Below are 144,179 nucleotides of genomic sequence, written 5' to 3'. Positions count from 1 at the left end.
TGTAACAAATGTATTGTTATTAACTCCTCTGAATGGTAGAGGGAAGAAGGAGTAGTAGCAAGCACGGAAAGCCTCCGTTGCAATGCAAACCAGATACTACAGAAAGGAAGGGGAAGAAGGTGCAGAGGTAATGATCCCTGTTATCTCTCCATTTAATCAACCAGTTGGCTCCTGGATCCTGAAGAATGGCTGTAATCTACCTCAAGTTCAACCAAGAACTGGGAAATGCAGCTGCAGCATTGAATGTGGAATCTTTGTTAGACCAGATAAATATGGCTTCAGGTTTGTGGTCACTTGATTGAGCAAATGTATTTTTTCCTATCCCAATGTGAAAGAAAAATAAAAACAGTTTGCACTCACAAGGAATAGACAAAATACACACTTACGGTTTTGTCTGATGCTACTTTAACTCTACAACTCTCTGTCGTGATTGCTGGATAGGTCATGAGTACCAGGGTATTACTCATAACATTGTATTGGTTCATTATATTGAAAGCATTTTTTTTTAACTGAGCAGGGTGACAAAGAGGTGACTAGCTTTCTGGAGGCCTTGGTTTAAAAACAACAACAACAACAAAAAAAAAGCGAAAGAAAAAAAATGTGACTATGTGCCCCAGAAGCTGGGAATAAACCCTATCAATATCCAGGGACCATCCATTTTAGGAATATTTTTAACATTCAGGTGAATACTGAGATGTCCTCCCCCCTGCTTTTTGCATCCGTTATCACATGGAAAGACAGATAACGACATCTATTAAGCCTCTTTTGTTATGGAGACAACAAACTTCACATTTAAGAATAGAGCTCCTGGGCGGCTCAATGAGTTAAGTGACCTCCTCTTGATCTCTACTCGGTCTTGATTTCTGGCTTGTGAGTTCAAGCCCCACGTTGAACTCCAGGTGAACCCCACATAAAAAAATAAAATTAATTTAAAAATAAAATTAATGATAATAATAATAATAATAAACGTTCTTTCTATATCCAAGGAGACATGAACATCCACCAAGCATCAGCGGAGTCCTTTAGATTCGTGGCATCCTAGGACCAGCAGCCATGGGAAGGATTCACCATCCTAGCAAGGGTAACTCTGATCACCAGGAAAAAGCTAGGGTTGCTGCTACCTATGAAGCTGGTGAGGACTGTATGTGGAATATAGATGAACCTCTTAGCCATCTCTAATCCTCCCTGGCCCCAAAGTGATTGGAGGTACAGCAATCCTAATGTAAGAAAGGTCTGGTTACCAGGCAAGCAGATCTCTCAAGAGTGAGGGCGTGGATCACACCATTACGAACGCCTCTAAAACTTCAGTATGTGGCCATGCTCAGGCAGTGGCTGAAGTTAACCAGGGAAAGGAAGACTGTCGTGAGGGTACTACAAAGGCACACAGAGGAATTGTGTCTTTCCGCAGTTATCAGCTTTACTTGATCATAAAGCAAAGTTAAATCGCAAGTATGAAGCCGTTCAGGATTCCAAACTCAATGACATTCCACCATGGGGTTAAAGTTGGCGTCCTATAGGGCGCTCAAAGTAGGACAGAAGACAAACCGCACAACCAGCAGGGAGCAGAAGGGTGCAGAAATGCACCGAACCCAACACGAAGTGCGTTTGTGGGTGCACGGTTGAGATAAAGCCTAGCTCTGGTCCGGGTCAGCTCTCGGCACTCACTGCTTCTCATGTTCAAGCAGGGAAGGATCTTGGTTCTGTTCAGAGATCAATCAGGCTGCAGTTGCCTTTTTAAAGTGGTCAGACATACAGGGGTCATGTCTGGAGGTCTGACGGTTGTTGCCAAAGTCCTTCCCTTTTTAAAGGGATTTAATTGGTTTTGGGTCCCTGCAGACCTCCTCTGGTTCTGCTTGTTATCAGTTCTGGGGTGTCAGCTGACGTCGGTCCGAGCAGTCTCTCCTCGCTGCAGAACCATAACTACTCACATCATTGCTTGACAGAGGCTCCTGCTTGACATGAGAGACTCCATGCTGCTCTCTGCAAAGATCTAGGATCAAATGCTGCAATGGGTAATAAAAGCTCCTCAGCCAGAGGCTGTCAGCTAACTGCACTCATCACAACTGATTGACAAGTTATTTCCTGTCAGAAAATTCTGGCTGCAATCTATGGATCTTCTTTCCAGCACAGGGAGGAGCACCTCCAAGGTTCCGGTGGACCTCTTTTTCTCAGGGGAGACTCAGAAGAGATAGATCCTTGCGACCAACCTGCAACCCCCATTGCTGGTTGGTCATGGCCATCTTTTGTCACTCAGCCTCTCCTCTGCTTTTAATTCTACACCCTCCTGTTGCTCAGGGATGCCTGTACCTGCAGGTGGTCTCATACAGCAATTCATATTCATCAACTCAGTCTTCTGCTATTGTATCTACAGTCCACCCAAGACACTCAGCTATCCCAAAAGAAGCAAGTTCCATGGCACACCTTGGATCTCTTCCTTCTTCTAGTCCCCTCCCCCACTTTTTGTGATGTCATCATTTTCCTTTTGTGGCCTTTGCTTTCTTTATGGAACAACTAGATCATTTAATCACCCTTTACAACCAATAGACATGATTGCATTCTTGAGTGTTCCATCTGTTGTTATTGGATTGCTTCATCAAAGGGTGTTTTCAGCTGGTCTTCCTGTTAAGAACCTTTATATGCCTAGAGAGATCTTTGCTGCGCTTGCTTCTCAAAATGTTATAATGGCTACAAAACTATAGAATTAAATTTGTTTTCCTTAACACTTCAAAAATTGACTTCATTGTCTCCTTGTATCCAGTTGAAAGTCTGTGTCCAGCTGTTACCTTTTATCTTTAGTTTTCTCTCTCAGTATCTATTGACTTTTCTTTATTGCCATGGACTTCCATGTATTTTAACAAAATATTCCTAGATGCTTTCTGCTCTCCTTTTTTGGCATTTATTCTAGTAATTTATATCACCTTCAGTTTACTATTTTTTTTTTAAGATTTATTGACTTTTGTTAATTGATGAGAGGGCAAAAGGCAAGGTGAGGGCAAAACACCCCACAGACCACCCCACAAACCACCCCCTTAAGGTGGGATATGTGTAACATTCCTCCGGAACTAGTGACTGCCTAAGAACAGTGACAGGGGAGAAACAAATGGTGAATTGACAAAGATCCCAGTCATGCAGGACATGAAACTCCACTATAGTTTATAACTGTCTTAATGATTTACAAGAAAAACACAATCTTAGTAATAATCAGACTTCTAGGAGCCTTCAGATCCAATTTCCTGGAGCACTAAAGTCATCTTCCCTTCTGTAGGATAGAAAACCCAAATGACTGGTCACTCCTCAGAGTCACAATCCAGCCCTTTCTGCCCAAGCGTCCTGTCCCTGTGCTTTAATAAAACTTCTTTTTGCATCAAAGACATCTCAAGAATTCTTTCTTAGCCATCAGCTCCAAATCCCAACATCTTTCCTACATCCCTGAGATACTCAACTTAAGAGTTGACCACAAGAGAATACATTCTGTCCTTTAATATGAGGCCAATTATACTACACAGTAACACACATGAAATATGTAGCATTTAATTTCTATGTTGCAGAGAAGATTAATTAGTTTACTCCTAGATTTGCATTTTTTTCATTGGATTAGCTTCTAATATCAGATTCTTAAAGTATTACCCTAGATAAATACTTGCATTTCAATTGCTTTAAGTAGATAAAAATATCTATGATATGAGTAAATTAAACATAAATAAAAGTCATAATTTGTCTTTTAAGAAATAGTCAATTTATTATTTACTAGAACTGCTTAGTATGTCTGATATATTTTAATCCTTAAATAACTGATACAGGTTGTATTATCTTTCCAATAATCATCATTGGTGATAGATGTTAGTGGGTATGGTTCTAAGTACAAAGAGTGTGGCAAAATATATATTCAGAGTCAAACCAAATATAATATCATTTTCTCTCACTATATTTTGAATTATGTGATTATGAATATCCAGGGTGGGATGGTACACACGTGAAATATTGAAGCCAAACATCATGAAACTAATGTATTTTCTTCCCTGGAATAAATCTGTAGCTAGCACACATAAAAACTGAAATTTTTGATTTATTCTCTATGACAAAGAAAAACATTTTCTTTGGAATTGTTGTAAGCATTAACAGAAAAGTACTAAGTATGAAGAAAAATACATCTACAAGGCCCCATGTGCAGACATAGGAACATCTCCAAAATAATGTATTATAATGAAGAAATACTGGAATAATAAATAAGTAGCATGAGAATGCCATGAATAATTCAACACATTTTAAATGATAATTCTGGATATTCTGAAGGAAAATTAAAAGTAAAGGTTGACACTTCATCCTTAATCCACATTCTTCTCTCTCAGTCATTTTATAAGACTATACTTTCTCGTTTATTTTCTACTTTACACTAGCACCATGGGTTTATATTTGATAACTAAAATAGTTGAGATTAACATGCAGACTTTTGAAACAAAATTTAGGGATTAAAATTTAAAATAAAATAATCTTTTCAGTATGGTACAGATGGGATTCTGTTAGGTACACACACACACACACACACACACACACACGATGTTTTTAGGGCAGACTAGGAAAATGTTGCCAGCCTACACCATCACTCTGTGAGCTTACTATGAGCTTTGAGGTACTCGCTGAGTCTCAGGAAAACAATATTATTGTCTTCAGAATCTAATGGGATGGTAGCCTTCACTTCTTGGGCTCCCAAAGAAGGTTCTAAAGTAGTTCTCTACTCACTGGAAAAATATGTTACTGTACCCATGTATTCAGAAGATTCTGTTGAAATGGGAATTTATGTGCAGCCTATATTTCCCTATCCCTAACCCTTTGTATTTTAGGGACCATTTCACTTTTTTGAAAAAGAAAAAAAAATTCTGAGCAACATCCTTTCCTATAGACAACTTTCTTTCTTCTAGTCCATGTTATTACTCTGAGAATCAATCATTCAACACTACTCAAAAACCTCTGAGGAATGAGTTGAAAACATCCTTAATGCTTAGAATTTAAATATTGCAAAGACATACTTAGATGTAGAGAAGTTGTTTCTGAATTATTATGATTACAACACCCTCTTGATGAATCTTGTTTCAGCTTTTCAGATTCCTAGAGCTGCTTGCTCTCCCTCTCTGTGATACTTAGTGGGGCCATTTTTTTTCATAGATTAATTCCTTTGATTAACCAAAGGATACTCTAGAAAACACCTGATTTTGCTTTCTGTTTTCCAAATTTAACTTTATTGTCAGAAAAAAAAAAAATCAAACAAAGGTAGGTAGTCTAAGGACCACTACTTTCCCAGAGACATTATCACAAGTTCGAGCTAAAATTGTCAGTATCAAACTTGGAAGATTTATTAAAAAATATTCAAACATTTACAGCATATATGTGTACACTGGACAACAATAAAGCACTTAAAAAGGTAAGGGAACTTAACGGTGTGTTATTTGCACCTGCCGAACACTCTCCTAGTCTTCACAATGATACTGAAGAAGTCAGCAGACATCCAGGGTATGACTCTCGTCCTTATTCTGGAAGAAGCGGAACAGACCTTATTCTCAAATAATTGTGTTTTTCTGTTTTAACCTGTCTGTGGGCTACTGTTTGCAGGCAACATGATTACATATATATACATATACATATACATATGTATATGTATATACCACCAACAATCATTAGAGCTAAAACTAGTAAAGTAACAGGATAAAAAAAAATTAATATAGAAAAGCCTATTGTGTTTCAGTGCACTAGCAATAAATTATCTGAAAAGGAAACCAAGAAAAAAATTCCATCTGCAGTAACACCCAAAAGATAAAATACCTAGGAATAAACTAGTAATAGATTTGTACACTGAAATCTACAAAACATTGCTGAATGAGATTTTAAAATATTCAAATAAGTGGAAGGATATCCCATGTTCATGAATTGAAAGACGATCTAGATTCAATGAAACCCCTATCCAAATTCTTATGACTACAGGGAGTCTACGTGGCATGGTCAGTTGAGTGTCTGAGCCTTGGTTTAGGCTCAGGTCATGATCTCAGGTTTGTGAGATTGAGCCCTGCATTGGGCTCTGCTCTCAGTGCAGAGTCTACTTGCAATTCTCTCTCTCCCTCTACCCTTCTGTCTCTCTCTCTCTCAAATAAATAAGTAAATCTTTAAAAAAAATTCTAGTGACCTTTTTATAGAAATCCCTAATTCATATGCTATTTCATGGAACCCTAAATAACCAATCTTGAAAAACAAGAACATATTTGGGGGACTCAGATCTTCTAATTTCAAAACTTGCAACAAAATTTTCATAATCAAAATAAAATGGTGCTAGCATAAGGATAGACAACTAGACTAACAGAATAGAATTGATAGTCCAGAAATAAACACACACACACACACACACACACACATATGGCCAATTCATTTTGAAAAGGGATCCAAGACAATTCAACAAATAAAAATGGTCTCATCAATGTATGTGCTGAATCAACTGGGTTTTGACCTGCCAGTGAATGACATTGGACCCATACCTCATACAACAAACAAAAATTACCTCAAAACGGATCAAAGACCTAAACGAAAGAGATGAAACTATGCAATTATTAGAAGAAAACATAGGTGTAAATCCTTGGGACCTTAGCTTTAGCAATGGATTTTAGATATTACAGCAAAAATATATGCCACAAAGAAAACATAGACAAACTATGTCTTATTAAAAATAATAAAGTTAAAAGTTTGCATATCAAAGGGTATTATTAATAAAGTGAAAGGACAATCTATAAAATGGGGAAAAACTATTTGCCAGAGATCTGAGAAGGGTTTGGTATCTAGAATATATAAGAACACATAAAACTCAACATCCAAAAGATAAACAATCCAATTAAAAAATAGGCAAGGGAGGAGCCTGGGTGGCTCAGTGGGTTAAAGCCTCTGCCTTCAGCTTGGGTCATGATCCCAGGGTCCTGGGATCCAGCCCCACATCGGGCTCTCTGCTCAGCAGGGAGCCCGGCAGGGAGCCCGCTTCCTCCTCTCTCTGCCTGCCTCTCCACCTACTTGTGATCTCTGCCTGTCAAACAAATAAATAAAATCTTTAAAAAAATATAGGCAAGAGACTTGAATAGACATTTCTCCAAAAAAGATATACAAATGATCGCACAACACATGAATTGAAAACAGGTGCTCAAACAAATACTTTGTAATGCAAATGGTTATTGTAGCACTACTGACTGCAACCAAAAGGTGGGGAAAAACCCAATATTCCTCAACAAATGAATGGATAAACACACCATTACATCCATGTAATGAAATATTATTCAGTCATAAAATGAATTAAGTACTTATATACACTACAATATGGCCAGACCTCAAAAGCATTATACTATGTGAAATAATCTAGACACAAAAATGTCACATGTCATTCTATTTATATGAGTATTAAGAATAGGTAAAGCAATAGAGACGGAAGGGGACTGGTGATTGTCTGGGGTCAGAGAGGCATGAACCGTAGAATGGCTGCTTAGTGGTTATGGGAATTTTGGGGGTTGACGAAATGATTTGAAACTTGATGTAGGTGTCTTGCACAATCCAGTGAATGTACTGTCACTGAAATTTACACTTTGAAGGGGTTATTTTTAAGGGTAAAATATTATTGATATAAATCAGTGTCAATAAAAAAATCAAACTAATATATTTATCTTCCGAAATTAACTAAGCAGTTTGGAACCAACCAGACTCTTCAGAGTGGATAGGAGTGATAGCCAACATCATGCACTGACCGTTTTAAATGGAGGAGGCTTCTTTTTTGTTGTTTTAAATTTTATTTATTTATTTATTTGAGAGAGAGTGAGCGCAAGCAAGGGGATCAAAAGTGGGAGAGGGAGAGGCAGAAGCAGGCCTGTCCACTGAGCAGCGAGCCTGCTGGAGGGCTCAGTCCCAGGACCCTGAGATCGTGACCTGAGCTGAAGGCAGACGCTTAACTACCTGAGCCACCCGGGCACCCCTAAATTGAGTAGGCTTCTAATTAGGTATACGGACAGAAACCCATCTTAGCTTGATCTCACCTGCATGCATTTTTATTCAACCATGCGACTACCCACAGCTACCTCCCCTATCATGTTACTGCTATATACTTGCAGAAATAGAAAAAAAGAGAGAGAAATTATTTTCACTGAATTTTGCCCACCAGGGCCCATTTGCTTCATCAAGACAGAAATGTTAGAAAATAAATCATTTATGTGTAGAATATATACATTAGCTAAACTGAATTCATTCTGAGATTTTTTTTTAAGCTAAAAGACACTTCTGATTACTTCCTCACCTCTCCTCTCTGTCTCTGTTTCTGTCTCTCTCTCTCTCTACACACACACACACCCCTTTATCACATTCTACTTATTAACGTTAGTTTGGTGTAGTGAAAACATAATTTATATTCAAAATCAGAAATTGTTTGCAAAAGAAAATTATATCTTAAAATGTTTTAGAAAATTTAGGATGAAAATCAAAGGTTATAAAGCCATAGAAAAAAAGGTTATACTGTTGTAGTTTTACTGCATTCATCTATGATGAAATACAATGGTCCTCTCAGAAGTGGTAAAGAAAGGGTATCCAATATATGCTAGAACTACAAAGGTTAGGGTAGGTCGGGTTAATCTCCAGCAATCAGTAGGATTAATGTTTTAACAGAAAATATTGATTATAAAATATATAGCTGGCAGTTTAAATGCAAATAAAATTTATATGGATTTTTTAAAGTATAGGTAAAATGAAATACATTGATGTAGTATTATCACTCAATATATATTAAATGATATAGACAATGATGTATGAAGGGTTAAATTAAAATTTCTGCCTAATATATGTCATTTCCTGAAGCTTCCGGTCTTTGCTAAATTTAAAGGCAGTGGTCATTGTGCTTATGCCAAATATTGACATCTCATTCCATTTGGAATCAACCTTTGCCTCTGAATCACAATTTCAGATCTCAGACAAGAATTTAATTTTATCCTTGCCTTAAAACATAGAAAGCATCCACCAACTGTCTTCCTGCTGATGTTGAGACAATAGATTCTGCTGTTTTAACCTCTAAGTTACACTATCACCATGCCCTTTTTAAAATGATCTTTTAGGGGGAAAAAATGCCACAAAAGCTCAACTTCAGCAAAAAGCTGCTGTCAGAATTTTATTCATACTAAATGGCCTCAGCATGTCACTGCTTTCCTATGGGAACCGCAATGGCTCCCTGTCAAATACCAAATTGATTTTAAAATTGCTTGATGGCTTCAGAGGCAAAGCAGTTGGGAGCTGTGTATTTATCCCAGTCAGTGTCAGTGCACGAGTCAGTCTCTTCCAGTGGTTGTGAAACATGTTTATGCCGCGTGCCAAGCACAGACGTCCAGCCGCAGGTCCCACCCTTGAACTCGGGCATGTGCGGATCACAGCACTGCCCTCATCCACGCTTGAATATTTAGTACATGTGCGGCCAACGTGAGCGCCTCTCGAGTATTAATATTCCTACACAAGGCACATCAAAATTTAAAAAATTGTTTTAACATATGTGACCTTTTGTAGTTCAACTGTGACATAGAAACATGCCGGAGACGCATTATGGATGGGACTGGAAAAAACAGAAGTTTGCAAATATGGTAGGCTCCGTGACACTCTGAAATTATGAAAGAGCACAAAGGATAAATCAACGGGACTCGTGAATTCTCTGAAGATTCAGTGAGTTTTAAGATAATTAATCTTCATTTTCATTGTGCCTATTAACATTCATTTGTTCAAAACTTACAGAACGGAAAAAAGAAAAAAGAACCCTCGCAGAATGAAAAATTGCACCCGGTGACCCCCAAGAGCACATAGAAGGAAGATCTAGTTGGTCATTGAGCTTTTTTGTACTACGTCAGTTTTTGAAAGAATACAGATGCCTTGATTTTGTAAGAGAAAAGAGTTGATGATGAGGGAGTTTAAGAACTCAGGAATGTAGAAAAAGACAAAAGAAGGTTTTAAAAAAAAAATCAGGTCAATTCCTAACACACAAAATTACCATCTTTAATACAGCAAACATTATCCTTCCTAGTGTGTGTGTGTGTGTGTGTGTGTGTGTGAGAGAGAGAGAGAGAGAGGAAAGGGAATACACAGGGTCACCGGGAACCCCACAGAAGAACAAGTAGGACATTTATCCCATGTCCTGTGGTACCTGATGCAGAGGATGTAACACAGAGGGGAAAAAAAGGCATTTTAGGGCTATGAGAAGGAAGTAATATTCACAGGGAGTAGCTAATTTTGCAAATGAGAGACTGTGAGTGACTGTGAGAGTGAACCTCGGAGGATTTCGGAAGGTCAGAGAGGCACTGGGGATGGGGTCCGATTGCTGTGTTGCCTAACAACACCGGCAAACACATTCATCTGACGATGACAGCCCAGAGATGCTTCATTGTGGGCGGTGACTGCGCGGGGTGATTCGGAAGGCGCGCTGGGATCCGTGTGATGACGTCTTGGGGAGACTATGTGCATGGAATCAATTTTAACGTTATGAATTCTCTCCTTCCCCCGTTTCCTTTTTAGATAGTGAAAAGAAAGAGTCAGTGGTATGTTAACAAGAAAGGCAGTTGTGTCAGGAAGCAGAGCTGCTCTGGTGGGCTTCCCTGAAGCCTCCCGGTAGCAGAGCCCCAACCAAAGAAAAGCCCATCCAGCCAAGTACCTGAGACCCTGAGTGTATGTGTGTATATATATATATATATTTCTTTTTTTCATTTATTTATTTAAGATTTTATTTATTTGAGAGAGTGAGTGAGCATGAATGGGGGGAGGGGCAAGCAAGCAGCCTCCTGCTGAGCAGGGAGCCCAATGTGGGCTGGATCCCAGGATGCTGAGACCATGACCTGAGCAAAAGTCAGAAGCTTAACTGACTGAGCCACCCAGACACCCCCCCACACACTCCGGCCACTGCCCAGTGTCTTTTATGTATCATTACCAGGGGGACTCTCCAATACTACAGTGGCTCCAGTATTGATCTTAGAAAACACTTCAAACAAGATGTTTTGTCATAACTTATAAAATAAACATTATTGAGGATGAATGTTTGTATGACTTTGTTCATGAGCAGAGGGGATCCTTGACTATGCCAAAAATAACAACAACAACAACAACATTAACAATCGTACATCCTAAACAGAGTTGCAAATAGTGAAAATGTTTTCCAAGGGTTATTAACTGGCAGGTCATTTACCTCTCTTACTCCAACCATAACCTCAGCCAGCTGTCCATTGTGGAGTCCTTCCCCTGGACCCATGCACGTGAGCAGTTAGTTTGTAGAGGGGAGTGACTGAACAAATATACAGACAGAATTAGAGGTGAACATTTTGGAAAAGTTGAGAATATTGCATCTTTTCCAAACCGTTCTCTTGTTGAGTGGAAGCGGAATGTTCCAACAGGTCCGGTTAAAATAGAATCATGTGTAGATAGCGATAGATTTTCAATACAGGGATTGTCTGTTCATCTCCAGAAAGATGTTTAAGCATTGGACCCATGTCTCTTGAACATTCCAGGTAGGAGAAGAGACATTGACAAAGGAAATATTATATCAATGCCAAGAAATTTTGTGTATTTTTTTGTGTAAATAATATTTTCTTTTTGTTTCTATCAAAGTCTTGTGTTGGTCATTTGTGAATGAAAACACGGAGCACGAGTCTGGACATGAGTCATCGAAGATGTGGAAAGTCTCACAGTGAAGACTTTCCCAAGCACTCACTGTGTGAAACATGAATTGCTAGATTTTTTTTTTTCAAAAAGCGTATTTATTTACAAAAGTACAGAGTATAAACGGGAACAAGAGCAAAGAAAATAAAGCCATAGGCATTCGTATTTACACAGAAGTCGGCAAAACTTATCAATAAGATTCTTTAAGTATTTCTACTTCCAACAATTAAAATCAATGTCTGAGGATAATTTTTGATCACCTTGGGAAGGATTTTTAGGAGACTCAATCTGAATGATTCAAACTTTAACCTTTTTTTTTTTTTTAAGATTTTATTTATTTACTTATCAGAGAGAGAGCACAACCAGGAGAAGGGGCAGGCAGAGGGAAAAGCAGGCTCCCCACTGAGCAAGGAGTCTGATGCGGGACTCGACCCCAGGACCCTGAGACCATGACCTGAGTGCAAGGCAGATGCCCAACCCTGAGCCACCCAGGCATCTTCAAACTTTAACAATTGTAATGAAAAAATACTTTGTATTCTTTGAAAATCTCCAAGTCCCTCCAGACCAAGTAAACCAGATCACTACCAATTTTTAAAAGACTCTGAAGTTAGGAAGTCATAATTGTTTTAAGAAATTATTTTCAAGGGGCGCCTGGGTGGCTCAGTCGGTTAAGCATCCGCCCTGACTCAGGCCCTGGGATCAACCTCCTCCTCCGGCTCCCTGCTCATCAGGGACCCAGCCTCTCCCTCTCCCTCTGCCTGCCACTCTGCTTATGTGTGCTCTGTCGAATAAATAAAATCTTTTAAAAAAAATTGTTTTAAAAAATCCAAAAATGTTATCATTAGCTGAGTAATGCAATATATTGTTTCTAAATCCATTAGAATGATTTCTGTTATCCTCTAGTGAGACCTTACTGCTCTCTAATGACCCACCTTAAGTCATTTACTGCTTAGCTCTTAGGACAATCTTATGTATTCAGTATTTAATAACATGATTGTACATGAAAAGAGAAATGCATACACCTATTGCTAGTTAAATCCCTTTCACTTACGACACATCTCACTGCATATTTTACGGTAAACTACATGTTCTTTAGTGCAAATATTGTTATTACATCATACTTATACTTCAATCAAATCTCCCATACTGCATTTCATTCAGCAGATGTTAATGAACATTTTGTTTATTAATATCAAAATATTTTGTCAAATATTTTAAATATTTCAAAATTATGTTACAGGATCCTGAGACCTGTTGAAATGCCCTGAGAAGGAAAGAAACTGTTATTTAATTGTTCCTTATTCTTGGCTAAGTCATATTTCATTTTGGAGCCTTAATTTCCTTTTGTGTAAAATTATTTGCCTTGCCCTAGATCAGTCTCGGGAAACTCCATGGGAGAATGTTTAAAACTAGGCGCTTAGAAGTCAAATCTCTTGGTCTTGAAGTCTGAATCAGCCCTTTATTAACTGTGAAGTTGGGTAAGTTTTTTAAGCTTTCCGTCACATCTGTGACAGGGATGCTTGAGTGCTAAGTGCTAAATGGCTGTGAGTGCACCTGGAATGAAAGTATATCTCTATTATTATCATGAATTGTTGAATATAAATAATTAAACATTAATAGTTAATAACTAGCCTTAAAATTTTAGAAGAAATTACCTATAGGGTCAATTACCAGATAAAATATTTACAAAATAGTTCACGTCAGCCTATAACATAGGAAGCAACATAATCTAGAACATAAGATAAACTTATTTATTCAACGATCTAAATTGCTTTAAAGTGACACAAAGCACTGCAGTTAAAAATCTTTTACTAACATCTTCAGCTTTTTGAATTTTTTTCCTTAATAAATGGATTGTATCCTGCAAACCTATCCATTTGGTGAAGTCGATTTCCATGCATTTTTCAGAAGATCCGAATACATTTTTCTATTTAACAACAGGAAGTTGAGAAAGCAGATGAAACATGAAATTGAATCTTACAAGAGATAAGGGGAACAATTATGGTAAAATTACTTTAAGGTGGTTCTAGCATCCAGTCCCTCAAACAGCATTAACAAGAAAATCTTAGGAGAACTATGAAAAAAATATACTGACAATTAATGGAGGAAAAATATGTTGTAATCAAAAACTTCTTAAGAAAGATTTTTGTATTTGGATTTCCTAGTGTGAACTTTAATGATATTTGTGTGTTGAATTTCTTTTCCCACCGAGGACTGTGAGGACTCCTATTTTTAGTTTATTTACAAGTGTAATGCTACATATTTTCACTTTGGTTGCTATATCAAACTCTGGCTTTCATTGTTCACTCTGGGCTAAATGGGACTGCCCGTGTTTTCGTATCCGTAGTGCTCCTGTAGAACATTTTGGGCACACATCCAAAATCAAAATGTGTGCATATGATCAAGTTCGCATTAAGAAATGTGGCTCTGTGGTAGAGAAACCGTACTTGGTGCACGCTTACCATTAATCAGTTCTTTCATCTAATGCTAACGTGACCCACTGATCCAAGAATCCAGAGATGAAACTATTGTTTGACATACAATCATATCATAAGATTTACTCTTTGTTTTCCTATAATCTGCTGTTTTTATGTTATATTAGTGAAGAAGTGCTAAGCTACTTTGACATGAGATACTCAAACAACTTAGTGGCTTAATAGCCATTCATTTCAGAGGTGCCTGGGTGGCTCAGTGGGTTAAAGCCTCTGCCTTCGGCTCGGGTCATGCTCTCAGGGTCCTGGGATCAAGCCCCACACGGGCTCTCTGCTCAGCGGGGAGCCTGCTTCCCCCTCTCTCTCTGCCTGCCTCTCTGCCTACTTGTGATCTCTCTCTCTCTCCCTCTGTCAAATCAATAAATAAATAAAAATATTTTTTAAAAAATAGGCATTCATTTTTCTTACACATAATGCCTCAGGGTGAATGTTCTCTATCTGTGGGCAATTCCTTCTCATTTGTGGATGAAGACTCAGGACCTTTCTACAGTTACTCCATACTCTCCTAGGGCTTACTCGCTATTTACATGGTTAAGACCTGGTTGCCTTGTCTAGGCTACAGGAGGCAAAATGGAAATGATGTGGAGGTAGCCTGCCGCTGATGTCAAAGTCCTCGGTCAGAAACAAACACTTCTGCCCACACTCTGTGTCCTTCTCCAATAGTCACACCTGCATGGCAGGGTGTCTGAGGAATGAAGTCCATCTCTGTGCCCATTATGAAGGGGTGGGTGAACAATTCTGATGGACAGCTAACAGTCTCTACCACTCCATTAATTTTCTTGATTTTTAATGTGACAAATCTTCTCGTTTGGTATTTCACGTATTAGTGGAGTTACTTAGAAAGGGAAAATACCATCCCAACATATTTCATTGCATTAATTACTTAATACGTTCATGTCAAAATGAAGTGATACAGATGTTATTCATTCATGTCCTCATCCTGCGCTCACCTGACAATCCCAGAGGACAGATTGTGCCTGTGACCTCAGCAGGTAGCACAGGTCTGGAGCAGACTATGAATGCGTTCAACACCATGATTATGGTATGAAGAGCTGTGGCCAGCCAAAATCATTGACATGATAATGACCAATTATCTTGGGCGGGGGGGATAAAGGATTAAGTGAGAACATGAAAGTGGTTTCAAAGAGACATATACTGTGTTTCTGTGCCTTCAAAGAAAATATACACTTTTTAATCAGAAGTTCTTTGTTCAATTTAAATAAGTACATTCTTAGATATAACACGGAGTCAACCAAGATCGTGACAGAAGACTCTTTGCTCTCTTCCTGCCAGGAACATATTAAATGTACAGCCACATGAGGAGCAATTTCCTCTGAAGGGAGCCACTTCTATAAACCCACATCTAGGAAGCAGGGGAAGCTGAGGACACACACTTTCCATAAACGCCATTGCTGACACAGCACTGTGTCCTTAGGAGAGACCACCCCCACCCAGCTCCAAGCTTCTCCCTGAGGAGTGGAGAGTTTGAATCCTGCATCTCTGTTTCAACTTTTAGGATTCCCACTGAAGGGACAGGCTTCTAAAACACCTAGTTTGACATCACTAATCATCAGGGAAACACCAATAAAAATCCACAGTAAGACATCACTTCATACTGGTTAAGAATGGTTGTTATCAAAAAGACAAGATTTAATAAATGCTGGTGGGGCTGTTCAAAAAGAGAGCACTTTTGCCCTGTTGGTGGGAATGTAAATTGACACAGTCACTATGAAAAACAGTATGGTGGTTCCTTGGGAAATTAAAAAGAGAACTACCATATTATTTAGTAACCTCACTTCTGGGTAGCCAAAGGAAATGAAATCAGTACCCTCAAGAACTATCAGCTTTCTGTCTTCATTGCAGCACTACTCATAGTAGCCAAGATATGGAAACAACTTAAGTGCCCATCTATGGATAAACAGGAAAAGAATATGTGGTATACATAAACAATGGAATATTATTTAGCCATTAAAAAAAAGTAAATCCTGCCATTTGCAAGAACATGGATAGAACTTGAAGACATTATGCTAAGTTAGGCTAAGTGAAATATGACAGAAAAAGACAAATACCACATACACCACATAGGATCATTATATGTAGAATCTAAAAATAAAATAAAATAAAATACAGTTCAACTTATAGAAAGAGAGAGCAGGCCAGAGTATGGAAGGTAGGAGGGAATAGGGAGAAGTTGGTAAAAGGGTACAAACTTCCAGTTATAAAATGAATTAAGTTGGAGGATCTAATGTATAACATAATAGCTATAGTTGACAACATTGTATGATTGAAATTTGCTAAGAGAGTAGAGCTTAAATATTCTCACAAAAAATGATCAGCCAATCAATCCCCAGTCATTTGAAGGTGTCATAAAATAGCTTTTGAGTGTCTCATAGACAACATCCCTGCATTCTGTTTGTTGTAGGATAATGACACCTCTAGCACAGGTGGAAATCTTAAAATTCTAGATCAAAGGATCAAAGCCAATGTAAATATTTAAATACGTTTACTATAAAGGTGAACTTCAGTGTGAAGTCTGTATCAACCTAAATGCTAGCTTCCTAGACAATTTTTCAAAGGAAAATGATATTTAAATAATTTCAAAAATGTTTCTACTAATTAATAAAAAGAATACATTGCCTCAGCTTCTGGATATGAACTGTGGGAATATTTATTTTTAATATAGAGAGAGTGAGAGTATATAATACACACACTATAACATAATATATGTATCTATAATGGATATCTATGTGCACATATATTCATATACATATACACAGTTGACCTTTGCCCAACACAGGTTTGATTTGCATGGGTCCACTCATATGCATATTTTAAAAAATATAGTACAGTACTATTCATGATTTTCTCTTCCTTATGACTTTCTGAATAACATTTTCTTCTCTCTAGATGAATTTATTGTAAGAACATGGTGTATAATACATATAACACGCAAAATGTGTACTAATACACAATGTTATCAGTAAGGCTTCCAGTCAAAAGTAGGCTGTTAGGAGTTAAGTTTAGAGGGAGTCAGAATTTTTATGTGGGTCTGCAACTCCACAGGGAGTTAGTGCCCCTAGTCCTTGCGTTGCTCAAAAGTACAAGAGAGATAGAACAGAAATGAGAATCAGTTCATTCTTAGAATTTTAGGCTGCAACATGATTGTTAGGCTAACAGAGGTTGTGCCACAAAGAGTATGAATGGGATCAGGAAGAAAATAAAAGTTTATGTATGAGAAATTAATTTTTCCCGTTGAAGAAAAAAATTAGGGGGCTGAGCACAACAATTGCTTTTATTTACTTCTTTTAAAGATTTTATTTATTTATTTATTTGACAGACAGAGATCACAAGTAGGCAGAGAGCCAGGCAGAGAGACAGAGGAAAAAGCAGGCTCCCTGCTGAGCAGAGAGTCCAATATGGGGCTTGATCCCGAGACCCTGGGATCATAACCTGAGCCAAAGGCAGAGGTTTTAACTCACTGAGCCATCCAGGCACCCAGGCACCCCACAACAATTGCTTTTAAGTAATCAAAAGGGTAGTCTTGCGAGAGCTATTAGATGTGTAGAATAAAATCCCAGATGGGAGAGCTAAAATTAATGGATAGAAATTGTGGTGTAGAAGATTCTATTTCAAAATAATATTCTAAAAACTACAGAAAAAAATGGACTAAAACTTTTCTAAGCAATTAACTTTTGATTATGAGTTCCTAGTATTTTATCAAACCCCATTATAAGTTATAATTAATTCATGATTATATTTAATGGAATATTCAGGAACAAGAAATATTCATATACATAATATGTATTTCTTTATTCAAATGATTTGTACCATAATACATGTAACACTTTCATTTAGAAAAAATAAATAATTACTGACAAATTCAAAACAGCCTAGAGGTATGGATTCATTTATAAAAATAAATACAAAATGTTACAATACTTTCTCACACTCAGTACTGCTGAAAGTCATGGCTAAGATGTATTGATGTTTTCTTCATTTTGCCTTTTATTTATTAGGGTTTTATTTTCCTACCATTAGTCAATGTTAAAGTAACTTAAATAAACTAAACTAACATTGTTTATTTTGTTCTGTTTTTATGAAACTTGGCTTTGCTATTTATAATAGTGATTAAAATTTCACAAAAAATGCCATTTGTAAAATGCCAAGAAAAAAATGAAGACTTTAAATATTTATTTCAAATTTTCTAAATGAATTGGGTACCCAAGAAGCTTTCATCAACTTTAATTCTGTTATACTGCCAGTTACTAAATATATTAAATTTGTATTGGCAAATATAAATTTCATCAATTTCACAATGTACCTATCTGTAAGCAACCTGCAGCATATGGGCTACATAATTATTAGAAACCTAAAATAATTATCTCTCAATCTAAATATTTATAGCTTTCTTTCATTTTTAACAAATATGCTTCTTCGAATAATGCCTCAAACAATTTCCCAAGAAACCAATGATATATGACAACATTGAACATGAAAGTGTTACTCTATGTGAATGGTTAATTTTATGTGTCAGTTTGGCCAGACCATGGTACCCAGACATGAGGTCAAACATTATTCTAGATAGTTCTATTTAATTAGTTTTTTTTAATAAGTTAAGATTAACATTTAAGTCTGTAGACTTTGAGTGAAGTGGACTATCCCCCATAATATGAGTTGACCTCATCAATCAGTACAATAAAGACTGATGTCCTGAGGAAGAGAGAATTCTACTAGCAGACGGGCAGACGGCCTTCAGACTAGAATGGGAGCACCAACTCCTCCCTGGGTCTCCAGCCTGTTGGCCTATCTTGCAGAATTTGAATTGACAGATACACACTCCTTGCCCTCTGTACAGTACGGTAACTTTGCCCTCAACCATGCCTGGGAGCTCCAATCCAGAGACTGCTTTTTGTGTTCTGTGAGAAAAACCTGCTGGTCCTCAGGATACAGGGAAGTGACCTTAGGGTGCCGAATGGGACAAGGGATCTGAGTCCCTGAACTCTACCTTCAGAGATATTTGCCTTATCTTTCTGCACAATTTTAGCCTCAAGTATAGGGAAACCCAGGGCCACCAATTCCAAAGCCTTTTGTGAGTTTTCTCATTCACTGAGGTAGCACCTTGACCTTGTTTCTCTATGAATTTTGGGTTCTACTTTCTTGCATCTGCTAGGTCAGTTGTCACTATTACATCACCTCCCAACTTTTGAAATTTTTTAGAAGATTTATTTATTTATTTTTAGAAAGAGAGAGAGAGAGCGCACAAGAGGGAGGGCAAAGGGAGGGAGGGAATCCCAAGCAGCTCTGAGCTGAATGTGGAGTCTGATGGGGGCTTGACCCTATGACCTGAGCGGAAACCAGAGGCAGTACTCATTTGACTGAGCCACCCAGGCATCCCCCAACTTCTGGTATTTTATTGTTTTCTTCATTTATATTCTCCATTTATTTGTGGAGACATCTCTTTAAATTCCCCAATATTGTCATTTTAAAAGGGGCTTCTTTTTTTTTTTTTTTAAGTTTATTTATTTTAAGAGCGGTAGAGAGAAGGAGTGGGAAGGGCAGAGGAGAGGGAAGAAGACAATCTCAAGCAGACTCTATGCGGAGAGTAGAGTCCTACTCAGGCTCCATCTCAATCCTGACCATAACCTGAGCTGAAATAAAGAGTGGGATGCTGAACTGACTACACTACCCCATGAAGGGGATTTTCTGAGGCAAGAGCGATAATCCATATATTCAGTCCAGTGGTTTATATGAAATGATCATAAGGTTTTGAAAATAGCATTTTTATAGCATTGCCTATCTATCCTTTATCTATATCCTTGAGGTGCTCAATACTAGAGGAGGAAAAAAAGAAATGGTAATCATGATGGTGGACAGAGAAGCAGAATACTGTTAGAAAGTGACATTTCACGTACAAGCTGGCTGATATTAAAGTGCTTGAAGAAGACGTTTCTTTCCGAACTATTTGCTCCTACAGTCATATTCTATTAATCACACATATGAAAATAATTATGTAAGTTTTACCTCAATCGAAGTATACTATCAAAGCCAGAAAAGAAAAAGTAAGAGAACACACAAAGTCCAAAATATTTATGGGGCCCTAGATCATCTGGTACTTTCAATACTGTCAATTTTCTCTTCATGGTATATGAACTGTTCAAAGATGCATTGGCACGGGTGCCCTAGACTTATACTCAGTAAACAAACCTAAGTGTAATTGACTGGTAGGTCTCAAATATATTGAAATTGACTTGCCTTGTTTTAAAGGAATACTTTAAAGTTCTTTTTCCAAATGTGGTTTTTTGGGGAGGAGGTATAAAAGTTGAATCTTCAAGAGACAAAATACGCTCTTTCAGTAATCAATGTTTTCATCTGAGAGAATTAGGATGTGTAAGTCAATTCAAATTTCATCATTTGGAACTACTGACCATGCTGAATAACATAAAACCTCGCTTACAAATAATGAACCCCATAACTAAAAATTATACAATTTTCAGTAGTATGTAAACATTTCTTTTAGCTTTTCATTTGTTTATCATATGGGATGGAAGCAAATAGGTGTATTAAGGAACTAGTGTTAGTAATTATCTGGTAATTTTCTTGCAATCAACTAAAAGGCTTTTGTTGCTATGAAGGAGGCAATATAATATGGGAATAATATAAATATGAACTAAGGGTCAGCGTCAGAATTCTGGGTAAAAGAAACTAAGTGCACCCGAAAAGCACTATTATTTCACCATCTTATCCCACAAGGTAATAAATTGAAATATCTGTTCTATGACCTGCCGAGAGAGGAAATCCTCTTTGTTTCTGCTGAAGGCAAACATGACCTCTATCTCATTGAAACAAGGTCACCCAGTTTGGAGAAGAAATAAAACTTTGTGACTATTTTTCCTTATATACACTATCACACCCCTCACACACTCACCCCCCCCCCCACACACACATACACAAATACAGAGTGAGTTAATTCTGAGGAAGAGAAGAAAGCTCAAATATAAACTCAGGAGTATGAGAATGCAGCAATATGGAGAAATCGCTGGGTATCTTTAATTTACATCATTACATGTTTTTGGAATTAAGGGGATATCAAAACACATAGAGAAAAGTTTGGTCCCTTACACAGATTTTAAAAATTAGGAATACATATACTGGGGCAAACCCAAATCAAGTGTGATCCACATGTATGCAGTTTCATTTACCCAATTTTATCCAGATAGTGTTTTAAAAGACTAGCATTTTGAACCCAAATCCCAAGATGTATTTTTTTTTATTTCAAGGAAGATTAATTTCTTAATTTAGAATGAGACATGTTTCTGTTAATTCATGGTACTGTCTCCCAGAAGAAAATCCTTGATAGAGACTAAATTATAGACAAGAATGGTGCTAAATAAGGGGGAGAAATTAGACCAACAAGGAATATTTCCACAAAACAATGGTATACGTATTACTGCCATACACTCAGGCTTACTGTTGAGTTAAAATACAAACAATAACAACAAACACGAAGAAACTATTTCCTTTGTTATTTCCTCAGTGATTTCCTTCTTTTTACACAAAACATACCAATCTCTTTAAAAACACTTATTTCAATTACATTCCAATTTGAAGGCATTATTATGTGAACTTAAATGCTCAGTTTTAGTCGTCATTTTTTAGCCATAAGCATAAAATGGACTATTGATAAGAGTTTCTCCAAATGCTACTCCCATTTCTAAGATGATGATTTCTACTTGTAACATTTCAGAGGAAAAGGCATTCTATCTGGGGTATGTCACCTCCTACTCAGGGGCATTCAGGACGTAGCTCACCTCCTCAGTATTGATTGATTTTTTTTTCTTTTAAAGATTTTATTTATTTATTTGACAGACAGATCACAAGTAGGCATGGAGGCAGGCAGAGAGAGAGGAGGAAGCAGGCTCCCTGCTGAGCAGAGAGCCCGATGCGGGGCTCCATCCCAGGACCCTGGGACCATGACCAGAGCCTAAGGCAGAGGCTTTAACACACTGAGCCACCCAGGTGCCCCACTGCTTGATTTTCTAAAAACCTTAGCAATATGGATGAATCACAAACACACACAAAGCATATTACTCCTTTAGGAGAAAGAAATGCAATTTTTTGCATTTTTTTCAAAGTGAGAAAGTTGGATCCCATGTTAGGAAGGAAGAAATGAAGGAATGAAAGCAGGAAGAAAAAAAAGATTACACATACCATGCCAAATTAAAAGTAAATTCTCTTCTTGGACTATATAACACCATGAGAGCAAGACTTTCGAGGTTTACCAAACCTCCCTACACCTAAAAATTCAAAATAATAATAAAAAAAAATAATGATGATGCGGGGCGCCTCAGTGAGTTAAAGCCTCTGACTTTGGCTCAGGTCATGGTCTCAGGGTCCTGGGTTCGAGCCCCACATTGGGCTCTCTGCTCAGCAGGGAGCCTGCTTCCTCCTCTGTTTCTGATTGCCTCTCTGCCTACTTGTGATCTCTGTTCAATAAATAAATAAAATCTTTAAAAAATAATGATAATAATAATAATAAATGTTAAGCAAGAATAGGCAATGGAGGTACAGAACAATATTTGATCAATGAACTTGTCAAAGTTCAACATTCCAAAATCTGTTATTCAAAATTCTGGTGGCCATATATTTTTTCATCACTAATTTTATCCAAATAAAAATTATTTTATTGATACATAATGGCGAGACATTCTGATCCCTGGATACAAGACTAAAGAAATGACATATATTTCCATCTGCCAAGGACTGAGTGTTCATATCCTCATAAAATCCTTATGTTAAAATCCTAACTCCTAAGGTGATGGTATTAAGATGTAGAATCTTTGGGAGGTGATTAGAGCCTTGGTGGAGCCCTCATTATTGGAATTAGGGCCCTTACAAGACCCCTGAGAGTTGGCTTGCCCCTTCTGCCACCTGAGGGTAGAGTAAGACAGCTATCCATGAAGGAGTGCTGATCAGACATTGAATCTGCCAGCACCTTGATCTTGGACGTCCCAAACCTCCAGAGCTGAGAGAAATAAGTTTTTGTCATTTGTAATTCATGTCAACTGTGATATTTTGTTAGAGCAGCCTGAACAGACTAAGATACCAACATATATCTCATTTTAATTGTTACATATTTGACACCTTAATAGTACTGATCTTTTGATCCATTAATAGGACACATCTGCTTAAATGACACAGATCACCTTTAGTATTTCTCAGCACTAGTGTTCACTCTTGTCAGAGTTTTCCTACAAATTTGATTTTTGATATCATAAATTATTTTGATTTAGTAACAATTTCTGTTTCTTCATGGCTATATATAGAATATAACTGATTGTGTGTATTAATCTTGTATTTTACAGCTTTACCTAACTCAGTTTCAGTAGCTTTTTTTGTAGATTTCATAGGTCTTTCCACCTGAAATGCCACACCATTTGCAAATAGAAACAGTTTAATGATGACTGCCTTCATTTTCATTTTCCTGTATCATTTAAAAAGGAAGATACTGAAAATTTCCTGAGGACAAGGTGTCTGAAGGGATTTAAAAATATATTGAATAAAATAATAAGAAAGGGATTATATTTAAGAGTATTAAGAATATTAATAGAAATGACTCTAACTCCCTTTAATTACCGTCCTACAACTAAATGTGACATGTGTTTTAGGTGTGCTACCAGGAATAATAATAGTAGTGTTTTTCCTTGTCATGCACAACAAAATAATTGACAATAAGTCTGACTCTACAAAGTAAAATGGTTATTGTCTGCCTTCATCTTTGTATTAGAATGAAGCTACTTCCATTTCTCCTTCCACACATGAGATTATACCTGTGCTGCATGTTTCATTTTTTACAATACACTGTAGAAAAAGAGGATCCCAGTTCATTTACAGGAGTCAGAGGGGTAGCAAAACACTCGTCTGTGAGAAATGATTGCAGAAGGAGACCCACTTAATTAGCAGGAAAGAAAACTTGATCTGAAGAGAAAATTGCATATGATAGCTGACAGTGGAACCTACATATCTGAAGGGCAAGCACGTACCCAAAACCTGCCCCAGCCCACCTACTTGCCTTCCTGTTCCTTTAAGTAAATCAGGTAGTACTGGGTTTTATTAACTCAGTTGGCCTTCAAAGTTTTAACATGGTGACATTTGTCTGATTACCGCCTTGCTCCTGAAAGATCCAAATCCAAACTTCACGTGTTGGTACTGGTGACAATATTTTGGCTCTATTCTTCATAATTAGAAGAAAGATAATCATTAATGTTGTTGTTTCTTGAATTTGTATTTGGCAGAGGTAGAAGTTTTCAAACTTTTCAGCATCTTGGCAAATAAATTCGAGATAAAGGACAATTACTGAAAGTTGGCAGGGTTGATACCATGAATTATTCACTAGTTTTTATTAGAAATACTTGAATAACACCACCAAAATTTATCACATTCAGAGGAAGGGAATGTGTGCCTATTTAGACAGTATTTTCAGAACAGACCTCAATTAAATTTTTATATGAAATAAATAATACAACTTTTAAAAGTTTTTTTTTGTCTTTATTATAATTTTTCTCCAAACCTAAGAAACTTTTATATTAAATATTCTATCTCACTGAAAGAAATAGCCGTAAGATCTAAAAACGACTCAGATTCCATCCCCATGTTTTTCTAGTTCTCTTTTTCCCTATTGATGTGTACATCTCTCACTTTTAATATTATTTTCACTAGAAAAGTGGTTCTGGTTAATTTTCATGTGGGCTTACATATTTTGGTAAGTATCACCGATAATTAAAACTGAGTGTTCTTTCAAGCTGTTAGTCTCTATGAATATTTAGTTTAAATCAACATAGTCCAATCATGTTTATGAAATATGCTCCATTACTGAGTAAATTTGGAGTATAGTCCCTTATGGACAATATTCAAACAACATACACAAATAAAATAATAATATAGGTGAATTTAAACATAAATCATTTTTAAGACTCCATCAAATAACCAAGGCTCATAAAACCTTGTTTTAGCCCCAGGAACTATTTGTTTTACATACATTAAGTCACTAAATGATTGCAGATTTATTATTAGTTCCCTCCTACATAGAGAAAACCAGGACACAGAGAAGCTCAGAATCGCTCAAGCCAGAAATAGTTGAGCTGGGTTCACACTCAGGCTATGAGGTTTCACAGATGCCCTAGCAAGTATTTCCAATTTGCATCTTGTGGAATGCTTCTTGTTGAAATTAAGAAATATGTTTGTTGACTTTGCATTTTATGCAATACCTTTTATATGATTAAAGTAGGGACTCATGTGCGTTAAAGTTTTGAATGTGAGAAATTTATAAAGATCGACTCCAAGTTTCAACTGTTTTTCCACTTCGCTGCAAATATGAAAAAAAACTACTCACTAATGTAAATCATTTCAATATCCATAACATACTACGGTATAAGGAATGTGCTCATCCTGCTAAATAAGTCACAAATTTTTCATTAATTTGCATATCATACTTCTGATAAACTTCAAACTTCAAACTGAAATCCCAATTTAAATATGAATCGTTAACACTACTACTGTACAAACCAGGTAGCACTTTTAGAAGCTTTCCAAAGTCAGGCCACTTCCCAACGCTTTCAGTCATGTGTGCCACGGTAATACTTAATAAATTATAGAAAGAGTGTTCAACTCTCACGGAGATAACCTCATATAATTTTGAGAAGAAAAGGAATAAATCTAAATTATTAGGTTAAAGGGGAAAACCTTGCTGCAGTGTAAGTTTATTGATTCATTACTTATCCAGCATTTATTTCACATCTATTTTAAAGCTCACATCCATGTTATCCATGATGACGGACCATTGGTGGTATATCTAAATCGTCCAGGGAGAGTCCACAGTCTCCTTTTAGTCTATGTGTCATAGAAACTCTGCTACCAAGCTGCTCAGAAATACTTTTGTCTCTCTTCCTGAATGTCAGTGAGATCTGCCTTCTGCCTAAGGATGGTTCTTCTGTGGGAGTCCGCTACAATGGCCATGTCATGTTATCTCTTCTCCTGTTGCTCTTTTGGTGTTTTTTTGTTTGTTTGTTTGTTTTTCTCATCCTGCTCATACCAGGTTCCTCTCTGGAGTGGAGATTTGACTTATTTACCTCTCTCGCCTTTTTTCACTGTTGTCTATCAAGCGTGGTCATTTTCCCCCATTTCTCATTGCATGTCTCTCTCTCTCTCCCCAAATCTTACCTTCATTATAGATGTCTGAGATCTTAACACAGATGATTCATCCTGTCCACTCTACCTACCCACTCTCGGGATCATACCCTGAAGCCTGTCACTAACAAGTAATTATTTTCCCTGTTAAAAAAAAAAAGGAAATTTAGCTATCTCATGAAATAAACACCACCATAAAGTCTCCTTGCAGTGAATACGGACACCTATTCCCTAAGAGATTCTCTATGCTCTCTACAGCTGAAATGATGGCTCTAGAAGGTACATATGGCTATAAAATACATATATCAAATATTGCACCTAATAAATATTTAACAAGTGTTCTTATTATGGGCACTTTTTTTAAGGAGTTTGATTTTATATCTGCAATGCAAAGGCAGGCATGAAATATTTTCAGCAGTGGTGGGACATGATGCAGCAAGCACTTGAGGACAAGGACTCTGCCAGCTGAGCAGCTCTGAAGGAGACAGAGTCTGTATTAGAAGTGTTTAGAGACTAGCTAAGAATAGTTGTCACAGTCCAGGTAAGAACAATGGCTGGGAACAGGAAGATAAGGATAAATGTGGAGATAAGTGAATACATTTGAGATCTGTTTAAGAAGTAGAAGCAACAGAACTTGATGATGGCCCATTGTGGATGAGTTAGAAGTGGGGAAGATGATATATTACAACTAACAATAACCCTCATCATCTTCCTTCGCTCCCCGAATTAGGACTGAAATCACTGACAGTGCAATTCTGGTTTGAGGTTTTGCCAATGAGAAACTTTGAAAGGCAGAAAAGCAAAGGCAATTTGGAAGGCAAAAGACGATTAAAATCCATATTTCTCCCCTAGTGGTCTCAGGCATAAGCCAGGGCTTTGGCAAGCATAATTTGCAAAGCTCTTCTGGTGTTCCCCTAAAAATTCCCCTGCACGCTGCTATCGGCAATTCCTATTATTGTCACAAGTTCCCTTGCATTTCTGCAAATTACTGATTTTTCTAAAAAGTTAGATGGAAATGGAGAGTCAGGAGTGCTTTTCCAGGCCTTGACCTCTCTGGCACTCGAAAGGAATTTTAAGAATGACATTGTCTGTTCTAAATACTCATCTGCAGAAAAGAATGATTTCTTTTCTTTTTTCTCGCTCTTTGACTTACTTAGAGTGATACAAAGGAAACCTCCATAGACTCATCACTTAGTCCTATAAATTGTATTTAACGATTACAAGATTAGGACATAGAGTCAGTTGTTGGATATTAACAACAAAACAACCACAAACTCGACGGTGTTTCTTATGATAGTCTTATGAGTTCCTCTGAATGATATGGGTGTTGTGTCTTTGTTTTTAGATGTTTGTTTACCTGTTAAGGAGAGTATCTAAATAGAGTTCACAAGTTGAGACTTTAATGTGTGATAGTAGTGATTTTTCATAAATGACCATTGAACCCGAAACTTCTAAAATGTTTGCCCAGGACTTTGATTAAAAGGTAGTTTTGGGTTTTTGTTGTTGTTCTGTTTTGTTTTGTTTTGTTTTTGTTTGTTTGTTTTAATATCATCAGATGCCACAAAACCGAGAGTCTGAAGGAATAAATTGTATACCGTTAAAAATTGTCTTTGCCTTGTGATTTTAGCCAGTTTACTACTTACATTTATTTTGACACTTGTCAAATGCAAAACTTTAATTTACAAGAAGTCACAGGAGATCTTTCACCTGCTTGGCACTTTTCTTATGTCTGACATAAGACTATATAAAAATAATATTGGTGTAAATCTATGTAATATAAATGCATGAGAGCATCCGGGTTGCAGCAGTTCATTTAATTCTTATTAACTTGAAATAGGAGGCATCTATGACCCAAAAAGAGCAATCATCTCTCTCAGCCCAGCTTTAACCATTCTTCCTATCGAATAAGTGAGCTTTGTAAGGATAATTTATACCTATCCTAAGAGCCTAATTTATGATTTCATTGATGACCTATTAAGCACTCAACTCTGTACTCTGCCCCGTGATTATTAAAGAGATAACTTTTTGGTGTGATAAATTAGGATCAATTCAGAAAGGAGTAACAGATATGAATAAAAAAATCTAAGTGAACTAGAAATAAAAAGATAAGTAACCACTATATCTTCCTATGTCCTGTGAAGTGTCGCTATGGGACTTTGCAAATGAAGTGACTTGCATTTAATCCCTTTTCTAAATGTACTCTCTATGCATTTACAAGTTTCTCAAAAAGTGAATATGGATGGAAACAGGGTTTTAAAACCGTTTTGGAATATGCTCCACTGGTGTTAATTCTGAGATTGTTAAGAAGGCTGATTCACCCCGGACTATGCTTCAAAATAAAATTGCCCATAAATATACTATAGCTCTATCCTGGCAAATTCATGTTTTAGAAAAGTTTCCATAATTCTTTAGTAAAGCATTAAACTCACTTCACTGTTAAATTATAAAAGAACAAAATGATCTACAGGCTTTTGCTTTAAAGAAATGACAGGGATGGTCACTACTTAAAGAAGATCACTTTCTTATGGGAAGTACTGTATATGATAATCACTCTACCAAAAGTGTCCATTCAAAAGAATGGCTGTATTGGGAGAAATTATGAATGAAATGTGGAGTTCTATGTGAAAATGTAGGTTATTTCAAAGTCACACAATCTTCTTTGAACCAAGCCAAGTTAAAGCAAAGCTGACCAATGAAACCAGTGCTGTAAGAGCATCACCATCAAGGGATGAAAATACCAGAGAACCAACAATAAAAAGTAATTGTTGATCAATAAATAGACCAAGTAGTGGACCAATCCCTTTGAATATGTCCAATTCCAAGCTTAGATAATACTCACCTGGATATAAAGGACATAATCTGTTTGCTATTATAATTATAATAAATCTCAAGCATCCAGTATCTTATAATTACAGTATATTTTCAGATACATTTTCTGATTTGATCTTAAAATAACCAATTATGGAAAGCAGAGGTGTTTAATGAATTCCTACAAAGAACTGGAATTGGCACAGAAAAGTTATGACGATCTAATTTGTTTTTCTTCATCCTGTCCTCTTCTCTCAGAGAGATAGGGCTATATTTGATTTTGCACACGAATAAACTGAAGTAGAGAATTTAAATTACTTGTTCATACATGATAGAACCCATACAAACCCTGCTCTGCCATCATAATCCAGGCAAATTCCACATATTGTTTAACTCTTAGGACATTGAAAAGAAATCACTACATAAAGCAGTCAAGTAATAATAGCTGAAACCCTGGTGGGTTTCAAAAGACTACCTAAAAACAAAAGTTGGAAAACTTTGGCCTGTGCGCCAGCTAACTGATTTTACAAATAACATTTTCTTTTTTCTGTCCAATATTTTATTTATTTATTTGACAGAGAGAAACACAATGAGAGAGGGAACACAAGCAGGGGGAGTGGGAGTGGGCGAAGCAGGCTTCTCCCTGAGCAGGGAGCCCGATGCAATCCCAGAACCCTGGGATCATGACCTGAGCTGAAGGCAGACGCTTAGCAACTGAAAACCCAGGCTCCCCTAAATAGGGTTTTTTAGAACATAGCAACACCCACTAATTTATGTATTGTCTCTGACTGTTTTACTCTACGAAAGCGAATGTTGAAAGTAGCAATAGAAACCATACTGACAGCAAGCCTGCTGTGTTTACTCTTGGGTCTTTTAAGGAAAGATTTGCTGACCTAGGACTATAGGACTGTTGGCTGTGCCTAGGACTCTAAGAGCCACAGAAAATTTCAAATTACAACACAACAGTAGTGAAAAGCAGAAACTCAGAATGAGGAAGCTCAAAACTGAGCTTCTCCCCGAACAGTGAATGGCTTAAACCGCATATTGAGCACCCCAACATTTAAGATCTGCACCTAAGAGATAAGCCCCCCAAACATCTAGCTTTGAAAACCACCATAAGACCCACAAAATAGCAGTGAACTGAGAAGCCTCTCTTAAAGGGCCTAGACGCCCCAGGGCCCAGCCAGAGAGCCCTTTGAAAAGCACCCAAAATTTACATGAAAGAAACCCATTTGCTAACCTTAAAAAGTTGGCTTGAGGGTCAGGGCCTGTGGACATGCTCCGAAGAGGGAAGCCGGTGGGCACCACCATTTTTTCTTTCTTCTTCTTTCCAGCTGGTGCCAATTTTATGCTCCCCGCTGCCTTGCTAAAAATTGGGCAGGGGGGTGGGATTCTGGCACAAGCAGCAAAGTATAAAGAGTTTCAAAGATATCACTCCTATTCTTACAATAATAGCAACAAAAGCAGAACAAATTAAAAATCACTGAATTCTCTTCAACACAGAGAACTGACCCCATGGCCGGGAATGTTGCGGGACAGACTGCCACGCTGAGAATCTGCAGACAGGTGAATCCAATAAGGCACAGCTTGATCTGCTCGCCTGGAGGATTGACTAGGTAAGGGGAAAGATTGCCGAGCAGAGACAAAGCCCCGGGAGCCGCATTCTTTTGTGGATTTGCTCTTTGGAATTCCAGCAGGTTCTCTTGGTAAAGGGCCAAAGCACCAGAAGAGGAAAGGAAGAGGGGAGGAAAGAAAAAAAAGTTTTCTTGTTTTTCTGGCAGTAGGAAATGTGAACATATACCCAGAATGTTCTCTGTGGGCCCACAGAACGGCCTAGCTCCATGTTTACTCTCTAGGGGAGCGACCCTACCAGACACATACCCACCCGGAGACAAGGGCATTTCTGTCACTCTAGCTCCCACTAGGTTTCTCTCTCACCTGAAAGGAGAGAGGAGCTAAGAAATGCTTGTGAGGGTCAAAGAATAGGGACACAGTGTCATGAAAAGAGATTAATCACACACTGGAATTTAATCATAGCATTATAGAACGCTTACCCGCCTTCACACCTTATCACCACATCACCAAACACCAGTAAATGAAAGTGCATTATAGATGAAATAATCACAAAACGTGGGCTCTATGCAAGGTAACAAAAAGACAGTAGAAGAATTTGAAGCAATAAATAGAAACCAAAGACTAACATGATAGCGGTTATTCATATATATGCATAATCACTTTGAAGGTGAATGGTATAAATATAATCATTAAAACATTGTAAGAGTGGATATAAAAATAGCTCACTATATAGTTAATTGTAAAGACGCAAATAAATTAAAAGTAAAGGCATGGGAAAGATGTACTATGTTAATATTAATAATAAAAAAACTTTAATCAGTATATAAATTCCAGAAGAAGTGGATTTTAGAACAGGGGAAAGCATCAGGTGTACAGAGGGAGATACAGATAAATATGTCTATATCCATAGATAGGGATATAAATCTATCTATGTATCTGTACATTTATCTGCATTTCTGTATATAGATAATAATAAATCTTTGTATCTATATTTTTATCTATCAAATCTATAAATCTATACAAAACCTTTACATCTATAAATAGATTGATAAAGTAATGGATTCCCCATGAAAACATAATTTTTTAATGTGTGTGGATCTAACAAAAAAGCACAAACATATGAGGGGGAAAAAAGCTCATAGAACTTAGAGAATAAATTGAGAAGTCCATTATTTAGTTTGAGGTTTCAACACCCTCTTTCAGTAATTGACAGTTCAAGCAGGCAGTAAATCAGAAATGATATAGTTGGCCTGACCAGCACTATCTTTCAATCAAATTGACATTTATAGAATATTCTATCCAACAAGAGTGGAATACATATTCTCAAACTCCCTTGGAACACTCATTAAGACGGACCATTGTCCCAGTGATCAGAATGCCTTGACAAGTTTTAAGGAATAGAAATCCCACAAAGTATATTTTCTTACCAAAATGGAGTTAAAGGAGAAGTATAAATGAAAGATACCTGAAAAATCCTCAAATATTTGGAGGCCATGGAACACACTTCCAAGTAATATATGGGGCAAGGTTTATTTTGAGAATAAATCTCAAAAAATTTTAAAAATTAAAGCAAGTGTAATAAAATCACGATTTTAATTAAATTTAAATTTAAGTTAAAGTGTTATAAAAAACATGATCTAAAAACAATAATCTAAGTTTCCATCTTGGAAAACTAGAGAAAGGACAATTGAAGACAAAAGCAAGCAAAAGAGAACAAATCATAAAATCAGATAAAAAAATCAATGGAATTGAAAAAAACCATAAAAACAATTGACAAACTCAATAAGACCAAAAGGTGATTTCTTAAAAGGATCAATACAATTAATACAAGTTTAAGCAGGACAACCAAGAGGGGAAAAACAGTGGAAACACAAATTATAACTATTAGAAATAAAGGGGGGTTATCAATATTAATTCATGAACATTAAGAGGGTGATAAGTGAGCACCGTGAACAACTCTGACCACAAATCTGATAAATTAGATAAAACAGGCCGATTCATTGTGACACAAACTGCCAACTCGCCCAAGAAATCTTACAAAAAGGAAAACACCAAGGCCAGATTATTTCATATATGAATTTTATCAAATATTTAAAAAAAAATCAAATTAAAACATTGAAAGAAAGGAAAGCTACCAATCAATATGAATGTGAATACGAAATTCCTTAAACATACATCAGCAAACCAATGTGCAAAGCAAGCATTAGTAAAAACAACGTATAAAAAAGAATTATACACCATGACCATGCAGGTTTACTCTGCTAAAAATGCAAATCTGGATGAATACTTGAAAATCAGTAAATGCAATGCACAACATCAACAAAGTTAAACAAGAAAAATCAAATGATCATACAAGTTATTGCTTAAAAATAGCAAAATCCAACACCTATTCATGATCTTTAAAAAAGAAAAACTCAACAATAAATAAATAAAATCTTTTAAAAATACCCAGCAAACTAAGAATAGAGCAGATATCCATTACATCTACAAAAAATTTATAGCTAACATCATATTTAATGCTAGCAGCTAGACTCTTTTACTCAAGATGGGGAAAGGGAAGGATGTTCCTTCTCACCACTCCCATTCAACATCATATTGGAATTCCTATCTACTGCAATTAGACCAAAGAAAGAAAGAAAGAAAAGAAAAGAAAAAACCAAAACTATAGTTTGGAAAGGAAAGGAAGAATTAAAAATAGGTTTGCTTGCTGGTGACATGATTGCCTGTGTAGAAAATCCCAAGCAGTTAAAAAATCAAACAAATCTGGAACTAATGAGTGAGCATAGCAAAGTTGCAGGATACATGGAAAAAAAAAAAAAAAAAAGTCAATTGCTATCCTATACACCTGTACTAAACAATTAGAATTTGAAATTGAAACTGGAGTGCATTACAATTTAAATTAGCACAAAAATACCCTTACATGTAAATCTTATAAAATTTGTGGAAATCCACAAAATCTGATGAAAGAAATCAAAGATCTAAATAAATGGATATTCCTTGCTCATGGACTAGAAGGCATAATGTTAAAAAGGCAATTCTTTCCAACTTGATTTATAGATTCAGTGCCATCCCAGTACAAACCCAAGTAAGCTATTTTATAGATGTAGGCACACTAATTCTAAGCTTTACATGAAAAGAAAGAGATCTAGGATAGTCAATACATACTGCAGAAAAATAACTAAGTTGGGGAATTCACACTACCAATTTCAAGCCTTGCTTTAAAGCTGTTGTAATTAAGACAGCATGGTATTGTCATAGATCAATGGAACCAAATAGAGAGCCCAGGAGAAAGAACTACACATAGACTCAACTTATGTTTGAAAAAGGAGCAAAGGGAAGTCAATGCAGAGAGGATAGTCTTCTAGCAAATGGTGTTAGAACAACTGGATGTACGCATGAGAAAAAATAAACCTAGACAAAGACATCATGACTTTCCAAAATTCACTCCAAAATGGATATGGATAAATATGGAACAAAAAAATAAAAAAAAAACTATCTCAGAGGAAAACCTTTCGGAAAATCCATGTGACCTTGAATCATTTAATGAGTTTTCTCAAAACAACATCAAAAGCATGATCCATGAAAAAGATTGATAAAATACTTTATTAAAATAAAATCTTCTACTCTGCAAAAAAACACTGTTAAGAAAATAAAAGGCAAGCCACAGACAGAAATAAAATACTTGAAAAACATATCTGGAAAAAATATTTTATCCAAAATGCAGAAAGAGCTCTTCTTTTTTTTTTTTTTTTTTTCTGTATTTTATCCGAAATATAGCAGAAAGACTTAAAACTCAACAAAACATACAACCTAATTAAAATATGGGCAACTGGTCTGAGCAGTCACCTCACCAAAGATACACAGCTGGCAAATAAGAATATGAAAAGAAGCTCATGATCATTTGTAATTAGGGAGATGCAAATTAAAATGAGATACAACTGCAAACCTATTTGAATGGTTAAAATCCAAGAAGTTCCCAACACCAAATGCTTGTGAAGGTGTGGAGCAACAAGAACTTTCATTCACTGTTAATGGGGATTCCGTGGTATAGATATTTGGGAGCACAGTTTGGTATCTTTTTATTGAGCTAAACACAGTCTTACCATATGATCAAGCAAACACTCTCCTCCGTTTTTACACAAGTGATTTGAACACTTATGTTCACACAAAAACCTGTACAGGAATATCTGCATGAGCTTTATTCGTGACTGCCAAAAAGGAGGGCAACCAAGAGGTCCTGCTATGGACAGTGGTGAATGGTGAATGGATAAACAATTAGTACCAGAAGTGGTACATCCTTATAATGCAATTCTATACAGCAATAAAATAAATGAGTTATCAAATCACAAAAATATCTATGATTGTCTTAAAAGCACTCTGCTGTGTGAAAAGAGACAGTCTAAAGGGCTGCCTGTTGTATAATTCAAATTATAAGATATTCTAGAGAAGGCAAAACTATAAAGAAAATAAATGACCAATAGCTACCAGATTTGGGGGGAGAGAAAGGGAAGAAGAGTTAAATAGGAAAAGCACAGGGACATTTTTAGGACAAAGAAACCATTCTGTATGATAATGTGATTGAGGTTATATAACACGATGCTTTTTTTTTTTTTTCCCCAAATCTGTTGAACTTATAGCACAGAATGAACTTGAGTATATGCAAATAGAAATATTTAGGAGGTTGAGGGAATCTCAGAATTGAATGCAGAATGTGACCAAACAGTATAACTGTACAATATAACCACATAAATCCATAAAACAACCTCACTGAAAGATGGCAGGGGAGAAAGATGCTGACTTAAGTAACTTTGGAAATAACTAGAGTCTGTAAAAACTAAGGTAAAAGAAATTGTTCTTAATCCCTGTAATCTAGGGGATAAAGTTTTGTCTCAAAGGGGAGACTGGCCATAGCTTGACACTGGCTCATAGCTTGACACTGCCACAGATGTACATAGAATTGAATAATTAAATAAATGTCAGATATGAGAAGATAGGTTGCCTATTTGGGGAGCCGAGTTAAATATAATAATCGAGTATAGAAGGCCAGGATGATCCTTGGGCTAGTGGATTAGTGTGGGAAACATGAGCATAGACTCATATTTTGCTTAATGCAGATGCAGGTGGTAATGTGTGGAAATATTTATGATATGATTAAGATATGTGTATATACAAATAACAGTAAACACACGCATATATTCCCTTGCTCTGTGAGCTGAAAGGACGTAATAGGAAAGAAATAATATCCCTGCAGCAATAACAACACCTATTGCCCAAACTTGGTTTCTAACATCATTCTCCAATAACATTTACCATGACTCTTTGGAGAAATGGCTGCTTCCAGGAGTGGAGCAGGGAATATACAGGACAAGCCTAGAGCATGTTATAGTGCTGAGAAGTGAGGGAATGCAACACACACACAGACACACACACACAGGGCTATGTCATAAGGACACAAAAGCCAAATATAAGTACTCCCAGTGACCAAAGATGGAACACTTTGAGCAACAAAACAAAGTAATATTGTCTTAATCTCACAAAACAAACTGAGGGTTGTTGGGGGGAGGGGGGCTGGGAGAAGGGGGGTGGGGTTATGGACATTGGGGAGGGTGTGTGCTTTGGTGAGTGCTGTGAAGTGTGTAAACCTGGCGATTCACAGACCTGTACCCCTGGGGATAAAAATATATGTTTATAAAAAATAAAAAATTAAAAAAAAAAGTAATATTGTCTTGTAACCCAAAATAGAACAGGAACCTCTGTAAGTACATACTGATATAAATGAATGAATAAATAAGGGAATAAATCGGGAGAATAGACTCATATTCCAAACAAAATAATCCTAAAAATTATGTACTTACTCTGTCCTCAGTGAGGGGAAGCCTAACTTTCCATGCCCTAGATGTGGGCTACACATAGGTACTTCTTTCCAAAAAGTATAGTATGGAAAGGAAGAAAAAAAGAGTAACTTCAGAGTGGAGAAAACTGGCAAACCCTACCTCAAGCAGGTAATCAGGGCTGACTTCAGCAGCAATAATCCATGCTGATAGTAAGAACCCTTGAGTTACCATGTAATGAACATGGCGATTTACCTCAGTGATATTCCTCCCCCAAACCCATAACCCATGAACTTCTGATCATTAGGAAGGCACTAGTCAAAATCCAGAAGAGGCACATTCTACAAAGTACCCAACCAGAGCTACTCAAAATTGTCAAGGTCATCAAAAACAATGAAATCCTGAGAAACCGTCACAGCTAAGAGAAGCCTAAGGAGAGTGAAAACAAAGTAATGGAGTAGGTACCCCGGCTAGGACACTGAAACAAGAGAGACTTCAGGTAAAATCTAAAGAAATTTTGAATAAATTGTGAGTTTTAGTAATGATGTATCATCATTGGTTCATTAATTATAATAAATGTGTTGCACTAGTGGAAAAATGTTAATACTAGGGGGAACTGGACATGTGTTTTTGTTTTTTTAAAGAATTTATTTATTTATTTGAGAGAGAGAGAGAGACTGAGAAAGCATGAGAAGGGGGAGAGTCAGAAGGAGAAGCAGACTCCCTGCTGAGCAGTGAGCCCAATGCGGGACTTGATCCTGGGACTCCAGGATTATGACCTGAGCCCAAGGCAGTCGCTTAACCAACTTGAGCCAACCAGGTACCCCTGAACATGTGTTTAATGGGAAGACTACACTTTCATCATTACTTTTCAGTAAATCTAACATTGTTTTTAAAAATCAAGTATATTCAGAATTTTCTTGGGAGGAAGACATCTGTGGCCAGGGTTATTTTGTAAATTAAACTCTGTACAATACCAACTGACAAATGAGTCATGCAATACAGCCCGACTGGTATTCACTAAGTGCAAGCCTAGCTTTGAAGTAGTTCTCGTGTACCTACCAACAGAGCAAGGTGTCACAAGCAAGCTCTAATATCCAAAGAAATTCCACTGTGTGGAGGTACATGTGTTAGGGGTATGGTGTGGGATCTGCAAAGGTCATGTGAATGACCATATCCTTATCAATCTTCTTCAAACCAAGGCTCAAACGTCATCTTCTTGTGAAGCAAAGTGTATCCTCACTACTTTTCTCTGCCATCTCCCCTACCGCCATGAGCCAGCGAGTGGTTCCCTCCACCATGTTCCAAGTCCACTTTATATTTACCTCCAGTAGCATATGGATTGTGATAATGTACTGCTGTGCACCTGCCTCTTGTTTAGAATGTGTTTTGGTGTCCAGAGACCTTGTGTTATTCTTCCTGATTGTCTCAGTATCTGCTAAAACGCTTGCCATGTAGTGGGTCCTCAAGAAATATTTGTTTTTTGAAATTAAAAATGGAAGTTGAGTAAGTGAGATGGCTTCGTGTCTTTAGGAAGACCCTAGGATGAAAATATAGCAGAACAGATTCTCACTATCTTATGTGTGACTTCTGCCGCCCATTATATATTTGTAACGGTATTTTACATTGCATAGCTAGGTGTAGTACTTAGGGTAAGTGTGTGTGTGTGTGTGTGTGTGTGTGTGTGTGTGTGTGTGTTACTTAGTATAGTAGAACCAAATCATCCTAAAAATGAAATGATATAGGATCAATCATATTGAGATCGCATTCTAAATATATTTAATGGTATTTTTAAAGTGGATCATTTGATGAAAGTAATTGCTTAGGAAGTAAAATATCTTCTAAAATTTTCATTTTCACCTCTTGATATATTTCATAGTGGAAGGACACTTAAGGGACATATTGACTTACAAGTAGTTTAACATTGTCTTAACTGTCTGAGATTTAACTTTTGAAAAGATTAACAATGCTAACCATACGCTATATTTCCCCCAAGGATACCTACTAAATACTTGAGTATTCCAAACCAATATCCCTTGACTCTTCTATTATTAATGCAAAGAAGTGTAGGTATGTTATTTAAAATTTCACTATTATTCTGATCTTTTCTCATCGGAGGCAATGTCTTAAGGCAAAGGCTAATTATAAAAGCCACATCTCAGATCACTTCTACTTGAATTAAGGAACTGCCTGGAAAAGAGAAGCATCTTCAATTGCTTGATAAAGGTGATGATGTTGTTGAGATCCCCGTGTCTCTCAGTGGGGCTGTTGCCATATTTAACATATTTAATACATTTAAGAAGCCTCCCTTTCAGAAAAGCAATTAGAGGTCATAATGAAATACTCTGATTTACTTAATGTTATATACAGTATCAAAATAAATGGCAGTGATTAGGGAAGGGAGAATTGGGGGCTGAAATCTACCTTAGGGAGTAGGAGACATGCTATAGAAAGTAGCATCTGGCTTTTAGAATCGTTTGGCATGTGACAAAACAAGAACCAACTTGGAAATGAATAGCTCTGCCTCCATAATGCTCTTTGAGTTCAAATCCCAAGGCTCCACCAGCTTTGTGCAACCAATTTAATTAGAAAAGAGAACACATTATAAAGTAGCAAATGATTTACAAGGGCAGAAACCCTTCTGCAGTCTGGAATGTTAAATACTCTAGGATGATTCACTCATAAAAGTCTAAGATATTACTTTCAGTTCTAGTTATCTCTACATATTTCAGTAAATCTATCAATAATCATTAATGTTACAGAACAATAGGAAAACATAATTAGAACCTACAGGAAATTTGGGATTTTAATGTAATATAAAGTTATACAATTCTGTGTGGGTTGGTGCGACTTCCTTATACATATTCAATTATATTCCCTCCCTCTGAGTTGATAATAGTAATGCTTGCCTTGGCCCAAGATACAGAAGGGCAGTCTTCCATCTAAGTCAAATGGGTAGAATGTACCTATTGCTGGAGCCCATCTTGCCTATGACTTGTCAACCTTGCCTTTGCCAGATAGGAGCCGAACCTCAGTTTAGTAGTAGGAACAAGGATTTTAATTACTTAGTAAGGAATACATTAGTTATTCCATGTTACAGACTGCCCCCCCCCCCGTTCTAATATTTTCTCTAAAAATATAACAGAGAAGGGATTTTAGAGTACTTGCTTTCCACCAGGAAAAGTAGAAAGAGAGCATGGAAAGCAGTCTCATAAGCACAGTTGCCTTTCTTTTTTTTTTCTTTTCAGCATAACAGTATTCACTGTTTTTGCACCACACCCAGTGCTCCATGCAATCCGTGCCCTCTCTAATACCCACCACCTGGTTCCCCCAGCCTCCCCCCTCCCCCCCCACGCCCCTTCAAAACCCTCAGGTTGTTTATCAGAGTCCATAGTCTCTCATGGTTCACCTCCCCTTCCAATTTCCCTCAACTCCCTTCTCCTTTTTAAAATGGGTCTGGATCCACGGCTCCTGGATTTATTTTCTGTATCTGGTTTTCACCCTCACTGGGTTTGTGATTTTCAGGATTTTCCTGATTTGACCCTAATTTGACCAGAAGACATTCTTAAATCAGGAATTTCAAGTTAAAAATGCATATTATTAAATCGACTTGTATTGTTTGTCGGCCACCTTAAAAATCCATACCACATTCGAATATATTTGTCAAAAGATCAGAAATAAATCAGTTACAGTTCAGATGTGCGAAAAATTGGGTGATGCATGTGCTTCCCAATGTGTTCATTTGATACTAAGAATCGCTGGGCACCAGAGGGAACCTCCTCTATATTTTTATCCCGAGTGAAGTGGTCGGGCGCTAGAAGAATCCGTAGGCTTGACCTAAAGTGCGCGACTGATCGTGCCTATTATCTTGGTATTTGGGGTCGTCTGTTGGCCAGTGCTGTCTCCTTTAATCAAGGAATACTACATCCCTTGATAGGATACAGACCGTGCAGTCTGATATCAGAAGGGAAAAGTTAAAGGAACGTGTCAGGCTTATTATCTTGCTTTCCTTCCTAGAGCACAGATCACTGCTGACAGATAAATCGGGAACCAGGCCTGATATTAATGTAAGCTTACCTTGTGTTACCCCCACGCGCGAATCACTCACCAGCCCTGTGAGGGAGTCTCAGTGCTCCGTTCTGTCTCCAGGAACCTCAAAAGCCTTAAAACCTTAAAAACAGCTAATCCGTCTCTAGCTGATGATTAAATGATAGCAAAGAAGACAAAAAAAAAAAAAAAAAATCAAGCACATTTTAGTGTCAGTGTCTGTATTTTTGATTCAGAAAATGCCAGAACTTAGGAAGATCCCAGGAAGAAGCCAGAGAAGTCATGAGAGCAACGCAAACGAATGGCCGTTGCTGTGAATTCTCCAACGCAAACTTAGCGGGGTTTTTAAAAAAAATATTTTCTTTTCTTAATCTTCTTTCTTTCTTCTGCTCATCATTTATTTGCTAATTATGATGATATAAAAATCGCACACAATTATTGATTCGAATATCCTTTATGGGAGGATTGTTACTATGGAGACAGAAAAATATAAGTCATATTAAAAAGCCTCCAGGTTAATAACCTAAGGAGTTGAAATCATTGGATGGACAGCACAGTGTAATGGATAAAAGCCTGGAATCTAGAACTAGCTTGCCTAGGTGTGCATTATTGCTACTTATTACATATATGACTTCAGGCAAAATACTCAGTGTCTCTTTGTTTCAATTTCCTTGTTAGTATCCTGGGAATAACAAGGGGGCCTCCCTCACATAACAAATGATTAAATTAGATAACACATTAAAAAATAAAAGAAAGAAAAAAGAAAACCACGAAGAATATGACTTAGAAATACATGTGCTTAAAACAAAAAGAATGAGAGAGATTTAGGGGATCAGCTTTGTTTGATCTATTCAGATAGAAGAATACAAGTCCTCCCATTGTTAATATTTTCCTCTTTTTGCCTAGTAGCCTCAGTGGAGCACCACTAAGCGGCAGTATTCCTTGCAAAGCACAGAGGGGAGCTGGACTCTGCACCCAATCTCGTGCTGGCTGTAATTCTGTGTATTCTGGTCCCATCCAGTCCCTTCGGTTCCAAGTGTTCCTAGTTGATATTTTTCTGGCAAGGACCCTGACATTTCCTTTGCTGAGATTCTAGTCCCGGCTTATTACATAGCACTCCACTTACACATGCTCCCTAGATACCGCCAATGGATAAAATCTTTGATGTTTGTTAGTTTACGTATTGAGAATGAGTGAACCTGATGTGAGACATACTTCGAATTTTTATAGTTCTCAATTTTTCTTAGCCTGTGCCTTGGTACAGATTTCATTTTCAGATATTTACACAAAAATAAAGTACGATGCAGACCCTATTTTATAAAGAAGAAATTTTTGCTCTTAAAAACTGTTATGATTGAACAATGTGTGATAATGATAAGTTGCTATAGATAAGTATACTATGTGATTTATCCACTTGCAATTTAATTTATACATTTAGTAAAAAAACATTTTCAATCACGTGAAATTCTATGTAAACTGAATATATCAAGTGCAAATATGTGTTAAGTTTTAATGAAGGTTAAAATTAGGTAATTAGCGCTGTAGAAAAACTTCCAGAATAACAGAGAAGTCATCTGGAATAAGAAAGAAGTATCTAAGGTGTTGGTATGAGTTGGACAATCACCTAGAACTTGATCGAGCCCCAAGACTGGATAAGACAAGGAAAGATGATAAAAATTTACTCAGCAGAGGGGCGCCTGGGTGGCTCAGTGGGTTAAAGCCTCTGCCTTAGGCTCAGGTCATGGTCCCAGAGTCCTGGGATCGAGCCCCGCATTGGGCTCTCTGCTCAGCAGGGAGCCTGCTTCCTCCTCTTTCTCTCTGCCTGCCTTTCTGCCTATTTGTAATCTCTGCCTGTCAAATAAATAAATAAAATCTTTAAAAAAAAAATTTACTCAGCAGAGAACATATGGTAATGTGTTCTTAACTTTTCTTTTTTAAAAAGAGGATAGGGCAAGGTGGGGGGAAGTCAAGGGTGCAGCATTTCACTTTGTATTGTCAGAGGTGATTAGAACAATCTGTTCTGTAATTTGATTTTAAATTCCTAATATAAAATTAGAACTTTGGGCATCAGATGTCGTTAACAACAGGTTTGAAAGATGTCTTTTGGAGCTGTTAGCATGTTTCTTCAATTTCTTCCATATAAATCTAATAAAACAGAAACAATTTCACTTGTGCATTAGTGATTAAGTGAGGAAACCCCTTTCTTTTTTGATAGTTTTTTCCCTAAAATAGTCATACCTAAAGAAAGTTGCCATGATCTGTGTTTATTACTTAGCAGAGTTCCCCCCCCCCCAATAAATGTTATAGGGGAGTGATTTTCAATCAGAACCTCTCATACATAATGCATAATTTGAGCAATTAAGTTTTTCCTTGATAATAATGGAACATTACCCAGGAAGGGTCAAGGTGGGGAGGCAACAAGTAACAGCCAGCTAATTATTGTCCTGCATTAATTCATTTTCTTCATGTCCACATTAATTGTAGAGTAATGAGCTTGGTCTATGAGCATTTCTAAAGATAAACTTGATAATGTCACAATAATTATGTTAACAATAACAGATTAAATGTCATAAATTCTCTTTGTTAGGCATAATTCATTCTTTATATGTATTATTTTTGCTGATTCCTACAAAAGTCTGAGGATGTATTTTTAGTATCCCTATTGTACAAATTAAGGTGCCCAAAGAAAATATTTAAATAATACATCAAAGTTTACACAACAAAGAAATGTTAGCAACCAGAAAATAATTAAAAATATACTTCATAGACCACTTTTTCTCACTAGCATGTACATGAGATAATATTATGGAAACATGTGAATACTTACATCAGCCGCACTCCCTTTCCTAGACAAAACGTTCTACAGATTTGTACCTGTATATAATCATGGATGTGAGTTATTTTCCATGTCCACCTTATTTGTAGCTGAGATAAATCACTTAGCACTGCAGAACTCAACAGAACATACCACATTTTAAATATTAAAATGAATAAGCACAAAAGAATTACATGAAATAAAGTGAAAACTATTTTCGTATGCTTACAAATGTTTTAAGGACACTATAAATTAGGTCTACTTTTTTTGTAGTTTGCTTCTGATTTAGATGAGAATTGATTTTTGAATTATTTAAAATATATGAAATTCCAAGTCAACTTGATATCTTAATGTATCCAGGATATTGATTAGTTTGAACTTGAAAGAAACATCATGACAATGTTTGCTACTACTCAGTTTTGATACACATTTGCATGGATCTTCCTGCTGCCCACCTTGGCCAAATCCCAGACAGTTTGCACGGCTTCTGGTCAGTGTCAAAAACACTTTTTAAATGATGTTTTTCCTTACATCCGATGTAAGGTTCTCTCTCTCACTCTCTCCCACTAAATGCTGCTTCTGGACCTCTGATTCCAGAGACAGAAGTAAGGGGCACAATAAACATGGCCGGCGCTTCCATAATCCCACAGCCGGATTCCTCTGCAGTGTCACGCACAGAATGCTGGCGCTCTGTCCTGGGCTATTGTTAGGGTAGGTGGAGACATTTTAAGGACTTGATGTCTGTATTTTTCTTTAGCCCGTATGACATATGCTGTGGATGACTGGTTTAAGCTTCCTCTCCTTAACCTATGGGAACTTCATGCAGCTTTGCCTTGTGAACAGCTAGGAGCTGCATCTTGTCCCGCTCCTGGACTGTCTGCCATTTCAGACCAGTTGGTCAGCCTTCCACCTCAGAGCTCTCTAGGAAAAGGCAGCAGTGACACATTCTAACAGGTCCTAAGGATCTGCTTTGTGACAGAGGTGCCATTCTCCCCTCCTCCAGGAAATCACAGTTTATCTCAGTAGACAGATGATCGATAGATACATAGATGTATAGATGGACAGGTAGATATAATTGGAAATATAAAAAACCACATATTCCTTTCCTCCATTTCTTTCTCTAATTTGTCTCCCAGCCTTTAGTGTATTTGGTATCTAATGTCCTTTCATGTCATTTGAAAGATCGTGAAGCTACCTTGTAGGTTTCCAGTAGCCTTGCAAGTCTAACAATATATTTGTTGCCAAGCATTGTATTACAACCAGGAAGCAGAATTCTCACACATTGCACATGTTTTTATTTTCATCACACTTCATGGTAACTCATTCATATGAGAATTTCTACGGCATTTATCATTGGACCTGTTTAGACTGAACAGTTTATAGACATTACCTTTTTTCATCCCTGGGGATAATACCAATACATCCAAACGAGTTAAAACGCCAAACTCATATACTAGAAACCTTTTGAAAAATCTTAGTGTACCCGAGAACTGCCCAGTGGTGACCTATTCTGAAAAATACATTAATTCCATATTATTATTTAACAAAACTCAATATGGTTCTATGCATGACCAAATAAAATAGATTGGGATTCATTGTTGTATTCAGGAATATTTATTGGTCCACATACTATGTGCTACAAACAATTTCAGACAAGAACAAATGAACAAGACAGAGGACTCCTTGCCCATTACGGCTTACATTCTAATAAGTGATAAAGACATAACAAGTTAAAAAAAAAAAGTACGTATATCTTGTAATACCAGGTGGCTAAGTGATTTGAATAAAAGCAAGGAGGAGCGAGGGCTACCGTGGAAGACGATGGCCAGGAGGCCTTTCTAAGGAAATCACAGTCCCTCACAGACCTGAGTGAAGCGAGGCAGTGCAAAAGCGAAACGTCCGAGGGTCAGAGTGTTGCAGGCCTAGAACACGAGACCGGAAGACATGAGCCGGGACAGAGGGACACCCGGCTTCCAGGTGGCGTGAGCAAGTGGCCTCAGATCACAAACACGCTGTGAAGCCGCGCAGAGCACTCAGTCCTGGAAGGGAAGGGGTCTGCGAGGTCCAGCCGCATCGCATCGGCTCCCACGACGACGCAGTTCTTCCGTGGGTCAGGGACTGCTCGTCCGTCCCAACAACCGTGTGCAATAGCTGAACGGGGCCTTATTTTACAGATGACAACCACGCCGGGCCAAGAGCAGACAGTTCGACAGAGTTCACACAGTTACTTGAACAAAAGCGCACTGAGTCATACTCGGATCTGCGGGCTCCAGCACGGCTGCGGTGTGAACGCCTATGACCACTGAAAGGCCTCTAAATATTTTCTTGTTGCAACCATTAGTGATCCCAGACTTACACATACACCTGTGAGTTAACGGAGGGTAATATTTAAGCACTGCAAGTGTTAGTGCGAAGCTGTGCTATTTTCATAAATATCTGCACTGATTTAGCCTTAATGAAAATTTACAAAAATGAGATCTTAATGGCATGCCTTTAGGTTAGAATACAGCTGTGTTCTTGCAAAACCCAGGGGACCGCAAAAAGGTCAAGTGTGATTGAAATGTGACCGAACACAATTTCTAGGAAATTGCAACTTCTGTACAAGAATCAGATAGTATTTTTTGATATTGTTTAAGACTAGCAAATCGATATGCAACCATCTATGTTCTTTTCCTATGTACCTCGAGTTAACAATCTCATCATCAACTAAGCCGAATTTATTTTAACACACCTGCTTAGTGCCACTGGACTCAAACGTGTGCATTTTTAAAAGTGTTCATCCAAATTGATAGGTTGTTCGTAAGGCTTTCACCCATGACAAGACCTACTTGAGCCTCAGAAAACCCTATTTCTGTTTTTCTCATCTATTTTCCATGGACTGATTCATCTGCTGCTTTTTGTACTTTCCAATTCTTCAACCAAGATTACATATAGTACAATCTTTTAAATACAGGGAATAATCCTTTATGGAATAATCCCTGAAAATATCCCCAATTATACTCTTTCAATTTTTATGTTAATCTGATAGAAATAGAAATGTTCTCTCAACTCACACATTTCTGTTTTACTTGCAAGTTTTTCTCTTTGAACATTTTGTTTTATTTAGTATTCATACTCTTTCCTAAGTAAATGATGATATGAATGCCTAAGGATTTTCTATGACTTATCACTTCTCATCCACTTTTAATATTTCCCTAAATTGTCGTATTTCCAGTCTTGGGCTTTTTTAAAGTGCTGATACCTATGTTACTGACGTAATGGTACCTGAATGGATATTGGTGGAAAACCTCGCTTCTATTACATGGTGTGGTGTTTGTGTTTCCAAGTACAGAGGAAAACAGTACTGTAGCTATTCAAACCCACCTATCTTTAGCTAAACATTATTCAAAATATTTTCTCTAAATATAAATGGTCGATTTGGTTCAGCTCATTTCCACATGCTGCTAAGAAGAAATGAACATATAAAACAACTTTGAGGACACTGTATTATTCACCATTTTCTTTCTGCTCCACCTATGAATTTTGAATTCCATCTTGATTTTCATAGAATAATAAGGATGGTTCTGAAAATGCTGGTTAAAATTAAAGGGTTTATTATCTGATTATCTGACGTTATCATAAAGCTTGTTATCTGGATGTTTCCATGGATTTTATCATGTCCGGCAGCTTAGCATACTTCCTTCATAATGTTATAATAAAAGTAACTATTGCACCTAATTTTATATCCCATAATAAAAAAGATGACACTGAAGAATCAGTTCTGGTCTAAGCTCTTAATAAAAAGGAAATGCTAAGAATTTTATCATGTTTCATTCTATGCGTGGTGAGAATCAGTACAGGTGATCATAATATTTTGCATGAATATTAATTCAACTTTGAGTCAAATACTTCTTTCATTTATTGCTACCATTTTTAGTGGCAATAAAAATTTACTTAAAATTTTCATGCTTTCTACAATTATCATAAAGTTAAAATTTAATGTTGAGTAAATTTTGACATGCATTTTGTTATTGCATTGTGCCACATAGTAAAGATGTATTTTGGCTACATATAAAAATAACATTAAATGTCTCAGATATATCTTCATACTCCCTTTTTTATATAAATCTGTAATATCAAAGATAATGCCAATCTATACTGTATCTTTGATTAATCAATATACACTAAGAGTCTGTCTAAATTTGAAATCAGTTTTCAAGTATGGCCTTGACAGTGATTTTAAAATATCAAACTACTGTGAGTCCTAGAATCTCAGAAACTTGTTTATTCATAAAAAATAAACACTTTTTAAAAGTTTTATATCATCACCCAGATTCTACTAGGTATTTGTTTCTCTCTGTACAGCATCAGGAACTTAAAACACATAAACAATATACTCTCACTTTGTAAGATTAAAAAAAAAAAAAAGGATAACTGAAATAATATTAAGTTGATCTAGTTCAGGGCCTTTCTCACATTAAACATTCAAAACTTTGTATTGGATGGTAGTGAAAATAGTGGAAAAAACGCCAGAGGAATACTCCAGCTACATGCCACAGTTGGCCTGCACTGGCACCCGAGAGCTGACTGTTAGCATCACTCCACATCTGCATTCGGGGACAGCATGTGGGTAGCCGGAAATAACCAAGGGCATTTACTCCAAGGAAATCGGAAGATGCTGGAACTTTTCTGCCCCGCCCCGAGAACTGCAGTACACAAGTCTTTACTAGGAGACTACCAGTTTGCCCAAACACATACTAGCATTTTTAAAATTTTAAATAATAACAAAGCCCTAATTATTGGACTGCATAGCAGACCCAAACATGCATGCTAATCTTTTAAAGCGAGGTCCCAACTCGTTAAGGTAATCGTAATTTTCATCCTGATCGGAGGCTGCGGACCCTAAGGAGCTCAGGGACCCAGCTGAGGACCCTGTTCCCTCAAAAGCGTAGGTCTGGAGGGAGTCAAAAGGAGGGGCACAAGGATCAGTATTCGCTTCTTCGAGCTTTTCCAGAATGAACTTGCGGAAAACGGCGCTGTCGGGGCCCACCTGCAGGGACTGGCGGCACCGGCTCGGGATGTCGGCGGCGGCGGCTCCCCGCGCCCTGCGCTCCCGCGGGACGGCGCTGCTCCTCAGCTGGGCCATGTCGAAGGCCTCCGTGTCTTCCTCGCCGCCGCCTTCATCGTCGTAGCTGAACACGTTCTCGCGGAAATCTTCGCTTTTCTCCGCAAACAGAGTCGGCTTCCTTCGCTGCTTCAGACCCAGGATCAAAAAAATAAACCCTGACCAAGAAACGAGAACATGAGCACATGAAGCGACACTCCGTAATAAGTATGACATAAGACGTGACTATACATTAATGCAACAAGTTCATATTCATCAATATGATATGTTATTTATAATAAGCCTTGCAACCCTTGCTTTTGTTAAAAGCTCAGGACATGAGTTAGATTTTAGGATTATAAGAAAAGAAAACATAGAGTGGAGCCTCGAGTGGTGCAAGTGGGGTTGGTGACGTCATCGCCTGTACAGTGGAATATCCCCGAATAAGGTTTGATTCCCCAAAACTCAACTACAGTATTTGCTGTTGAACATTTACAAAAGGGGCGTGCAGAATGACAGAAGGCAGTATGACTATATTTCAAATTATTTTTACATCATAAAAATAAGAGTGAACTGTTTTGTGATGATAATTCACTTAAAACTGTATTTTTTATATATTGAAAACAGAAAAAGGAAAGGAGCATACGGGAACATTTTCCAATCTACATGCGTTTGTCAATTTTAGTAACCACTAATCCATGTTAAGAGAAGTTAAGCACAACAGAGCCATCTGAAATTCCTCACTGAGACAAATTCTAAGTTAATACCCATTGACTACAAAGTATATGCCACCAAAAAGCTGGTTTAGAACCTGTGCTCAGTGATATCACATTAATTTCAGAAAGCCCAAACTATCATTTTTTAAAAAATCGTAACACTGGTATGCCCACAATCATTATTTATTAAGATAATTTTAACATGATGTAGAAACAGAAAAATTTCAAAGCACTTTTTTCTATTTAGAGAAAATTGTGTGTGCATGCGTATGTATGTATCGAGAATAGCCAACCAGAACTTCACCTATAGGAACTGAAATAAACATGAAATGATGTTATTAATATTATCATAAAAAGAAATATATTAGGCCATACTTTAGGTCAATCTTACCTTTTACAACACTGAAATAGTGTTCTTAAAATAAGGTCATTGAGTTTGAATCCAGATACTGTGAAACTCGGTTCAGATACATGGTTGGTATAGAGAGGAAGCTAATAAATAATTTTTTCAATTTATGAATGGGAGAGAGTATTCTCGACACTTTCAAAGAAAACTACTGTCTGTTGGTTGACCCATACTTCTCACCCTCTAAATCTTAGTCGTGACCTTGACTGCAAGGCTGTCCTCTTACTCAGGGTTTTTGGTCTTGGGTTAGGTCTGTCCCTATGCGTAAAGCAGTACTTGTCACCCTTCAAACCCTACACTGTTTTTACTACACTTGATTCTGATTCCCAGCTATCTAGCTCTATATTCAGTTTTAGGATCAAAGACCATTAAAAATTATCATAAAAACTGAGGCTGAATTGGAAAGAATGGTAATTTGGATGGTAAAAAGGAATGCATGATTTTTGAGCTTTGAGAAAGATGAGTAGAGTGAGGGCAACGCAATCCCTGAAACACAGATGCCATTTGGAGCAGTGGGTTTGGGATTACAGAACCAGTGGCTGATACAACTGTTCGCAGGACTCAGTCAAGTGGTGTTGACCTTGACACGGAGTTGTAAGGGAAGAGAGGGTTTAGGTTACTTATACTGACTGGTTTGCTGAAGAGAGACGGTGATGCTAAATGAATTATTTGTAGTTGTGGAAGCCTGATAAAACATTTTGCGGTTCATCTGCCTCATCTGTAAAATGTAAAATCTGTAAAACATCTACATCTGAAAACAACAAACAAATAAAACAGAGTTTGGGGCGCCTGGGTGGCCTAGTCTGTTAAGCGGCCAACTCCAGTTCAGCTCAGGTCATGATCTCAGAGTTGTGAGGTTTGGTCCCACTCTCGTGGCGCTCAGCCCTGAGTCTGCAGGAGATTACCTCCTTCTCCCTCTGCCCCTTGCCCCGCTAGTGCACACTCTCTCTCTCTCTCCCTCTTGCCCCTCTTGTGCGCTCTCTCTCTCCTTCTCTCTAAAATAAATAAATAAATAAGTAAATTCTATTAAAAAGAGGAGCTATTTTATTGAAATTTCTTTTGTGTTTAGCTCTGATCAAGTAAAGCCCTCTTTTTGCATTCCCCCAACCTATTTGCTTTCTTCCATTGTGGTCCTACGGCTCTACTGAGTTGCAGGACAGGGTTAAATAGACTGTGTACAGTTATGGAAATTTAGTACATCCCCATGACCCTTTGTAAAGTACTTAGCACTTTGAGTTTTACTTTCTTCATTCATACAACACAGGTGATAAATAGTTATTACTTCATATGGTTATCGTGAGAATCAAATTACATACTGCTTGTGAACACTCAAGACGGTATCCTGTAGCATAATAAGCACTCAACAGAAGGTCGCTACGATTATTACTAATTGTTATATACTGTATATGCTGTCCACTGCCAATGCTTAGTGTCAAAAACATTCCTACACAGACGTGCACACACATGCTGACACACTCAGAATTTGGGAATCATTCATTTTCATCTTGAGATGCATGGTCACTCTATTTTTCATTTACTCCATGGTTTAAGAATTGCAACATATTCAGAAGAGCAATTACATACTTAAACACACACTCACACACACCCCATACTGTGATGATGGAATTAACTACTTTTTAATTATTTTTAATAAATGAAGATAGGTTCAGTTCAGCACTACTTACCAAATATTATCATGACGCTGATCAAGACAGCAAGTATGACTTCTGTTCTGAATCCCATGGCAAGCACAAGGTCCTTATTCCTGCAGGCCTGTGTACTGCCATGGTCATCGCAGTCACAGATGTGGATGGTAAGAGTGTTTGTACTTGTAAGTGATGGGATTCCATTGTCAGCAATTAGGACAGATATATAGAAGACAGGCTCTTCTTGAAGGCTAAAACCAGTTCTATTAGTCAAAATTACAGCTGTGTTATCTAAAACAAAAACCCATGTGCATAATTTTTCAACAATATAGAAGAAATTCATACCAGTCATATGTACTAGAGGCAATAACATAGATATATCAAGTAGGTTTAAATAATAAAGAAGAAATGTCAGGTAAAAAGTCAAAAGATCCACTCAAAAAGTCATTATTGATTTGGCATTGCCTAAACCATAATTACAATCTTAGATGAATTACACGAATCAGTTCCAAGATGTTTTTGATAAAGATAGAAAAAGTAAATGTGGAACACAGAAAACAGCTTTTTAATCAGATCTCAGTATTTTATAGAGGTTACTGTCATTAAATTTATGATCACAGTATGAGTTTCATTGGGGTTATTTACTCACTACACAGTGCTTTGTCTAATAGAAACTCATTCTTTTCACAAATCCTATAAATACATAAGACTTTCAAAGTCATCTACCAATATCACAACAAGTGATCTCAAATCATGTATTTACTAATGAGACAGAAGGATTAGTTTTATTTGGTAGGAAAATTCTATTGGGATGTTTCATTTTACTTTGACATTATGAACCCATTTTCTATTTAAAATTCAGGTAACAGTTAAGCCTCAGCAGCACTGATCGCTCTTCTAGATAGAACATTTAAGACATTAGCAAAGATGAACGATATACACACTTTGACCGTTCTGCAGTTGTTTCTCCCTGAATCCCAAAATATTCTAAGCTTTTTTGGTGCAATTTCTTATATCTGACTCCTAAATTTCCCCCTCCTCTTTGTATTGCCACCCCCCAAAATATTTTCTGTAGTAATCAAAACTTAGGATACACAAACAGTAAAAATGCAAATAAATGAAGTGTTTCAAAATGTGTGTGCTTGCCAACCACTTTTCCCAAATCATCTTTTAATCTTTTTTTTAAAATTTTTATTTGTTTTCCAAATCATCTTTTTAAAATGAATTCTTCATCATGCTTTGGAACCTATAAAACTTGGGATTTTATTGACTAGGCAGACTGAAAAGTTAAGAGAGTTTACATTTTTCAATTCATATCTTACCAGATTATTTTTAATCACAAACATTAAACCCAATTAATTATTCTCTTTGTTTTAATATACTTATTTTGCCTCAGTGACTTATGTTGATGTAAATAAATCTAAGTTGTAACTTATTTCTTCTATTGATATTTGCATTTTTTAATCCTAAGTTTAGTTGAGTTTCCTTCACTGAGAAATTTGGCAAGGAGAAAAGGGAGAAAACATGCCTGCATTTATTGTCCACAAAAGATCTCCCGTAGATCGAAACCCAGAATCAGGTATAAAGAAGGACATCAGCAGGTGTTTGGCTATGGATACTTCCGTAATAAAAACTACAGTGTTTCTTATCTTCAAGATATAAAGTAAAATTAAAGTAGGCCCATATTATAACAAGAAAAGTAGCTTCATGCAAAGTCAAGTCACCTCTGCTCAGAAGGAGAAAATACTCTGTCTCTCTACATGAAACCCTTTGGCACACTGTGTCTTTAGATTGATAGGATCACTTCATTTTGAAGGAAAGAGAATAATCTTAAACCAATTTTATATATTTATAGCTTCAAATTAATGACTCCAAATATCTCTGAATCAATCAAACTAACATGACTGTAAGTATATATCATTTTCTTCCCCAAAGATTGAAGTTTGGTTTTACGAGACACGAAAGGAAGTACTGGCTTAGTACTGCCATTATATCTGCAGGTTCATTCGGTTTTGCAAGGTCTCACAGCCACTGATGACTTGAAAAAGTGCTTCTAATTTAAAGAAATCCAGTGAGAAATGGGGCTAGTGTTTTCAGAACGTGATGTCAGGTTTTGTTTGCTGTTTCCACTGCTTCTCTCTGCTCTACTTCTCAATATTATCATACTGCAAGAACCTTATAAAAAGCAACATCATAAATCCCTTTAAAACCAAGCACATTTCCCAAAGAAAGGATCAGAAGCCATTATGAGGGAATGGCATTACCTTCATTATCTAGGATTATGAAACTCGAGTTCTTTGTGTCTTCCCCAGAGAGATGAAAGTAAAAATGGTGATCTTCTGAGGATTCATCTCTATCCACTGCACTGATGGTCTGAATTACCTAGGAAAAGCAGAAACAGGTTGCTTGGTTTTTGATTCAGGAATATAATTACTATTATAGAGATTATTATCAGTATTAGTATTAGCTTTTACCAAAATTGCCTTATCAAAATTTTTGTATCTGTTGCAGAGGATCATTTAATTTGGGGAGAATGTTAAAACATTTTCTCAGGTTAAAAATAAGTTTACCTGCCCCTTTTAAAAAGAGTGTTTTGATAAGGGCACCTGGGTGGCTCAGTGGGTTGAAGCCTATGCCTTCGGCTCAGGTCATGATCTCAGGGTCCTGGGATCGAGTCCCACATCGGGCTCTCTGCTCAGCAGGGAGCCTGCTTCCTCCTCTCTCTCTGCCTACTTGTGATCTCTCTCTGTCAAATAAATAAATAAAATCTTTAAAAAAAAAAAAAGAGTGTTTTGATAATACATAATAAATTCTTGTCGGGGGCTGAAATGATTTCTAGCAGTTAAGTTTGTTAGAAATTCTGAAAATACTGCTGCTATAAATCAAGATTTCCTCCCATCCTTCAGGCCTGATTTCCCCTTTTCTTCTTTTTTCCCTTCTTCCTTCCTTATCTGAATAGCAGCCATTATGGTTTGTTGAAATTATATATTCCCTACTCATTTGAGAGCATAGCTGTGGTAAACTTATTGTCTTACTAAAGTATTAGCTAAACTAATGAGTTTTCAAATTGATTTGAGCAAATAATACATTTAGAGCTTAGGGGCAATGTATATGATTTCCTTTGACCCATAAAGACTACAGCAAAAGTGTTCCACGTCAAATAAATTCCTATTTCAGAACATAAAAAAGTGAAGTAACGCAGTTATGAACACATCAGATCACATTTAATTCTCTTCTTTCAAGACATGAATGTGTCAGTCAAGTGGTTCGTTATTGTCAAAAAAGAAATACGCTGTCAAGATCACATAGTGAGATTGTGATTAATTCTGGAAATTAAAGTAAATTGATTATAGAAGTTATTGTTTTGAATTTTCTAGAATTAAAGTTCTTTTAACAATGTGTCAAACAAAAATATCTTTAGTTGCAAGATGACAGACCCAAATTTTATAATGTTATACTTCAAAGAATAGACTCTCTCCACATGTAGTCTTATAAAACCAAAGTAATTTGTAAGTTATTGCTCTACATCGATTGATCTTTTTCCTTATAACACATTCCTAGTTAAATCATATTCATATGGTGTTAATTAAATAATCTAATAAAACATTTTCACTCAACCCATGTCTACAATAATAAATTTGCATTGTATTAGGGTAATGGTCTTATTTTGGATTACCATAATAGCCGGGGGAAGGGTAGGGGCATATTTTGAGTGCCTGGTGTTGTTTTGTTTTGTTTTGTTTGTTTTTAATATATATTTTATTTATTTATTTGACAGAGCTGAAGAGTGTGAGCACAAGCAGGGGGAGTAAAGAGGGAGAAGCAGGCTCCCCGCTGAGCAGAGAGCCCGGTGTGAGACTCGATCCCAGGACCCTGGGATCATGACTGAGCTGAAGGCAGACGTTTAACCCACCGAGCCACCCAGACATCCCACTAGTTTTTTTATTCTTAAAAAAATAGAGATACTAATACTTAAGTTTTAGGAATGATTTTTAGAATTTTATGTCATAGCTTGTCAAAATGCCTGTCATACCGTCCGTACATGTTTATACGGTGTTTTCTTCACGAAAACATGTTAGTGTTGGGATTTGCATAGACAGAATGGTCTCCTGAGTCCTGTGTGTAATCTCATCATATGTGTATTTCCTTAACTAAGATTGATAGCAAATTGTAAAAACTCATGTTTACCTTGTTGACACATGCAGTCTTGATTTTTAGACAAGGAATAATTTATCTCACTACCTGCCTTTCTGTATTAAATACATGCATCGGGGATGTCTGGGTGGTTAAGTGTCTGTCTTCAGCTCAGGTCATGATCCTGGGGTCTTGGGATGGATCCCTGCCTCGGGCTCCCTGCTCAGTGGGAAGCCTGCTTCTCCCTCTCCCACTCCCCCTGCTTGTGTTTCCACCCTTGCTGTGTCTCTCTCTGTCAAATAAATAAATAAAATCTTTAAAAAATAAATAAAAATAAATAAACAAGTAAATACACAAATCTGACCAAACATTGAAAATGTTTCCCTTTTGGGTATGTAGGTTTAAGAACAATGGTGAAGTGCTGATTTTGTATATATTTTTAAATGATTTTAATTAATTAAATTACTCCCTACATATGTACAGGTAAACTGAATATGCATAGGTTTCAATATCCCGGTCCCTCTGTACATCCCTCAACTTGCACTTGCTTTATAAACTAAACTTCCACATGCTTTAGGGGTTTTATCACTTTACAAAATAGGAAGCCACTGATATAATAGAATCAGTTACCATCAGCAGGTACCATTAATTCTTTTGAACTAACCCTGAATGTGTACATTATTCTTGAGAACATAGATTTCTAGAAAAGAGCCAACATTAATGAGCACAAGAGTCTTGACTAGGAATGCTCATTTTTTTTCATTTCATATAACAATGGCAAGGTTTTTGTATTAATTTTCAAATAAAATTCTAAGAAAAAAAATCTTGTTGCATTGATTAGATTTCCAAACTATTTCCTACATCTACTTGCTTGGGGCTTACCACTGTTGTACACGCTGATGAGAGGAGCAAAGACAAATCAAAAGCAAAGAGTAGACAAAGTAGACAAACATGGGTGGCTATATTATGACAAATTCTGGGAGCTCAAATTTTTAAATTCCCCTTTGTCCTGGGTAGAGTTTTGTCCAATTTTTTTCTGAACCAATACATGTGATTTTCCATTTATAACACTTTAAAATCTATAATGGAAATACATTGTGATAATCTAGAAAGTCTAAAAAGAGTTCCCATTTTCTATTTCCTTAGATTAAGCTTCAAGTCATCTAAGTATCTCAGGTGAGTAAAACACTGGGTCAGAATCTGAATGCAAGCCGACGTCACAGCGAGTTGAAATGAGTAGCATGTGTTGCCCCCAGAGCACATTTTCTTCAGATGTATTGAGAAAAATAAAATTGATAAATGTTTAAAATGTACATCATAATGGTTTGAAGTGCATATCCACCGTGAAAAGATTCTCTCCATGTGATTAATTACCATATCCATCCCCTTACATATTTATCATTTTTTAAAAGTTCTACTTAGCAAATTTATACAAAGAATTTTATCACCTGTAGGCACCATGTTGTACATTAGATCCCTAGACTTTATTCATCTTATAACTGAAAGTTATACTCTTTAACCAACCTTTTCCCATTTCCCCCACCCTCAAGCTCCTGGCAACCACTTTCTATTCCTCCCAGGCCCATTGTTCAAGCCCTAGACCTGTTCTTGTTCATGAAGTTGGCATACAAAAAAAATACTGTAATGCGTGGGGTGTGCAAGAAGCAAACAAAACCAAGGCTCATAAAAGACAGAGACATACAGAGAAATAGGTAATATAATTGCCGTAGAAGAGATATAGACCAAAATGATTGGGAAAAAAAAAAGAAAAAAATAATCTGAGTATTAATTTAGGAAAAAGAAATGATTTTCCAAGTGGAATTGAGCAAATGAGCTAATACTTGAGTAAAAAAAAAAAAAAAAAATACGAATTAATGGGGAAAGTGTGATCCAGATAAAAGGACACCATGCAAAAACCAGGAACCCAAAGAGCATATATTATTAGGTAGGATTACATGAAATTTGCATTTTTTAGGTCAAAGTGAAATAAACACTGGCAATTTTCTAAGTTTCAACTTAATCATTTTATGGAACTACAAACAGTATTTGACTTTAAAGATAATCACGGGAAAAAAGATAATCATTTGTGTCTATCAATTACTTCACACTATGACTTCTTTTCCTTAAAAAAGAGGCACACTTGGGCCAGCTTACTAAAATGTCATTCTTAGATTACTATTATGTGGATTAAAAAATCACTACAACATTCATTTCCTACAAACTATAAGTATGACCTTTATTAAATATGCAACTTTTTTGATAGCTAGACAAAGAAGCAAGTATCCTACCTGGATTTGGAGCAAACAGGTAACACATTTGAGTCTGTTTCTTTACCTGAACAGCAGATATCAATGAAATCTACCTCCGGTATTAGTCGAGGAATGCATTTTTGAATAAGATTACAAACTATAAATTGAAAAATGAACTATAAATCAATATATAGGTATTGAGTATTAATATAAGTTATCAGTTTCTCAGAATGTGTTTAATAAACAATTTCTTTCAATAGATACATGTTAAATGAAAAGTGAGAATTGCAATAAATGAATATATGCGAGGATAGTTACAATTTCATCTCAATTGCTTACTTACATAATTATTCTAGGTATTTGTACCCTGCATCAAGCTACAGATGTGAATTATTCTTTGCATCATCAAGAAATATTGTCAACAAATTTGAAGAAGACTGTCACTTTCTTTACCACTCCACTGAGGAAATGATACAAAATGTGACTTGTTTAGATAAAATAAAGGATTTGAAAAGGCTGTTGAATATCCACTCAAAAGGTCAAAGTATTAATTAACACGATAAAATTAGAGCTAACGAGAAAATTTAGTCTATAGTCTCTGTTTTCTTTGTTTAGCATGTTATTAGGAGAAAAAATGTTGAGAAACTCATGGTATTTTAATATTATGGTCTGGACAGAAGCAGAGAGACTCTGTTTCTAAAAAGGACTTTTTTTTACCAAATTATAGTTACTTAAGTGTCACAGATATGGAATGTTTTACAGATATCTACTTATACTCAGTTAAAAATTTTACTTTCTTAAATTTTTATTTCAGTATATATTTCATTTCTTTTGTTAATTTTTAAAATAGACCTTATAAAGTTAATATAAAATCATCATATATAAATAAGAAAGATTAAATTATGAAATTATCTGACTAATATACCAAAGGTATCCATTCGGCCAGTATTTCATTGGTATTTGGAGCATCCCACGCCATCTCAGGCCCTGGGGGTGAAACAGTGGCCAGCACCAAGTGTCTGTCAACACTGCTTACATTCTAATGGAGTAGAGAGACATAATGCCTAAAGCAAGAAAGAAAAGTGCAGACTAAAACACCCACTATTTCGGGGTCAGAGGATCTGGCATCTAAACCATAAGTGACTCTTAATCTCATAAACAAAAATTAGATTAAACTTCAGAAGTGAGCGGTGGTGACATCATGAATATTCTAAAAGGGCTCGTACTTCATTTTGAGGTCCCCCTCCAAGTCTTAAATTGGAAAAAACATGATTTTATTTTTATTTAGGATTCCATGATCCAAATGATTGGGCAAAATTTGCATTTTAGAATGTTCATTCTGAAGACATCTTTATTGTGAATCTGGAAATAGGGAACCCAGTGACAAGCTATTGCCTCGATCCAGGGGAGCAACTAGTTTGTACTCAAGACCTCCTGATGTGATCTATAAAGACAACAACAATCACAGTTACAGAACATGAGCTCTTTTTAATGAGAAATGAGAAATCATACAGAAATTGCTGAAGTGTTTATAGAAACTGAAGCTGGTAACAACATGCTCTCAGGTGACAATACGGTTTCCCAGGCTCCAGATTTCCCACAGGGAAAGTTGTTATTGTCAAAGTAACACTTCACCATTTCAAAGAGGACACACAATATATTCTTCGGACTACTGCCCCACCACTAAGAACTGACTGCCCTGGAAATTTTCTACATGCCTTCAGACTTCACGAATAAAGATAACTAACGAACAACAACTCTGGGTATATCCTTGCACAGGAGCCGTGAAACGGGATAATGAGAAGTTTGATTTTATAGGAGTGTCCTTCAGCAGAACTGTTCATGGTTCACTCCAGACAATGTCTTGGGCCCCTGGTAGGGTCTCAAGAGGGAGGACAGAGCAAAATCGACAGATTACAGGGGTATTTAGAGGATGGAACCCAGAGAATCAGTGACTGACTGGATATGAAGAATGCAAGAGTAGAATGAATCAAAGATGATGTCCACACACCCTTCCTGCACAACTTGGTGAGTTATGGTAATTTTGCAAGGGATGTTAAAATAACAACAGACAAACGCAGCAGGCTTGGAAGACAATTCAGCATAACCTTAGGGCATATACGTAGCAATCTCTAGTTAACTGGGCATACAGCTTGAAATATAGGAGAAAAAACTGGCATGAAGATCTAGAAGCCATTTGTGTATGAACTTTAATTAAGACATAGGTATGACTGAAAGCAAAAACAGTGATTTTGAAAAAAAAAATAAATAAAAGAACAGGACACAAGAGAGAAAGGAGGGGAGAAGAAAACCAGACTATAATGCAGGATCATGGAAATTTAGGCAATAGAAAATTTTTACATGGAGACAATGTAAATGTCTTTACATTAGAATATTGTTATGAAAGAATCTAAAAATCGCTGATATTATACTTTATTTCTGGAAAAGATATTTGGTATCAGTCAAGATAATGGGAATCATTAATTTGAAAAATTAGAACTATTTCCCCCAAACAGGAAAGGCAAATTGCCCTAGTGTCAGCTCATTTATTATACTCATTCTGCAAACCACTGAGCCCTCTCTCTCTCTCCTCCTCCCCACGCGGGGAACTTACACACTAAGAACAAAAACAAAAATTCTGCTTATCCATATAGATCATTAAGGAAAGTGCCTGATTTTCTCCAGAATGGAGAGCAACTATTCTTCCATTTTGACTTTCTACGATGAAGGTATTATCTATCCAAAGCAGATAGACACCTTTTAATTTGTCATCCTGTCCAGCAATTAAGCCTGTGGAAGTAAGATCAAGAATGATTTTCACAGTGGGGTGTCTGGGTGTCTCAGTTGGTTAAGTCTCTGACTCTTGGTTTCAGCTGAGGTCATGATCTCAAGGTCAAGAGACTAATCCCCATGTGGAGCCCTGCCTGCAGGGCTCCGAGCTCAGCAGGAGGTCGGCTTGAAGATTCTCCCCCTCTGGTCCTCCCCCACTTGTGTGTACTCTCCCTTAAATAAATAGATAGATAGATAGATAGATACATCTGTTTTTTAAAAAATAATGATCTTCACAGTATGAGAAGACATAAAATACTTAGATTTTTATTACATGTGAAAATGATAGCATTTTGTATATATTGTGTAGATACACATTAAATTGATTCTATTTCTTTTTAAAAATTATAAAAATTTAATTTGGTAAGAACATTTAACATGAGATCTACCCTCTTAAGTTTTTAAGTGCACACACTGTGCTGTTAGTTCTAGGCACTGTGTGGGGCAGTAGATCGCTAGAACTCAGTCCCGTGGTATAATTGGAGCTTTGTACCTGATGAACACCAACGCTCCATTTTTTATATTTTTAAATGTGACTTCAAGAAAATTAAAAATTTTGTCATATTTATTTGGCAGTACAGCACTAGATCTCATTTTCTGACTAAATGTCCTTCTTTTTAGTAACTTTTTTGTATATATTTTACATATCATTGTATGGACCTGAGCTGCAGAAGACCATGAAGTGGTAGTGTGAAAGCAGAGATTTCTTCCTCATCATTGTTTTAAAGTCTGCTACCACACATTTCAGTATTAAGTGAGATCGTGACTGTTGATTTGAGTGCAAGTATCATCATTTTATTCTTACTCTATTTATTATGGCTGCATTTTGTCTTGGTTTATTTGTTACCCTGAATTTAAGTTTTAATTTTGTGAAAGGGCTTCTTATCATCAAATGAAGTTTATGTGCATCTTTTTGTTCCTTTGAGATATTGATATAATGGAAAATATTAACATTTTAAAATAGTTTGTTCTTCTCCTTAAAGACATTTTTCTATTCTTCGTATCACCATTTAGTACCTTCATAAATTGTTTTTAATTATGATTTACATATAATGTTTACAGCCATATTCTTAACAACCATTTTGTGTTTATGCTTGCAGGTGTTTAATTTTGTCACTTTTCTTTCAGTAAAGCTACTCAGAGTATGTTTTGGGAAAGTTTATATAGCATGGGGACTAGTAATCACTAATAATTTTGATTTCTTGGCCTAAGATATTCTTGATAATGTTAATGATTTTTCTTTGAATCTCTATTCTTATTTTTCTTACACCATTACTTTTGTATTTTATCACCTTTTATTCCAGCAAATGATTTTGAACTTTCATTTTGAAATAACTGTAGCTTCTCAAAAAATCTCAAAAACAGTGCAAAACACATTTTAAATACTTCTTTCAGCTAACCCAATGGTCATGTCTTACGTAATTGTAGAAATCAAAATGGGTAGAATATTATTAAATGGATAATATATTCAGTTTTCACTGGCTTTTACTTCCACATGTGTGTGTATGTGTGTGTGTTGGCATGTGCGTGTATAACTCAAAAGTTGGATCTCATGTAATGACCGGTGTCACCACACCCCATCAGGATTCAGAAGACTTTTATCACCACATGTGTGAATTCCTTTATACTACTCTTTTTTGGTCACTTACATCCCCACTCCTTCCCTTGTTCCTTGGCAACGACTAATTCCTTCTCTGTCTCTTACAGTTTTGATTTTTGGAGGATGTACTATAAATGGAATCATAAACATGTAAGCTTTAGGATGTTGCTGTTTTCACGAAACGTAATGCCTTTGAGATTCATTGCGCGACGCGTGTGTAAATAATCTGTTCCTTTTATGGCCAGGTGGTACTCCCATTTACGGATGTATCACACTTTGTCTAATCATTCCTCTGGTGACTGACATGTGGATTATTTTGGTTTTGGCTATTATGAATAAAGTTGCTATGAATATTTTTATGTGAACATAAGTATTTCTCTGACATGTGTGTGACACTCTGCCCAGTGATGATGATTAGGTTGTACAGTAAGTATATACTGAGCTTTATAATAACCTGTCAAATTATGATCCATTTTTTATTTCCACTTCCTCTTCTCCCAGCACTTGAGGATGTCTGTGGGCGGCGTTACTCGAACCGTTCTGGTAGGTGTGTAGTCATAGCTCATTGTAATTTTAAACTGCATTGTCCAAATACCTAATATTGTGCAACATCCTTTTGTGTGCTTTCTTGCTTTCTGTATAACCTCTCAGTGAAATGTCCTGTCATGTCTTTTGCCACTTTGTAATTGGATTATTTATTTTTTTTAACTGCTGAGTTTTAAGAGTTCCTTGTATATTCCAGGTGCAAATCCTTTGAGTAATCTTTGGTTTTCAAATATTTTCTTCCAACCTGTAGGTCATTTCTTTAATCCTTTTAACAGGGATTTACACATTTTTAAGTTTTTATAAAGTCAAATTAATACTTTCTTTTTGTTATGAATTGGGCCTTTCGTGATACATCTAAGAACTCTGTTTAGTCACAGAGAATAGGGTTTTCTCCTGCGTTTACTTCTAAAAGTTTTACAGTTTCAAGTGTATGTATAAATCTATGATACATTTTGAAATAACTTTTGTATAAGATAACGGGTTTAGGTGGAGTTTCCTATTTCTTCCCTATGTATATCCAATTGCTCCAGCAAAATCTGCTGAAGAGACTAGAGAATTTATAGGTATCTTTGCATTTGTTCTGCAGTACTTTTCATGTCATCCAGATTTGCAAATTTATTAGGACATGCAAATATTTTATTATAAAATATGGGGTTTTTTTTACATATATTGATCTAATTGTTATTTCCTTTAATTTGCCTACTCAAAGGTAAAATTTTATCTTTTCTTGTATTACAAATACCAGTTTTGAAATTAAATAATCTGGTCAACAAAGAAAGCATATTTAATTACTTTAAGAAAAAAAATTGGCAAATGCAATTCATTGTTATTGCTCCAGAAATTTAACAAGCAACAATTTAATCTCTTTCAAACCAATCAAAAATCAATAATCTGACAAAATCAAAACTTCCAAGAAGAAAACAAAACCAACCTCAATTAATGTTTATATTGAAGTTGTAACTTTTAATTTTTATTTTATAAGCAATGGATTCCTTTAAGCACAGGATAAAAAATTAATATTTTTAATTAATTAATTAATTAATCTGTTCCCACCCTTATCTGTGTTGAGAGTTTTGTTTCTGTGCAATGTCAAGTGTACATACACACCTTTTTAGTTCATTTAGAATTCCTTTACAAGCGAATGAGCCCTGTGTCAAGAACTTGTAAGACTACTCTTAACTGTTAATTTTAACAGTAACAAAATTAACTTTTAACAAAGACCAATTCTACTCATTGTCTTACTTAATAGAATTTTATCTTTACTAAATCCTTCTAAGATAGGGCAAAAGTGTCTTTCTTTTTCAAATGAGGAGACTGGTATTCAGTGTGGTTAGATCATCATCTTATTTGGGAATTATGGGCGATAATAAAATCCTCTTGTAACTATACCAGTCAAATTTTCTGTTACTGCTGTTTACTGTTGTTTTTGATGTTTCATGCCTAAATGAGGGGAAACGTATTTGAATTAAAACCCATGGTTTTCTACATACGCGATTTTTAGATAATAATGAAGAATACCAATTAGCCCATACAACACCCCCAAATTAATAGTAGAAAACAAATGTTTGTTGCAGTCCACTCTAAAGGACTCTTTGTGTCTATAAAAACTGGGAAAAGTAAACACATAAAAACAAGGAGAACACTTAAAGAATAATAAAGGAAACAAAAATTACTTTCCTATTCTGTCAACTTTTCTCAAATGGTAAAAAGGTAAATTCATCACATTCACAGAAATACATTCAGTTATAATTTGAAAACTTATGCTTTGTATTGTTTAGTCTTAAACAATAAATAAATTAAGTTAATAAATACCTATCTTGTCCTTGACTCTGGTCATGGGGCCAAGAATGATAACTAGCTGGAAAATAATGACATTGTTTAGCTTTCTGGTATTTTATTTTTTTAAGGTTTTATTTATTTGTCAGAGAGAGAGAGGGAGCACAAGCAGAGGGAGAAGGAGGTTCCCCCCAGGGGGAGGAGCCCGATGTGGAACTCAATCTCATGACCCTAGGATAATGACCTGAGACACCCAGGTATCCTAGCAGGAAACTACTGGGAGGGTTTTTTTTTGTTTGTTTGTTTGTTTTTTTTAGACTTTATTTATTTATTTGACAGAGAGAGAGTGAGAGCAAGCACAGCCAGGTATAAAGGCAGGCAGAGAGAGAGGGAGAAGCAGGCTTCCCACTAAGCAGAGAGCCACAGATCATGACCTAAGCCAAAAGTAGACAATTAACTAACTGAGCCACCCTGGCACCCCTATAGATTTCTAACATTGTAATGCATTCAAGCAGTGTCCAATATTCCCAATGAAGTTGTCATTAAGAAATCACCATTTTGGAAAAAAAAAAAAAAAGAAAGAAAGAAAAGGAAAGAAATTATCATTTTGGGAAGAAACAAGCAAAATTCTATCTAAAATAATAAAAAAAAATTGTATATAATAAGACATTGCTTTAAGACATACAGATCTTTGAATGCATTTGGAAAATTTTAAATTGTTTTAAATGCTACACTTTTGGACTCTCCATTTATTCATAGATTTATATTATAAAAAGTGATCCAGCATAGCTTATGGATAATCTTATAAAATCTCACATACACAGTCACATCACGAGCTTTAAAAAATGAGTTTCATAATTCAAAGTATCTTGCCCTAATTATTTGCAAATACAAATTTTAAAAATCTGATAATCTTGATGCCAAAATTAAGGTAATGAGGGAGAATGCTGCTTTTAGAGAATAACGCTCGGCATCAGGGAAATACAAATCAAAACCACAATGCGATATCACCTCACACCAGTCAGAATGGCTAAAATCAACAAGTCAGGAAATGACAGATGCTGGCGAGGATGTGGAGAAAGGGGAACCCTCCTACACTGTTGGTGGGAAAGCAAGCTGGTGCAGCCACTCTGGAAAACAGCATGGAGGTTCCTCAAAATGTTGAAAATAGAACTGCCCTATGACCCAGCAATTGCACTATTGGGTATTTACCCTAAAGATGCAAACGTAGTGATCCAAAGGGGCACGTGCACCCGAATGTTTATAGCAGCAATGTCCACAATAGCCAAACTATGGAAAGAACCTAGATGTCCATCAACAGATGAATGGATCAAGAACATGTGGTATATATACACAATGGAATACTATGCAGCCATCAAAAGAAATGAAATCTTGCCATTTGCGACAACATGGATGAAACTAGAGCGTATCATGCTTAGCGAAATAAGTCAAGCAGAGAAAGACAACTATCATATGATCTCCCTGATATGAGGAAGGGGTGATGCAACATGGGGGCTTAAGTGGGTACGAGAAGAATCAATGAAACAAGATGGGATTGGGAGGGAGACAAACCATAAGTGACTCTTAATCTCACAAAACAAACTGAGGGTTGCTGGGGGGAGGGGGTTTGGGAGAAGGGGGTGGGATTATGGACATTGGGGAGGGTATGTGCTTTGGTGAGTGCTGTGAAGTGTGTAAGCCTGGTGATTCACAGACCTGTACCCCTGGGGATAAAAATATATGTTTATAAAAAATAAAAAATTATATAAAAAATAAATAAATAAATAAAAAATAAAAGGAGGAATATTAATATTAAGAATTATTAAGCTATAAGAGGAGAGTAACTATAAAGATGCAATAAGAATTCCAAAGAGCACTTGGAAGTTCAGTGAAATTATCCAAAGACACAAATGTGGAAGATAGGGCCTCTCCACAAGACAAGTGTTAGACCTCCATGGAGAACACGTGGTTGCAGCATCTTGTTTTCAGAACAAAGGAGCTCACTGGGTTGCCTGGGTCAGAGCTAGCCCACATTGTCCAGGCAAGCAGAACAATCCTCCGGGGTACAAGTGGTGGGCGGACAGAAATGCAGATGGAGTTGGGAGGCCACTGCAGGTACAAGGCCTGAAGCTCACAGCATCCATACTGGGAGGGCGGCAAGACCTCACAGGCCTTGGATGGAGTTGCATGGTTGCTGAGGGAATGTACCTTTGGGACCTTTGGGGCTATACTTGTGGCTGGATAAAGCACCACATATATCTTCACACTGACCAACTCTGCAGGTTGAGAAAGGCAAAAATAAACATTCTACACACAGGACAAGGAAGAGAAGACCTTTTCCTTTTTCAACGTTCATTCCATGTCCTCCTTTGACAAGGCTCAACATCGCATTCCCAATAAGAGAAATGCTCTAAAGGGACCAATCCATTATCACGGTATCATGGAACAGGTATTTTTTAAGGCAGTACTGAGGCATGAATGTGAAGACAGAAAGCAGTAAATTAGTAAGAGGCAAAGCCTCGAACATATTGCTGTACCAGAAACGATGAAAGCAATCAAAGACTAATAGGTCATGTCTAAAGTACACAGAAACTGATACAAATGTCTGAAGACCTATTCTTTACCACTCTTTGTCCATTTATAATTCTCGTTGAGATGTAGATTGCTTACATTTTTTTCTTTTGTTTCTGCTTGTGTATGTGTATGCACGTATGGGTAAGCACATGTAAGTATGCTTTAAACTATATGGTGCCGTGTTTTTTGAGTATCAGAGAGGCCTGCTGTTTTATAAAGAGTGTTGTGGGGAAGGAGAGAAGGTAGGAGAAGAAAGAGGGAGCTCATTTTGGGATGCTTAATAGAAACAAATTCACACCAAATTCCATCTTCCTTGGTACAAAGACTCCCTCAGGTTTTGCTTTTATGAAATTTTATATTCCCTACCCCAACATTTTCTAAATTATATTTCTTTTTTTATAATATTTTATTCATTTATTTGACAGATCGCAAGTAGGCAGAGAGGCAGGCAGAGAGAGATGAGGAAGCAGGCTCTCCGTGGAGCAGAGAGCCCGATGCTGGGCTCGATCCCAGGACCCTGGGATCATGACCTGAGCCGAAGGCAGAGGCTTAACCCACTGAGCCACCCAGGCACCCCTCTAAATTATATTTCATTTTAGCAATTTACTTGGGGGGTAAGCCTCAGGCCCGGAGGGGCATCACTGAAGGTTCCTCCTTTCTCCACACTGCCTTCCTTTCTGACTCTTCAGTCTAGAGGAGATTCTTTCCTCTTTGCTTACACACCCATTTGCTATCTGGAGCAGCATATGCTGTTTCTGCATCCTTCCTTGGCTCAATCAAGAATTCATATCATGTGACATATATATTTCCCAGTTTGTGTTTTGATGGTGTAGCTGCTTTCTTATTTTGTTAATAGACTACTTCCTTATTTTTAAATAGAGTAAAATGAATTCCCTCTGAATGTCTAAACAGAATGCTCTTAATATTTTGCTTATAGGCACCATTATATTAAAAATAATTATGTTGTCTGCATAAAAACCATTTCAGTTACACAAGATATGCTTTATTATCTTTCAAAGCAGATATTTTTTGACAGCTTATTCCACTAAGTTGTAATGTTCACATATTACTATCTAAGTTTTAGGAATGAGTAAGAGATTAAGAGTACTTTTGAATGTTTTTAATGTCACTCTAGGAGGTACATATTTATATTAGGGGCTTGGTTTCGACTGTACTTGAAGGAAGCCTATCCAGTAAATTTCAAACCAGAAATCAGAGACCAACTCAATCTGATCTCACATGTAACATCTGAGGAATCATGGTACAAACAATGAAAATCCAGGAGCCATGATCGCCCTAACACCCACCCACTAAATAAGTCATCACCAACTGTGTGTCAGGAAGGAAATATCTATGGTAATGTTGGACATCTTGGCAGCACTCAACCTGTACATTGATTTCAATTCATAAACCACAACATATGTAGCAATGTGAGTGGGGATTTTTGGACTCCCCTTGGATTGGAGTGAAGGGCCATTATAGGGAGGCAGGCTGTGTATCATTTTTTTCAGATACTTACAGACCTTGGACAAACTCCTAAATGTGATAGTGACATCTCTGAGTCCTCTGACTTATCTGATGATTTGTGGCATTCCTCCTTAAAGGACACTGATTATGAAATAGCACTAACCCATGTGATTTATTCTGAGTTTGAGCTATGCATATCCCAGAAAGGAGGTGAGATTCAGTTGTATCGATTTCATTTTTGTTTTTGCCCTCACGATCGCAGGTATAATTAATTTATTGGTACAAAAATTAGAAAGAGGGGCACATGGGTGGCTCAGTTGTTAAACATCTGTCTTTGGCTTAGGTCATGGTCCCAGGGTCCTGGGATTGACCCCCTGCATCGGACTCCTTGCTCAAGGGGAAGCCTGCTTCTCCCTCTCCCACTCCCCCTGCTTATGTTCCCTCTCTTCCAGTGTCTTCTATCAAATGAATAAATAAAATATTTAAAAAAAATAGAAAGAAAACTTTTTTTTTCTATTTGCTTTTGTATTGTGCAAATAATCTAAGGACAGCTAGTCTTTATAATTATCAGGGCATAGTTAAAATAAGCATCATTCTTGGAGAAAGAAACTATAATCCTTGCTCACTCATAAGCTATATGATGTTGAAAAAGTTACCTAAACTTTTTGAGGCATAATATACACATCAGTAAAATTATAAAAATATAGCATGTCATAGATTTCCCACAGAGCTTTGTTTGTAAACTCTAAGTCACACAAGAACTTAAAGTCACTATATCCAATAGACACCGCTCTTCTTCAGCAAAGTTCAACTCTCAATATGCCTTTAAAGTCTGTTGCATCAAAATTAGCATGTGAGTTTCTTTTTGAGCAGTTCTATTCATTTTTAAAGACTGTTATTTCATTTTTTGATTTTTAGAAGTATTGCTGATAATAAGGAAATATTAACTTACTATTAGTAAGTAAAGTAATCTTTCCATCAGTAACTGGAAAGGCACATTCATTAAATCTAGGCTACATTCTGGGAACCTAGTGACATGAACCTTTTTATGCCTTCAGCATTGTACTATTTCATCATCTTACAAATCATTTCATCATTACTCATACATTTCTCTTAATGTGCTTTTAAAAGACTTATATGAAACTTGTAAGATGAATGGCCTAGAAGGATGATAAAATAACGAAGTAAATCTTCCCCACTGCATCATTCTCCTCTTCCTCTTTTTAAATGTGTTGCTTAAAGTATTACATCATTGTTCAAAAAGATAAAAAAACTGATACACTATCTTTTTAGTTTGATTTTATTTTTTCTTTAAAAACAGTTGAAAATTCAAGATTTTTCATTTTACATTCATAATGCTAGAGGGAAAGAAATTGACAGAGGAAGTAATTTCACAGTAGTGTGTGAATAGAAGATGAAAACCAAAAGCAGAAACCAGCACTACAGACGCAAGATGATGGTGGAACTGATCATGTAAAAAAAGGTTTCAGACAGAGTCCTCAGATGAAGATAAAACAGATGAAGATTCTCAAAATCAAGAATCAGCAAATGAACAATATGATTTTAAGGATAAAGGAAAAATATAGTAATCATCCTTTTAGTCACTCAACAGGAAGGCCTTCATCACACGATATTTTGCGATAAGAATCTGGGCTGTTCTGTTTGGCTAAAAATAAATGTGACAGTATTTTTTCATCTTTTATAAATGTTTTGCACCAAAATCTACTTGATTTATCTTGCAAATGGAAAACTGCTGAAGGCAGAATGTATCTAAATGTCACTGGAAGGAAGGGAATGCAATAGGATTTTTCTTTTTAACTAGATTATTATATTTGCGGTTTATAAATTTAAAGATTAAATGCTTTGCAATCACAGAGCAAAGAAGATAGCCATTCTTTTTTCAACAAAAATATGAGCCGTAAGGGTATTTTAAACTTCTCAGAGTATTACATACTGAGAAGTATGTATTTGAAATTTTTACATTCCGTTAACATTTGACCAAGAGGACCATAGCATTCCCCTTGGCCTGACTCAATTTTAGACAGGATTCTTCCTGACTACGATCTCCTGACCTCCATTTTTTCTGACCAATTACAAGAGAATTTCTCATAGCAAATTCTTCCTCTGACCCTTTGTAATGTAGGTAAATCTCCCAACCTCTTTTAATTCGGTGATGCAGGATGGTCTTTCTCAAAAGCCTGAAAACCATCCTTTCCAAATGTAGACATCAACAGAGATAAGACCCCATCTCTCGTCTCTATGGGAGGGTAGGAGCCTAACTTCTCTTGGACCCGGTCACACAGCTGTCCTAATCACACTGGCCAACCTCCCCCTCCCCACACGCATTCTCTAGCACTTTTTCACTAGCTCAGCCCAGCGTTTAAAAACTCTCCTGAATTTTGTTTCAACAGTTAAGTTCATTTGTCTCCCCTATTGCAATGGTCTTGACCTTTATTGCAATAATCTGAATTACATCTTCCTTGCCATTGCTAACAAGTGCCCAGTGCAATTTCTCTTTGCCACATTTTAGTCAAGTTGTTTTGCACTGTCATTTTATTTATATAGCTGTGAATGACTTACAAAATTACATATTTTTAAAGAGTAAATTTGACCATATGGTAAACTGTGAGGATGCCCCCCTCCCCCGCCCGGAATAGTGGGACTTAAGTCTGTTGACACTTCCTCCTCAAAAACTGTGGCACTCATGCATGTCCACATCAAAACTCTTGTTTCTCTCCTACATTACTGGTCCCACCTCCTCAGTCTACTTTGCAAGATTCTCTATCTCTACTGAATCCTTAAATATTGCCAATCCCAAAGGTTCTGCTCAAGTTCGTTCATAGTCTCGCTTTTTATTTTCTTCCTGGGTGTTATTACATATCCTACAAATAGTACCTACAAATATTCTAGTGAGTCTAAAATCTCTATTGTTAAATTCAATAGTACCTTTTCTTTTCTGCTTTTACCTGACCTGCAAGCAGCAAATAAAACAGGTACTAACCACTCCTCCTTGGAATACTTTTTTAGTTTCTAAGGAGTTACTCTCCTTGCAAATTTTATTTTCTAGTGTGCCGACCCCCAAACACTGATACTAAAATACCTGTGTCTCAGTCTTTAGACTGATTCTTGTCTCCGTCCATACTCTCTCTTTAAAGGATCTCATCACACTGCAAAGTTTAAAACATCACCTACAAGGCTAGTAATTTCAAATGTGTACTCCAGAGAATTACAGAAGAAACGCTTTTTATTTCAGGAACTACTGTCTTCAGGCTCTGCTCATTTATCCACCTAGTTATTATTGGGAACCACACTGCAAGTTGACAAGAATATAAAAATAAATCCATTCATTGTTCACAAGGATCTTGGAATCTAGAAAACACATGAAACTAGAAATGACTCATTTTGCAAACACATAAGATATATTCAAACTATGGATAGAGAGGCAACAAAATATAATGGTAGAATGTATGTATTCTGATGCCAGCACTCAGGATAAAATCTCTCTCTCTTTACATAGGAAGGAGCAACTTCCCTGGGCCTCAGTTTCTTCACCTGGAAAATGAGACACATTATATATTTCCCTCACATTTTTTTTGAGAATTTTTGAGAATTGGTCTAATGTTTATAATGATGCTAGAATCATGCCTGGGATGTTGCAAATATATATTTGTTTAAAATAGTTTGATTATGTGGCATGTGAGTTCAGTTTTGCAGTATAGTTAAAATTCCAATAGGAACTGACAAGGACATTTCAGGAAGAAGGGTCAATATGAACAAACTCTAGAGAATGTAATTTGTATTTTGAAAGACAAGTAATTCAGAGTGTGAACAGGAAATGTGTGTATATATATATCCATATACAATTGTGATCAAATCAAAGAGAGTGATAAATACCAGGCCAGTGAGTTTTGTACTTTTATGTGCTGGTATTGGAAAATCTATTGAAGTTTTGAGTACTGAAGTCAGAAAACTGTGCTGTAGGAAGTTTTGTCTGCTCTGCCCTTTGCTGTGAATTCATCTCTGCCTAATGCCTGAAGCCTCCTGTGATCACGGTGTCACTGTCAGTGAGCAGAAGTAGAAAAAAAAAATCTCATTCTCAAAAAAGGGAGTATTCCACAATATTAAAAATGCACTGACCTCTGAGTTCTGACCTGTGAGCCAGATTCTGTGAAAAGAATGAATGATCCACTGAGACAGTAAGGATATGAGTGGACTCTAATGTAATCACCAGTTAAAGGAGCTCGTTCCCATTAGAAATGTCGATTTCCATCTTTTCACATGATGCACAAGTTGAAAAAGATTATTATAAACATGATTAGTTAGAGTTGTTATAAATAGCTGGAGGAGTTAGAATAAAAACTCCAATATGATCAATAGTGGTGGGTAGCCTCATCCTGAGAAGTGTTTACAAAATAGGGCGAGGGCACTGGTAGTGAGTCTCTTCTATAAACTGTGTTGCTTCCCAAATCTTCTGTCTATCTCAGCCCAGATAAGACCATCGAACTTGCAACTTTATTGGGTAAGCGGATTTACCACCTGGGACATTTAAAAAAATAAGTGTATAGTAAATGAAGCCCATTTTTTTTAAGTTTGGGAATAGGTTGTCTAATTAGGGGAGTACTGTGAATACATGCATGTTTATGTAAAGCATATAAAATATTTAAATTTGACATATATAATTTTAATAACTATAAAATGTAATTGTACTTACCGTAACTATAAAATACAAGCCATCTTAAATATGTAAATGTAGTATGTAGAGATTTAGAAAATTGTGAGATAAATTATTTCCAAAATTGTTTTAATATTAAGCTTATTATGTGTCCAGATAGACAGATCTGTTTGAAAAGTTTGAGAACATCAGATATGTTAAGCAGAGCCTTCGATAGCTCAGTTGGTAGAGCGGAGGACTGTAAAACATCAGATATGTTAAATTCCTAAGTATATCAGCTATTTATAATTCCAAGTTCAAAGAAATGTTTAAAGTCAGTTTCTACAGGAGTCATTGGTAGCAGGTCATCTGCATTCTGTTTTAGGGATTCCTTTACACCATATAGTCTGTCCATAGGTTTCTATATTAGTTCGATTTTGGATCTGGGGGAAGTGTTGCATGGTGAGAGTCTCTGAAAGTTTTATATTGACATTTTACTTTATCAAAAACCCTGGGTCCTACCAATTCAAATTAAGTAGCTTAAGTTTAAATTCATTTGTATATTTATTATAATTTTATTATTATTTTAAACTTAGGACATGCTGATAGGCAGTATTTCAGTATTATTTCTAGAATACTATGTATTCTAAAATACATATGGCCAAATCAATGTCACAAGACATTTTAAGAGCTACTAATCATCCCCGTTATGTTACAATTGAATAATCCATGGTGATTCATGTATGCGTCATTCTTAAAATATGTCTATTTCCTAAGTCAATCCGAGGAAGACCATTATCATATGATCTCTCTGATATGAGGAATTTGAGAGGCAGGGTCGGGGGTTGTGGGGGAAGGGAAGGAAAAAATGAAACAAGATGGGATCGGGAGGGAGACAAACCATAAGAGACTCTTAATCTCACAAAACTGAGGGTTGCTGAGGGTGGGGGTTAGGGAGAGGGTGGCTGGGTGATGGACACTGCGGACAGTAGGTGCTATGGCGAGTGCTGTGAAATGTGTAAGACAATTCACAAACCTGTACGGTGATTCACAGACCTGGACTGCTGAAGCAAATAATATATTATATGTTAATAACATTTTTAAAAATTTTTAAAAAGCAAATTAAAAAATGCCTATTTCTTACCATATTAAGTATTTGAAAATGAAGCAAAATGTTGGCTACTACTATTTACTGGCAGAAAATTAAAAGTTCCATTTTTGTGAAATCCGCATTGTTTTCACCTAGCTTCATTGAAAAATTCAAATCTATTGAGAATAATTTATTTCATAGTAAATATATACTTCTATATATACATATATACACACATATACACACCTACATACTCACATTCAGGATTCTGAAACCTGTCTATAGATCTTTAAAAATGTTTTATGACGTTGAATAGGCTTCTATGATTTCAAATGATGCCTAAGAAAAATTTTCGTTTTACTGGAACTGAAAACAAAGAACCATCTACTTTAAGCTTTACATTTTGCAGATGAAAAAAGTGAGTTGCACAGGAGAAAACGTGTGAAATAAATAGTGAAGTGAAAATACATGAAGAAAGAACGAGAAGGAAAGAGAACAGAAGGGAGGAAGGAAGAGGGTATGGACGGAATGGATGAAGGAAGAAAGGGAATGATCAAGTGAAGTAATGCTGGTGTGTTTCCCAATAGTCTGCTCTCTGTTCTTCACATCTCTAGGAACTCATGTGACATCAGGTTTCTTTTGTGTTGAGGTGTCTGGTACAGTAGTTATTAGCTACACAAAGAATTCCAGCTCCTTCTCTTCATGTTTCTGTTTATGCATCATGTTTCTTTAGGCCGGGATGAATAAAAATATAAAAAGTAATTGAAAGGTGATTACCTATTCTATAGAATTACCCAAAAAAGGACTTTTCTTTATTGTATTGACAAAGAATAAAACAATTCACTGTGAATCCCCAGTGTTAGCAGATTTTTCAAACATCTGAGGCATTTGAAAGTAGAAAGCTTGAAGCTTACATTTTATTTTTTTAAAAAGACATTTAAACTATAAAGAGCTCACAACATAAAAGCAGTCATTGATATAGGTAAAAGAAGATTATTTTTATCGTTTCAAAATGGGAGGGATGGTAGCAAAAGTTATTAAATATAATATATGGCAATGTTTAGACATTAGCAATTTATCGTAGGTCCTTACCTGACCAGAGCCTGCATTTTCACAAACATATGTGTCATAGTATTCAGAGAACTCAGGAGCATGATCATTAATATTAAGAACTTGCACATACACAGGAACTGCAGAGGTCTGTTGCACATTGTCTGCAAATTGAATAAGCAGAATGAAAATAAAGGATGTTAATGCTATCTTTAATGCTATCATGAGGATTGCAGTAGACCCTGGGTGGCATATTTCTAATTTCCTTGAATAAAGGCTACCTGAGCACAGAACCTCTATATCAATCATATATTTATCAAGAATACAGCCTAGGAAAAAATGTTCTCGACACATTCAAATCAGCCAATACCTACCAAGTGCCTTTTCCTTGCCAGAGACTATAGATAGAGCTGAAGAGAAAAAGTAATGAAAAAGATGGTCAGGTTTAGGGACACCCTCCTAAAATCCAGCAACTGTTGAATATACGTATATTAATGAATTTAATTCATTTAATAATGAATTACCACCCTCCCTAACTTTACTGATAAAAACACTGTGAATTTAGTTCCACAAATTACAGGCAAATGGCTGGTCTAAGGTCATAGCTGAAGTAGAAAGGGCAGTTTAAGAAGCCAGCAACAAGTGCTCTTAACAATGGCACTGTTTGGTACAATTTTTAAAAACAAAAACAGAGAATAAGGATCTAGATAAATTTTAAAATAGAATAAACAAATCCAGGTCAAGCTTTATGTATACATTCAGTTGGGAGGATTTTCTTGTGAGCCAAGAAATACAGAAACTATTAAGGAATGGGAAGATATGGTTAAATACATTTTAAAATGCTGTCCTTGGCCCACCCCCACCCCCGCCCCCCAAAATTAAAAAAGCCACAAAAACAAGAAGATACCAGCGAACTGGAAAAATGTTTGCATCAGAAGATGCAAATTTTAATAGCTCTAATTTACAAATTCTGACAGTTGATATGAAAAAAAGCAATTTGGGGAAATAATCACAAACTAGAAATTCATGGATGAGAAAATTCAAATGATCCACGCCAGTTTTTCAACTTCGTCACTACTGATATTTTGGACTAGATAATTCTTTGTTTCAGGGGGCTCTCCTCTGCACTGTACAGTGCTTAGCAGAATCCCTTCCAGGAACTTGATGGTTGTGACCATCACAATGGGCTTCACACATCGTCACAGGTATCAGGAGGCAAAACCGTCCCCATCTGCTCTTTTATAATATTCACACACACTCTGGCTCACAGAAGGGCACGTAGTGATGACTTAGTCTGTGGGTTCCGTGTTAAATACAGTGGAGCACAGTGATTGTGGAGCACTGAGAAATAGTAGGGATGTAAATCTTTTCTGGAACTTAATCTGGCAGTCGATGGTAAGAGATAAGCTACACTTCTCTTTGACCCCAGAATTCCTTTGGGAAATCTATGCTACAGTCCAAGGCACTAGTATATTCAAAGAGTATGTGATCCAACTTATTTATTCCAGAAATCTTTTTCATCTCAAATAACTGAAAATAACCCAAATGCATATCAAAAGGGAAATGAGAAATAAATTACAATCTCACTATGAAACTGTGTGCGCTTATTAAAAATGAATGAGCTAATGTAATAAACATATGAATACAGTGAGCTTTAAAAATAATTTTAATCTTGATCCTCAATTTGACAAAAATGCTTAACCACTGTCTCAGCTGCCTCTCTGCAAATTGGAAAAGATACGAGTAAATAACCTTATAAGATCTGTTATAAAGATTAAATTAATTAAAACATATAAAGCATTTATAAGATTACTAAGGATATACATAAGCAATAAATGTTAAATATTATTATTTTATATATCTACTAATCAGCAGTGATAATACATGGCATTTTTCGAAATGATAAAGAAAGCAAGTTTCTGCTATTGTGTATTTGCGTATCATTATTTTAAATGATTTTTTATTTCAAAAAATGCTGTGGGAAGGTACATACAATTAAAGAGTGAGAAGAAGGTTTCTTTGTTGTTTTAATGTCTTTATTTATAATATCCTCTTCTTATGTTATTGCAAAAGCATTATATTTGCAATTGTAATTTGTATGGCAAATACATTTAAAAAAAAGGCTTAATTCTCCCTTTTGAAAGCAAGGAAAAGATTTTCCCTCTTTCCTCTTCTTAAAGCATTTACTTAGAAAACTTGTAATTTAAGTTATATTTCTCTCTCTTTTTAATGTAAGTAAACCCTTTAAAAGCTGAATAAATGTCTTGCCAACTTCACAACACAGGCTTGTCTTTCTCAAGTATGGAAGCCAACTCTATGAAATATAATTATCAAGGAAAATGACACTCTTTTCTCCTAATTTCTGTTGGAGCCTCATTTCAGCAAAGCCTTTGACTGACACTCAAAACCACCTCTTGTCATAAAGGTCTGAGAAATTTAGTTTTCCTTTGGATAAAGCCGGTTAGTAAAAACAGATGGTCATGTCATCTACCTAGTAAACATAGAGTGAACTATGTGCGACACACGGTGTGAAGTCTTCCTACTTGAAGGCTAGTACTGGGTTATGTTGAGAACATGACGCTTGATTCTACAATAGGGTGAAATTTCTTTCTTACTTCGAAATCGCGGCAGTTGCTGTAATGCACCATCAAATTCTGTTTGAATGCTTTTCAATTATAAAACTGTTTTCTCTCTATTCCACTATTATGGAGTTGTTTTCTGGGATGGCATGATCTTGTCTGTAAATATTTTTCCAAAAAATAACAGTTGCAATGATGACAGAAATTATAATTTCCAATTAATTAAAAATTATAATTTGCAAGGTTTATTACATACCAAAAAATCTAGGTCTTAGGTTTTATCATCTTAAGACTTATAGTAAGAATTATCATCTTGAGACTCTTCTCTATTGTGTTACACTCAGGATAAAAATAGATGAATAAAACATTAAGATACAGCAATTTCCAAGAGATTACAAGATAGAATTATTCAAAAATTAAGGCTCATATATTTTATGGCTTAAGCATATACCCACAGATAAACTTTTTGCTTAAGTAAGTAAAGGAGAAAAATTATTTCACACACAAGTAAATAAAAAAAAAAAAAAGAATTGAAACTTCTATGGTCAAAAAATTATTTTTTTTAAAGATTTGTTTGTTTAGTTTAGGGAGAGAGAAAGAGAGAGCGTGAGCCAGGAGAGGGGCAGAAGAAGAGACACTCAAAGCAGACTTGCCGCTGAGCATGAAGCCAACCTCGGGGCTTGATCCCACAACTCTGGGATCATAACCTGACCCAAAATCTAGAGTCAGATGCTTAACCAACTGAGCCACCCAGGCCTTTCTCAAACAATTATTTTTGATATTGATACCACATTAATAAGAAATTGGCACATACAAATATTTTCTCCAAAACTGTTCTAAAATGAGTTCAATGATGTAGAACAAGAAAAAAATTTCATAGAGAGGAAAAGTACATGAAAATTGGTTACTTGGTATTTCAAAAGTTTCCTCAAACAAATTTTTCTTAACATGAAACAAAAAATTCAAAGTCTTCAAAGATGAGTTAAATATACACTAATTTTGTAGCTTTCTGAAAATTTTTATCTAATTATATTTTACTTTGGAATTTCATCCCCAATGCTGTAACTTTTCAGCTTTATAATAAAAATAACAGTGGGAACATCATTTTTTATCTAAAAGTATTATTCTTTATTCTAAGGGAAACTGATTTAAAATGCCAGAAGCAGAACAGCATGAACTGTATAATTCTTGTACTTGATAACATTTCTAATCACTTATTTCTGAAACAGTGATTAACTTCTAAGTATTAAATTCTGTGTAAAATAAATGTATTCAGTTTATATTCCATGTGCCTTTCGTAGCATTTATAAGTGTGTTTTCCTTGACTGCATTTTTAATCTTCTTTTATTTATAAATTATTATTATTACTATTATTATTGTAAAGACTTACTTATTTGAGAGAGAATGAGAGAGTGCACATGTGAGCACGGGCCAGCGGTGGGTGGCAGAGGGAGTGAGAGAGACAGATCTCCAGCAGAATCCCTGCTGAATGAGGAACTCCATGCGGGGCTGGATTCCCGGACCTAGAGATCATGACCTGAGCCAAAAACCTGGAGCCAGATACTCAACTGACTATACCACCCAGGCGACCCTCACTTATTGTTTCTAAATGTTTACATGTGTTTTATATTGCTATCTTCCAATATAAAACAATTATTATAATAAAAATATGTTCTGACTTTAATGTTTCAAGAGAAAATTTATTCTTAAAAAACATCTTTTTTAAAGATTTTTATTTATTAGAGAGGGAGAGAGAGCGAGCGAGCATGCATGTGCACAACCACGGGCGTGCACAGATGTGTGGGGGGGGATGCAGAGGGACAGAATTTTGAGCAAACTCCCCACTGAGTGTGAGTTCCAGTCACGGCTCAATTCCATGACCTATGAGATCATGACCTGAGCTGAAATCACAGGTAAGATGCTTAACCGACTGAGCCACCCAGGTGCACCCCCCAAAACCATGGTTTTAACATAGTTTTGCACAATAAGACACTGTACTTCAAAATCTATTAAAAAAAGTAATCGTCTCCCAAACTCCTCTTCAATGACTATAACATCACCTGCCACACGTGCTTTCATCAACAAGTGAATATGGATGAAGCAACAGCAGCGAACGCCATGAGCTCACCCCAGAGCACAGTCAGAACATATATCGGAGAGGAATTGAGCTAACATACTTAGAGAGATTATCAACTGTTTGGCCCTGAGGAGGTCATACAACATGAACTGATTTAAACCTTAAGAGTCACTAAATAAAATAACTTTGTAATTAAACCTTGTTTTTTAAGACTAAAAATAGAAGAGAGTTTGACTTCTTCTTTGCTAATGTGAATACATTTTATTTCTTTTTGTTGTCTGATTGCTGTTGCTAGGACTTCTGGTATTATGTTGAACAACAGTGGTGAGAGTGGACATCCTTGTCATGTTCCTGATCTCAAAAGAAAGGCTGTCAGTTTTTCCCCACTGAGGATGATATTCACCGTGGATTTTTTCATAGACAGATTTTATGAAGTTGAAGAATGTTCCCTCTATCCCTATACTTTGAATCATTTTAATCAGGAACAGATGCTGTACTTGTCAAATGCTTTTTCTGAGGATGACATGATACTTTATATGGAAAACCCAAAATACTCCACCCTCAAACTACTAGAACTCATATAGCAAGTCAGTAATGTAGCAGGATACAAAATCAATATATAGAAATCAGTTACTTTCTTACATACTAACAATGAAAATATAGAAAGAAAATTAGAGAACTGATTCCATTCACTACAGCACAAGAAAGATAAGATGCCTGGGAATAAACCCAACCAAAAAGGTAAAGGATCTGTACTAGAGGAACTACAGAACACTCATGAAAGAAATTGAAGAAGATACAAAAAGATGGAAGACCATTCCATGCTCATGGATTGGAAGAATAAACATTGTTAAAATGTCTATACTGCCTAGAGCCATCTATATTTTCAATGTCATCCTGATTAAAAGTTCACCAGCATTTTTCAAAGAGCTGGAACAAACAATCCTAAAATTTGTATGGAACCAGAAGAGACCAGGAATTGCTAAGGAAATGTTGAAAAAGAGAAACAAAACTGGGGGCATCACATTGCCTGATTTCAAGCTTTACTACAAAGCTGTGATCACCAAGATAGTATGGTACTGACACAACAACAGACACATAGACCAGTGGAGCAGAGTAGAGAGCCCAGATGTGGACCCTCAACTGTATGGTAAAATAATCTTCAACAAAGCAGAAAAAAATATACAGTGGAAAAAAGACAGTCTCTTCAATAAATGGTGCTGGAAAAACTGGACAGCTATGTGTAGAAGAATGAAACTCTACCATTGTCTTACACCATACACAAAGATAAACTCAAAATGGAGAAAAGACCTCAACATGAGGCAGGAATCTATCAGAATCCTAGAGGAGAACATAGGCACTAACCTCTTCGATATCAGCCACAGCAACTTTTTTCAAGATATGTCTCCAAAGGCAAAGGAAATAAAAGTGAAAATAAACTTTTGGGACTTCGTCAAGATCAAAAGCTTCTGCACAGCAAAGGAAACAGTCAACAAAACAAAGAGGCAACCCACGGAATGGGAGAAGATATTTGCAAATGACAGTACAGACAAAGGGCTGATATCTAAGATCTATAAAGAACTCCTCAAACACAACACACACAAAACAGATAATCACGTCAAAAAAAATGGGCAGAAGACATGAATAGACACTTCTCCAAAAGAGACATACAAATGGCTAACAGACACATGAAAAAATGTTCATCATCATCAACCATCAGGTAGATTCAAGTCAAAACCACATTGAGATACCATCTTACACCAGTTAGAATGGCCAAAATTAACAAGACAGTAAACAACAAGTGTTGGAGAGGATGTGGACAAAGGGGAAGCCTCTTACACTGCTGGTGGGAATGCAAGTTGGTGCAGCCACTTTGGAAAACAGTGTGGAGATTCCTTAAGAAATTAAAAATAGAGCTACCCTATGACCCTACATTTGCACTACTGGGTATTTACCCCAAAGATACAGATGTAGTGAAAAGAAGGGCCATCTGTACCCCATTGTTCATAGCAGCAATGGCCACATTTGCCAAACAATGGAAAGAGCCAAGATGCCCTTCAGCAGAGGAGTGGATAAAGAAGATATGGTCCATTATGCCTCCATCACGAAGGATGAATACCCAACTTGTGTATCAACGTGGATGGGACTAGAAGAGATTATGCTGAGTGAAATAAGTCAAGCAGAGAGAGTCAATTATCATACGGTTTCACTTCCTTGTGGAGCATAAGGAATAATGCAGAAGACATTTGGTGATGGAGAAGAGAAGTGAGTTGGGGGAAACTGGAGGGGGAGACAAACCATGAGAGACTGTGGACTCTGAGAAACAAACTGAGGGTTTTGGAGGGGAGGGTAGTGGGGGTTTGGCGAGCCTGTGGTGGATATTATGGAGAGCACGTATTGCATGGCGCACTGGGTGTGGCGCATAAACAATGAATATTGGAACACTGAAAAAAATAAAATGGAATAAAAATTTAAAAAAAGAGTAAAAATAGAAAGCAAGTGTAATTTCTCACATACTCAGTAAGAAACACTGTGGCATAGTATGGCATAGGAATAAGACGGGCTTTAGAATCAGATATAACTGTGATCAATCTCTAGCTTCATTATTTAGGAGCTGAGCAAATAAACTGTGTAAGTTTCAGATTCATCTTCTCTGAAACAGGAATAATGTTTGCTTCAGATTTTTATTAAGACCTATAAAAATGCTACTAGAATATTACACAAAGTATATATGCAGATGCATACCTTTATAACCACATATATATTTATTTGAAATACAAGTATCTATTTAATAAATTATAATTCCTCAAAACTCACCAATACTCACAACACCATGTAAAATATGTATTTTATAAACAAATACCTAAACATACAAGAATTGACAAAGGTAGAATTTTTTTCCTTGTGAATCACAAAAGGTACCCAGTTTTTATTGTCATCGTTGTATTTTTATTTTCCTTAATATAGAAATCATTATAATATCTATGGTATTTTGTGCAAGCTTAAGTAATAAGTAATATTGTAATAAGTAATATTGTAAACTACGAATTGAAACAGTTCTATTTCCTGAATACTATATGCTTGCACACCCACTCACATATATAAATACGTTACAGAGAACAATTGGAGCCACTGTTTTCCTTAATAAGGTAAAACTGGTGAGGAGCAACAGTGTAGTAAGAACTCAAGTCTCACTGAATCTTTGGGTTTCACCTCTGAACACAGCATGTAGTGAGATAATTAAATTGATTAGAGAATACATTTTGTAGTATATATGCAAATATACATACATATGTCAAATCAATAATTTTGGGGGATAGCAGCTATCTTGCAACCCAGAGATTTGTGTGACTGTTTTTATTTCATTTTGTGATGTTACATTTACCTCCACTATATTAAAAAGAGGGCGGGGCAACACAAAAATACTTCAAACAATGTCTCTCCAGAGATCTCCATGACATCTTTTCGATAAAAAGTAATCATGTAATTAATGGGATTTGGGTATAACTGGCTTATCTTACAAACTTTTTATATCAATCAATCATCCATCCTTTTTTGTATTCATTCATAAAATATTAGGATTTTTTTGTCTCAGAATACACATAATACATTTTAAAGATTTTGCTTCCTAATAATGCATATTGTAGCCTTTCTAATTTAACAAAAAGTGAATGAATATATTCTTACAAAAAAAAACCTTGTACATAAACTTACATATGTATATAAAATGAATATAAAATGTTTATATGCATTTATTAAATATACTTTTGTAATAGCTGAAAAACCATTTTATAGAGAAACACATTTTCAAAGATGTCCACCCTTCCCTTGAACTGATTCGAATTCCTTTCTCTCAACAGTTTTGTAAATAGTGATATTAAAATAATTTGTTCTCAGAAAACCCAATGAATAAAAGCTTCTTGCTTTTAGAATAAGCATCTTTGTGTTTTCTGACACCAAGAGCCTTGGCATTTCTTCTGGTGCAGCAGACGTTTATCCCTGTAACAGTGCTCCTCAGTCTTTGTTGTTAAGTTAAATGGAAAATTCAAACCCAGACTTAGGCCTCCTGCCGTGTTTCCATAGAGTTATTCAAGGCATGACAAAAAAAAATATGCAAGAGATGCTTTCCAGTGGACCATATCCCCAGCTACCACTCAATACTAAGAAATAAGATATATGTATAAAGGTTTTTTAAAAAAGCCAGAAAAGTAAACAAGATTATTAAAATTTACACAAAATCAGTTCTAAAGGACACATTCTGGAACATTTCATATTCACAAATTTAATTATCTACTGAACTATAATAACTATCAGTTAAATAAAGGGGATGATCCTGGTAAGCTTTTACACTGTGTTATACCTATTCTTTTGAGATCAAATTAATTAACATGGTTGACTTAATACCAAATTGATTGATAATTTTGGAGACACTATCCAAGTAGTAAATTAGGATGATTTTATCTACTTTTTACAACCTGAAAATGGAATCACCTCCCTATCTGAAACAAAAACCAAAATCAAAAAATAAAAACAAAAATAAAAACACACAACAACTGGTCCCCACTGATTACTGAAGAAGTGATCATTAGCACAGCTTCCACTAGTAGCTTAATTTGAAAATGTCTGACTGTGATTTACCAATGAATATTTGTTGTTTGAATCCTTCATATTCTTTCCCATAATTTCATTGAAATGTGATTATTTTTAAGTGCCTAAAGTTTTAAAAGGCTGTGCTGGAGTGTTATCCTGTCCCTAATGTCCAAGAGTATAGTTAACATGTTGTTCCAGAAATAGAACAAGGCACAGGCATTCTGTGTTTTATTTCTAGAATAGTCCTTTTGTGAACTAATACAGTCAGTCTAAACTGATTATAGTTAAATGGTATGATATTACTAGTCAACTTTAAATTACTTTAAATTTAAAATATTAATTCTCACCATTAGGTTTACTATTCCTTGGATGGCAGTAAAAGAATGCATAACATTAATTAAATATTCCTCTAAATTAAAAAAATTTTCTCTAAGGGATAGATTCCTATGAAATAAGTATTATAATTTCTTTCTACTTATATGTATTTTCTAAGGGTCCATTTTTTGGGGGGAGGTAATGTATATAAGACTTTCTTTTTTCATTAAAATCATAACTTAAATGAGAACCCATTAATATCTGTTAAATATATCTCGGTTAAATATATCTTGCAAAATTTATGTTTAATTTGTCATAATAAAAAGTCTTAAAATATTTAGTGGTAAGTATATAAATAAGCTATCATAGGAATGAACTGACATTGGTTTATAAAATAATAAGATAAAATACACATGTATGAATTGACATATATATCATTTAACTCCAATTCCAACAAATTTAAGCTAGCTTCTTCCCCTACATTTGGAGATTATTGAATGGTTTAAAGATATGCTGAACCAATGTGTGGTCCTAAATGAGTACTTACATTTTTCTGTGGCTGTAATACTTAGGTTGTACCAAGCACTAATCTCTCGATCAAGAGGGTGAGTTGTGACGATTGTGCCATTGTCATCAATACTGAACACTTTGCTTCTGGTCATAGAATACCTGCACACACACACACACACACACACACAGAGAGAGAGAAAAAAAAAAGTTTCACTTCATTTTATTATTTTATCTGTATAATTGTGATATGTAAAACCTTTTAGAGGCAATTAGACAAATTAAAATGCATGCTCCATATAGCAAGTGTAATGCTGAACATTTTTTTAGAAAGGTACATGCGTATATTTAAGATTCAACTCAGTGAGGATGAAAAAGAAAAAAAAAAACTACACAAAAATGGTCTCAGATTTAAACTGATGCATGCCAAATCTAAAACACATGTAATTCATTCTCAATCCCAAAACAAAATTTGAGTGAGTGAATGATTTAGCTAAAAAGAAATGGTACGATGTCCTTTGCAAAATTAAGAGAAGTACAAATAACTAGTGGTAAAAATTACTGCCTGTTAACTTTTTTTTTCCCTTTGAAGCAACACAAAGCATATCCTCACCCTAAACTGCTGAGTCTCTTTCCTAGACCATATCAATGCTGCTAAATCTGGCGTTATACTATAATTACCTGATTGCTGATATATGAGAAATGTGTGATTTTGTTTGTTTAAAGAAAACGCTTTGATAATATTTGATAAAAATGAGATGTGTGTGTGTGTGCATCCCCTGAAAGTATTGATATTAGATGGAATATGCTGTTAGAGCATTCATGGAAAGAAGCCAGATAATAGAATTCCCTCATGCAAAAGCCTGGAAAATGATCTCAAACTCCACAATGAAAGGAGCCTTTGAAGTACTCAGCATGTCTTATCTGCTTGCAAATGATTAATAATAAAAATTAAAGAAGAGTAATAACTTGGGTTCAATGATGACTTCCCATTGCACGTATAGTCCTGAAGACTTTGATGCAACATCAATGAGTCTGCCATAATTATGTGGCAAGAGATGAGAATATTTTAATCTTGAATTGACAGGTCTCTAAAAATATCACACTGATTTGTAGACTGGTGTTCAGGGAAGAATTAAAATAGAAATTGCAGAGAATTAACCTTTAAGGAATTTAGTTTTACCTCTACTCCATTTTAAAACTTTATAAGCAGTTTACTGACATATCCACAAATGGTCACATTTCCTACTTAAGAGATTTGTTGACAGAGAGCAATAATAGTTTAACAGTTAATATTTTGTATTGAACATCTAGAATATTCTGTTGCTATAATAAACCATTCCAAATAAAGCCAATCAAATGTCTGACATAATTTTCAAATAAAAGTTTTTAAAAATCATGACTTCATCATCAGTAACATTTTAAGTAATAGTCAATATGCCCCATTAGGAAAGAAGTGTGCAACACATTTTAGAAAGAGTTTGAGCTAAAAAGCTTAAAATGTGAAGTTTTGATGTTTGGTTCATTGTCGAATTCCTTTTCATGGAACTCTTCATTCCTAAAGAATGCTGAATGAATACTAAGTGACTGTGGCACTGTTTCCTTTTGCCAACCGCTCTTGCCTGAATGATAAACAAAGGTTCTACACTCATGCTTCTCCAGACACCTGTGCCTCTTGTTCTTAATCCTCGTGTGCCTCTACACAGACTGTTCCCACTTCACAGACAAAGCAACTGAGACGCATAAAAGCCAGCCCATTTACAAAAGCTGGATTTTTCCAAGCAGGCTGCAGATCCATTGGGTGTTTCAAGGATTTTTAAGTGCTTCCATTAGAACACAGATGAAAGATGTTTAAAGACAGCCTCTTCCACAGGAGAACACTCCTGACATTCTTGAACACCCACAAAGCTCTGCCGGATTCTCACACACATGACTACTCAGGTTATTTATCTTTTTATATCAATGTTGGTAGTTTCTTTGACAGAATTTCAAGGAATTGGTCTGAATTCATTGGCTTGGAGTCGTTCATAGTATTTCCCTGTAATATTGTTTAATGTGTATGTGTATTAAAATTTATGTTCCTTCTTTCATTTCTGATAATGTTAATTTTTGTCCATTCTTTTTCCCTCCTTTGGTTGTTTTGCTAAAGGTTGATCAATTTCAGGTCTAATTATCACATTCTCTCTTCATACCTGCACCCCATTTTTCTTAAACATTTACCACAAAGTTTATAATTCATACCAAAGCATATTTTCTCATGCTTTTCTGCACTTAACAGTGACATCAATGGCAAGAATAATTTGTTAAGCTGGTTTATCTCACTGAAGACTTCGCTGAAACTCAGCCTGAGAATCTCCACACTTCAGAGAAATACCAGATAGTTCTTACATGGAAGGAAAAAGTAAGTAATGTGAGTTATCTGAATTATGTATAAGATAATTTGTTTACTATGTGCTAATTTATTTCCCCCAAACAGGGAATATCCCTGAAGACAAAGTAAAATGCCCTTTAATTTCCTTTGGTTTCCATATGTTTTGCCATGTAACGAGTATTAAGGAAGATCTACCACATTAAAACTCAAATTGAAATAATTTAGCATTTGATTTCAAACATTTTTTTTTTTTTTTTTTTTTTTTTTTTTTTTTTAGATCTTTTGCTTCCAAAACAAAAACAAACAAAAAAACCTGGGGCGGGTGTACCTACTAGAATGTGTTCAAGTAGCTATTTTCATCCTAACAAATGTATGAAAAGCAGTCTTAATGAAAAGGCAACTCTAAATGAAACAATGTCCATTAAAGACATTAAAAAATATTGTGTTGATAAGCACTAACAAAACATTTTAACGTAATTAATTTCAGTATAAATGTAAGAATTGTTAGCTAAAATATTCTTGGTAGAAAATAAAGTAGGGTGCGCCTGAGTGGCTCAGTTAATCATCTGCCTTCTACTCAGGTAATGATCCCAGGGTCCTGAGATTGGGCCCCAAATCAGGCTCCTTCCTCACTGGGGAGCCTGCTTCTCCCACTCCCTCTCCTTCCGCCCTTCCTCCTACCCCAGTTTGTGCTCTCTCTCTCCCCAATAAATAAAATCTTTTTAAAAAATAAAGAAGGAAAAGAAAGTAAGTAACCACCAATATTGATAATATAAAACACATAACCCCAGTTAATATTTGGGTGTGGCTCACGTATTTGACTCATAGAGAGGAAATATTTTACTTACAGTAAACTTACAAGTCACGTAATTTTATATTGTTTTTAAACCACACCATATTTTTAGCTATGTTCATAGGTATCATTCTCAAGCACTGATGATCTATGATCGTAATTATACCCCTATGACTAGATATTTAAATTGTTTCTAACACTTAATTATTATAAATGATAATATAATAAACATCTTAATCCTTAAAACATTTTTTTAGAATTATGTATTCTTTAGTATTCTCAAAAGAACAATACACAGGTGAATAGATATAGTAGTTTAAAAAATCTAAATAATTCATTTACTGGATTATAATTATATACATATAATACCACACGTGTACTTACATTCATTATGAGAAATACTATTACTAAATATAACTACATCTACATATGAGAAGGCAGTGTTTTATGATTAGGAATTACATTGGAAAGGTGGGACCATTCTTCTGTCCCCAAAATGTGAAGAAGCTTCTTTGTATCATTGCCTGTACAAAGTGCAAAGCAATAGCCATCATCTTAGTAAATACATGGAAGTTAGTAAAATTCTCGGAACTGTGAAGTGTGGAGAACAGGAGAGTATGGGAAGGAGGTGGAAGGAGACATTTGGCAGGTTTTGTTTTTATGTCTCACCGGGTCTACAGTCAAATACTGGAAAAAAAAAAAAAAAAAAAGAAAGTATAGTACCTGAAAATAATGGATTAGATTAATCAAGGATAAATATTGTTAAATTGCAACACAGAAGCTTACTTATTTCTAGCTGACTGAACTTACTTCATTTCTATTAGTTAAGTGGTATCATGTGAAAGCTTTCTCAATTTTTGACTATTAAGTAGTATTTAATTTTGGTGAGCTTCACCCACATTTCAGTCAGCTTTGCTTCTGACTTGGCGTAATCAATGGTTTCTTTTCCCTCACTACTTACCCCAAATTAGTAGAGATGATTTCACTGAATTTTGGCTGGCGATTGCCTATTTCTCTTACAACAGCAATTGCTTATTTCACTACAACTTTATCAATAGCGAGTTTCCTGTTTTAATTGGCTTAAGTTGTTGCAAATTTAATAAGTACCATATAGAGGAATACAGACTTATCTTTATTACACTTCTATGAAATTATATTTTCAGGCGAATTTGTATTCACTCATTTAATAATACGAAGCTGGGCTTCCAAACATACCTGATGGGTGATTTCCTCTGATCTGGATCTATGGCAGACACCATGCCTACAAATGATCCATGTGGGCTTTCTTCGAAGATTTCAAACAGGTAATATGGGACCAGGAAAACAGGAGGTTCATCTTCATCTTCCACCTGGACCCTAATGAAAGTGGTGGAAGCTTCAACATGGTGTTCCATGAGCTTCTCATCAACATGGCGGTTTTTAACTTTTGCTCTAAAACGATATTGGTTCTGGTGCTCAAAATCCACCCTCTACAAAGAAATACAATGTACAGAAGAAGAAATGGCTTCAGTAACCCAAGGCACTCTTTAGAAAAAAAAAGGTTTGGGTTATTAAGTCTCAGTCGCTTTTCAGTCAGGTTTCCCTTCTTATGTACTTGATTGGATCCCTCTGATATTATCATTAAGCAGCTGCAGAGCGAATCCCTGTAAGTGTTGTTATTTATTTCTGTTATAAAATGTTTTGGAATAGTAACTACATTTTTTTTAGGATTAAAATTATACTTCTCTTGGCATTAATATCCCATAGAATTGAGAATTAATTTTTTTATTTAAGATCTTTCCAAAACGTCCTCTAAAAATCTTTAAAAACAATAAAAAAAAACTGTTCTACAAATAATTTGAGACTCTGTAATAATTCTGTCTAATCTCTAAGTTCCTCTGCTTCCTAAATCATAAATCACAGGTTCTCATTTCAATTACTTAATGAAGCAATAACTAACTGGCTAAACAAAATAATTATATGCATTTCTGATTTGATTTTGTATTCTTCTGCAAAGTAAATGTTGGAAATATATCTACCTTTTTTAATATAACTATTCCTTCTTGTGTCTTATTATTAGTAATTATGTCAAATGTTTGTGAATCATCTTCAATGCTGTAATCCATTTCTGCATTCTCTCCAATGTCATTATCATATGCCACGATTTTTCCTAGTGAAGTCCCAGCAGGTGCCAATTCAGAAACAGTGAAGCGGTATAAACCTTTAAAAACAAAATTCAAGATATTTCACATAAATAATAAACAAGAAATTCCCAATTTTAGCACCCTTTTTTTTTGTGGACTATGGGAAAACCCATATTCTTACCTTCTACCAGTTACTTCTTCTAAATCAGTATCTATTACTTCTTTATTTTTGTAATCGGTATATTGTATTTCCCTAATATCCTACCTAAGCATCTATTAATGTCTTTCAAATATAACTTAGTGAGTCTTAGCACCAATAAATATAATTTCCAAATTTTTATTCATATGTATACTTTGTTGATATTTTTGGATTTATTTATTATATACTCCAACCATCCCAATTAAATTTGATAAAATAATTTCACTTAAGCAATCTCTTAAATCTAAAGTTACTAGTAAACGTAAATGTGGATTAGAGATGAGAGAGAATAAAGCAAATAAGTGAGTTTTAAGGGTAACACTTTGATTTTTAGATTCTGAGCTGAGGGCAGGAGCCATAATGGAAACGAGGGGGAGGGGAAGGATCCACAGGAGTCAGTGAGTGAGCAGAGGAGGAAAGCCATGATGGAGTCAGATGACCCTACTGTTTTGGTCACGTGAAAACAATGGAAGTTATATTTGAAATACATAGATGTAAATAAAAATAAACGAGTTCTGCTTCCTTCATGTTTCAGAAGTAACTTGCCTAAAACTGATAAAGAGTTAGCCATTTGTAAATTATTATTTGTGGTTTATGTTAAAATGTGGGAATAATCATATATATCAATATTCTAAAGAATGGAATTTGGCGGCCTGCGTGGCTCATTTAGTTTCAGCGTTTGAATGTGGGTCAGGTCCTGATCTTAGGGTCCTGGGACTCCAGGTGGGGCTCCCTGCCTAGGGAGGGCCTGCTCCTTCCTCTGCCTCTGCCCCTCCCCCCACTCATGCTCTCGCACCCATACTTTCTCTTTCAAATAAATAAAATCTTTAAAAAAAAAAAAGAAACTTCATAGAATTTTAAAAAGGAGCACATAATACAAATTTTCCTTAAGAGATTATTTATTTTCTTAAAATATAGTGAGTTATCTCACAGACTGCCTTGTGAGATGTCCTTTCTTTTTAACATGGGAGAAATGTTACTTAAGAGTTATTAATATTTTTATTATTTTTCAGGAAGTAACAGCTTAACTCTGTTTCAAGGCGTTTGTTTTATTTTTTTCCATTGTGGGAAAATGTATACTTGAGAAAATAGGATTTTAGGAAGAGCAAGCCAAAAGTCCACAAAACCAGGGGCTGAAGTTTTCCAGTGACAGAGAGTAGGTCAATTGCCTGGTGTTGGTTTGTCCATGAACAAGGGGTAGAATGCTAGTACGTAACTCCAAGAGGTAATGGAAAAGGACTGAATGATGGCAAATTATTTAGGACAATGGAAGTTATATTAAGGCCTGTGACTTTTTTCTCTGAGTGACATGGTAGACATTTAAGGGAGCCTATGGCAATAGTGGAGACAAATTAAGAGGTAGCATGATCCAAGGTTGCTAATAAAATTGGTGAGAAATGTTCAGATTATGGATATTTTTAAAAGGTAGAGCCAACAGGAACCGCAGAGGATTGAGTTTTGGATATGAGAGAAAGAACAGAAGGGAAGCTGACTTCAAAATCTTTAAACGAAATAGGTTTCTATTATCAGGAGAGATTGTGTGTGTGTGTGTGTGCGTGTGTGTGTGTGTGTGTGTGTGTGTGTGTGTATGCACAGAATACTGAAAATCAGGGACTAGCAGGAATTGTGCAGAATTGATCATGACTTCAGTCTGAGTTAGAAATTAGAATTGACCTAGACTTAACCCAGAGTAATCCAAACCAGATTGTTAGAATTGAACTGAATTTGCATTGAATGGGTGAGATTTTGTCCTCAGCAATGTGAAACCTGTATTTGATAGTCATTGAGATGGGAAAAACTGTAAAAAGAAGAGCTTTAGAGGAGGAGTCAGGCATGATCAGGAACTCAAATATATGTCAAGTTTAAATGTATGTGACATTTAATGAAGACACCGAGTAGACCGTTTTTGGATAGCCACGTGTGGGCTTCATGAGAGAGGTTCATCCTGGAGGTATATATCCGGGAGTTGTCAGCATAGAGATGGAATTTCAAGTCTTGTGGCCAGATAAGAACATCAGAGTGAAGGCAAAAGGAAGAGCAATGAGGTTCTAAGGCCTGATAGCAGAAATGCACCAGACTTTACAGTATGCAGAGGTGAAGACAAAGCAAGGAAGACTATTACAAAGTGACCACTGAGACAGAAGATAAAGTACATAAGAATAGAGTAATCCTGTCAGATCCTGCTGAAAAATCATACTATATTAGGACAGAGCATTGACTGGATTTCGCCACGCATGATAGAACAGACCAGATCAGTTTGGTCAAGGAGTGTGCAAAAACCAAACTGGAGTGGGCTCCAGAGATTTTAAAAGACTGTGAACAGGTTGATGAGTTCGACAACACTGTGAAAATTCTTTTCTCTAACAGAAAAGAAGAAAGCATGACTAGCTAGATGAGGAAGTAGAGTCAATAATGTATTTTATTTTGTTTTTAAGATGAAAACAAGACGTTTGAATGTTAATAGTAATTAGCAGGCAGAGTGGAGCAGCCTTGACTGTAATGTGAGGGGAGGGGTGCGTATTGGAGGAGATGCGCATTAAATATTTAACACGAAAGCGACGTGGGATTATAAAAGGGAAAGTAGTTTGCACAAGAGTAAGGAGGTCAGCATGCTTCTGTTCTGGAAGAACAGTCAATACACACATTTTCACATGATTATGGTGTGGGACAGAAATAGAGAACTATTTTAAAGAGTGAGGCAACTTTAGGGTGCTAGAATCATGTTCCTCCACACTCAAATTTGAAAGTAGTAATGCTGTCACCTTACGTGTGGGGTCTGGGTAGCTATAAGAATTTTAGAAAGTATTCCATTGTGTATATATACCACATCTTCTTGATCCATAAGTGACTCTTAATCTCACAAAACAAACTGAGGGTTGCTGGGGGGAGGGGGTTTGGGAGAAGGGGGTGGGATTATGGACATTGGGGAGGGTATGTGCTTTGGTGAGTGCTGTGAAGTGTATAAACCTGGTGATTCACAGACCTGTACCCCTGGGGATAAAAATATATGTTTATAAAAAGTAAAAAATTAATAAAAAAAAAGAATTTTAGAAAGTATTTTAAATATTCTAATGTATTCAGATATATATATCAATATATACATATGTATACATTGTTATTTATACTTATAGATTGTTTATCAATGTTCATAGGCACATAGTTACATATTATATTCACACATTGTTATAAATTATATATGCACACCGAAGTTTATATATATATAAAACAATGTTAAAGTTGGCAAAAATTAAAAGGATGGCAGCAGAAGCTGCAAGGAATTTTTGTGTCAACAAACATCTTGGGTGTACTGCCTCTGAAAGTCTTCAATTATTATTTCACATCCATCTGAATAAAACATAGACTAGAGTTATTCAATATATTCACCTACTATTTTTCTACATTTATTATACGGCAGTCCTTTTTTGAAATCCTGGGTGTTTCAGATTTAATTACACATCATCTTCTTGTCTCTAGGACACACGCTTTGTAGAGATCGTTACATATATAATGCCTTTAATACCCTGGTGATGAAGGTCACAAACTGCTGCTTTGTTGCCTAAATTCCATCCAAAGAGGAGCTGTTTCATTGACTCATAAAGAAATGAGGAAATACGGCTCAAATGGTACAAAGGAGCAATGATGTAGGATGAATAAAAGTTTAGAAATCTAGTGTACAGCTTGGTGACTATAGTTCATAATGCTACATTGTATAGGGAATTTTCTGAGAGAACGTCTCAGCTGCTCGCACCACCACCCTCCCAAGTAACAATGTGAGGAGATGGCTATGTTAATTAGTTTGACTGTAGTAATGATTTCACAATGTATATGATAGCAAAACATCATGTTGTATACCTTAAATATATATAATTTTTATTTTTTAAAAATGGCCACATTAAACTGAAAAATTTTAAATTTGACAATAGCACAGAAATAAACATCCAGATTTCTAATATTTTTTGAAAAGTCAAAAGATCTGATAACTTTAGTTCTGGCACAAATAAGCTGAACTGAATCTTGTCTGTATTACTCAGAGGTGTGTGTGTGTGTGTGTGTGTGAGAGAGAGAGAGAGAGAGAGAGAATGGGAAGAAATATTTGCAAATCATATATCTGATAATGGACTAATATCCAAAATATATAGGAACTCATAGAACTCAATATCTAAGAATAATATTAATAATAGACATAAGATCTGAATAGACATTTTTCCAAAAAAGGCATACAGATGGCCAACAGGTACATGAGAAAATGCTCTATATCACTTATCATCAGGGAAATGCAAATCAAAACCACAATGAAATATTACCTCACACCTGTTAGAACAGCTATTATCAAAAGACCAGAAAAAACATGTGTTGGTGAGGACATGTAGAAAAGGGAACCCTGTGCACTGTTAGTGGGAACATAAATTGGTGCAGCCACTATGGAGAGAGCAGTGTGGTGGTGTTTTGAAAAATTAAATACAGAACTACCTTATGATCCAGCAATTCCACTTCTGGGTATTCAACCAAAGAAAATAAAAACACCTATTAGAAAACATATCCGCACTCACATGTTCATTGCATTATTATTCACAATAGCCAACATACGGATGTTAGTGGATGAATGGATGAAGAAATGATGATACACACACACACACACAAATATTACTTAGCCATAAAAAAGAGTGAAATCTTGTTATTTGCAATAACATGGATGGACCTCAAGGGCATTATGCTAAGTGAAATAAGTCAGAAAAAGAAAAAAACGGTATGATCTCTCTTATATGTGAAATATTATATAAGATATTTTGATATATATAAATCATAGGTGAACACAAAAACAGGTGAATTGTGTTTATTTCTGTTTTTAGTTTTAATATATTGAATACAAATAAAAATTTAAAAATATTATCATTTCAAATCATTACTGTGGTAGGTAGAAAAATGAATCCCCAAAATATATGTGCTCTAACACCCCAGAACCTATGAACGTACTGACAAAAGGGAATTAAGGTTGCGGATGGAATTCATATTGCTAATTAGCATATCTTGCGATGTTGAGATTGTATTGGTTCCTCCAAGTGGACCTGATCTAATCACATTAGTCCTTAAAAGTGAAGAAGAGGCGGGCGCCTGGGGCTCAGTGGGTTAAGCCGCTGCCTTCGGCTCGGGTCACGATCTCAGGGTCCTGGGATCGAGTCCCACATTGGGCTCTCTGCTCAGTGGGGAGCCTGCTTCCCTCTCTCTCTCTCTGCCTGCCTCTCCGTCTACTTGTGATTTCTCTCTGTCAAATAAATAAATAAAAATTTTAAAAAAATTAAAAAAAAAGTGAAGAAGAGGCAAAAGTGTGGGTCAGAGAGATGACAGTATGTGTAGGATTTGACACCTTTTGCTATGTTGCAGGTGTGTGAGTTATATACAAGAATCAGAAAGATGCCTTAAGGAGCTAACAGTGTCCTTCACCTGACAGCCATCAAGGAAACAGTGACCTTAATCCTACAAACATAAAGAACTGAATTTTGCCAACAACCAAATCCAAAGAAATGGACTCTCCCCTGGATCCTTGAGAAGGGAACACAGCCCTTGAACTTAATATGGTGACACCTGTGACCTTTCATTAGGATAATAATTTAAGACATAAAGCTTGTGGAAATTGTTATAGAAGCAATTAAAAGAAAACACATTACTGTTTCATTTGTATTTGACTTTTCACACTAATAAAAATAATCACACAGAATAATTAACAAATTATTTTATATAATTCTGGTGCTGTGCCAGTGCTAATATGCAATGACATCTGCATATATTTAACATATGCATAATTATGTTATAATGAAAATTCAAGACGTTTTCTACTTACGATCCTTAAATATAGGTTTATTGTCATTCACATCAGAAAGTTTAATTAACACACTTGTTGTTCCAGACAGTGCTCCAGGCAGACCAATCATATCTTTGGCTTGAATAATGACCCAATACTCATCTTGCAGTTCTCTATCCATTTTAGTAGATATTCTTATGACTCCTTTAAAAATGTAATAAAAATATCAATTATTATTTCATTATTAACCATGGTATCCACCTAGTTAAATTCCCAAGAATTCAATCATATAATCGTTCTTTTGACACATTTTAAAGCACTACAATGCGGTAGACACTGCCCTGAAGAAAAAATAATAATGATAATAATAAACACCAACTCTGCCTGAAGGTTAGAACAGTCATCGGATACTAAGAATACTAGCAGACCCTTAATAAAATACCCATGTTAATATAATCTGCAGGTAGGGAAGAGGAATATCTTATTTCTACCTCAAATTGTTTTCTGCTGTCTTCTCTAACATTAGTGTGCTACAATTAACTTTTCCCTTAAGTTTGAAAGAAGTTAATTATGAATAAATGTGTAAATTACAACCAAATTTATGCAAAAAATATTGTGCACCTGTGATGTTAAAGTCTATTTTAAGTCGTGGTATGTGAAGAAAGGTTTGTTTTTGACCAACAGTTATTCATAATCTACCAATAGAGATAAATGTATACACATATTTTCAAACTCAAGATGGACCATAATAAATGTAATAAATATCAACTTTCTATAAAATTATTTACTGAAAAAGTAATTAATGATCACTGAAAAAAAGAAAACTAGGAAAAATTCAAGGCGGTACAAAGGACAAGGGAATGCTGGCCTAAAGATTTTGGAACACTAACACGAAGACCGAAAATGGCCAGTCCTCAAATAAGGCTGGGGAAAAATGTTCATTAAAAAATTGTGAGACCTATAAAAACAAAAAAGGGATGAATTAGACCATATTGTGATGGCATTTTAATTGTGGATTAAAGAGTTTTACAAGTATAATCTTTCATATGAATCACTGTAGGAAACGGTGAATGTATTAAACAGACGCTGCTAGAATCTACCTACGTTGGACTCTGGAGAGAATTGGATGTAAAGGTGTTGCATTTCTCATGTGGTTTTAATTTACATTTCCATGATGACTGCTGAGGTTAATCATTTTTAATATGCTTTCAGGCTTTTTGTATATCAAATTTTAGTCAATTGTTTTAAGTGCCTTTAATGTATTTTTAAATTGGGTTTTTTCTTTTTCCAGTTGGTTGGTTATAATCTTTACATATGTTTTATATCTTATACACAAATGATTTTTGGTATAGATGGGGAAAATTCAATCTCTGAAAGTTAGAAAAATCAGCTAAAAGCCTAAAAAGAATTAAATGTTTAAAAGTACAATGCATTTATTTATTGAAACATCAGGTTTACTGTACCACATGTTTATAATAAGAAGATGATTTTTTTCTGACATCTGCTTACTTAGAATCCTGTTGAATTACACTTTATTTCATTCATAAATACCTGTTGTTGGTTCAATGGAGAAATATGGTTGGCCTTGGAGTAAACTGTACAGGAGACGAGCATTATTGCCACTTGAAGGATCATCAGCATCATTTGCTGTCACTTGGATGACTAATGTTCCTGAAGAAAATATAAATGGTAACAAGAAATTAAGACTGTGGTATTATGGAACAATGCATTCAGTTCTATAAAGCATTCTCTCCTTAGCAAGCAAGACGATGATACACATGAAAGACAAGCCCTCCTTATTCAGAATAAACTAGTTATAAAACTAGTATCATTCTGTATAAACAAGATAATATAGCCTCATGCAAAATAGCCCTAATTCCTCTATGCAATGTAGATTTTAAACATGTAAATCTATGCTATAATGAAATATAACCATTAAATGATCCACTACAAGAACCATTCAGGAGCTTTCAAAGGTGTATTATTAGTGGAAGACTCAAAACGGAATTGGAAGCAGTTTACTTTAAAAATCATATTGTGGGACGCCTGGGTGGCTCAGTTGGTTGGACGACTGCCTTCGGCTCAGGTCATGATCCCGGAATCCCAGGATCTAGTCCCGCATCAGGCGCCCAGCTCCATGGGGAGTCTGCTTCTCCCTCTGACTTTCTCCTCACTCATGCTCTTTCTCACTGTCTCTCTCTCAAATAAATAAATTAAAAAAAAATCATATTGTGACCTGTAACTCAAAAAAGTCACAGAATGTTGATAAAATGTTAATAAAAATTATTGAAATGTGCTTGAATTAATATCAAGTTTAGAGAGGCCATAATTATCTACCTAGTTTAATTCCCAACTCTAAAATTCTTTCTTACTTCGAAGAATTCTTTTTTTAAAAGTACAAAGCAAAATGTACCAGATACTGATAAGGAAAGTGTTCTCATGAAAATTCAGTAACAATCAATAAAACACAATGTAAGTGTTTGTGCATTTAAATTCCATTCTTAAATTAAACATATTTATTTAAAAATATTAAGCTTTTTAATCATCTTTATGTAAATGTGGAATAGCATTAGGGGTCTTGTTGGAAATCTGCATTTATTGAAACATTGTGTTCCGTGTCAGTAAGAATGGCAACATGAGCATCACAGAATCAAATAGCCTATGTGCTTTTCTTTATAACTAACATCATTAATATTTTAATCACAAGCTAATTATAAACTGAGACACTCTAAGAGAAAGCCCTTCTATTCCTCTGTAACAAAATTGCTGAAATTTTTACCGTGGCCCTCAAATGTATGTGATCTTTGCTCTTTTGTTTCAGTATTTGTTAGTTACTTAACACTTGTATACTGTACAACCGCACAAAATGTAAACACCCTAGTTTCAAGCGTCTTACAATACATTACTTCCACTTGTGACAACACGGCTGAACCTTAAGGGCAGTATGCTAGGCCCAAGGCAGAGAAAGACAAAGATATCACTTACATGTGCAATCTAATAGAGCTGAGCTCATAGAAACAGAGGTTAACAAGGTCTTAGGGTGTGACAATTGAGTAAATACTGATCAAAGCCTAGAAAACTAGTTAGAAAACAAATAAGTTCTGGAAAGCTTATGTACAGCATGATAATTACAGTCAACAGTATTATATTGTATATTTCAAAGTTACTAAGAGAGTTTATCTTAATTTGTCTCCCGCCAACCTCCCCCACAAAAGATATGTGTTGAAGATGCTAGCTAAAACGAGGTGGTAACTATATATTGCAATATATAAATGTACCAAATCAACATATAGTAGACCTTAAACTCTACAGAACATTATATGTTGAATATATCTCAATAAAATAATAAATTAATAAATAATCAGCAAATAATAAAAGGCATTTCTGTAGTAACTGTAAACAGTTACTTCAAGAAAAGGATTCTTAGGGACTCTCAATTCAATCACTTTGTATTGGGCAAGAGTTGTTCTTTAACTCCCCTCTGTGCACACATTCATTTACTTTTTCTACATTTCCTCTCCATGTCTCCATTTCATTTCTTTCTATAGGAGTGCTCCATCCCTAGATTCCAGAACTAGACTACCTGTCTACTCTAGTTTCAGGAGCAAAAGTTAAAATCATTATATATTAGTTTATGACCAAAAGAAATTCTTACAATTAAGACTTTAGACCTTTTTACCTAGTACTTTACTAATGAGTACCAGGAAGATCATGAAAAGGCACTGACTCACAGATCACCCCATACTCGTTTATAGAAAAACAAGTTACAAAATTAGGGTTTTTTCCCCCCCCAATTTTTTCAAGCACATTTTAAATTGATGCTTCATTTACTTCTAAGCAGAACATACCCCTTCACTGTTCTAATGTGTCACTCCCTTGCTCTCTACTAAATGGAAAACCTAATATAAAATATTGTGGGTATTATTCTACATAAGAACATAATTTATACAGGCCCATCTCAAGCATACTTGTCAAACTATTTTTAAATGTTTATTTTCACAGGAGAAGACATTTTGAATTTTTGATTACTAAAATTAAAGGATGTTTTAACACCAGAAAATGAACATAATTTGTGGCATTAATGGCTTAAAAAAGAAAAATGTAAAACAAAAATTCTTATTAGATATATAAAATAGATCTGAAAATATTCTATTTTTATTTTCAGTAAAAACTCAGAAAATTAGGGAAAAAATGCAGCCTTCTAAATCTGATAAAGGACATTTTTTAAACTTTGACAGCAATCATATTTAATTATGAAGATTTAGAACTTTTCCTTCTGGAGTAGTTAAAAAGCAAGAAGTTTATTGTCACTGTTATGTTTTAAAGCATTGTATTGAACCTCCTAGACAATGTGAGGCAATGCCATGTATACCAAAATGAATGATTAAAGAAGATGATGACAGACCAATGATTCATATATGATAGATGGATGGATAGTTGGATAGATAGATAGATAGATAGACAGATATCAGAAACATTTTTTTAAAAATTACAACAATTATTCAAAGGTGACAGTATTTTTGTAAGAAAATCAAGCAGAATATACCTAAGAAAAGTTTACAGGCGAATATTAAATTAATAAAATTAGCAAGGTCGTACAAAACTCCATTTTGATATACACCAGAAATAACATATTTATAAAATATTTCTTTTTTTTTTTTTTTTTTTTTTTTTTTTTTTTTCAATTAAATGCATAACATACATAACAAATAAAAATATCCAGGAACATCTAAGCAAAAATTATTAAAGATCTCTACAAAAAAACTAAAGAGATATTAATGATCAAAAATGAACAAAAATACTGGGTTTATGAATTTGATGACTTCATAGAAATATCAACAAATTGATCCACAGTATAAATGCTATCCTAATCAAAATCCTAGCAAGTTGTATTACTAAATAAATTAAAAAGGTGATTATGAAATATGCCTGGAAATGCAAAGGAGCAAGCAGGCCAAGACGATTTTGGTGAACGACATCTGGAAGACTTGTACCAACAAACAGCAAGGCTTAGGACACAATCACATCAATGAAGACAATATAGTGTCAGTCCCTGGAGCAAAAAAAAATACGATAAAACTGCCGAGAGGCTCAGAACCCAGAGAATACACATGTGGTGAGATATCTCCATGCAATGGTGGCACAGCTGAGCACTGGAGAATCACTTCTGTGAATGTTGCGGGCTCAATTGGATATCCCAAGGCATCTACGCATCTGTCTGTGGTTATTTCTCTTTTGACCTAGGATTTGGCAACTGCTTCACACCTTTCGCAAAAATTGGTTTAAAATAAATTATAGAGGGGCACCTGGGTGGCTCAATGGGCTAAGCCTCAGCCTTTGGCTCAGGTCACGATCTCAGGGTCCTGGGATCAAGCACCACATTGGACTTTTTGCTCGGTGGGGAGCCTGCTTCCCCCTCTCTCTACTGCCTCTCTGCCTACTTGTAACCTCTGCTTGTCAAATAAATAAATAAATAAATACTCTTTTAAAAGATAAATAAAAAATAAATAAATTACAAATATACACGTGAAAGGCAACAACACAAATATAACAGAATAACAAAATGCGAAATTTTTTATATAACATCAGGGAAAAAAGACAAATGCCAAACTTCTTAATCAGGATCCAGTGATTGATAACCTGATATTCGTCTAAATGCCCAAATCCCTGTTGTTGTTAATTAGACATACTCGTTTGTTCCTTTTTCCCATCCTGGATTGGTGGCTCTTACTCTACTGAAATGCCATTCAGTAGAGTCTTATGCTTACTGGTGCATTTACTCAGTTGGTGTATGAAGCATGGTACATGCCTCACATATGAACCAACCTGCTTAGCCTCTTCATTCATTTCATCAACATTTTATTGTGCTCTCACTAAAACTGACAAAGTTGGTTTAGCCACATTAGTTGGTCAAAAATGAAAGTTTCTTTAATTATGTTAGTAATAAAGTTATTTCTAAAGGACAAGTGATACATATGTACATGAATGAAAATACTTTATATAAATTAACATTAACTATATCACTGGATAGATATTTTTCACATATAGTATCATTAGTTAGTCAGTTTTTTTGTTTAATTTTGTTTTTATGAACAGTGCCCTGGGTTATCACTAGCTCTCTTTTAGATTTAATCATGTCTTAAAAGGAGACATTTAATTCAATGCCCGTATGTCTCATACGCTACTTCTCACACCCCATGGAAGAGCCACGAGTACGAAGTAGATGTCCCCCAAATTCACTCTGGCTTACTATAATGCACTACTAATAATATTTTTAAAAATAAAAAAAATCAGGGGGCGCCTGGGTGGCTCAGTGGGTTAAGCCGCTGCCTTCGGCTCAGGTCATGATCTCAGGGTCCTGGGATCGAGTCCCGCATCGGGCTCTCTGCTCAGCAGGGAGCCTGCTTCCCTGTCTCTCTCTCTCTCTCTGCCTGCCTTTCCATCTACTTGTGATTTCTCTCTGTCAAATAAATAAATAAAATCTTAAAAAAAAATAAATAAATAAATAAAAAAATCAGGACCAAATGCTTTCTGGACAAAATACCCCCCCAAAATAGGATTAAGCAGGGCTGTCCTGGGTGAAACTGGAGATCTGATCACTATTTGTCACAAAATCTTCCTAATTTTCTCAGCTGTAATCTGATATTGGCCCCTTCCAAGGAAGGCAGGAGGAAACCAAAGAAAGAGGCAGACCATTCTAAATTGGTAGGTAGTAGTTGTATTGCGCAAGAGAACTTATTATGAGGCTTGATTTGGGTGTCTGTAAGACCAGCAGTTTTCTGGGTCTGCCCACCAAGGCTTGAAAGTTACAGAGCCTCATGTAGCTTCTATTATTTATACCTTCCTGACTCAACACTACATCTCCATCTCAGATCTGGATGTGTGGGGCAACTTCTGAGAGGAACCAAGCTAGTGGAACCCACATTCCAAGGACAGGGGAGGGGCTGAGGAGCCTCTGATTTCTGAGGCCCAGCACACAGGTCAACTGGCAGTCACATCCTCTCAATGACCACCCCAACGTCCACAACCTCGTGACCTGTTCTTACAATCTTACATGCTTCCTCTGTTCCATGATGTGGCCTGAGCCATCAGCAAGGGGCTTCATTAAAACGGAGGTAGCTCCTTTGTCAGCTATCAGGCTGCCCTGAAAGCAGGTAATACCGACATATACAAGAAAAATACAGATTAAGAATAATTCCCCAATCAGAGACAACTGTTTGCACCAAGAATCCTGTGATCTGTACCACTCATTTGCTAAGTCCCCTAAGCGGGGGGTCAGATCACTTGTATCTTCATGTGATTTAATAAAGATGACACACTAACAGAGTCATGAGGTATGAACATACAACATTTGTTTGAATAATGTCACAGGTACCTCCTTCTGAGGCTCTAAGTGTCCAAGGCTGTTTTACTTTAGAGGGCAGCTTTTATCATCAGAGACATGTCAGCCTTCAATTAGGGGCAGACTTTGGTTGCTATCATCCAAGTCTTGCTGGGTGAATGTAAGGGCTTCTGTGTCAAGGTCAATGGGAGGAACAAACAAAACAGCCAAATGATTAAACTAGCAGGAAACAATATGCCCACCTGGCCTTGAGGAGAGGGAGGTCGGCAGCTTCAGGAGCTTGACCTGGCTGTGCATGCCACGTGTTTGCTGGGGGAAGGAAGCACTATCAGGAGTAAGGAGACGATCTGGGGGTGGCATATTGCAGAGCAGACCCCAAACCTCCTTCCTTCCTTCCTTCCTCACTCTCTTTTTCTTTCTTTTTCTTCTTCTTTCTTTTAAAGGACAGTGTTCTATTCCAGGGATAGTCTGTTTCAACAGGTCCAGTTACAGCAGGACAACGGGATCCCAGTGAGAAGTAAACAGTTTCCATTCACCCAGAGGGGCGAAGTAACTAACTCACTTTGGGGGAGCATTTCATTGCAAATTCCGGTAAATAACTTTTCCTAGGTGTGATGAGGCTTGGTGCTCTCAGAAGCGTAGTATGTAAATTTGAAGTGCAGAATTTGGGGAATGGTGGTTTCCCCTGGCTTCTATACTTTTAGGGTATTGGTGCCTCAGCAGGGGTCCTCAGATGGGCATATGGAGCAACACTCTCTACTGGTTGGTCATTCCAATCTATGAAAGCCTGGGACAGTACTTTAGCCCACTTGGCCAAGGTAGTTGTACTTGTTAGTAATTTAATCTGCCTTATATTTCTTTTTCATTTTCTTTTCTTTTTTTCTTTTTACCAACCCTGCTTTTTGGGCATTTTGCAGGAGATAGATCCTCCATTCCAAATCATGTTCTTTTCTGGTCTTGCATATTATGACCTTTGAAATGAGACCCTTGATCACAATCTAGCTATACACAATGCTCAGTTTCCCTAATTTCCTAGTAGTGATAGCCTGGTTCACATAATGACAAGGGAAAGCATGTTTTCACACAAAACCAGGCATGTTTAAAATTCTCACTCCCAGGGAAGGGACCAATATAATCAATTTGCGAACCTGTCAACAACTGGAAACTCCACTGGGTGGCCCCAGACTCCTTTGGCAGTTGCCCTGGGCAGTGTTTAGAACACACATGACATGCTGTTACTGTATTAGCCAAGTCACTGTCTTTCAAGGACAATCGAGCATCCTTAGCAATAAGCCATCCTACCTGAAGTGGACATTCTTTTTATCTGCTGTATCTACTAAAAAGTCAGTTGCTAGGGACAATACCCAAAATAGGGCGTCCGCTGCTAGACTGCCTTTTGGTGTCCGAAGGGTTCAAAAGTCAGCATGTGTCTCTGAGTTGAGTCATTATAGCTTGATCAAAGACAGCTGTATTGCGTGGAAATGAAAAGAGACCATATGATTAGACTCTTATAGTCTAAAGACCGTCTTTAGGGCTCAAACTCACAACCTGGAGATCAAGAGTTGTGAGCTCTAGTGACTGAGTCAGTCCAGGACTGCTAGACTGCCTTTTGGTGACCGAAGGGTTCAAAAGTCAGCATGTGTCTCTGAGTTGAGTCATTATAGCTTGATCAAAGACAGCTGTATTGCGTGGAAATGAAAAGAGACCATATGATTAGACTCTTATAGTCTAAAGACCGTCTTTAGGGCTCAAACTCACAACCTGGAGATCAAGAGTTGTGAGCTCTAGTGACTGAGTCAGTCCAGGACCCCTTTCAGAAGAGGAATTTCTCAGTTTACTTGTTCCGATAATAAACATACAAATGTAGTATTTAATGCTATAATTCTGGGTTCTATTATTACATTGATGGTTGATATTGTTTGCTATATTACTGCTGAGACTTACATAAACAGAAATTTCAAATCAGTTTTGCTCTTTTAGTTAGATTCTGAATTTTTTTTAAAGATTTTATTTATTTATTTGACAGAGATCATAGGTAGGCAGAGAGAGAGGAGGAAGCAGGCTCCCCGCCGAGCAGAGAGCCCGAAGTGGGGCTCGATCCCAGGACCCTGGGATCATGACCCAAGCCAAAGGCAGAGGCTCAACCCACTGAACCACCCAGGCGCCCCAGATTCTGAAAAAAAAATTTTTTTTTAAAGATTTTATTTATTTGACAGATGGAAATCCCAAGTAGACAGAGAAGCAGGCAGAGAGAGAGGAGGAAGCAGGCTCCCCGCTGAGTAGAGAGCCTGACGCGGGGCTCGATCCCAGGACCCTGGGATCATGACCTAAGCCGAAGGCAGAGGCTTTAACCCACTGAACCACCCAGGTGCCCGATTCTGAAATTTTTAAAGCTAGTTTTTGTAAAAGGACTTTATGAAAAGTTTAAGACAATATTTGACTTTACCCATTTTTTGTCAGCAATACTATATGGTGAAAACTTATTATTATGTAGGTTACACATGATGTAAACTTGTACAAATTCTTGAGAGGAAAATCATAGTTTAGTAGCCCAAACTATGGGAACTGGGAACTGCAGTTTGCCGATATACTTCATTTGTTTTGACACAAGCTATGAAATCATTATAAGATAATGGTATATTAATATGAGATAAAATATTTATTGGATATGAGAAATTACATATAAGCTATGCTTTCTGTGGCATTGTTAATAAGTGCTAAAACTTACAAAACAACATGAAATTTTTAAAGCTCAAAAGCATTACTGACAGCAGGAATATGATTTCCCCACACATTAGACATAGTCTCCCACCAAAAGTAAAATCTAATGTAAGAACAGTGTAATTCCATCAATATTCATTTATAAATGGATTTTAGTATTAACCACAAGTATTACAGAAGACTGACTGATTCTCACTTAAATGTTAAGTTTAATATTAGTAACAAAACTTTATTAAATGAAATCTCATATTTCACACTGAATGCTTTATCTTCTTTCTAGTGATTATGGAAGATATCCATAAAAATGTAAAACAGTGATAAATTTTGATATGCAGACTAATTTAGATATCCTGCAGCAACCTGTGACAAAGACATTTTGTATGTAAAGTTTCCACTCATTATAGAATACTAAATAAACAGTGTGGCCTAGTTTAATATATGATTGAATGCCAAGATCTGAACTGTAGATTTCAAAATGATTCATTTATTTTAGTGTGTAACGTTTTGTGTGTTAAGTTCAGTGGTAAAAATATTAAACAGGCTTTTCTTAGAATGAAGATATAAATTGTGAATAGGCTAGCTATTTTTACATGCAGTTTTAGTACAAGTATGTTTTGACTACGCTGAAGCAAATTTATTGAGAGGATGTTGGATTGTGTAATGGTCAAGTTTAAAGAAGCCCAAATTAAATATTATTTTGACCTACACTCTGTGTCTGTGATTTTTGTAACATTAAAACATATATAAAATATTGGGTAATTTAGGGGCATCTGGGTGGCTCAGTGGGTTAAAGTCTCTGCCTTCAGCTCAGGTCATGATCCCAGGATCTTGGGATCAAGCCCCACATTGGTCTCTTCGCTCATCAGGGAGCCTGCTTCCCACCCTCCCCCCCCACTGCCTCTCTGCCTGCTTGTGATCTCTGTCAAATAAATAAATAAAATCTTAAAAAAACATACATACATATATATATATATATATATATATATATATATGTATATTAGGTAATTTAGTAAATTATAATTTTATGCAATAAAATTCATGACAGAAATAAGGTTTTAATCTGTGGATCTGCTCATCCTTTCACACCAGGCACTTATTTTATTAGTGAGGATCATTATTTATTTACAGGGACCGATTAGCACATCTCTCCGGTGTTTATATTTGATATTCAATTATTTTACAACATAGAACCTCCAAGCAAAACTCAAGAAACAGGTGATATTTTCCCACTTGTCATCTTAAACGTGCAAAATATTTTTCAATTTTTTTTGTTTTTTCTGTCTACCATCACCTGAAAATTAGGTCATTCTTATTCTTGTGTTGTATTTTTGACACCCCTACTTTTCATAATGTGAGAGAATCTATGTCAGACAGATGGACTGTGTTTAAGAAAGCAAACAATATGTTCAGAGAAAATACAAAGAGTAATCCATCCCAAACTCAGTCACATTCAAGTCATATCTCCAAAGACAGAAGTTTCATAAAATATAATTTTCAAATTTGATGTATTTTAAGAAATAAGGATTTTTATATTTCAGATAAGTTTCTGCTAAGTGTTGATGCTTATTAAATTTATGAATTCAAAAAGTGACATATATCAAATTCAATCTCTTCTTTTATAACAGGTGGCATATTATTTTGATGGTAAATACTATTAATGTGAATTTCTTTTTCTTCAAGCTTTACTGAGATACAATTGATATACAACATTGTCTAAGTTCAAGGTATACAACATGATGGTTGATACAAATATATTGAGAAATGATTACCACAATAAGGTTAGTTAACACCCCATTCACCTCATATAATTACAATTTTACCTCGTTGTGGTGAGAACAGTTAAGATCTACTATTTTAGTAACTTTCCAATATGTAATACAGTAATGTTATTATTATATGATCTTTATACTTTATTTGACTAAAGTCGTCTATCATGTTTGATTTGCTTCTGTTGAACCATCCTTGCATCCTGGAGCTGAATCCCACCTGATCAAGGTATATGATCTTTTTAATGTGCTGTTGAATTGGGCTTGCTAAAATTTTGTTGACAATTTTTGAATCTGTGTTCACTAGAGATACTGACCTATAGTTTTCTTGTGGTGTCCTTATCTGGTTTTGGTATCAGGGTAAGGCTAACTTTGTAAAATTAACTTTGGGAGTTTCCATCCTCTTCAAATTTTTGTAAGAGTTTGAGAAGGACTGATATTAATCCTTCTTTTAAATCTTTGGTAGAACTTACCAGTGAAGCCAATAGGTCCTGGACCTTTATTCGTTGGGATGTTTTTAGTTACTGAGTCACTCTTACGAGTAATCTGTCTGCTCTGATTTTCTGTTTCTTCACGATTCAGGCTCAGTGGGTTATATATTTCTGGAAATTGAAATGTTCCTAGAAGTTCTGCACTGGGAAATTTTACAATTGAGGAATCACTATTCAGAGACTATCTGCAGCACTTTAGGTCAACTGTGTGCTCAACGGACTCCCATAAAGCCGCCCTGGGTTTTATAACCACCGGTATCCTCTGTTCATCTCCCAAACCTCATTTAAAAATAAATCTTATGTTTATAAGGTTTATACATAAACCTTATGTAGTTTTTTGCCCATCCATGCACTCATTTTTTTAACTCAGTCATCAAAAACTTCAGGTCCTGTGTGACTCCTAGCCTATTAGACCTTATATTTTTGTGTGGGAGAGAGATAATAATTTTGTAATTCCAGACTAATGAGTGGAAAGACAATATTTCATCTCAATTCTATTTGGTAGCTCTAGTATTAGAAGTAATTGCATTTTAAATATAAATCTTATCAGTAAAAGCACACTATAAATGAATATGTGTTTTAATAAGCAACAAGTAGTTTATAGTTTTCTTGGTTTTCTCTTCTGATGACATCCTCAAATGGAGATTCCTTTCAGTACTCTACCAAATTCTACATGCAAAGTACAGACTCAAATATAATAACTGGTATTTGACTATAATACAACACACAATATTTAAGACAACAGAGAATAAAATGTTTGCATCTTTGCTTTGTAAAGGATAAGAATGGTGGGTAGGGTGTTTGGAAGCAAGATTAACATTCGAGAACCTATAAAATGGCATTAATATGGAAAGAACATGAAGAATTAAGTATATGTTCAGGTAAAATAATTCATATTATTCATTATTTAAATATTGAGATTGAGGAAAACAGAAAAATCACACATAATATTGATTGATTTCTTCAAAGCAAAGCTAATAATTCAAGGAATGCTTCAGAGGGAAACCATCTACACTCAGTTGACAGAACAATGGGATATTCTTCTATCTCCATATAAAATAACATTTCTGACAATAGCTGACTATTGTTCTCTTGGCCACTTAACTTGCACAGAAAGGAATAAAAAGTGCTTATTGATTTTAGTATGATTCCATAAAATGCCTGAATCCAGACTGGCACTCCCACAAGTACACAGATTAACTAGGTTGATATATGCATGAACCTTGAATTGCAAAGCAAAGAGATCTGTGCTAGTCAAATACCATACAGAACAAACCAAGGTTTTGTGATGTCTGCTGAATCAACCACAGTCTTGTGGTCACACTGATGCCACGATGCAAAGACCTCGTCCTGCACATACTGCAATCTCCTTGTGGATCCACTCTCCAGCTCCACATAAGAGAATATCTCATAATAGAGGACCTCCTCCTCCTATCAAAAATCCCACCCATTTGCTCTCAATTAGTGCCTTTGTCTCATATCTAATGGATAGAAACAAGCACTTATTAACTGGTTTCTTATCAACCAAAGTGTTAACTTAACCTGAATCTGTCTCCTCTACTATTGCTCTAGATTCCATGGGTCCTTTCCTTCTCAAGAATAGTTTTCCATCAGTTATTGCCCCTGATTTTCTTCCAAAATACCCTTCTTTTGGATCACTGCCTATAGTATATAACTGTGCTTTTAAAATTCCCATCCTAGTAAGTGCTTAAATAATGATAATAATAATAAAAAATCCTATTTATCTTTATCTCTCTCTACCTAGTGTCCACATGTCTATTTTCTCTCTGTAGTATAGTATCTGTTAAAGTTGGCTAAATTCACTGTAACCTCCTCTTCTCCATCCATTCATGCAATAGAATAATCTCCAAAATATTGCAGTCCCATTAATTCAACCGAATTTCTCTTACCAAAATCACTAGGAGCCTTCAACTTGCCATATCAAAATCACTATACTTTCTTCATTTAATTCAACCTCACAGCAGCATTCCAGATAGCTGGCAGACCTCTTCCTTCGCAACATCTCTTTTCATGTCTTTCTATTTTTCTACATCACTGGTCAATCTCAATCATTCTAAATTACAAGTCAATCCCCTTTTGCTTAACAGTCGACGCATCCTGTTCATTTTTCTCTTTTCTACATACATTCTCTGCCAAGGCATCTCATCCATGGCCATGCCTAAATGCTTGCTATTTGACAATAACTCCCATATTAATAATTAATATATGCAATCCTCTTCATACTGTATGGGAATATTTTCCTAGAACATGACATGATTGGACTCTTTGTAAACAACTTCAAATATCATCTCCTAAAATGTCCCACTTCCTCCAGTCAATTAGCATCATACCTTACCCAAAATTAACACTTTCATACACACAATATCAAATATCACCTTATTTAAAAATAGTTACTGCTTGTGTGGTATAACTAAAACATAGGTTTCATACAAGCAATTACCTCCAAAATTACATTTCAAAAAATATTCTAGTAAATGTTAGGTCCATAAGGTATGCTATTTAGGAAAAAAGAGGAGTAGGAGGAGGAACTCAACGAGGAGGAGGAGGATGGAGTGGAAAGAAGAAATGTTTCACTGCTTAGCTACCAAACAGAAAAATAAAAACGTGTCATTTACATCTAATGATTATTGGTCATGACACATATTCACAGTCGAATTTGTTCATGCTATAAAGACCTATGTTCTGAACACATGTAGAAAGAAGTCTTTAAATTGCTTCCTGGAACCTCTGGCACAAATAATACATTGTATGTTAATAAAAAAAATTAAAAAAATAAATTGTTTCCTAGAACATTAAAAAACAAGAATCAGGAAAATATACAACAGAATATACATCTTAGATTTGGTGGCTAATAAATCAAATGTTTAGGCAAAGAAATTTTGAAGTATGTTAGCATAATTTAAAATGGCCATTATGGAACAGAATTTATCACACTTAAGTAAATTTTATTAACTTAATTTTAATATATATTGAGCTATCAAAATTTTCTGTCTCAGTGAGTGAACAAATTTTGCATAGCCACACCATAATTTCCTCTCTATTAGAAAGACATTTCTGATTTTCAATGCCTTCAGTTCTTATAGCTTATGGAAAGCACTTGCTTCTATATGCAATATATTTAAAATATTTATAAAAAATAACATTGGAATTGAAAGGAACTTTGAAGATAAATACAGTTGCACAGAAGTGTTCAACCACTTTGTTTTTAGTCTTTATGTTCCATGATTTTGATGCAGAGTATTTGTGTCTTAAAAATTGGTCTTCTACTACTCAAACATGCATATTTTTCAGGATGATCTTATGTGTTTTTAAGATACAAGATTATATCCTGTTTTGGAAAATGCATTTTATACTGGAGAAACTAATAAGTGAATAAGCTAAAGAATTTTATAAATCACTAAAACATACATTTTTTTAAAAGCTTTGTCAGAGAGCGAGGACAGAGGGAGAGGAGAGACAGCATGAGTGTAAGGGGGGGATGTCAGGCAGAGAGGGAGGGAGAAGCAGGCTCCCCATTGAGCAGGGAACCCGATGCAGGACTCAATCCCAGCACCCTGGGATCATGACCTGAGCTGAAGGCAAACACTTAACCAACTGAGGCACCCAGGCATCCCTAAAATGTACATGTTTAACCCTTTTTTCTATTGCCTTGAGGAATGAGATATTTTAACAAGACAAATAGTGTATTAACATACAGTACTATTGTTTACAAAATTGAAATAATCATCTAATTTTTAAAAAATATTTTACTTAATATGTTTGTAGAAGGAAGTACAAGTGTTGAACTTTCAATAATTCACTTCCAAAAACATGAGCTCAAGATTTTAAATCTGTTGTCATTGTTAATATATCTTTGATGTAAATTAATATGCAATACCTTCTGGAGACATCTCTGGTACAATGGCCTCATAAGGTTCATCTAGGAATTTGGGTTCATTGTCATTGATATCCGAAACTCTGATGACAAACTCAGACTCGGGTTCCACAGCCCTTCCGGTAGTGCTGTCTATTACCTGGGCTCTTAGAGTGTAGAGGGATCGTTCCTCTCTATCAAGCTTCTGGACGGCATATATGTCACCTGTTCTCTCATCAATGACAAAAATACTTCCAGCTCCAGCTCCCAAAAGCTTGTACTGGAAAGAGTTGTTTCCATTGTCTAAATCAGATCTTAGCTGCAAGTGCAAAGAGGGATAATTAAGTTTCTAAGACAGGTTTAAACGGACAAATCAATTTTAACGATTTTATTTTCATGTCTGTTAATTTTTCCCCAAGTTAATAACTCCATGTAATTTCCACAGTATATTAAATCAGGTGAAATATTAATTTTAAGATTAAATTCTATCATCAGAGAAGTCTGAAATTTCAATGTAAATCACTACGTAAATTTTATTACTCTAAATAGATTATTCTAATTAGAAACTATAGTAATTGGAAAACAAAGTACCTTCCATAAATTCTGCACAACAAAACTGGTTCAAGTTTACTCTATGACTATATTCTTGGTTACTAAAACCGTACTCTCAAATATTTATATTAGATTGGGATGTAGAGACAGATAGGAAGATAATAATCTAGGTAAATGTGAACAGTGATGTTTTATCTCTAGGCTAAAAACACATAGGAAACACTGAAAATATTACCAGGAAAATAAGAAAGCATGTTGAGAAGATAATGAGAGCTTCACCCTTCCTTGTTGGCATTTATAACATAACAAAATCTACAAGTTGCTTTATATATGATTTCCCAATAAATCCTCATAACATCGTGAGATACATATTATTATTTATTTATAATAAATTTATTATTATAAATAATTATTTATACAGAGATAATTATTTATACAGAGAAAGAGAGACTGAAAATTTTTCAAACTTTTGCAGAGTTATGGTTTTTATATAGGTTTATGATTTAGACAACAGGTCTGTCTGACCCCAGAGCTTCCACTGCTCTGAGTGTTGCTAAATTAGATCTATTGCTTTCCAACAAATTCAACTCAGTCCTCAAATGCATCTTTTCTTCTTGTGCCCTCATTATTTTTATTTTTTAAAGGCAAAGTAAATTTGTTCATTCATAGTGTTAATGGAATTTTGAATTTTATATATAAAAACAAGGGTTATTATGATACAGGTAACATTGGTTGGTTGGGTTCTCATACCTAAATTATTTTTACATAAAGAGAAGAAGTATGCCATAATCCCTTAATTATTGTGAATCCGTAGTTTTGATTTATCATTTATGAATATGTCCTTCTTCGAAGTAAGAGCTTCTCTGAAAATTTACAAAGCTAACCAAAGAAATAAAATTCTAAACCAATTCATAACTTTTCTGATAGCTCAAGGTACAATGGACTAATTAGTATATTCCTCTGTGACTGGGTAGAATATCTGAAGATATCTAAAATAATAAATTTTAATAATTTTAATAACATGTTGAATAACACTACTATTTACTGAAAGAAACAGATTGGGAATAATAATAAAGAGATAATAAAGTTATAGCTCTTTTCATCTGATAGCTCTTCATTACTCATAAGATAAAACAGAAGGTTCCATGACTCACTAATAAGAAACTGAGGGACACAAATGTCCTTTCTAATAAGTATAGCAAATGAAAGTAAAGGGTGCCTATGTTTTTCAAATATCATTTTGATACAGTTTGAAAGTTTTATTAAGTATTAGAATGAGATGATAAATCAAATTAGGTAATGAATAAATGTATTCCCAGTATATATGCACAGTATAATTTTCATGGATCAGTAAGCCTGATCCCTTTAAGATATATATATTTATTTATTTTTTTAAACATCAGCCTCTTAATGTCACAAAATACACAAGTTAAACACATTTTAATTTCATGAATTCCGTATTACGATATTTTCTGTATTTCTATTAAAAATTTTTTTTTCAATTAGGCAGTTACTATTGGTTTGGCAAATCAATATGCCTTTAATTTTTTACTTAATTGTGCTTTCCAAACTTAATCCCTGTTAACAAATAGTTCAAAAAGAAAGTCATCTGGACACATCAGCTACATTTTATTTTTACCAGCTCTTTAACTACAGCACCTAAATATTCATTATTACTGTCTTTTAAACCAGTTATCTGTATGTTATTTAAGACTAATGACATTGTTTTAGGCGAAAACATCTGTTAGGATACTTTTGTAAGTATTTTTATGGAAAGAAAAAAATAGGCAAAATCAATCACGATGTGAAAGGAGGCAACAGGAGATGTGCCCGGAGCACGAAAACAAAAACTAGAAAATGTGACAGTCAGCCAGGGAGCTAGTCTCTGCTCTGCTTGTACTGATGCGCTTCCCTGTAGAGCCTTATTCACTAAAAGTCACCAGGCTCTGTTAGTCTGTCACCTGGCTCATTGATGGGAGAGCATACGGGGCTCTGTGGAGTTCACTGTAAAGGTGGCTACAGAGACTCAGTTAACTAGCACACGCTTAACCAAGGACCTCGTCTTTGCCATCCTGCCTCTGATTTACCTGCAGTCATCTTCGAGAATAAAAAGATGTGAAATTGCCTCAAAGCAGGCACACGCACATACACAAATGTTTGAAATCTGTTTGCCTAAGATCCTAACCTGAGCCTTCGGTTGAATATACACATATACATTTGCTGGATGGGACAGATGAACTCCTTTGGAATCTGGACATCACGCTAACGCTGCAGCTCTCCTGAAAGGGCTAGGAAAAGGGAGTTAATGAATTTTGAGTGCTTCACCCTTTGGGCCCAATTAAATTTTAGTGCCAGTTAATTAGCGGTTAAACTTATTTCAGTCCATTCATCTAGAGAAAGATCCTTACAGAAGAGGACACGGTATTGTAATTACCTCTGTTTAAAGAAAATTGAATAATAATAAAAACCAAAAACATAAATAGGGAATGTTCTATCTCATTAGGGAAATTTAAAAAATATATATATTCTTATAAAAAAGAAAAAATAATTATTCTTTATACTTCCTAATCAAATGAAGTGTGTAGGCTCTTGAAGCTACTTAGCTGTAAAAGGGTTTGGTATTAATCTGCTTCATGAAAAATTAATGATGGGTAAATCAACACCTACTGAGCATAATAGAAAATCAGACTAAATGCTGTTGGTAAACGTTATTATTCTCAGTGCGGTTGCTTTGATCCATTACCAAAAATAACACCATCAAATTTCCAGATGTTGATAAATGAGGGCGGTATTTTCATAAGGGAGACAAAAGTAAAATTTCAAAGTCAGAGCTTTTCTTCTTCCTCAAGTTTTGCAAATATTTTAGGTGCTTGAAAATCTGAAACAATTAATTAGGCTGATGTCTGAAGCTTTCTAAGGGTTCCACAGAGAAAATGTAGAATTATCAAGTGACTTAAAACTTCCTCAATCCATCCATTTAGAGTTCTGTAATGTTATTTCCTGTAACACTTTCACAAAACACCAGTACCTGGCCAATGTGATAATTAGTCTCGTTCCTTTCCTCTGGTACAAAAAACTGGTTCCACATCCAACCACGCTTCACTCGGAAGTGAGAACCCACGGGGTGCTCAACTTCCTCTGTTGTAGAGCTTTCTGTTGCTGTAAAGCAAGGCCATATGAGAGGAATTCCCAAGATAAAAGGTAGCAAGAAGCAACAATTCATTCTGCTCTTTGGATTCCAACTGGTGTTGTTCAGAGGAAAGTGTAGTTGCAAACAAAAACCGTATGTTCCTTTATAATCTTTTTAAGTCTTAGGTTTCTTTCATATTCCTAGAGAACAAGAAACAAACAAAATTTAAATAAAAAATAACATTTTCTCACAAAATTGCTACAGTAAGGGTACAACTTTTGCATTCATAAAAACAAAACAACAATACACACATAATATATCTTCCAAGCTGGTTATATTTTGTTATATTTTTGTTATATATATTTGGTTATAGCTCAGCAATAATTTGAATGGTATAATTAAAAACTTCTGCTCAAGCATCGTCCATTTTAAGCTATAGCCATAAATCTGCCTGAAGGTTGAAAAGTTGGTCTGGCAATCTCATTGATTGATAGGTGACACTGAGATAGATTTTTTTGGTTTAATTTAACCTGCTTACATCTTCTATTCTATCTCGGTAAAACTCAACAGTCAAGCCAGGGGAAAAAATGTGATCTTTCTTCTTTTTCTAAATAGCATTAAGTCTCCTAATCCAATTTCCCAAGTTACAGTATTAGATAAACAAAATGACAATTCAGTTTGAAATCTGGGGGATTTAATAATCAGTTATATTGATGTTATAAAACACTCTGTGAATAGAAAACCCATGCAAGATATTTGCCATTTTATATTATGAAAGATATGAAAAGAAACGTTTTTCATCTTAACAAAGAGATTATGTTATTTTTAGAAAATAAATACAAAATATAGTGCCAGGGTAAATATGGCTGTTTATAACATATAAGACAGAGATAAAAGATAGCCTCTATTATCAAAATACTAAAAAAGAAACTTCAACTACTGAATTTTGCATGTAAAACTTTCCATTTAACTGATACTTATTATACCAACTCCTTTGAAATGACTGGTAATTCTCACCCTTAAAGAAAATTGAATAGCTTTGCATTTACCACATTGACATAGCACTTCCATATAACCAAATTGGGTTTGTTTGTTTGAGACTCACGAAGACAAATAATTTTGTCAGGTATGTAGTTTAATACTACATGATCAACAGAAAAGCCAGAGTCCCTGTGTCTGTTAGGAGTTTTCTTTAAGATCTCATTTTGAATCTTCTCCACACATTTTTGAACAACCACCGAGAGATATTTTAGGTCTCTGATTCTTGTTAGAAAAAGTCGTTAAAAAACACCTAATTAAGAAAGAACAGGTTGTCATAAATGGAGATATTGTGGTGCCTCTGAGTTCCTTTAAGCAGATGTTTTCTTTGTTATATATTTCCTTAATGAAGGCCATGAAGAAATTCAACTGAGGTGAAAATTAAAGATGAATTTCATTCTCATGTTGAATATTTGAAACTTAAATATCTGTTGTTTAGAAATTGCTAAAATATACCTTTTGATAGCCAGTAAATAATGAAAATATTCAGAATAAGTTCAGTTTCTTAATGAGGAAGTTATTTTGTATAAATATAAAAAAATATCACTACCAGTGGTGTGAAGTGTAAATTACAATGTTGGGAAAATGCATTTATGTCAATTTTATATTATGATATTTTCATTCATCTAGGAGAAAAATGAGAGGTTTTAGGGAAGATACTGTTTTAGATTAAAGTTATTTAAAACACACAAGAACAAGTGTAAAATAAAGACAGTGCTTAGAACTTAATTTGTACAAACGTATTTTTATGTTTACATTTTTTATGAATTTGTGGCAATCCAATATGATAATTCAGTACCTTGAGATGACAGAAAACATTGTGGATTTTGTTAGTTATAGAAGTTTCTTTGTGGTTAAAAATAAACCTACTTTTGATCATGTATACTGAAACATTTTGGTGTCTAGAACTTTTTAAAAACATTTCAGAAATAGTAGGAGCTCAGGTAAAATCATTGAGGCAAAGGCTTGATAATTAATTCTTGAAATTGGGTCATGAACATTTGCATGGCTATTATTTTATTCTTCACTTGTGTTTAAAATTTATAAATTAAAACAACAACAAAAATAACAATTTATTTAGTATTTTTAAAATCAATATGGTGGACAAAAACCACTAAATAATTTAATTTAGTGATGCTACTAATGAGAACACACACACACACACACACACACACACACAAACACACAAACAGAACCCCTATATGGTGCTGATGAAACTGAAAAACTGGACAGCCATTTTGAGGAATAGTTTGGCCAAATCTACTGTATTTAAAAATTAGTTGAATATATAAACTAACAGCTTTTTTTTTAATTGCTTTATATCTAGAGATATTCTCAAATTTTTCCACTGTGAAGCAAACATAAATTGGGTTAATCAGAAATATATATATATATATATATAGAAAAATAAAGTTTAAATCACAGTACTATATGATACCAATTACAAAGTGTTTTAAAATTACAAGATGATGCCATATGAGACTGTTGTCATACATAAATTGTGTAAAGCAAGTCTAGAAAAAGAAAAGTGATACACAATATTTATTATGGTAATTACCATGCTAGTAGGAAGAGAAATTGGTTTAAAGATTGAAGTTTAGAAATATGTCTCATTTTTCTCCCTCTAAACAATCTCAAGTAAATATGTCAAATAATAACACTCATTAAATCTGGGTGATTTTTCTACCATATGTTAGATTTTTTTTTCAGATAAAGTACATGACTGAAATATTTTGCAATTAAATTTAAAATTAAATGTTAAACTATCATTATTTTATAATCCTAAATGATAAAACAGATAGGAGACCCTTTTATTTGAACCTCTTAATATAAAGATACAAGAATGAAATGGTAGCAGTAGGTATTCCTGAACTATGAAATATTATGGCTTTGTTTATACTTTTCTAGATCCCAAATTGTCTATAATGGTCATACATTTCAGGGTAAGGGAAAATGTTTCAAATAATCGTCCACTTCTGATTGAAGAGTGTTGACAGCTGTCAGCAGTGCCAGGCTGAGAAATATTCAGGGAGAATCTGGGCTAATACGGAAAAATGCTATCAATTAGTACGTCTGAAATGGGCCCTAGAGAAACAAGCAGTGGCATTTCCACCCTCCATCTCCAGTCCTGTCAGGTGAATGTATGGATGAAAACTTGCATAATATTTCAATATGGGAAAAACGCTAATACTGTGTCTCATGTTGATTTGTTTAAATTTAATCTCATTGCTCATAACTAGGCATATTTATAAATATTAAATAAAATGCAGTGTGAACTACATTTCCTTACATATCTTGAAAATATATATATTTCAAAATATGTAATATATAAAAATTAAGTGACATTGCTATTAACACAAAATTACAAAATAAAATAATATTAATATCTGAATAGAACTATTATAAAATACATCAACATATTATGTTCAAATAGGATCACATAATTTTAATATCAAAATCTGTACTTTCTCTAATGTATTACTTTCACATATGAAGAAATTTATATCAAGACATTTTAAGTGACCTGTCCAGTAGCACATACTTATTTACCAGTGGAAATTAGACTGGAAATCTAATCTTAAAGGCATGGTGTGTTCACTGTGTCTTACTGAAGAAGGAAAACATGTAGATGTCTAACACAGTCCATGGCACTTGTCATTGATAGTTCTTATTTAAATATATAGAAATTGCGTTTGAACGTCTGGACCAGTCTTGAAATTAGATATAATAAAATGTTTTCTATTATCTCTGTTTAGAACACATTTTCCCCCCTTGTTCTAAAGATTCTTGAGGTTAAAAAAAAAAAAAGCAAGAATGAGTCAGAACAATGGATTTGGTGTCTGTATGGAAGAAGATAGAAGTTGTAGCTCGGAAAATGTGGATGGGTTAAATAGAAAAACTTAATCCTATTTGTGATCTTTTTAAAAATCAAGTGAAACTTGGCAGCCTCATAGAATGACAGCATCCATAAAGGCTATTAAATGGCTTTCTCAGAACACTAATAGGAAATACAGAAAGAAATGCTCGTGGATATAGCTTGTATACATAAATGAGAAGAAGCAGTAACTCCAGACCAAGATTTATATTAAACCATGGGCCAACTCTTTCTCTGTAGACGTGGAATGTAAAACATCTTTCTCTGTCCCATTTATATGCATTCGTTAAACATTATTTTACATATTTACTGGGACAAATAAAAGCACTGTGCTACAGCTAAAGCAATAGAAGGTCAGAGTGTCTATGTAGGAGCTCCTCAAGCCCGCATTGGCTTTACGGCCTTCCCTATTCACTCTCTGCATGATGTCCTAGGATGGGGAACAAGGGCCATTTCATCCCTGGGCTGGCTACTGTGAACTCTGTTTCTGGCAGTTGCAGAGGACTGTGGATTAATGAGGACTGTGCTCAGTGCTAAGCACTGACAAAATTGAGCCTGAAAGTGAAAATATTCCCCAATGAGAAGAGGCATATTCCAATTGATGAAATACCCATTGGCAAAATATCACTTTAAAAAATCTGGTATCCCACCTTTTTCCATCTTCCACAAGTTACCAAAACGTGATTTCTCATTAATTCTAAGCTAAATAACTACATAACACTGTATTGAAGATTTGCCTAAAAGGCATATCCTTCATTATATGATGCCCACGCAATTAATCAGTATGGGACTTCATTATATCTTGCCATATTAGTAATGACTTTAATTTGGCCACTGGATGTCCACACACTCTTTCTTACACTTAGTTTTCTTGTGTGATTGCAGTCAACCCTGTAAAATATTTTCTTTAGGGAAATCTCCTTTTCTCTAAATGTTCTTGTGAAAATATACAATGTAGAAAAATAAAAGGAAAAAAAATAAAGCAATACTTTGTTTCTAAATACTTTCTAAAGCAGTATTCTAATATCACTTCATTATCCCAGGAGGTAAACCCACATATATTTATCCATGCTTCTGGTTTCACTCCATAATTTAAAAACACCAGGAATTCCCTGAATACTTTAAATCTATTCATTTGGAGAGATACAGAAAATTGGTCTCACGGTTAACAAAGAACAAGTGAATAAAAACAAATTTCAAAATTCGTGTTAACATAATATTATTCGGCCATTAAGTGTGGTGCTCTAAAGTGATTTAATGATATAGAAATATGGCTGTAACACTTTGTTAGATAAAAGAAATACCTACAAAGAAAATTATCCCATTAATTTAGGGAAAAAAGTATGTTGAAAGTGCAGAAAAGAAGGCCAGAAAGACTATGACCTCAAATGTAGATAGAACTTGCGTCTGCATTGAGAAATTATAAATGACTTAAAATTTTCCTCATGTCTATTACCTGTGTTAGTATTTAGTACATGTCTATACATGACTACATAAGAAAAGTTTATTTAGTGCCATCATGAAGATCAAGAGAGCACCACTGACTGCCTCTGAGGTTGTTTTCCCAAATTTGTTGAGATGAAATGCTCCCCAGGCAGCTTGGTGGAGTGAGGGGTCAAGGAAGAACTGAATACACAGTCTTGCCACCCACTGCTATAATACTTGACAAAGGTTAACCTCTGGGTACCTACTCATCTCATTTGGAAAATTAGTTTAACACTAGTGCCTATCCCATGGAGTTATCTTGATTAAATGAGTTAATATGTTAGATACTGTCTGACAGACATTAAGTGTTTTTATAAGAGTTTTTAACTACATAAAAATAGCTACCTCTAAGTGCGTGGGAAAGAGCTAATGATTTATTTCTAAACTTTGAAATATTCAACTACTGTTATTTCTTCAAACAATATACACATATTAAAAAATACTTTATGAATGACTACTACAAAAAGTGTAAGATATATGGTTCTTAATCTGTATGTTCTATATATTTTTTCAAATGATTTTAATGTCATTTTTTATTCTAAGCATGGCTATGTGACCATGACATATAAATATCATGATGCCTGAAATAATATGTGATATTGCATGGACATATATTGGCTAAAAATAATCTCAGTGTGATTCAGAGCAATTATGTTTTCAAAGAGGACTAATTATGACTTAAGGGATGAAAAATATTATAATCTACGCACTTATACAGTTTGTAACTGAATCTAATTATGAATTGTCTTTTCTATGACCTCTTCTTGGTTACATAAAGACAATTATTCCATCTGTGAAAACTTATAAAAATATAATGTATTCTGGAAGGCTTGTGGAAAGCTAAAACAAGGCTCAACTAAGTCAGCTTTTCATAGAGAAAAACAGATGGCAATTAATATAATGTCTCCATCTTTAGAAAACTGTGAGTGGCTTGGTCAAAATGATATATCAAAAGACTAATAATTTGCAATGGTCAGGACGTTCTAAAGCTTAGGGGAAAAAGGAAAAGTCTCAAAATCATGGTTTCTAAAACACTGCCTAAGAATGATATAAAACATTTCTCTTCGTCAACTTCTATTTTTAGGTCTTTGCTTAAATTCTAGTTAGTTCACATATAGTGTAGTACTGGTTTCAGGAGTAGAATTTAGAGATTCGTCACTTTACAGTAACACCCAGTGCTTATCACCAGGGCCCTCCTTGATGTCCACCCCCAGTCTAGTCCATGCCTCACCCATCTCCCCTCCAGCAACCCTCAGTTTGTTCTTTTAAATAAGCACATCTAACTTCTGAACACATAGGCACCTTGAAGTGAGTGATAAACAGGCAAGGGCCCAACCCAATAGATCCAGAGAAGCAAAATTTCAATGTCTGGAATTGCAGATGTTTTCAAGCGCTGATAAAGATGCAAAATATTTAATTAAAAGCTAACATCATATTAAATGATTAAAATAAAACTGATTAAAGTAAAAAATATATAGCTCTATAAAATTAAATATAAAGGCAGACATGAAGGCGGCAATTAACATAACAGACAATACCGATTTCTCAAGATAGTTCAGCTGAAACAGTTCAACAACCTAACATTTCCCAGCATTAATATACTTACTTTTGTATTTAAGTAAATAGACAAGGTCTTAAATAGGTTTACACAAATATACAGTACATTTTTTTGGAATGGATATTGAACCTGTGTCTGTTATATTAAAAAAATTAGACTTGGAGCTATAGTATAAAACCTCTCACAATCACCCATGCTACTGCTCTACCAGACATTATAAAGGGACTCAAGGGATAAAAGAGGAGTGTTAATACACATTTCAAAGCCTCCATTATTTTCTTTCTATAAATATATAACTCCTTGAATTAAGAGAGAAAAAAATTTCTTCTTTTTTTTTTTTTTTTAAAGATTTTATTTATTTATTTGACAGAGCACAAACAGGAAATGGCAGGCAGAGGAAGAGAAAGAAGCAGACTCCCGTTGAGCAGAGCTGAACCCTGGAACCCTGGGGCTATGACCTGAGCTGAAAGCAGAGGCTTATTAATCCTCTTAGCCACCCAGGTGCCCCAGAAAACAATTTCTAAATACTTCCTCTGTAATAGTTTAATCACTCACAGTCCTAAGAGCTGTGTTTTACCATTTGTTTCACACTGATGTTTTATAAAATTTGCTTGCTTCACACATTTAGATCTTGGTATCAGAGATTCAAGGTGCCGATGTCTCCCAGCACTCAGACTAATGTGAAATAGTACGAGTAAGAGAATCAATAAATAACACAGAACCAGCACTGACTAAACTTGATGGCCAACTGGATTTCAAGAGAGATGGTGTAGGGAATGTCAAAAGTGGGTTTAGAAATACTGAGGTAGCTACCTGTAAAACATACAGGCAGAAATTCTAAGTGAGCACTTGGTGATTCTATACTCAGATATGTCATTGTTATCATGATATCTTCCCTTTCACTCCATTGCTCTAAGAAAACATTACCTTTAATTCGTTAGGATTTCATAATCCATCCCTAACCTCTGGATGATTAGTACACTGAAGTGGCAGGGAAGAGACATCAGAGAGTAATAAAAATAACTAACATCTTTTAATCACTGTAGGAGACATACTATTGTTCATCAATATCATTCCTATAATTTGGCAGGATTATGTGATTAGTTTCCTAACTATCTGTAAGTAATTGATGGCTTTCACCTCAGAAATAAAGCAGTAAAAGGCTTTGTTTTTATCCCTCCCTTCTTTTGGCACTCCAATATTCTAGCTATGAGACAGCAGAACCTCAATCAAGCTTAGGGCACTGGTAACTGTATGGAACTCAATAGTGTACCCTCATGACTTTTATTAAATATTTGTGGTACGAGGTAAAGAAGTGGTAGCTGCTTGGCTAGATAGCCTAGCCCCCTAATACAATCCCCAACTATATTCCTGGAAACATAATATGTACTTCATGTTTTCTCTTGTTAATTTTCTTTGTAATTCTGTGAGATACTAATTATTAACCTCCATTTAAAAAGAAAAGAAAGAAGATCAAAGTGAGCTTATATAAACTAATGGGAAAAAAGGAGTCACAAAGGCCAGCTATAGATAATAACTGGAATAAAGTCTTGTCAGAGTAATAAAAGAGATAAAAATACCTAACCTGAAAGAATACAAGTTGAACAGGGTCAGGGTTGGAGAGAAATATGATGTGCCCAGGGACAAGTACATTTGCATATTAATTTCAAAAACATTATTCCAAACAACAGTCCAAGATAATCAGCCATTTCTAAGTTAAGATATTAAGGTTCATTAAATAGGGTAGAAATCTCCATAGCCCATATAATTCAGCTATTCCTTCCTGTGTGTATGTCAAGGCTTGGTTTCTGTAATTCAACCCAGTCTTGATATTTCTAGGGTATCTGCTCCACAATTTTAGGTAATGAATGAATTATCTGGCCATTTGCTCACTAATTATTTATTTTTATTTTTAAAAGATTTTATTTATTTATTTCAGGAAGAGAGAGTGGGAGGAGGGGCAGAGAGAGAGGGAGAGAAAGCAGACTCCCTTTTGAGCACAGAGCTCACACAGGGCTTAATCTCACAACCCTGAGATCATGACCTGAGCTGAACTCAAGACTTGGATGCTTAACCGACTGGGCCACCTAGGCAACCCCTCATGAATTTTAAAGCAAATACTTAAAATCTTTCATAGTGAGTTTAATTTTTCCTTGTGATTTCAAATAATAACCCTTTGTTATATTTTAATGTTTACATTTTTAAAGATTAAAACATAGATATACCTAAATCTCCAACAGTACTAATAATTATATTTCTTCCTTCTCCTTCCTAACCTCCTAATAATTACCGGACTGATGGATTCAATTCAACTTATTTAGTTCAGGAAAACCGAGTTGAATTACTATCGTGGACACTTGTATGTTCAGTCCTGTAGATTTCTACTCCCAATTCAAATCCAGAGTCTATAACCACGTGTTTGAGTTGAGTGCCATAGAGGAAACTTTGAAAAGTCAAATGCACATGGGATATGGTGGGCGACAGCCAAAGGCTCTCTTATCTCATAACACCAAGTAACAAGTAACTTAAAGGTTCATTACATGTAGGCATATATGCACATATAAAATTCCAAAATTCCCACTTTTTCCCAAATTTTCACATGGAGAGGATTTTAGTGAGTATTTCTAGCTTTAAGGAGTTTTTGTTAAGATGTCTGGGTGACTCAGTCAGTTAAAGCTTCTGACTTTTGATTTTAGCTCGGGTTATTATCTTAGGGCCCTGAGATCCGCTCCTCGCTCAGCGGGGGAATATGTTTGAGCATTCTCTCCCTCCCTCTGCCCCTCTCCCACTCACATGTTCTCTCTTTCTTTCTCTCGAATAAATAAATCTTGAAAAAAAATAAAGTTTTTGTTATAAATATGTGCTTATTTAAAATTGAGACTATGAATTGAGATTACCATATGGTTGCTTTCTTTTCCTTTGGTCTGATAAGGTACAGAATAGAAAGAATAGATTCAATAATACTGAGACATGCTTGCATTCCTAATGTATGCACACCACTTTGTATGTATAAAATGCATAACAAAACAATACATAAAGTATAATCTATATTATATATTATCTATATGTTGTTGGTAGTATAAATGTTATATAGAAGATAAATTCTAAGTTATACAATATAGACTATATAGCATATGGTGATTTCTAGCTAATATCATATGCAAAATTATTCTACTATTTCTTTCCTACATTGTCTTTTTTGGCATTAGGATATTATATCTATATAAATTGAGTTGAGGAATTGTCATAATTTGGATTACTGTATTATGTTTTATAAGAGTAGATTTAGCTTTAAATGATCCCAAGTATATTTTATTTTTATAATTAGTTGAATCTGATTCATTTTTAATTTTTATGACTAGAAGGAATCAAAGTTGCATTACACTCACCAACAAAAATTTTATCTAAACAAATAGAAAGGGGACCGTGGGTGGCTCAGTCTGTTGGGTGTCTGCCTTCAGCTCAGGTCATGATAGAGCCCTGTGTTGGGCTCCCTGCTCAGCGGGAGCCTGCTTCTCCCTCTACCCCTGCTTGTGCTCTTTCTCTCAAATAAATAAAATTTAAAAAACAAACAAACATAAAAAAACAAGCAGAAGGAAAACTTCATTTATGTCAAGGGTCATGCTGTGTGTGTGTGTGTGTGTGTGTGTGTGTGAATTGTATATGTGTTGAAGACTTAATTATAATTCACTTAGATATACCACTGATCCACCAATTAGAATATATATCACAAATTTCCTTTATTATCAGTTTAATCTTACACAGCTTTCAGATAATATAGAACCAGTAAGTAATGACTTTCAATGCTAAAAATAAGAATAAATAAATTTAGGAAAGTAAAAATTTCAAAGAATGATTATAAGGTGCATTTTAGAGATGTCTTTCTTTTTAACAGCGTTTATTTATCGTAGAGAGAGTGTGAGTGGGGGAAGGGGCAAAGGAAGAGGGGAAGGGAGAGAGTATCTCAGGCAGACTCCCCACGAAGCACAGAACCTGCATGGAGCTCAGTCCCATGATTCTGAGATCATGAGCTCAGCCAAAAATCAAGAATCAGATGCTTAAATGACTGAGTCACCCAAGCACCCCACTTTTGGAGATTTCTTGATCTGGGAAATAAATCATGGAAGTTTGACAAAATCACCAGTTACCATCTATGTAAAGAGTGAGAACTTCTACAATCATAGCAAAGTGAAGCATTTTTTGCTTCCACATTCTACAATCCAGAAACATTATTTGGATAAATATGAAAGCCTATCAGTTAATTATTCTCATCACATAAGTGGTATCTGACAAATTAAATTTATATATCACCATAGAAACAAGAAAAGAAAAAATATTTTTCTTCCTCACAACAATGCATCCTATTGTCCCAAGAACTTATTTCAGAATTATTTATTTGGTCTTCAATTTACATTATGCATATATTATTTGTTTTTCACTCATTGAAAATCTTTCTACCTACTGCTTACTACAGTAAATAAAGACACAGTTGCACTCTATTTGACATTTTTTTTTTTGCTGATATTGTATTAGTAGCTACACAATACCTAGTCAAATATATCATCTAAATGTTCCCTTCTCCAATTATCAATTGCTTTCAGTACATATTCTTTATAACTATAATAGCTATAAATGTATTCTACCATCAAAAGCAATACTTAGTAAGCACCACTGCCAAATGGTGTGGAAAATATAATTTTGTATTGAAAAAGGCATAATACAAACATGACTTTTTAAAGACCTAAATCTTAGTGAATAGAAAAAAATTTTAAAGTCATACACTCTATTTGTGTGTGTGTGTGTGTGTGTGTGTGTGTGTGTGTAGAATCAATGCAAAACTTAAAACATTTATAACAGTATCATAGAACCACATAGTACCTGATTCATATGAACTGGTTAAAATATTAAAGCATTTTAGCTGCCATGTGAAAACACTTTGACAATTGCAGTAATTATTATTTTAAAACATGAACAAACATGACAAAACTATTATTTTATGCTGGAGATGGTTACATTTTTCTACTTTAAAATTTTCATTATGCATGAAGAGAATTCCTTTTTCTTTACATAAGTGTAAAGTAATCAATAACTTGGTTGATTCAGTCCCTCAATTTCTAGGAAATGACTTACTCACCTTATTCACATTAGAATTAACCACAAAGCTAAATAAAATGTAGATTGCATATTCCAAAGATTCTGATTCACCATTTAGGAGATTTTCACAAGCTCCAAGATGATTATAAGGCAAATTGTCCAAGGATACCACCACCACCACAACCATTACGTCTAACATATATTGGGGGCTTATGTCATGACTATTACTATATAAAGAGTATGCCATTCTTTAAGTGATTTCCCTTACAACAGTTCTATGGTATATGTCCATTATTATTGATATTTCATAAATGCAGACAGTGAGCACACAGAAGTTAACTAGATTTGCTTAGCTATGTAATAATTTGTCAGGCTGGAATTAAATCCAAGCAGATTACTTCCTTCAGAGCTGGTTCCCTTAACCTTGAGGGAAACCATTTTCCAGGATATGGATGCCATTTTGGAAAAGAAAAAAGAAATATATGGGTAAATAATGGCCAGGGTTTATTTCTAGGACAGTGGTTTCCAAATTTTCATATTTATTCTTCTATGAAAAAACTGCTTAGGGTAAACTCCAATATTATAATACGTATTTATATACTAAACATTTACTTCTACAACTTTTACCACCATAAAGATATTTAATAAAAATATACTCAAAATTGAAATATAAGAGTATGAGGTAAAACATCAATATAAATAGATTTTTTAAATATTTTGCCACAGCTCAGCTGATGGTCTTGGGCACACTCTACATTACCTTTAGGGGACCACATGGGAGTCACTTGTCTGGAGATTGCTCTACAAAGTGGAGGAGCACAACATGGCCATTTTGAATATTTCAAGTCCGTATCTCCCACCTTATCCTGTTTTTCTCTCTCTTCAAGAGAACAATTTGCATGGGTTCTCAGACTTTTACTCTATGTCCTGATTATGCAATAGTAACTTTCTGGTTGCCAAATTATACCACAATAGATGGTTCTTATAAGTAATACAAACTGAAAATAGGAATTAAGTCAAATGAACTATATAATTTCTATCTCGTTCTTTTTCTTAATTATAGTACTTAGTTAAATATTCATTTAATATTAATATTAAATTAGTATTGACCACTCAGGAGAATATGTATAAAATGTAAAGATTTGTGTCTCTATAATAATACAGCTGCATGACACTAGTCTAAGTACTTAAACACTCAGATTGAGTTTCTCCAACTGCAAAATGAGATAGCATACGTAACTTCTAGGTATGCTGTGATAAGTCACATAAAAATAACAAGCTGGACCTGAAGCATATCAAATGTTCAATAAAGGTAGTTATTATCATATCACAAAAACGTGGCATTTATTTAAATATTTCTAATCAGATTTCTTCAGAAAATTCTAATTAATCTCTTCCTAAAGTGCAGAAGAGAGCCACTACTAAGTCCCCATTGCTACAAGAATAAAAGAATAATAATAAAAGAAGTGACTGTAAATCATTCAGGTAAGAGCTCTGTCCAATTCAAGGCAATTGGGAATGGGAAATATTTCCTAAATATTATAAATAACTTCAGGTTAATACACGGAAGGCTAATGTGTACAGTTTCTATTATATGAAATGTCAGGATTTGGTAGGAGAAAGGAGTAGAATTGTGTATAAGTAGTCACGGGACCTAAGACACTTTAGAGACAGCAGAGGAATAAACCATTACTATATAGGTCTGTTGTCACATCTTAATATAGGAAAGTTGATTTCCATCAACTTGTAAGTTGAAGTCTCTCTCTCTCTCTCTCTCTCCCTACCTGTCTGCCTATCAATTTTCTTTAATAGAGAAATATATATCCTCAAGAGAAAAACTGTAATATTTGAGGATCTCTAAATCAATCACCTTGGTCATTGCCATAAAAATATCTAATGAATTCTGACAGTATTCAGTCTCCATTCCCCACTCATACAAAAAGACTTCCCAAACAATCTTTATGTTCCTTATTCTTATATATACATGAGGTTCCTTTTAGGCAAAGATGCCAGTTGAAAGAAAAAGTCCAAAACAAATAGAAAACATAAAAATATAACTGAAAAGAAGCAAAAACAAATGCCAGGAGTGGTAGACAACAACAACAACAGAAAGGAAGAAACCCAAAATCTCCTTAGATAAATAAAGGACTTCCTCAATGAAAGAAGTATAGCTTGCTTTTAATAAGTGTGTTTAGAAAACAGGAACTGTAATTCCTGGCTATTTTTTTTTTAATTTTTATTTTTTATAAACATATATTTTTATCCCCAGGGGTACAGGTCTGTGAATCACCAGGTTTACACACTTCACAGCACTCACCAAAGCACATACCCTCCCCAATGTCCATAATCCCACCCTCTTCTCCCAAAAAGGTAAATTTGAAAAGCAGAAAAACAAAGCATGGGTATAGAAAATAAGATAAAAAGATTATTAGGGTATTAATTCAAAAGATACAACATAAAAAAATAAATCTCAGAGAAATGGAATAAATGTCCATTCACTCTCTCCATATTTTTCTCATCCAATCTACACAAAAATGCAATCTGGCTTGTCCCCCCACCAATACTACAATGCAACCAATCCATCCAGGTCAAGAGGGGGATTTCTTTAACAAAATTCAATAATTTTTTTTCTTTATTTTTTTGAAATTAACTTTATAGTGGCATAGCACATTGTTGCTTTCATCATAATTGCAGTTCCCTTTTTAAGAATTTTCTCTCTTTTGGCTTGCAAAGCTCAACACACTTTCAAGCTTCTCCTTCACCTCAAAATCTCTATGTCATTTTATTGTTCTCTTCCTTAAATACTAAAGATCCGTTCTTCAGAAATGCTTTGCTCATTCTATATGTGCAATAATATCTGCAGATTTTATGGCTTCAATTAATGTCTATATACCAAAGCACTACTAAGGATTCTTAGCGGTCCATATTTATCTCTTTTGTTATCTATAGATCTATTTTCCAAGATGCATTTCAAAGTCTCATGGCCCACAGAGAAACCCTTATCTCTTATTGCTCATTCCTCTTCATCACTTTCTCTCATTGAATGGATACAGGACCCATTCAAAAACTGTAACTTGAATAACGAACCCCCCTTCAATGTTTACTTTACCTTCCATACATATTCAAACTTCATTTATGGTCAAGTCTACATCTTAAATCTCTCAACTATATGCACTTACTTCTTCCTTTTTTAATTAATATATATTATTTGCCCCAGGGGCACTTACTTCTTATAACCTCAAAGCTCTTAATCTATGACTTCTTGTCATGAGCTGTTTCTCATACCAGCAAAATAAACTGAAATGATATGTTTAAATTAGAAAATATTTTTCAGGAGTGTTAAAGATTTTACACCATTTTATCTACTGAATTCATGTCTGAAAGTCTATCCTAAAAAAATAAATCAGAATTTAGAAAATGTGGTGTAAAACGCTGTTTACTAGTGTACTATCTATTGCATAAAAATATAAAACTAATTTTTGAAGACAGTTAATTTTTGACATATATACTCAAATGTTTAAAGAGATTGGACAGGATTATGACAATTATAGTTGTATAGTAGAAAGATTTAATAGTTGACAACACTCATGGTATCAGGAAAGTAAAGTTCCATAGTGAATTGTATTTAATTAGAAAAATCAATGTTAACAAATGAACATGAAAATAGGTATCTTTCTTGTCACCAAAAGAGGTCACACCAACATCATTGGTAATTTACCTATCACCAAAACTAACATGCACCCTTAGTGCCCCGATTTGGTTTCTCATACCATTTGTCAATTAAAAGAAAAACAAACAAAAAATGGTACATCTTGGTGAATAACTAAAGAGAAGTTTTAGGAATGACTGAAGCAGAAAAGAATGGACTGAAGAGTGATCAGAGTCTAGAACTGAAGAATCTAAGAATAGATGAGTCATTCAAAGTAGATGCTAATAGAAAAAAAGCAGAGATCTCTTCACTGGGGAGTATGGATTTAAGAAAGAATGTTTTAAGATAAAAATTGCAGTTTGGGGATTCTGTTTGTAGGTCAATTAAATGACTTGAGTGTTAAAAAATAAATTCAAGAAATTCTAAATTTTAATCTCTCAAATTATTCTATGTGTCAAAATGATACTGAAATCAATTTCAAAACTGAAAAAATGAATTGATAAGGAGTTTAATTTAGTATTTCAGTAGCCATTCACAAAAATTTTAGAGTAAAATGATAATAAATTTTGGATCCTAATATGGAATGTCTACCTCAAAGGAGAAGTTTTTAAAAATAATGAAACATATAAATAAAAAATTCCATCTTTGTGCAGTGGCAGTATCATAGCCAATGAGGTTTATCCGAGGTGCGATTATTGCTAATTGAAAAAATTCCATATCATATATGTTTTTGTTTTCTGAATGCAGGTTAAAATAACTTAGTGACTAGCCCACATTATTTTTGACTAGTCCACATTTTTAAAGTACATCTTGTTGAATTTATTTAGAGTATGTGATCATGAAAATATATTTTGAAGACAAAACTTGAAACCAGATGAATTAGCTTAGCAGAGTGTTTACTACAACTATTTTACATTCTGGGGTTATCATCTCATGATTGTATGCTATTAGCTATGTACAGAGAATGACCAAGGAATGTATTTTAGTAAACATAATACTGGAAACACCTCACAAGGAAGACTTTTTTAAATCTCTTTAACATGAGTGGCATGCTTACAGAATAAGTAAACTCCTACTCCAAAATTCCCAAAATAAGCACTTTGGGTACATCACATTAATTCCTTTTTTTTCTTTCTCTTTTTAAAATTTTATTTACTTATTTGACAGACAGAGAGAGAGAAATCACAAGTAGGCAGAGAAGCAGGCAGAGAGAGAGGGGAAAACAGGCTCCATGCTGAGCAGAGAGCCCCATGCCGGGCTCAATCCCAGGACCCTGAGATCATGACCTGAGCTGAAGACAGAGGCTTAACCCACTCAGCCACCCAGGCGCCCCACATCACATTAATTCTAAATAAAATGTATATAGGAAAAATGAAAAGAGATACATTTGTAAATCTATAAGACAGTAAAAGTGTACCTCCAAGAGATGGGATGGGTTAAACATACATATAAATTTCAGGAAGGGAAACCATCATGAATATAATTAATTTGAGGAACAAATGGATTTAAAAAGCAAGACGAAATAGATTCTTTAAGGTTTTGATTCCTTTGTAATTGATGCCAGAGAAGATAAAGATGTTCCTTTCAGTGCTTAAATGTAAAAGCATTCAGTATAGTTTGATGAATGATTGAATTGTTTGACTGAAAAGATGTCTTTTTTTTCCTCTTAGAGCTTACATTATGTGGACTATGAGCCACTCCATTTAACAATGTGTAGAAATAGTTAATATGTTCTGTGAAGAGATGATGTTCTTATATAAAATAATCCATGTTATTTCTTTAATCCAGCAAGCCTAGCATCATTTTGTTTCTTAATATGTAGAAAGCAGCTAATTAACAATTTACTAAAATTTGGATACTTAACTTACATATATACAGTGTTAAAAGTGTATTGCTTATTCCTGTTTCCCTACAATGCAAGTGTTCAATTATAATACAGTGTCACATAATCTCATAAAAATTATACTTACGATTTAAGAACTGTGTGTTTTAAACATTTGTTTAATATACACACACAATGACAACATTGCTTCGTATCTTTAAAACAGTTTAAATTTAAATTTCATAGAAGTAACTTTATATATGTCATCCTCTATATAAAATGGCATGCAACACAAGGAACAACAGGTTTTGGCAAGGATGTGGAGTAAGGGGAACCCTCTTGCATTGTTGTGGGAATGTAAACTGGTGCAGCCACTCTGGAGAATGGAATGGAGGTTCCTCAGAAAATGAAAAATAGAACTACACTACAATCTGTCAATTGCCCTAATAGATATTTACCCAAAGAATACAAAAATACTAATTCAGATTATCTGCAATAACCAAACTATGGAAATAGCCTGTGTCCATTTATTGGATGGATAAAGAAGAGTCACACACACTGAAAGATCACTGAGTTTTAATGCAATAATGGGGATGGAGCTAGAGAATATTATGCTAAGCAAAATAAGTTAGAGAAAGACAGGTAACATTTGATTTCACTCATATGTGGTTTTGTTAGGAAACAAAACAAACCAGCAAAGGGGGAAAAAAGAGAGAGAGGCAAAACAAGGAACAGATTCTCAACTATAAAGAACAAACTAATGGTTACCAAACTAATGGTTACCAAAGGCGACATGGGGGGTGTGGAAATGGGTTAAACAGGTGATGGGGGTTAAGGAGTGCACTTGTTTGATGAGCACAGGATGATGTATGGATGTGGAATAAATTACTGTATTACTGTATTATACACCTGAAACTAATATAACACTAACTAAGTGGGATTAAAATAGAAACTTAAAAAAATTTTAAAAATATGAGGCATGGGAAACTATACAATGGCATAGAACTTTAATAATTTATGTGGTCTTGATATTATCAAGTGAAAAAAATATATTTATATACACATAAAAATATATATGTGTGTGTATGTATGTATACATATATATTATATATATAATATATATATTTATATATATATAAAATCTGAAATCTGTCCATAGACAAAAACAGGCACATGTATATGTGTGTGCATGCAAATATACATACGCATTTTTATAGTCTTTATGACAGTCATTTTTAATGGCTATATATGATTTTATTGTGATAGAGAGCATATTATGTTACTCAATTCATCATTTATAATCCCGTTGTCGTAGATATTCTTCATTATCTACTTTTAGATTATTTAAGTATGATGAAGTCCCAGGAAAGAGACTTACTGGGTCAAAAATTCAGCTGCAACTTTGGTTGTTTGTTAGCTTCAGGAGTAAGAGAATTCAGTGATTCATCACTTACATACAACACCCAGTGATCATCACAAGTGCCCTCCTTAATGCCCATCACCCATTTATCCCATCCCTGTCCACGACCCTCCAAGAACTTTTGGATTTTTCCCTATTAGTGAAGGTTCTTTTATGGCTTGCCTCTCTTTCTTTCTCTCCCCCACCTCTTCCTCTACATTCATCTCTTTTGCTTCTTAAATCCCAAGGTGAGTGAAATCATAGGGTATCAGTCTTCATCTGACCGAAGTCAGTACTTTAGCACAAAACACTCTAGATCCACTCAGGTCATCTTAAATAGCAGGACTGCATTGTTTTTGATGGCTGAGTAATATTCCATTGTCACATATGCCCATTTATTATTAACTAATAATTTGGGGTCAAATCCTGGTATGTCTATAGAATTGGTATATTTTACAAATGTTGGATAAAAGAAAGAAAATAACCAAAGAAAAACCAATGTCTTATCCAGACACAAAGACAAAAGCCTTATTTAGAAGGAAGAGAATTATATCCATCTGAAAAGTGATGTTATGGCCCCCCCTTTTTTTTTTTCACCTAATATTATAGGGAAATTTTGTTTTACACTCTCTCTCTGTCAAATAAATAAAATATTCATAAAGAACAATATTTAAAGGGTACATGTTAAGAGCATGAATGTCAAAAAATTCAATGTCAGTTTATATTTAGTTATACATTATCATCTATCTAATTATATGTATCTCAATTATGACAAATTCCTGAAAGATGGGTCAGATTTTTAAAGAATGCTTGGGAAACATTTATGCAAATCATTTTAAAGCATCTTCATTTACGATAATTTAATTGAAATTTTTTTTAAAGTTTCCAGGAATAAGTACATTGGAAGGATTCTAAGGGAAAAACAAAACAAAACAAAATATATGAATAGATGAAATACCCTTTAAGATCTCCAGTCTGTATATGTGTGTGTTTGTGTGTGTGTGAGAGAGAGAGGTAGAGAGGCAGTGCATTTAAGTATAGAAGTAAAAATATTTCAATATTTTATTAGGACACAAAGAATTACTAAAATTGAGAATGGAAAATGAAGATATAATTTACATAATGTTCTGAGACATTTCAGTCATTGTTACAAAGCCTTGGTAAAGCAGAAAATGCATATAAAAAATAAGAGAATAAGTCATCTAGAGAGGACTTCTAGATTTTGTAAACTTGCTGTTTGTAAAAATTAAATAATTTTAGACTTTCAATTTTAAAATGTTTATTCCTTTTGGGGTACAGCTTTATTGGTTACAAAATTTGGTAAACAGAAATGTCCACATTATATAAAAATTTAAATATTTTCAAACTAAAAATTGTAAGTACATATCTATTTGCACATGTGTACTTAGACATCTAACATATATAGAATTTGGAATGAAGGATATTATATGAATGCATATTATTTTATTACATTACTTGATATTGCAAGTGTCCCCAAAATATAAATTTATATTGCTAAATATGCAAATATTTTACATAAATAATGTCTTCTGTATAGATATATTAGTTCAAAATATTAATTCTTTTGAGCTACAATATAAATTAACATAAAGAAAATATTTGCCATTCTATTTAGATATTTTTGTTGTTACCTCTTCATATGTTTTTTATATGCTAGTTACAGACTTACTAAATCCCTTTGGTGCAAGCTTACATTAAAGTATTTTATTAAAATTAGAAACTTGCAATAAATTAAATTTACTTGCAATAAATTAAAACTGAAGCAATATTAAATATCTCACAATTTGAATTTTTGTAATTTACACTTTCATGTCTTTCATATTATTGTGTCTTTCATATCTCTTGAATCAGCTATTTTATTACATGTGATGATATAATTTATTGCAAATTAATACATGCACATTTGAATATGTTGTATCTGTTGATAATTTGCCCAATTGTTCACTTCTCATTAATATTATTACTATTATATTCTTAATTACTTTAGCTTTTTTGCCTTAACACTTTTCTAAAGTTCATAAAAGTTTGATAGCCCAAACAACTGACAAAAAGGAAGAAAATAAAGTATTTGTATGTCAACTTTGAGAATTGACTGTCCTTCAAAGAAACATTTAATTTTATTCAGATATGCGGAAAGCTCCACACTGAATATCATTTCCTAAGAAGTTATTAATTGAATTAAAAATATTTACTCTATATTTTCCTTGCATCTTTAAGGTGATTTTATTGTCCACAGCATCTGATAGAACAAAGATAAATACATGATAAATTAAAAACAAAATCCTAGAGGAAGAAAATAAATAAAGGTGATACATTCCTCCTAAGAAGTTTAACATTTTAAATGTTCTGGAATGAGCAACTTTTATTTTCCTCAATCTGAATGGTAGAGATGGCCAACTGGTCTCATAAGTATTTATTTTAGAGACAGTTCAATATATACATTGTGATTTTAAATTTTTCGAATTTTTTTCTCTTTTGAAGCACTAAGTAGCAAAGCACTTTTAAAGTCCTTTCTGGCCCAATATTCATGATAAGACAATTTATATAATTCAAATATGCCTAATTCTCACATCCTTACCTCTGTTATCTTCAAGTTCTAGGAGTTCTGCAAACATTGACATTCAAAATTCATGGTAAACGCATGAGGACGAGGAGGAGAGACGGTTCTTACTTTGCTTCCCAGGCTTCGCCTCAAACATGAACATGTGTCACAGTGCTCTGAGCTGGAGATACTTGCTCGTTTAGTACCACACCACCAGCATGTCACTGCTTACAGAATGCTATTTTGGGTTCTCTGAGTACAGCCATGAACACTGAGCCTTTTGTGCAAAATATCATAAGGGCACTCTGATGTCCGTTCATAGGCTTGGATTAAAATGCAGACAGCTCCAGCAAGTGGTAGGAGCTATTTTTTTTTTTTTCCCTTTTTCCTAACAACAAGCAAAAGGAAAAATAAAGTACTTATTGGTTTGAGGTGATAAGGAGGGAATTCAACTTCTGTAAGAGAATCCTACAAGTGGAAAGGACATGCCCTCTACTTGGGGATTAGCTGAAGAAACAAATGATCAATTTAAAACAGGCACAAAAGTTACTAAAAAGAGAAGAGCTTTTCCACTCAGCGTCTATGCCTTCTGGCTGCTTCTTAATTCAGTCTTTCTGCTCAGGAATCTAGTAAAATACAGAAAGAGAGGGCAATGTCGAAATTAAACTCCTTTTCTTCTCCTTGGTTTATCTATTACCTAAATACACTTATTTCATTAAATTTATAATTAGATTCTGTTATAGCTATTATTATGAGCTACATAATCCTAAGTTATGGGTTGATTACTAAGGCTGTTTTTAGTTAAAAAATTTTTTGTACCAAATTAGAGAGGTTCAGAAATAATGAACAGCACTTACGGTAAAACGGTGCCAAAATTATGACTGATGTCTAAAAAACTCAATATTTTAAGTTTTACATATGCAATTATTGTAAGGAGGCAACCACAGATATCAGAAAGATACAGTGTTGGGACCGTATGCATGTTCACTGCTTTCCATCATAACAGGGAAGGGTAGTAGAAAAGAAATTACAAGTAATGTCGGTGAGAGCTAAATCGACTACGTGATGTCTAGTTCAGGCTTACTTCATGTTTAAATTCACAAACAAGCTTTATTTGTTACCATTTGCTACATAAATGTTACATGCCTCTATAACCTGAGTCAAAACCAAACATAAGTGTTTTTCATTAAGTATTTTTTTTAAATTTAAAATTTTAAAATTAGGAAGACACGAGACCTACCTTCTTTGATTGTAAAGTACTTAACACAGTTTGTAAACGGCAGGCAGGATGTGGTACAGCCGATCTCAAGAAATATTTGTCTTGCACGTGCTGAGACTTTACACCCATTGAGCAACTCCCCACACCTCCCTGTCCGGGCCCTGTTAACCACCATTCTGCTCTCTGATGACTTTAGATACCTCATGTGGGTGGGATCATGCGGTATTTCTCCTTCTGTAAGTGACACGTCATTTGCACGATGTCCTCTAGTTTCATCTGTGTTCTAGTGTGTATGTAGGGATATTGTCTCCTGTCTCGATATCACATGAAGCTCCACTCTGGGTTGCAACCGTGCTTTTTGATCTGTACGTGTATGTTCAACACTAGGTTCCAGGACTTGTGCTGTATGGCATGAGGGCCCAGGTCAGCATTCGCTACGCTGATTATTGCATCAGGAAAAGGAAAATCACAACTGCAGAAGTTACACTGAGACAGGATAACGTTTTCTAAAGAACCTAGGGTCGGAACTTATGTATGTCAAGTAGAATACGATTAACAGAAATGTGTGATTTCATTAAATGGAAGATATGTTATAAAACACCTATGCAAAGTGGCCAACTAGATTTGCTTTTAATATAGACACAAAGTACTTTCTTTTCTTTTTTATTTATTTTTTGAGAGAGAAAGAGTGAGCATGAGCTGACAGAAACAGCAGAGGGAGAGGGAGAGAGGATTAGACACAAAGTTAGTCATTACTTAAGAAATGTTTGTCCTCCCTGGAGGGTAAGAGGGATTAACATCAGATTGGCTGGAATCGAGCAGTCTTTATATCTATGCCATAACCAAAAACGTAGACTGACCTGGACTGATGAGACTAGTCATCATATAAATGCAGGGATTACTAGAACTGCATTTTCCTCACATCAGAAAAAAAAGTACATGAAATCTTTCCCATACACAGAAAGAGCAAGGAATTGTGAATAGTGAATGGCACATGACTGTGTGAGAATGGAGAGTCTCAGAATTAAGTACACCATTACACAAATGAGTAATGCTGTAACACGAGCATTACTGGAGGTCTTCACACCACCGAATAAGCATGAGGGAGGGTGGGTGATTCCTGAGACACTCATGCCGCTTCATATATAGAGAAACATTCTGAGAAATATACAGAAACATTCTAGTAAACAATCGTCAGCTTCCCCATGCAATCTGGGTAGATTCTACAAATGTCTTCTGCCAGAAGGCTGAGGATCAGAGCCGGGAGTTCCAGATGCTGTTAGCTAGGATTGTATTGAGTTAATCTAAATCAAGATTTGAATTAAAATATTATAATTCGGGACGCCTTGGTGGCTCAGTTGGTTAAGCAGCTGCCTTCGGCTCGGGTCATGATCCCAGCGTCCTGGGATCGAGTCCCACATCGGGCTCCTTGCTCGGCAGGGAGCCTGCTTCTCCCTCTGCCTCTGCCGGCCATTCTGTTTGCCTGTGCTCGCTCTCTCCCCCCTCTCTCTCTGATAAATAAATAAAATCTTTAAAATATATATATTATAATTCATCAATGTCCGAAAGAGCCACTGATTTCTTTCTTTTTTTTCTCCTTCCTTCCTTCCTTCCTTCCATTTTCCTAATGTTTTTTAAACCAAATAATTAAGAAATGTAAACCCACTGACAAACTGAAGACCGGACCAGCTAATGAAGGTCAGACCTAACAGTGGACGGACGAAAAAAAACCACATATTATTCAGGTTCTGACCTGTCGCTAGAAGATCAGCCTTTAATCAGAAACTTCATATCTACTTCCTTCACAACATAACCTACTCAGGTGCCTCTAATTAGACACATAGGCTTAGTCCAATCAATCACAATCACAATCAATCAAACACAATCAATCAATCAATCACAATCAATCACAGTCCAGCTGTGGCCAGGATGATAGCATATAAGGTCTATGTCTTCATCACCATAATCTTGGAGCATACTATTTCTCGATAAATTTTATTCATGAATGGTTTTGGAAAAAAAAAAAAACCTCACGATACATGAATATAGAAAAATTCAAAAATGTCCAAAAAGGCTTAAATAGAAAGGAAATGTGACACATTCATAGAAAGATAAAGTAGAGTAAGTGTTAGTTGATCTGATGGCTTCACACCATTATTTATCCAGGTTCATTTGTTCTCTTCTTGTACTTAAGAGTAAATAATCTTTTCCCAAGAGCTCTTAAGACACTCTACTTTTGTCTTATTCGCTAAAATAATTATCTGTCCCCATATCTGAACAAAGTATGCCAAAGAGAAATGCTGAGAACCATTAATCCATTCCTGCACTTATGCAGTAGAGAAATGGATTGATTTCTCCAATTCAGGGTGGGGTAGTTGGCAACCAACAGTATTCACTATAGACATGTGTTTAAAAAGTTGAAAATAAAAATAATAATTTCTGCTATGTATGATTTATAGATGTTATTCTTTACTAATAGTCTAATTTGTTGTATTGTCTCTCTTGTTTTAAGAGTATGCATATATCACAATGATAAATGGGAGAAACTAAAATAATGATTAAAACAACAATAAGAGAAAACACTAGCTAATCCATATACTTCAAACAATAACAAATTCTTTTTTGCCAAGCTCAGTAAAACTTGGCTCCTGGTAAAGAAACATTTTATTGAATATGGTAATATGTTATAGTGTCTTAAAAGATTTATCCTTGAAGTTATAGTGGCAGCAGTCACTAGTTTGATATAATTAAAATTTATCTGTTTATATATATCCATATTTCCTTCTTTTATTTTTGTTTTGTTTTGTTACTGTTTTCTTCTGGGAGAAAGCCTTGCTTTGGAGCTCTGCATCCAAGGAATACCTTTGTTTGGTTAAACTATAACATAAACTACATCATAGAGGAAATTGGCAAATTAATATATACATAAATAATGAAAGTTCCCATTCTATAAAATGTATTTAATTGGCAATACATAAACAACTTAAAATACTGGAAATCAGAAGTATAACCCCAGAAATGTAGAATCATCACCCTTGAGCCCTAGCTGTAGATCTATTAGTCAATCATCTATTATTTTTATTTTTGCAAAACATTGTGTTATATTGCTATAGAAAGACAAATAACACTCTGGCCAAACCATTTCCTGAAAACAAAAAGCACAAATAATTTTTAAAGTATCAAACAGGAATAAACCAAAATGAAAACCCAATAGAATCACATGGGAAAACAGGAAAGTCAACCTTCACTGAATATATGATGAAATGTGAAATATGTGTCACTTTGTCAGGAGCTGATCATAGAGAATTTAAGAACTTAACAGCTTGTTTGCAGCGTGATTTTTACTGTACAACTAGATGTCCTTGTATTGCTTAAGTTCCCTGAAATATAATAGTATCTCTAAGACATTTCTGCATTACTAAAGATTTTGCATATATCTATGAAAATAAAAATCCTGCTTAAATGATATATATTTATATTAGTGGCCCATGTGTGGCTCAGTCGGCTAAGTGGTCAACTCTTGATTTTGGCTCAGGTCATGATCTCAGGGTCCTGGGATCCAGTGCAAGGTCAGCAGGGAGTCTGCTTGAGGATTCTCTCTCCCTCTGCCCCTCCCCCTGCTTGTGTTGCACGATCATCCGTGTTCTTTCTTTATCTCTAAGGTAAATAAATAATTTTTTAAAAAAATTAACTAAATGTAACGTGCTCATTGGAAATTAACAGTGTTTTAATATTAATTAAACAACAAGCTTTCTTCAATCAGAATTTGCAAACTAAGAAGCCCATGTGCCAAGTCTACCCAGCCTTCTGTTTTCATTAAAACAAAAACAAAGAACATTTTACTGGAGCAGAGCCATTCCCATTTGTTTACAAATTGTTCAGATTGTCTGTGGTTGCTTTCATGCTATAATGGCAGAGTTGAGCATTTGTAACAGAGGCTCTTGACCCACAAAACCTAAAATATTTACTATATAGTCATTTACAGGAAAACTTTACCAACTCCTGCTTTATATTCATGTGATACAGTGACTTCAAACGTTTATACTCTGGTTTACTTAAGAATTAAATTATATACTTGATCAATCAATAAATGTATGTATTAACACATAAATATATAAAAATCTATATAGAAGAAATCATCTTATTCTATATTATCTTGTCTGTCACTGAGTTAATGAATCAATATGGTGGAATGAAAGTTTTTTTTTAATAATTTAAATATACTTTATTGCAATGTATAGTGTCAAGGCATTTTCTTTAAGAGATGTTATTCTCAGAATGGGGCTCTGCATATTTTTCCATAAAACACATTCCTCACATGTCTATTTTCTAGTTTGTATCTTAAGAACCAAGAAAGAATTAAAAAAAAGAAAATATGGAGTCATATATGTGCAAAAACCTTTTTATAATAGACTATTTTTAAGAGCCATTTTTGGTTCCAAGCAAAACTGAACGTACAGTACAGAGAGTTCCCATATTCTTCTGGCCCCCACACATGCACAGTCTTTCCCATTATCAACAACACCAGCCAGAGTGGTACACGTATTATAATCAATGAAACTACACTGACACATCATCATCATCCAAAGTCCATGGTTTACATTAGGGTTCACTCTTGGTGTTGTACATTCTGTGAGTTTGGACAAATACACAATGACGCATGTCTACCATTAAAGTATCATATGGAGTAGTTTCACTGCCTGCCAAATCCTCTACAGTGCCCTTTTACCCCTCCCTCACCCCAACCCCTGGCAACCACTGATCTCTTTATGTCTCCATACTTTTTCCTTTTCTAGAATGTCCTACAGTTGGAATCATGGTATGAAGCCTCTTCAATCGGCTTCCTTTACTTACCAATATGGATTTAAGATTCTTCTGTGTCTTCTCATGTTTTGATAGCTCATTTCATTTTATCCTTAAATAATATTCCATTGTCTGGATACATCCCAATTTATCCTTTCAGCTTTTGAGGGACTTCTGGGTTGCTTCCA

General features: G+C 35.2%; 1 protein-coding gene across 1 annotated transcript; it reads right to left on the bottom strand.

Annotated features, from left to right (window-relative positions):
• Window positions 1–45,037: 45,037 nt before the first annotated feature.
• CDH19 (cadherin 19) lies at window positions 45,038–138,164 on the bottom strand. The gene is made up of 12 exons (XM_082698690.1): window positions 138,006–138,164; window positions 116,385–116,686; window positions 112,829–113,123; window positions 98,162–98,281; window positions 96,650–96,814; window positions 90,507–90,688; window positions 89,704–89,957; window positions 85,365–85,486; window positions 75,299–75,420; window positions 53,555–53,672; window positions 51,330–51,581; window positions 45,038–48,701 (listed from the first exon to the last, which is right to left on the bottom strand). The coding sequence occupies exons 2-12, from the start codon at window positions 116,577–116,579 to the stop codon at window positions 48,211–48,213; spliced, it is 2,316 nt and encodes a 771-aa protein (XP_082554816.1). The 5' UTR covers window positions 116,580–116,686; window positions 138,006–138,164; the 3' UTR covers window positions 45,038–48,210.
• Between the last annotated feature and the right edge of the window lie 6,015 nt (window positions 138,165–144,179).

The sequence above is a fragment of the Mustela nivalis genome (genome assembly GCF_964662115.1).
Source record: "Mustela nivalis genome assembly, chromosome: 14".
NCBI lineage: Eukaryota > Metazoa > Chordata > Mammalia > Carnivora > Mustelidae > Mustela > Mustela nivalis.
The sequence above is the reverse complement of the archived record's forward strand: the minus strand, read 5'-3'. Positions and strand labels throughout refer to the sequence as shown.

Coding starts and splice junctions, on each gene's coding strand:
- CDH19 (XM_082698690.1), bottom strand. CDS start 116,579: ATGAATTGTTGCTTCTTGCTACCTTTTATCTTGGGAATTCCTCTCATA. Junction 89,958..90,506: donor GAATAGTTATATTAAAAAAG/GTAGATATATTT, acceptor ATTTCTTTGTAG/AGGGTGGATTTTGAGCACCA. Junction 51,582..53,554: donor CATAATCCTAGATAATGAAG/GTAATGCCATTC, acceptor TTTTTGTTTTAG/ATAACACAGCTGTAATTTTG.